The sequence below is a fragment of the Grus americana genome, chromosome 7 (genome assembly GCF_028858705.1).
Source record: "Grus americana isolate bGruAme1 chromosome 7, bGruAme1.mat, whole genome shotgun sequence".
NCBI classification, from domain to species: domain Eukaryota; kingdom Metazoa; phylum Chordata; class Aves; order Gruiformes; family Gruidae; genus Grus; species Grus americana.
Genome location: NC_072858.1, coordinates 6,268,821 through 6,412,999, shown reverse-complemented (window position 1 = coordinate 6,412,999; position 144,179 = coordinate 6,268,821). Strand labels below are relative to the sequence as shown.

Genomic DNA, 144,179 nt, shown 5'->3' with positions numbered 1-144,179 from the left:
ATTGATAACGAGGAAATTGTTTGTTTTCAAATTATTAACCTAATTTATTAAATACCTTTCCTATAACTAAGAATCTTTATTCTCCTGTCTGCATAGAGACTGAAACATACTCAAGTGAATGTCTGTTTTGGCTCTTTTAAAATTATTTTTAAATGCCTAGTGGCCACATTTAAAATCCGTAAGAGAAAAATAAGTTACAAAAGATGCCTTATATGATGTTGTAACCGTGGGGATAGGGGCCGTGAAACAGAAACTATAGAATCAGGTTGAGATAATTAGTTTGTAACCAAGGTAATAGGTAATGAAGCTAACTGACCATGGCAAGGTACAGTGCTGCTATGTTCCATGTACAGTCCCTACCAAACTGAACAATAGGTTTGGAGATATTAATCTTATGAAGTAAGTTGTTATGGACAGGTGCACCCACAGCAAGGACACTGCGCATGCCTGCATGAAGAAGGTCATCCAGCGGACACAGGTGCGTGACCACTGACGACCACCAGAGACCCTTGAGGACCACCGACTCAAATCACTGAGCACGCGTGACGGGGAGGAGAATATGGAAATGGATTCCAAGAAATGATTAGCATAGGACTGCCCTTTCTGAGAAAAACGATGAATATGTATGTTTTGACCCTACATAACCTGTGTGTTGGTGATCACCTGGCATGCACGTTGGGTGGAGCTATCCCCTGTGCATCCAGTGCTGCAATAAAGAATGCCTGCCTTTTAACACTACATTGGTGTTACGAGGTTTATTCCCAGATTTCGGTGACAATGTCACTGGTGGCACCACTAACATACAGCTTACAGAAAAGCTTTGAGCTGACAAGGTCATTTCTCAATGCAATGTTTTGTAAGGTTGTAAAGGTTGCAAGACTATTGCCAACTCTCTTTTTAAGAAAAAAAAATCCAGGACACTTGATAATTTTCAAAATGATTTGCAGACAGATTTTTTTTCAGATCATTTCTGACGGCATTCACAGGATTAGATACTCATTACTCCTGACTGGCTGGTTCTGTAGCAGCTCTTTCCTCAGAGAAAAAGTGGGGAGTGTTGTGTTTTCAGTGGATGTTCTCGAAGTGCCTCTCTATTAAAAAAAGAATCTGCTCCTGGTTAAGCAATGAACAGTTTGCATAAAAGGGATTAGGTCAAAATTCCTGAAGGAGAAAGTTTCAAAGGTTTAAACTGCTTAATGCTTGAATTCAGTCCCCAGAGCTGTGTAAATGTAACCTGCAAGCATAACTGAGCATCAATGATTGCTGCAAGATTTGACTCCACAGGAGTGTGATTTTTCAACACTTAGCACAAGCACGATGCACTTTTCTGTTCATGGCATTCTTCAGGTTGCATTTTCCACGCTGTGTCATTCCTCACTGTGTTTTACTTTCTCTCGGGAGAAAGGAGACTCAAGTATTTAATATTCAGCTGATGGGGCAGCTCAACTATGAAAGTCTCTATTGCCATAGTCCTGACTGGGGGAATAATCCTGCTCCTATGCAGTCACCAGTGTATTTTTCAGTCAGTTCACTGCAAATGAGAACAGACCTGTTTTTACTGATAGAGGATAATCCTACCAAATAAGATTGCATTTACCCCTGGATTTCATCACCATGATTTTGGGCTCAGAGGAATTACCAGTTACAAACAGGAATGTCAAATACGCAGAAAAACGTTTCTTCACTTTTGTGTCCACTGGGGTGTGACCTGATGCCCTTTCATATCAAAGATCATTGTTCGGTGGAAATGTACTTCTTGGATATTGGATAATGTCCCTGTCCGCTCCTGTCCAAAGAGGAAGTCCATGTGTTCAAGGAGTGCTGGGGGGGGGGGAGCAGAAGTTGTCCGGATGACATCTAAAGAGGAATGCAGGTGTCTAAAACCAGGTAGGAGGTGTCTTGGGCTGAGTCGTCTCACATGAAGAAACTTAGCTCTCTGACGGGGAGGTATTTGGCCTACCTTGATCTACCAGTAGCCAGTAGATAATGACAAGAACTTTGAGAAGACAGTTCTCCCTATCCTAGAAAAGACTGTGGACACTAGTGGGCTGTCATGCCCTCTGAGGGTGTCCATCTCTCTTAACTGGTAAGAGACAGACCCTAGACAGTGAGACTGGACTGAGACCTGCCCTTACCGGTGACTAAAATTAGTGGATATCCTACTTTAGGAGGCCCAAACCACAGTTTGGGATCTCTCTGCTAAGTGATGTTCCTGTTGTCCCTATGGATCGACAAGTTAAGAAAGCCATGGGTTCACGAGTGTCCCAACATAAGCAGGCAGGCACTGGTCGTGCTGCTCTGGGTCACGCTGGGGTCCCCGCGGTGCTGATGTCTGACCAGCTCTAGCCTGGCTCTAAGCACTCCTGCCATACTGGTGCAGCTGGACCTTTTATAATCAACATCTTTATTTTGAAAGCCCAGCTGATGGGTAAGGATGAGGACGGGAGGGATCACTAGTACTTTTCCTATGTGAAAGAGCATTATGGCTAAAGAACTTGTCAAAGCAATGCCTGACCTTCCTCGGCAGGGGACAAACCCACATGAATTTTCCAGGAGTGTGTGCTAACCACCAGGCTACTGCTTATATTGGCTTTCTTGTGCATTCCCTTTTACACTGAGCACCAAAAAACCCCCAAAGCAACTTATATTTGAGATTATTAAAGAACAGTAGCAAACGGTCAATACATAGGGTCTGAGGCAACATAAGGGACTGACATGAAGTTTTTCTGAAAGGTGAAGCTGTAATCATTATATTCCCTGCATTCAATTTATACTCTTGCCAGTAGCAATCTGAATTCTGTTAATTGGTAGTAATTTTATGTTCCTCTGTGAATTTTGCTGGTGGTAATTTTCTTACTGGGTTGTGATCACCTAAAGACTGTACTTGTGTGGGGGGAAAAATTCTTTTTAAAAGAATTCTTACTTAGTTTGGAGGCATCATTAATTGGTTTATTTTAAAGTAGTGTTTTTCAACATATTTCAGTTAACATACTAACATTTTTTGCTCCTTTTCCTCCTCTTTGTTTTTTCTCTCATCTCTTTATAATCACTCGATTTCAGTGACTCATTTCTCATGTTTCCATGGGTCCGCAATCATATCACGCAGCCCACCTTTTTTCTCACCTTGCTCTCTATTCTCTCAGAACTAATTTTATGTTTCTTAGTGATTCAAAGTATGAGGCTTCAAAAGATTTAGAAAAAAGAAGGGGCGGGGAGGGAGGTGAGCTAAAAGAAAATGATATATCCGCAGGCAATTGCAGAGGAGGGTTTGGGGAATCTTTCAAATTTGCTTTTGCAATTTTTTAAAGGTTAAAATTAAAGCAGCACAGGGCTAAACAACAGGCAAAAGCTCATAAGGCTACATGAATGTAGTTTTGAGCTTGCTGACTGTAACGCCGCCAGTTTGTTCACTTTCTCACGCAGTCGTGAATTCCAGCCCGTTGGGCTGAAGGAATCGTCACCACGACATGCGGCACCCCAGACAGAACTGCTGTTTGGCTGCAGTTGTTATAATAGGCGGCGACTCGGAAGCAAATTTTTCCAACTCCCTGAAGTTTGAACACCAGCATCCTTTCCTCTCTTCCCTGCAGTAGGGAATTAATAATGAATTATTACCTGAAATGGGAAATTTAATATTTGAGGCTCTTCCCTTCCAGTGGCTGTGCTGTGGTTCCTAAAGAAAAGCTACGTGTTCAGTGGCACTTCCCCCCAAATTCTGAAGAATAAATTGTGGCTGTCATCATCTGGGGACTGAGGCGTTTTTGATTCATGCCAGGATGCCAGAGAAGCTGTTACCTGTGTCTGATTCATTTCACAGCTCAGTGAGGCCGCAGGTAGCTCTCCTGAAGGTTGTTATTCATATCACACCATAGAGCACTAGATTAGATGCCAAGGATGCTTATGAAGGGAAGAGTGAGATCCCTTCGCAAACAGAAGCTCAGGCTGAGCTGTAACACGAGGTGTGAGAGAGCACAAGGAAAATTGTGTGGATAGCCAGTTACGACCTGTATGGGTCTCTGCGTTGTTAATTTGAAAGTACTAAATTAATTGAGAATTAGATTAAATGCATTTCCTTTGTGGTGACGTAAGTTCAACGAGCAGAAATGATGAAAGTTTCAGCAAACACCGTTTCTCTCTGAAGAAAAGAGTTTAATTTGTAATGAAATGTTGCAAGAATATCCAGTAGGATGGGCCAACAGTTCAGTAACTAGCGCTGAAGTCCCGAAGAAAAAGTACTTTATTTTCACTGTTTCTCTGGGGAGATGGCGGACATGATTTCTTCCTTTCATTTCTACAGATCACCAGTTGTACATGCAATTAGATGTACTTGCCTACTTGTATCTGATCTTGAGTAAAATTTGTGGAAGTTTCACTGTTGTTTACAATGATTTTAAAATAGACACTAAATCCCAGCGAAGTCTTTGCGTTTTAAAGCACTTTAGCTGTTTTCTCTGGTAAGCGACGGATTGAATTCTGTCATTTGGTATAATCTTTTTCAGCTCTTTAGGAGTTTTTTGATACATTATTGTTGTCTCTTTTTTGCACAGTGTAGTAAATCATGGGTAGCCCCGAAGTCATGCTTTTGTTACAAAGAAGTAAATACCTTTCTGTAGGAATAATTAAAACCAAAATATATAGTTTTGCTGACTGACTCAGTGAATGTTGAGTAGACACAGTGGGGTGGGTATATACATTAAAAAAATGTTGATAATGTGTGAACATGCAGAACTGAAGCTGATTTAGAGATAGGAGACACTGCTAATGAAGAACATTGAAATTAGAAACAGATTAATGTTGTAGTTTAAAGTCTTTTGATATTTACACTGTTCATCATCACGGTGACTATGTTTTCAAATAAATTGTATCATCTGAGGTAGGGGTGTAGGTTATATTAAAACAATCCAAAGTACAAGGAACAATACACTTCCAGTAGCAGCACATCCACATCATGAATGCATCTGGTCTTGGAGGAGCACCAATTTTTAGAAGTCTGATACAAAGACAGTTCATACCTTTGAGCTTCATCTCAGGTCTCTGCGTATTCAGCTCTAATTTCAGGTTTGTGGTTGTTTGTTTGTTTGTTTGTTTGTTTTTGGTGGTGGTGGTTTTGGTTTTGGTTTTTTTTTTTAATTTATATAAGCTAGAAACAGTTTTTACAGAAAATCTAAATTGTTCATCTCACTGAGTGGTTCCACCAGACAAAGCTCTAATAATGTTTGTGTTCTAACCAACCTGTAAGAACATCCGAACTAAGAAAATGCGGCGAACAGCCATGCAAGTTTCATTGGTTGCAACTACGTGTTTGCCTTCAAACTTGTTTGTGGACTCAAACAGATGTACTATAACTGCACGTGAAACAAAGTTCAAGGAATTAACTTCGAGACCAAGCTGTAGGACCAGGAGAGAGAAAATTAATTGATATGGGCCAGTTGAGTTCGAAGAACTTAAAGACCTAGAGAAGAAACTCTGATTCATGTTTCAGCCTGAGTAAAGCACGTTTTCTTGGGTCAAAATTGTTTTCTTATGAATTTCATAAAAGCGGACAAACCAGAACTCCCACAGCTGAATACTGAAATAGTATGGTTCGTGCTATAAAGTGGGAGTGGGGCAAGATGATGATGCTTATAGGCAGGCAATGGCCAATATAGAAAATATAAGGAAAGCACAAATAGAAGGTTGAAGAGCTTTTCAAATGGAAGTGTAATACTTTGGCTGGAAAAAACAGTATTAACATGTTGCCTTTGTTTAGGCTTTAAGGAAAGTTAAAATCATATGAAATCTAAGTTTAATAACAAGCCTAGCTACTAATTAGAGCAACTGCGAAAATCTCAGTTGGGAGAGCAGAAGGAAACAAAAGCATGGTTCGCTCATGAAACATAACAGCAAAGCTGAAATGCAGGAAGGTGTCCCGGATGGAGCATTGTTCCTTTCCCCGTGCGTTGCATCTGGTGCTGCAGACACACATCAAGAAAAAATACAGTAAATTAAAGTCAAGCATTTGTCTGGCAGTCTGTACGATCTGATTGCAAAGACTGATTAGGGATTAAATCCTTCTGACAACCGAACCACTTAATAACAGAGGTTTCATAAGACAGAAGGCTCAAGGCAACTGGACTGTGGAACAATTAGAGGGTTTTTTGGTAGAAAAAAAGAAAAAAAAGCATTGAAAAGCCCCAGCGTATTCATTGAAGGTAATTTATTTTTCTTTTGCTTATTTGAAAACTTACCTTCCTTGCAGAATTAAGCATTGACCTTAAAAATAAAGCATTTGGAGGGAAGGAAGGAAGCAGGTGGGCAGACAACAAGGAGCATGGTGAGTTTTAACTGGCTTCACAATGCGTTGAAATTATTTCTCTGAGAAAAGTTTCACCACTTCTTAGCAATTACTGGAAGCAGCTCAGAGGTGGATTTTATAACAGACGATGCTTAGAAATAGCTGACATCTACCCAAGTGTCATGTGCAGAGTAGAGACAGAAACTGGGACCAGTCTCTGGAGATGAAAATCTTCTTGACAGGACAGTTTGGGGTTCAGATTCATAGCTAGGCCCTCTTTTTAGGTTTGAACTAATTGTGATTACTCACGGTAATTTCTCCTTTTTAAAGACTCCTTGAATTTCTTACTCTTCCTCTCAGAAAGTTACGCACAGACAGTCAGAAGCAATGGAAGGAAGTTGCTTTACAAATGTGAAAGCATCAGCGGTAGTAGAAGCCAATCTATATTATTAGCAAATTTCTGAAAATAAACTACTGTTTAAATCATGCTTGTTTGTCAGCATGTTCTCAGTTTACTTTTCCCTTAGGCCCGATTAAGTCTGAGCAAATTAATCTAGAATTACGCCAACATTACCAAAATAAAGGGATTGTTTAGCATGACAAAGCTGGAGATTAGTATAATTCTAGAGATAATAGCATCATCATCAGCAAATACTTCTGTGGGATGTATAGCCAAATTGTGACTAGCTGGAGATACCTCCCTTCAACAATGTTATCTTGACTAGCTCTGTTATCTTGAAACTCTTCTGGTGGTAGCTTCTCCCTCTGTCTTGAACAGCCACAAGTTCTTCAGATCCATAACTGCAGCAGCTTTTCTCGAACAAGCTTGGCCAGCCACAGATAATTAGATGTTTGTGCTTCTCAGCAGTCAGACTGGAATCGATTAGGTAGCCAAAAGTTTCCGTCAGAACAGCCCGATTATCTCTGTCCCCAGTGGGTTTGCTATTCCTTCTCCGTTATTGCCCTGAGCGCCTCGGCGGCACCCGGCTCTGCTTTCAGCCTCCCTTCCGCGCGCTCCGAATTGCAGCGGCAGCACAATGGGGCTATGCTGGAAGTAACGCTTGAAGTCATGTGCTGAGGTCACAGTCTTACTAATCATTTAAGAGATTAAAAACATATTTTCTAACTTGTGGTATCAAATAAAATGCAAGTCTAGAGCAAGCTATGCTGGGTAACCGACCGATTTGTTTCCAATGGCCCGGGCAGACCTGCTCATTGGTGTTGGAGCAGATAGATCTGTGTGCATTCAGCAGCCAGTCTTTGGGGCTGCTTTTTTTTTTTGCTTTTTTTTGCCTTTTTTTTTTTTTTTAGGTAACAACGGTGCCCACAGAAATCTGGAAACGTTCACTTCCAGAGGTGAACTACCCCAAAGACACCTTAAGAATTATGGTGAAGGGGTGAAGCAATGGACAATGTCTTCAATCCTCTGCAGCCAAGTCCTTACTCTTCAGCAGCTCCAAAGTGTCTTGACAGCATTGGTACAATTAGGGCAGGGTCAGGAGACATGAAGTCGAGGGGGTAGATGTTTTCTGGGCAGTGGAGCTGGGATGGGCAGGTGGTATCTGTCTCTGTAAATTCCTTCAGATTCTACTCAAGTCTCAAAGAAGAGTTAAGAACCCAAACATTAATTATTGAACACAGAGTAACATTGCCTTTGAATAAGCAACTTAAACCAAATCATCCAGGAAGTATCAGCTGACAGAATCTCAGGGGGGTTGCTACAGAAGTCTTTGAGGGTCATGTACCTACTGCCTGCACGTAAGGAAGGCACAGGGAGCACACAGTTTGTGCTTGTCAGCACTTAGAATTTTTTCTTCTGGGTTCTCTCAATTGTCTGAGGTCTCACTTGGAGGTAATTTTACTTTCACTAACTAGTATTTGAATGTCTGGCTTTTTCAGTTTAGCATAATTTTTAGTTAGCAAATATATGACAAATTTCCTCCTGGACTGGCTGAAACTTGGCTGACCTTGGTTAACTGTTTGCTATTTCCCAAGACCTGAAATATAATTTAATCATGAATTTTATAATGAAAATTTCCAAGAGGATCTCATGCAATTAATTATTTACTACTATAATGTTTTCTGTGCAAATGAGGGAGGTGATTTAAAAAATTTAGTTCCTCCGACCCACACATCAGATTAGAGTATTTGAGGGACTGACATAAGCAAACTTGTTTTTTGCCATCTTCTTTCTTAGCAGACTAAGGATACCAACATCTTCATCTCTTGCTGTAAGATTTCTGGCGTCTCGCATCTCACAGGGGAAATGAAAACTCTGCGACAGTTTCCATGTCATAGCTGGATAGCGATAGATATTAGGAAAAAATTCTAAGAGTAAGGCAAGTGAAATTCTGCAATAGATTGCCCAGGGAAGTTGCTGAGTTTCTGTTAGCTTGAGGGGTCCAAGAACAATTTAGACAAGCAGGCAAATTCTTTGTTCAGTTCAAGTGATCTGACACTACACGTAATTCCCAAATCTGAAACACTGTGTGGCAGCCCCATCAGTTGGCAGAAACCTGAGGACTCCATTACACCCTCAAGATTTCAGACAGGCCTGTTCTTAAAAGTAACTTAACTGCCTACACGTTGCAGTTATTGTCACATCCCTCAGTCCATCCACAAACCTCGCGTTTCGCAGTGTGTAGGTATGGAGAAAGGCCCTACAAAGTATCTGTAATCCATGGGTGTGAAGTTAAGCTGGAAAACAAGCAAAGCGAAATGTAGAAATTGTGAGTTTGGGAAAAGCAGCGTACTGTTGTCAGAGAACAAGACTGAGAATCAAACCACCTGCATCTTATTTACAAAAGTTCCTTCAACTTGCTGCACGATGTTGGATAAATCGTTTTAATGCTTTTACTCTGTTCTTACTCCCGCTTTTTGTCTGCCTGTTTACAATGCTACCTGGGACTTTTTCTCTTGTCTCTGTAGTGCTTTGTACATGCACAGTCTTAGCCTGCAGCTGGAATTTCTGAGTTTCACTGGATAAATAGTACTGATTGCAGTGAGGACGATCTCTTGCTGTGCAAGTACATGGTACCAAGTAAAAGGCATCCTATTATCTTGAAGCACCGCTTAAATTTAATGAGAATATTAACTGTTAGATATCCCATTCCAAAACCCTGTATTCTCCAATGTATCCAACCAGAGAAACATTCCCACAAAACAGCCTCCCTGCCATAGTTTTTGCATATGCGCTTTAGCAAATGACTTGCCAAAGCTGAAGTTCATAGGGGGAAATTATTTTCTTGCAAATTGAATGTATGACTGTCAGCGCACTGAGTAAAAGAGTGGCGGGCAGCTCGAGGCACTGCAGTTTCCACTCCAAACTACAGCGCAGATCAAGGTCTCACCAGGTAAATTGGAGAAAGGGAGAATCTGGCTGACTCTCATTAGCAGTTTCTTGCTAGTAAAGCCGATTAATCTCTAAAGGAGAACCACAGCACTAGAGATACCTAGCTAGGAGCTGGGCAAATCAAGAGAAAATGTACTGTAAAGAGTAATTTTTTACTGGAAGAGAGATGGCCAGGACAGTTCCTGTTCTCAGCATGCGGTTTGTTCTATACATTCCTGTAAATAAAAGGGATGTTTTTATCTATAATTTATACTTAACTATAGCACACAAAAATTATTTGTGTCTACTTTATAAGTACTGCAAGAATAATGTGCTGTTTTTCACTGCAGCTATTACATTATTGATTTTTCTAGGGCAGACTGTGCCACCCAGCAAAATTTACTTATAACATACTCAAACTAACCCAATAACATCAAACAAAACCTCACAAATAAGCCAACAACATCAAACAGAACCTCACAAATAACTAAAAAAGCATCAGCTTTAAAGTTTCAGTCAATAGCAGAACTGGGTCGTTATCCAATTTTTCCTATATGTAGGCTTGTGGACGTGGCTTTAATATGAGTAAGTGTTGTAGATATGGGAAGAACTGTACTTTATATAGGACACGATGAGAGCACAGTATTGAATACCTATTCAAAATATATATACATTGCAAAATATTTACCATTCTGCCTTTCAGTTTGCAGAAATTTTACAGTGGAAAGCTCAGCGGGTTATTCTGGACCAATAGCTGAATTCTCTTCTCTCCTGTTGGTATCAGTTTGATTTTTCCTGAATTTGTGGTATTATTAATGGTTACAGGTTTACCAGTGTAATTAGCTGTAATAATAACCCAATATAATAATAAAATAATAATAACCTCAGATCCTAGCTGATAGACCCATTGAGCTGAGCTGTCCCCAAAATGAAGAACTGAAATTTCTATCACGGATTGTTCTACAAACTCTAGGCTGACGCTTAGCAATGTGTGATTATTCCAGCTTCTGCTGTAGGACAAGTTCGATAGGCACAGTTATGTAAAGATTTACTTCATCTAGCACTGCATTTGTTAGTGCAAGGGTTAAAGGTAAAGGTTATCACAAGGGTCTTTAAGAAACCACAAATCTGAAGGAATTTTTTGTTCTTGAAATTTGAAATATCAACACCTTAAAAATAAGTTATTTGGCCCATTTTTGCCATCTTTCTTGCTATTAGCACTGAAATAGTGGTGTAGATTGGTCTGATAATTGTTTTCAGATTCTCAATTTTAAAAGTGTAACATCAAATTGATAAGACTTGTTAGATTCCAAGATGTGAGGCTTTTTGGCTTTTATTGGCCAGAAAACCAATAGACAATAGCACAACACATGATAGCATCTAAAATAGTGCCTTCGCTAAACGGGTGCTAAATGATGTGAAATAAACTGCACGAGCAAATGGCGAGGCATTAGTGGGAAGAAACCCCATCCTCAGAGCTGCTTAAACGTTCTTTTTATCACGTAAAAAACCTACTTGCAATAAAGATCTGATTTCCCAAGAAAGATAATTTTAAATCACTGTTCATGAAAAGTCACTTTTTTTTTTTTTTTTTAACATGAAAGAGCCAACATTTTATGGACACTTTTGTGAATTCTAAGAAAATTGTGAATGCCCCGGGGGATGGAGCCCCAGAAGAGAAGCAGCAGCAAGCCAAATTCATGTTGTTGATATACTGAGAAAAAGAGAAGCACCACTTTGTTCTGTGCCAGGGTTCAAGCTGCAATATAGGAATCTGGAAGCTCTGACACATATTTTAGCAGGCAAAATGAAGCGGTTAGCGTGGTTTATCTGTTACAGATGCTCCGATTTGCAGCTCTGCACTGTATTTCTGGGCAGTGTGGTGAATCACTGCTTCCCAGCTGTCATATTCTTTAAGATGCTGATCCAGCCTGGTGTCGTCAAGGGCAATACTAAATAGATTGCATTTCCAGGAAAGTACACTCAAATATCGAGCGTGTTAGCTGCATGCAAAAAAGGCAACCACAAGCACCCCAGGTAATTAGAAACTGTGCACTGGAGAGGGGATGAAGTGATCAGCAGATGGCATTTTTCTTATTACTTCTTTCAGATTGTGGTCAAAGTTTTGACCTCGTGTGGGTCCCCTTTGACCGTAAAGCCAAGTCAGAATGACAATCATTGCCAAGAAACTTCCATAACAGGCAGTATGGAAAAGACCAGGGAATAAAGAAATATGCTTTTTGAGTAACACTGCTCTTGCTCTCAGAGCTGGTCACCTTGCTAAGAGCTAGTACAGGTGACAAAACCATTCTGTGTAGATTCCTCCAGTGCCCCATGAATGTAGGTAGCTCCTATATTTTTAATCATGTCTCTTGGCGTGCATAAAATGGAAAGCTCTATCCTTTAAAAGGACAATAATTTAAACTGAATGTTGGATGTTGCAAAAGGAATGATTCATATGTATGTTTTACATTCCTAAAATAAATTAACACAATTAAGGTATTTGTTTTGGAGGTGGGGGGGAACCCAACAAAAAACCAACCCACAATGCTTTCTTGAAGCAGTGACTTTATGTCGTGCGAACGTTATCAGGATATTCTTAATCCAGTGAAACTCTTAACCCTTGTCAGTGTCAGTGAGATTTTATGATGACTGCCTAGTGACTTTTTCTGGCTTGGCTGTCTTAAAGCCTTTCTGCCAATATAGTAGTTTGAAATAAATACATTTAACCTTGCACTAAATGTGTTTCCTTCAGAATAATGTTTTCTCTGGTTAATCCCCCCTGCTAGTGTCCATCAAACTGGTAATGTATATGACACATTCCTATTTATTCTTAATAAATCCATAGTCAAGACTGGAGGATATGAACAGAGAAAAGAATGTCATCGTTAACTAGCAGAATATATTCTGATATTGCACGGGCTCATTCCATGTGTGGAATCATTCTGCGATTCTCATTTTTAGTCTGTGCTTTTTTGTGTAGACTTAAAAACTACACAGATGTGTTATGGGCCAAACAGCTTAGGGCTAAAATGAGAAATACCCAATATCAAGTTGGGACAGGCCTTGGAAATATATTGGAATACTTGCTGAAATAAATAGGACACAAGGAAGAAGGAGCAGGGCTGCTGCATGGCAGGGAAGGGATGTGCATGGTTCTTAATTTGCCTCAGTGCTCAGCAAGGTTGGTGACTCTGTGAAGATAATGGCATTGAGCAGATGGGTGAAGAGAAGACAGGTGATGGGGTTGAGGAAATAATGATAAACTAATCTGGAAAAAAATGCCGAGAATTCATTGCAATCAGATTTGAGGTACTGCCCCCAAAATTACAATCTGTAAGGAAGATCCCAGCTCATTCTGGTTTTATAAATTTATAAATATATATAGATATACTACCCGATTAAATAAAATAGAGTAACAAAAAATAAAACTACAGATGGATGAATAGCTTTTTGTTCAACATCTCTCTGAGCAGCCCTCACTCACTCACGAGAGAGAGATCCCTGTAACTCACACTGTGGTTTTTCAATATTCGTCTTGCTGGAATGTATCTTTTCACTGGATTTCTGCTTCTGAATTCACTATTAACATACAGTTAACTCTTTAAATGTCTTGCTTGTAGAGGGAATAAGGTAAAAGTAGTTTCTTTTTATTATAAACTCATGATATTCTGTCTGTGATGCTTTGTCTCATTTGCTGGCATTATCAATCACATCTTCATTTTCTGTTTTTATGCAACTATTTACAGTATCCCATCAAAAATAATCAAGTGCCTGATCAAATGGGAGATCCAAAGGAAAGAAAGAATACAATATGGGATATTGATTTAAGGGTAATTGAGATTATATGAACAAAATTGTATTACTTTTACTACCCTCAGGCCCAAGAAATTTCTGTTTACTTGCAGAGAAGTGAGAGTTCTGGATGATTTCCATCCTGATATTCTGAACATGGAAGCCTGGAGCAGGAGTCTGCATTAAGAACAAGAAAGATTTTATTACACTTCTGTTTAGGCGTGCATATTGGAGCAGGGAGCCAAAAAATGCAATACATACATTATTAAAGAAGTTGAGGGAGAAGCGATAAGGCCCAAACCAGTCTTTTGGTTTGAATTATACGGAAGACAAAGATTTGGAAACTGATTTGTAGAAGAAACAGCTTAAATATAGAAGTAAAATAGGAAAAAGAAAAAATGTAATGTAAGTCTGCAAAAAGTATATTGTTAGAATCATCTTATATTTTTCTTTGATATTAACGTTAATAATAAAAAAAAAGGAAATTGAAGAAATTGTAGTAAATTGAACTGTTCTTTGCTGTAGTAGTTGATACAGTATCACTTGTGAAATTATTTGTTAATTTGGGTAGGATGAGACGTGGTACAAATTTTGTAACGTGGTAAGTAAACTGGTTGTGAGGAACCAGAAACAGGCAACGTTGAAAGGAAAAGTACTGAACTAAAGATAAGATGATTAGTTTATTTCCTCAACAAATATTTTTAGGCTCCTGGCAAAACAAAGGGGAATAGGCTAATAAATTCCTTGTTGGCCTGTGATAGACGATGAAAAGAAACAGGCAAAGAAAAATAAGTCCAGGCTACTAAAAGTAAATGCCACGAAGAATAAAACAAACATACAAGCAAGATACAACTACCAGGAAAGATTGAGAAATCACTTCAGATGTGCTTTAACAGTAAAAAGATGACCAAGGGTAATGTTGATCTAGTGAATGAAGAACAAAAGCTATCAGTCCATGACACCAAAAAGGGCAATGTTTCAACCCTCCTCCTACATCAGTTAACTGCAAGCAATTAAGATAATTACATTTGAAAGGGTCTGGAGGATAGGAATGTTTCAGGAGAGGAGAAATGCAAATACAGTTTCTGTCTTTAAAAATATAGCAAGAGGAGAAAAGAATGATAGATTCTAAGAAAATAAATTCCAAGATTAGAACTTAAAATCTTGATAGTTTGAAGAAATGGCCTGAATCGGCTAGGACAGGGTTCATCAGGGCCAGTCCTACGTACTACAGACGGACAGGAATGTCAGCTGTGTAATTACAGAATGGGAACTACTGAGGGGGCACGGAGTAAGAACAAGTCACGGGCTGGACGGGAGTTAGGAATAGTATATTTCTGCAAAAGGAGTCGCTCATAATGGGGTGTAAAAGCAAGAGAGCAGCCTGCAAGATCGTCGGCTCTCCTCCCAGTCTCTTAATCACAAACAAGATCCCTGTTTTGGCCAGCCTGAGGAAGAGAAGACTTGAAGCAAACGGAGATATCTCCCAGTACATAAACACCCCCCAAACCTATTAAAGAAACAATTCACATAGTCCTCATGTTGCAAGTGGCCAGGAACAATCTGTTCTCACTGTTCATGCTGAACAGGATGGCAATTCTAGCAAGAAGGACTGAAGTTTGATGTTTAGAAAAAGCCCTTTTCTAATGGTGAGGATATGGCAACTTTGGAGTTGTCTGTCTGGTCAGGGTATGGTGGTGTCAGTGCTGCTGAGCTGGAGGAACATTTATCACTAACGACAGCGATAACAGATCCTGTCTTGGTGCAGGGGCACAGACTCTGTGACCTCCTAAGGTTTCTGCCAACCACACGTTTCTGTCATTGTGTGACCGCGTTTAAAGATTTGTGCCAGGTGAACGTTTTCCATTTGCTATATTCTTTTGCTTTTCCGCTTGTCAAAATGAAAAATAGCCTGTTCTGGCACAGAACTGTTCCAGATGAAACTGTCAGCCAGAAAGCTCAGTGCCATAGGAAAGCTGCTTTGCACATACATCCTTTAGGACATCGGTCGAGTAGCCAGCACACCAATCCCCAAGCCTCAGAAAGTATGAAAAGGACTTGTAGAAGACAGTCACAGCTTCATCAAAATAAGATGTTCATCTCATCCTCAGCATTTCCCTGGTATTCTGAGATCAGTAAAACCTGAATAAATGGGCTGTTACTATTCCACACGTGTGTGGCATAGCTTCAAAATGCACAAAGGTTTCACTATGCACAAAGATGAGGAACTCAGGTATCGTAGAGAAACAACTGTGAGCTGGTGTATTCATTACAAACGTGGGCTTTGTTTTTCTGACATGGTCACTATATAGGCATAAAAGATTACAAGGACCAAATACAAATACTTTACACTACAGAAGGAAGAATAAACCAACTGTCAGAAAACATTTTGTTCTCCAAACCAACCAACCTAATGTAATGGATTGAAATCTTTTTGCAAATGGGACCAGCAATGTAGCTTGGTCTATACCACTTAGAAAACAGTTCATTAAAATAGAAAAAAGCCAGAAGAAAATGTGAAAGTTCGTTGCTATCACAGGTTTCACTAAGCCTCAAAATTTTAGACCACGTCATACTTCTGTGTCTATGTTTTTTACATTCCATGTCACAGTATCCAATGATCAGTCTACTCAAACCCAAGAAACTTGATGATTCCAAAGTGAACATAACACAGCTTTCTTTTGGTTTCTTATCATTCTTAAATCTAATTCGTAGTCAGTAAAAAAATTTTCCCATTTCTCTGCCACTTCCTGGACTCTCATATTAGCTGTATATTTGTTGGGTAGAAAATTTTGGTTTTGTCACTGGACTTGCAAAATCCATTTGGAGGCTGCACACGCACGTGAATTGACTCTGGGATGAATATAATGACTTCCTTCCCTGTGTCACCGCTGACTTGCACCATTGTCTTTAAACAAATAATTAATTACTCTGCTTCTGTTCCCTATTGGCGAAGCTGAGATAGTGCTTCACCAATAGAGGTGGCTCAGTGACATAATGAAATATGAGAATTAAATATGATAATGAAATATGAGAATTAAATTATAATCTTAATATATACTTTTACATCAGCTCTGAAATGAAGACATGGCAGGAAGGGAAATAGTAGTAGTAAAGAGAAAAAGGATCTAAGACAATAGCTTCTGTTCATTTAGTATTATTTTTGAGTTAATTGAGCATCTGTTTGTGGGACCTTGTTACACCACAGTATCTTCAGTTTATCTTTGCTATTATGCTAGAACCCCCAGACATTTATATGGGTATGAAAGGAACAGCCCATTTAGAAGAAAGAAATTTTCAAATAATCCAACTGCTCCAGGATTGTGCGAGAAAGATGAAAGATGCTGGCACTTTGCAAGACAATGTCTTCACTTCATCAGCAACAAATGTCCCTTTCCAGCATTTGAGAATGCATCTGCCTGGCAGCGATTATTAGCAGTAGGCAGTCTGACAAAATACAATTTCTTGTAATGGCTCTGAAATTTGAGGGCTGCATTTTCCTCAGCACCTGCCTTATGGAATTCTGTCAACTACGTAGTCTGTAAAATTATTTCTTTCAATTATATTTCAAACAGATCCCATAATCTTCATTACAGCTTGTGGTGATCTGTTTTTTTATAAACAGGAATAGCTCCAAAAATGATAAGAATTTTCTGATATGATTCCCAAGACGACTTAGATTTTCTAAAAAGGGAAAGTTGAAAAATTTGAACTTACTTGTGTATCTGGGAGTGAGTGTTATAGTGGTCAAAACTGGTGATGATAAGTCAAACTTCTATAGTTATACATCTATAAATATAATGGTTGATGAGAAATTCAGTGGGCCACAGGATTTCCAAGGTAGCTTTCTGTGTTGATATAATATTAAAGTAGAGTTTGTTTGATTTAACTTCTTTTACTGTAAAGCAAAATAATAAAGCAATACACAGTAGGAAAAGATGAGGCAGAATTTTGTACTAGGAGTGCAATTTTTCCCCAACTGCTCTATTAACAGGTCAGGATAACAACCGTCTTGTGATTAATAACCAGAAAAGAAGTTTCTGGGGATTAGGTACTTCACAAATAATTCTAAATAGCTCTGTGCAGCAGGTTTCACGCTAATACTATTTTGATCCACACCTCCAGGAGCCATAAACTAGCTTCAGTCCATTGCCTTTTGTGAAATAACCTTGTTTTACACTAGCTGGGAATACCTCCTTTGCATTGTCGGAATTGTTACTGCGTAGTTTCATTGCAGTAGCTATGAAAGAACACGAAGCAGCAGCCAAGGCTTATTTATAGTTGCGTTAAAGATGTAGCAGTGCAGTAATGCAATGCGTTTTGGAATGAACTGAGATGCAGGTGCTTACACTCAGTTTGCAGATGGGGCAGCATTTTGGGGCGAAGGTTGTTTAGCAAATGCAGAGCCTGCTACTGGATATTAGTACCGTTGTTCCTAGCGAATTTCCACTTCTCTTTCTGGCTGGTCATCAGGGCTTGATTTTCCTGAGGGGAAAAAGGAAAACATATGTAGAATATGTAGAACAAATATGTTCTCAGTACAAAACATAGTTATCTTTTAAGGTATTTGAATTAACACATGCCGAGAAATGAACTTTAGTAGCCAAACGAAATGAAAGGAATTGCAGATAAAATGAATCCATGTCATCTTAGGACAATTATCAAGATCAATGAAGTCTTATAAATGTAGTTAAATCAAAGCTCATAGGTTTTAAGAACTGTTGAGAGACCTGAGGTATGTGAGATGCCACTTCTCAGTTTTTCTTTTAACTCACGATTCATTGTGCATAATTTAGTTGTATTTGACTCATTATTTTAATAGACATAAATACAAATGTGAGATCTTTTCTGGGCTGGATGTTCATTGCCTTGTGTATTACATTATGTGGCGCTCCTATAATTATAAGAATTTATCTACTCTCAGAATTCTTCGAAAACAGCTCTTCAGGCATAGTTCCAACATAGGTTATACCAAATAGGAAAACGACACTTTAAAGCTGAATTAGGGAGTCTAGCATGGCAATTATTCTTGACTAGCTATTTTGGTAAGCTTCCAAAAGCAGACAAATCCTAAGAGTTCAATTAAATACAACCACTGAATACATTTATTGGAGTTGCTCTGTTGTAGTAACCACTGAATACTTTTTTTTTTTTTGGAATTGCTCCATTAAAGTAATAATGGTTGTTGCTTTTCAGGACTGTATCTGTCTTGTTTTATTTCTTATCTATCAGCCAAACTTCACTCTGAATTAGACTGGCCCTTCAGTATAGAAAGCAATGCTGCTGTAATGGCATCCAGAAGTAGGATGAGCTTTACCTAGTTTTAAACCAGGCAGCTTTGTGTCCCAGTGATTACAAACTTTATGGAGAAGCAGAACTGGGGTATCTGTAAAGTCTGGGGCACTGGCACAGGGCTCAGCTCCAACGCCTACAGGTCAGTCACTGCTTTTGTCTTTTGCACCTGGATTTCTCCTTATTGAGGATTTTTGTTCACATGCCTCCCCAAGGATTAGTTGCCCTGAAATCCTTGTGCAAGCAGTGTGTGAGAGACAAATACACAAATCTGTACAGGATCAGGCAAATCATACTAGGAACCTACTATGAATTTGAGAAAGGTTGCTACAATTTAGAGAAACAATTTTTCCATTACATTGTTGACTTGTATTCAGTCATATTCAGACGTACAAAAATCACACTCACAGAAAGAGTCATGAAACGAGAGATGGTAAAGGATACTACCATGGTTATAAAAGACTTTTGTGAGTCTTAGACAGCTCCTGGAACCTTGAAGTGTACGTTGATAGGTTTTGGGTCATCCGTACCAATAGTGGATTCATCAGTTTGGGGATAACAGTGTTCCTTTAAAAAACAAGAAATAGATTTTAAACTAAACAGACACTTCTACATTTTGAGTCTCTTCTTTTTATCAGTTTCTAAATTAAAATATAGCTTTAAACTGAAAATAAAATTATTTCATCTAGAAGACACTGAAACAGAGATCTTAGATTTTTTTTAGGTTTAATTACATTTTAAATTAGTTATATGAAGAAACTGAAAGAATTCCCTGAAACTTTTACCCACTTTTAATTTTGCAATATCTACCTTTCCTGCTAAAATATCTTAGCAAAATGTTCTAAAACTGTCACTCAGTGCTGTCACTTCTTGGGCTTAACATTTATTATGCCTACAGGCTGGGTACTGAGAGGGAATCTTGACTCAGCTGTGATCATCCTGGCAGATGTGACTTGGATTCTGACTGCAAGACAATTCCCTCTATAACAGCGAAAAGGGTAAATATGTAAGGCAGAACCATGTACTGCAGCATATTTAGAAAGTCGTAGAAAAAATGTACTGTCGCGTCTATACACTTGTGGATGATATGAAAGGAGGAATAATGGACATGCCAAATGGTGGAGCTTCAGTTCAGAGGGGTCTTGAGGACTGATACAATGAGAACCTTGTGCAATTCAGCCAAAATGTTTTGTGTGGGGGGCAGAGTAAGCCTGTGCATCAACACAGGATGGGAACAGCCCTGCTGGAAAAGACATGGGGTTTATGGTGGTCACCAAGCTGGGCGTGATCCACCAGTGTGCTCTCACTGTAAATATCACAAACTGCAGGTGTGGCTATGCTAGGGGAGCGTGGCAAGAAGACTGACAGAAGTTGTTCTCCCTCGCCACCTGACACTGGGGAAGCTACGTGTGAAATACTGTGCCCAGTTAAGGATTTCAAGAAGCCAGGTACGAGGGCTAAAGGATGGCCAGGGGCCTAGATTAAGTGTTTAACCTGAAGAGGAGACTTTGTAACCCAAGAGCAGCCTTCAAGTGTTTGACAAGGAGCGCCAAAGGCAATGGAGCCAAACTTGTGTGGCAGACAGTACAGCACAGGGCAATGGCAGCAAGCTGCAGATTGGGAGGTTCAGAACGAACATGTTGGGGAAAACCTTTTCACTAGTAAAGTAGTGCGGTACCACAACAAAATTTCCTAGAAAGGTTGTGGAACCTCCTGTCCATGAAGGTTTTTAAGACGTGGGTCGACAAAGCCATGGTTGACATAATCTGTTCTTTGCAACGGTCCTATTTCTAGTGGAAGTTTGGAGTAGATGATCTCCAGCGATCCTTTATAATCGATATTTCTATGATCTTAAACACAATAATAACCACTGCAGAACTTTCAGTGCATTTCATTCCATTGAAACCTTTTCCACAGAGCTGGTCTCTGCCAGACTTCATTATACTGGCTGCTCATGAGTTTTCTCTACCTCCTCCACCTAGTCAGACACTGTTTAGTTTACTAAAATTATTTTAAAGGCTCTATATTACTTAATTAGTAACATACTAATTAACATTAGTATGTTAATATATAGCCATCCTTCAGAATTCATAATATCACTGCCAGCTCGATTTCTGTCATAGATGTTATTCAATTACAGCCATCTCCCTGATCACAGATTTAAATTTTTAGATTTCCATGGGGTTTTTTTAAGACTTAAAAGGTTCTAAGAGGATATAGTTTATTTCAATAAGAATTTCTCTGGAAAAAGTGCCGCTAAGGACATTGAAGCACCTTACCCTAGAAAGAAGCACAGGTTCTGCTCTCCAATAACAACTCAAATTGACTTTTCAAATTTGGCTATCCTAGCAGGGGTGTGCTACCACCTGCTGCAGAACACTGCAAAACTGTGGGGCACAGCTGGAATATCGTGTGATAAACATGTCTGTTGATTTCTTTTAAGGGCAAGGGAATCCCTTTGGGAGGTTTTCTTCACTGAAACTGTTGACCGGAATAAGAGTTTGCTATTCTTTTTTCCTCTTTGCACTGCAAAACAACAACAAAAAAAGGGAGGACGAACTACATTTTGGTTTACTACTGTGGAAACAACACTTGGAAGTAACAACCCCTCTAAAACTCTTTAAACCGGGTGCAATAAAAGCTTTCCAAAGTAGCCAGAGAATGTATTTCTTTAACTGCTGGTAGAAATGAAACAGAACAAACCTGTCAAAAGTTCTTCCAGCTGAAGAAAGAAACCACATTCCTATTCTCCCGTGAAGGACTGAAGAGAATCCACTGACTTTCAGGAGCAATACCTGCAGGTAAACTGGACAGTAGAGTTCTGTAAATATAAAATGAAAAAAAGATGGCAAAATGGTTTTTGGTTTGGAATCTGGCAGAATAAGATCCCTAATGTGTACAATAAAACACATTCGTGTTTAGTAGTGTTTAATGAAACCGTTAGTATGACGTAATATTAATGTCATTTGTGATTTTCAATGTAGTCTCCCAATATGACTTCATGTTGTTCTTGTTGAATCGGTTTTGTCAACCTGAGAAGTTAATTTGAGGAAAAGAAGATGAGAGTCTAAAGGTTTTGCCGTATGTAAAACAAACTGTGACTCTGATAACTCAGCTCATTTTATATGCAAGGGACAGAATTAATGATATTTTAGATGAGTCTGGAAAATCACATTTGCTAACCCTCTGACCCCATGATGGAAAACCCATCATTGCCATTAAGTTTTAAAAATGCAAGGTCTGGAGCTAAGAATTCAGAAATTATATTACCTCTATTAAAAAGAAGTTTAATGTCCTTAAACAATTAAAGCTCAAATATTATATGTCTGTTAATGAACTTCATAAATATTTATAAGGTACCATTAAAATGTACAGTCTAAAATGAGTAAGGAAAGACTTCAGCTGCCTTTTGCTTAATTTGAAAGGAGCGTGTCATAACTTGGAGACTACCTATCTATCTGTTGCATGCAATTCTGTATCCTTTTACCATAGTAAATCAGAGGTAATTACATTAATGTCAGTGAAATTATACCAATGCAAAAGCAGCAAATATGAAATATCTTACTGTTACACAATGTTTTTATTGGCTCCACTCGGTCTGCACTTTGGCACCAGAAAGACTAGTATAGCTACAACAGGAGCAGAGACGGAGCAGATTGTACTGGCAAGTTTAAATCACTACTTGTTCATGGGTGGGCAGGAGGGTACGAGAATTTTCAATTTTTTATTGTTGTGGCGGAGTATTTACGAGCTGCCCAGAGAAATCTTTTCACTGAGGTCCATCTTATATTCAAATGCCAAGAAAGCCTTGTTTCACTTAAATCAGGTCCAGTGAAGTTAATGAAACTTTACTCATGTAAATCTGATACACCTGAGGGAGGGCATATGGCACAGTGGTTTTAGCTCCGGTTGTAGCTACAGGACCTGTTAAATGCTTCTCTTTGTTAAAAAGCCTTATTGTAATAACCTCCTCTCTGGCTGCAGTTGTGTAGCCATAAATACTCAGACTGGATAGCTGGGATACGTTTCCTCTCTCCTCTGTCAAACCAATGAACCCAATTACATTAGGCATTTATGAATATTTATGAGTATTTAGGCATTCCTGGTTTTAGGAAGCTGTGGAAGTTGCTGATTAAAGTAACTGGAAAAAATTTATTTGTAAACAAGTTAGTTTAGCCACAGGCTCAGTGCATGCAGAAAAGTTTTTTAAAACTGCCCTTGTTCTGCTTCTTTCCCCTTGTCTACATCTTAGTCTATTCCTACAAGTTTTAATAAATTCCTTTCAAATCGATTCATTCCAACTCTTGAACTAAGCCCGGAAGACAGAAAACAATTGCAGTGTATCTGCTTCTGTAAGAGACTCATCTCCAGCCGTGTCCAACACGATGGCCCATGTCAGTCCACTGCCTTAAAGTATTTGTTCTTTTGAGATCTGTCTTGGGAAGCTCTTGGTTGGTATCGCAGAGTTGCATTCCCACATTAATGAATTTTCATTGTAACTTTAAATACTATTGATATTCACTTAAAACCCATTTTCTTTTTTTTTTTTTTTTTTTAATTTCCCATTGGAAATAATAGATCTTAGTTGCTTTGTCTTGTATATTTGAGTTTCCTTAGCAAATGACTTAGCAGATGAGTCTCGGTTTTTCTCTGTCAATAGCTCGCTGCATCACTGCTGTTAAGCAGCAGACCAAAATGCATTAGTAATTGCTTCCCAGATGAAAGTGAAATGCTTGTAGTAAGTGTTTGGAAACATTAGCAGATGAACATAAGCAGCACTCTTTCAGACAGCACTCTGGTGTTTTTCACCAATTTCAAGTCCCCTTTTAGACTGATAACAGATGGAGTTTTCTGAGAAATATTTTTCCTCTTTGATGCTTTAGGTCTTGCTATAGCTGCCTGAGTTTCATTGTTGGGACTGATACAATTTTAGAGATGCACAAAATATTCCTACTGGAGAAAGCAGAACAGATTCGATGGTATGAGAGAGGTTCCATTTTGGTTTGATTATGTGACAGATCAATGATGAGACAATTTTATTTGTTTAATCAAAGCTACTGTTTTAGCTTCCTGGCATATTTACACAAGGAGAGAAGTACTTTACATGGGTTTTGACACAGCCAGTGAGCACTCCATCTTTAATAAAACTCATTTACGAGTTTCGCATACTGTACTATAATTAAAACTCTATGAATTCTGGCGTTTAAAGCAGAGCTGACTGATCATGTTTAATTTAAACATCTTAACGGTTGTATTTTGAGTAGAACATAGGTACATTAGCTAATCCAGGTTTCTTCATACAGAGAAAGAAGTACGTAAAAATCTCTAAGACTTTGCTCCAAAGAAGCATATAAACTCATAGATTAATTCCAGCAACAAACAATTCCACTGAAGTCAGCGATACTATTTATTACTTGCTTAAAGTTCTGTTTGCATCGAAAGGGCTGATATATCAAGAGCTCAATCTTGCAGTAACTTTTTTCTTGCATCAGAAGAAAAACATTTTGATGAAACATGAATATTTCCCTAGCTTCTGATTCGTAGGGGACACACCAACAATCTGCCTTTTGCTTTTGCATCTGGTATAGTGTATTCAAAGATCCCAAACCACTTCCCAGACTGGGTGGGAATTAATTCCGTCCAGAGCAAAGTAGGATATTACTTACACCACTGAGGATAATGAAATGACTGGATGTATTTAAATCATAGTAAAGGAGGGCAATTTTTGGCATTAATTTTGGATTTCGTCTAACAGAATTTGCTTCTTTCTTTACTCCCCGGAATAAAAAAGTATCCAAACTTTAACAAGGGCTTTTTGAAGGCATAGAACACCAAGCAGTTTTAGGGACAATTATAAAACAGGAATATTTACGAAGTATTTTGAATTGTGGAATTTTTCATCTCCCCTCTGTTTTGCCAAATCAGCCTTTTTGAAGCAGAAAAAAATGTTGAAAAATTGTGAAACCACTTTAGTTTGAAGTCTCTTGCCTAAGGTGGTCCTTTTCCTATAATGACTCAGTGAATGGAAAACTGCAATGAGGTTTGTGAAATTGTTGGTGTGTAAAAATACATTTAAAGTTTGATACCGTATCTAGTTTTCAAACCTTCTTTAGATTCAATGGTTCCTCTTCAAAGATAATAGTACAGAGCTGCTATTGAAAAAGGTAATCACTGGGTAGGGGTCTTTACATGGTACATACGTATTTATGGCACCTCATTAAGCTGAGATGTGATATACTGTTTCAATACCTACTGCATTTTACGGCTAATTTTAAAATTCCTGACCAAACAAGATTTTTAATGGAGTTCTGGCGTATTTTTTGATAATCACTACCAAACAGCAGCAGGAACGAGTCTACATAATGATTAGGGTTGTTAAACCCTAACTCATGTCTCTCTTCTGACTGGACTATACTGAAAGATCATGGGCTTCAATCATTTGGAAACATAGCACAGCTGAAGTATAGAGAGAAAAATAGGTAAAGAATCACTGTTAAATATACAGAAGGAGGAAAGTATGAAAACCAATTTGCTTTTATAAGCTCTAAGCCATATCTTTGGCTCCAGACCTCCCAAATAACAGGGTAATAAATCCATATGAAACCCGAACTTGCTACCTCTGTGCTGCTGTTCAGCTAGGCTCCTTTCCTGTACTTCCAGGCAACTGCTGCTCTTTGCTTCTTCTTCATGAACACGTCTTAGAAATATCCATTTACAAACACAGGGGAAAGTCGATCTTTTAAAATTTCTCTGTTTCCTATGACTTCACAGCTGTCCCTAAACATAGAAAGGGAAATAACTGCGGTTAATTTCTGTTATCTATCAGCAAATGTTGACTATATTAATGAGATTAATTAGTCATTTAGAGGCTAAACAGATTAATTAGATGCTATCTTATTTTAATTTTCTGTATGCTAGTGAATATTTTATATTATACATTAATATACATATATTATAATTTTATGCATGCTGTCTTCTTGATGCCTCTGTTTAAAATAATATTAACAGCTCACACACTTCAGGCAATAATTCACTAATTCAGTTCCCTATCACGTTATGAATGTCTTTTAATCAACTGTTTTTGCATGGAATCCTTTTCTCTTCCTCCATCTGCTAAATCATATTCAGGCAAAGTTTTTCCCAGACACCAAGAAGTATTCAGCAGCTCTATGCACAGCTTTGCTTCAGTAAATTCAGTTTTATTTAGAGAGGCATCTACATTAATTTTGTTCTGATTCCCTGACCGCAGGTGCCACGGACTCCTGCCCTGTTTCTTCAAGCGAGCTTTGTTAGATCTTTGTTTTGAAGATGTCCCTCCTCTTCAAAACATTTAGTACCTCTGACTTGAAGTTGCATTCAAGTACAGCAAATATTCAAGCATGTATTACCAGCTGAAAACATAGTCAAAGGTGTTAAGCTCCCAATAAAGCAATAGGAACTGCACAGAGATTATAGAATGTGACTAACCTCTGAAATATTTAGAGATGATTTTCTGAGAAACATGGGGAAAGGGTGGCTGTGAAGGAAGAGTGTAAAGGCTACTGTTCCATTTTCTCACTGTTAGGACACAAATTACAGAGCTGTCAGTGCTTGTACATTGAGAGAATTCTAGAGCCTTAACCTACGATTTACTGCACCTTACCAAGTCAACCCACTGCAAGCAATGCATGACACTCATTACCTGAGTCCTCCCACTGTATTTTTGTTGTTATTACAGCACATTTACAAACTCATTTAATTACTTGTTTGGCAAATATATAAAATATTAAAGAGAATGCTAGCTGTTCTCAAAATGTCAACGTATTCTTCCCTCGTGTTCCCCAGAACGAGGAGTGCTGACGAACATGTGTCATTACTCAGCGTAGCAGTATGAGAGAAGCACCTCCACCACCTTGACCTGGCATTAGCCGTGACCGGATCTGACACTCCTTTACTCCGCATATAACAAATCTATATTGACCTTCCTCTTGTCCACTCAAACTGGTGAGAAGCCCTCCATTCTTAGTGGTTATGGAGGGAGTGACAACTCCCTAATCTAGTGCAGTGCCGCCTGATACCAAAGGAAAACTATTTCAGGTAGTTAGAAGAATGTATTTCCCATCAGCCTTTCATATGCAGATGGAAGAATTTTTAATTCTTTCAATTTCAAAAGTATTTTAAACTCCAAATGACTGCAACAGGTGAAAAACTCGTGAGTATGGTGTACTGTTTCATCCTGAAGCTGTTCTATCACACATATTTTTCATTGCTCTCTCCAAATGGTACATGAAAAAATTGCAGCTACTGGTAGACTCTGGACTATACCTTTCCAAAATTACTTGAGTAATGTTGCCTATGTAATGCTGAATCTCTTTTCTATTTGTAATAATGGCAACTGAGTTTTACTAATGATGTTTTAAAACCCAGAGTTTTAAAAATTAAAACAGCTATACATGTGACAAAAGCCACCAAAAATCAAATCCAGTGGCGCATTTTTACTTTTGTTTCCATCTGATGCCTTTTTAGGAGGTTCTGTATCACAAGTAATAACCATGAGGATAACGATCATAATGGTTTTCCAGAGAGGAGTACTCGGAATGAGACGTGTGAAGTCAGATGGAAGTCCTGGTGAGGATCTCCAGCTGCAGGGTTCTCCTCTGCTCAGACCCTCCAGCTTGGTATTTATTTGCAGACTCCACTGAGGCTTTGTGCAGATTCAAGAGATCTCAGCACAGAGACTTCTCATTGATCTGAATGTACTATTTATTGGCAAATAAACCCTCATTTCAGGACCCCACCCTATCACGGTAATATATTTTTGGACAGGTAAGGAAGAAATCATCAGAGTTTATATTCTTGCTAGACCTGCACCTGGTTATTGGAAGAAGAAAGTCAGAAATAATTCCATTTACTTCTAGTATCTAGAACAACTTGAGTTCTTTTGTGATGCCCAGCTGATGTAAAATCTTGGCCCTTCTTTTGTTCAGAACTAACCATGGGAAGTTCTATCACAACTTCATGTAGGGTTTGTGGATCTCTTCTTTCCAGCTGAGAGCACTGTATGAGGGGATCTCAGTACCTTATATTCCAGTGTGACACCTCAGGTCGTGCATCGGCAGCTCTGATGCCTGCAGCACTACCTACAGTGAAAAAATTTGCCTGAAAACTCATTTCATTTAAACTTTTTTTTTTTTTTTTTGCTGCACTATGCAGACAGTGATGTTACTGGGGACCAGTCCCGGCTCTGTGGCTTTGGCAGCTGGGAGATGGTACAGTCTCTCTCCTTCCACCGGTACTGGCTAGACCGCAAAAGAGCCCAAGTGAGGACAATACTTCTGGAATTTGTTTGGGTTTATTATTAGGTATTTTCTAGTCATATAAGTGTAATACTTCATGAACGAGCTATCTGAGCAAATACTACAGCAAGGCCTGATCCAGTTGCAATGCAGATGTAAGTCAGGTCTGCTGGCAGGAATTTGGTATAATTCGGTTCTATCTTGTGACCCAGTGCGTGTGCAGCCCCAGGCAGCGGTACCAGGGAACGGCCTTTGATGCCCTGATTTTAGGGAAATCCTTCCCGGAACAAGGCTGTTCACACCACATTCACGCTTGGATTTCACTTAGCTCTCGACCTGCTTTTGTGGGAAAAAGTGTGCATTGAATTATTTCGCTTTGTTTATAGGCTGCTGGAGCTAGAGAAACAAACAAACAAAGATGAAAATAAATTGAAAAAAATTCTAAAGTTGTCTCTGTTTGGGAGAATTCAAAATTACCTCATTTTGTTTTCCATTAAATCTTTTGCAATATTTAGTCAATGTTTAATTGACATTATTACTGTTTTCAAAATTGTCACTGGACTGGTTTTTGATTTTTTTTTTTTTTAACTAAAAAAACCCACGTGGTTTTCAGTGCTCGAAATATTTCTACTGAAAACTGGTTTATTTCACATTTCAGTATTAACGAAAAATTTAGTTTTGACGTAATAAGGCTCTGGTTTTGCTAGTAAGAAAGTGTAAATCTTCCTGCTTCATCTGCAAGCACATTTCAACCTTTTGCATTTTTTAATGATGATGATAAAAAATGTCTGATTTATTAGAAAACATGGATGAAGTTGACAATATAATTCTTTTAAAAGCTACGTATATATATATGCCACCTATTTCCAGTAATGGCACTTCTTTTTTGATCTATTAACGGATATTTCTACCTAAATAAAATCTTTTTGGAAATTTATTCAAAACATTTTGGGTTTAATGAACTCTTTCTGAATTCAAAATAGGGTCCAAAAAAATTCATCATAAAATGCCTCAGGGCAGAGTTTTAAGCCACTCTGCAGTGGGAGTGTTTTGTAGAAATCCCTGAAAATCCATTGCACATACCCAATTAAATTAATGCTCTAAAATGTTGGGTTCACTGAGAAGCTGTAGACTTTTGGACATTTCCAATTCAAATTGTCGGTTTGGATTCTGGAAAAAAAAGTAAGCTTTATTCCGGTAGCAGAATTTTCCCTAAAGATGGAAACCTCTACTTTTTGATCAGCTTAGCTCCTAATGTAGAACTGATGCTCCAGTAGAATTCCTTTTGCTTAATCTAGACTAAATTAATAAGCAAGCAAAAAATCAAGAGAGTAATGAGTCTTGTGATTTTCCTGGCTGTGAAAATAGCAATACACTAACACCAGAAACAGACATAGAAAAACTGTACTGTGCAAAGTGAAAAATGAAGTCAGATGACTAACGCACAGAAAAGGAGAAATAAAATCATGTTATTTTATGTTTTTAAACATTTATAATTGATTGGTATTTTGTTCTATGTAATTGCAATTAATTCATTTGGGATTAAAAGCAATATCATAGCCTATCATCACATTGTAGTGCTCTTGGCGTTCAATTCTAATATATTAACATCAGGATAAAATTGTGAGTATAGATTTTGCCAAGAACAGGAGAGTAAGCACAGTCCCTTGGAAAAAAAAGAGATGAGGTATAGCTGCAGGCAAGAGGACTCGAGGGACTGAACAGGGTATTTGCATTATTTCTGTTTCTATTGCTTCCATCCTAGTAATTTGCTCTTTGTCCTTAGTCATGCTTTGCTTTTACTTAATTGCTTCCCATGATGAATATAAATTCAATCACCTCTCAACAGAGTCTGGCTGATCCAAAGCCAGAGATGTCTGTAAATGGGTGTAAACTGTGCATTGCTAAATAAAAGCCGAAAAGGCTGAGGTGGCTCGAGAGAGACGCAAATCACCTCCAGATTAAACTGTACTTGTCAGATTTTCAGAGCAGGGGAGACATCCAAATTTGTCTCTAGTTAGAAAACTGGGATTTTTTGCAGGTTTTGGGTACCGGTATTCCCCAATGGATTCTGAAATGTCAGAGCATACATAGGAGAGCTTGCTGTGAAAATTCCCTTTCCACAATAATTTTCAAATTTCAAAAGATATTTATGACCTGGCGTTTCACTTTGTGCTGGATGAATAAATCAGCAGGAAATTATGGAGGCTTCTACTGGTAATCAGACAGACAGGAAAATTCTTTCTGAAGATTTCCAACCAGTCTGGAGGCAGCACCTAGAACAACATTTCAACAGGATGCCTGGGGCCTCTATGGATGTGGAAAAGCAGATGGTGAAACAAAGAGGCTCAGGTGATGATCAGCACAGGAGCTGGAGACTTGGCTAAAAGAAGAGGAAAAGATTGAGGGGTGGGATGAGGAATTAATCATAGATATCTCCCTCGAGATTAAAGGAGTACTACTCTTTTGTTATGAGCAACACGGTAGCATCTTTTTTGGCTATAATTGGTTGGGGTTGTATCATTCACTTGCCTGGTAAAGTAAAAAAAGCATTTTGAATACATGCTTGATTTGCTGAGGCTCACCTTCACTCCTGGAGACAGACGAGTAGACAGCATGTGCAGCTAAATTACCAGTTAGAGCACATGGGCTGATCATGTCTCTCACTGTGTGTGATTGTGATGGCTAGAAGGTTGTCACTGATACTTGGTTGAAAAGGTGGGAAGGGGTATAATTGGAGAGGAGGTACATGGTGGGGAGGATGGAGAATGATAGGGTAGGAGAGAGGAATATGTAGCACTGGGTCCTGTTGCACTTCTTAGGAAAGGCAGTGAGATCCTGCTTGAGGATGGAGAATTCTGGGGTAAAGGGAGAGATGACACGCTCAGATGCGCCAAAGAACAGCTGAGGATCGATGCCTGAGTTAGGGCGATTTGTAGGGTTGATGTAAGCATCTGTAGGATGCAAATTCCAGTAATGTTCTAGCGTTCCTGTTACAGATGGGTGCAGCATCTGGGAAAACTGAATGATAAGACTTGGAGAGATAACTAGTGGCATGAGAGTAAAGGATCAGAACATGGGGAGGAAGGGCATGGCAGAGATTTGAGTTTGAGATGCATCTCAGAGTTGCAGGGAATATTGAATCGGATATGCTATGGAATAGTTCCAGCAGAAGAGACTAGGATATACCTAAGTCACTGTACTCTTTAACTCACAGTTTCCTGATGTCAGAGTTGTGTCAGATGAGGTAGAGGTGAAAACATGAGCTGAGCGATACTACTCATTTATTGCTGAAGCAGTTGCAAAGACAGAGTCTTTGAAAATCCTAGCAGATACTACCTGTATGCTCACTGCTGTACTCTGCATTTATTATCTGCCACTAGCCACCAACACTCAAGTTTGCACGTGGAGCTGGATTTTGTACAAAGCCTGGAGTTAATAGGCTAAGGAGCTACTGTCTTCGTTATAGATGCTATTAATCTGATGAATTAGCCTCAAGGCACAACGTAATAATGTTCTCGTTCTAGTTTCCGATGGTAGGAGATTTGCCTTTACAGAAAGTATCACAAAGGGTGACAAATAAATGGTAATTTTGATGGCTGCTTCAGGAGAAACGTGAGGGTGACCACCCCCGCCTCCTCCCTCATTTTTAAGTGAGTAAGTCACACCAGATTGCATAAATCTAGAGAGCAAAGGTCATTCATTTGAGAACAGAAAAATTTGCAGTGATCCAATCTGTATCGTGGCCAAATAGAGACTCGAGGGATGCGAGTCTTATGTATTCCTTGGGACCCTCATGGCATTGACTAAGAGGGCTCTACATCAGTCCAGGGGAAAGAAGTTCAAGAGGTCAGATTTGCTTTCTGTTGAGGGTTATTTGCTTATCCCTTTCCTATAGTTTGAACTCCTCTAGGCAGCAATGAACTCTTTCTTAAAGCAAAGGGGGTTTACTGGTAATGCTCGTTGTCTCCCTATGCAGCCACGTAGTTTTCAGGAATTTCCACTCCGATGCCCTCTCCTAAGTTGAATTTGCTCATCAAGGGGGAACAGACCCCTTTTCCAGGGGGTTATGTTCAAAGGGAAGACATAGAAAAGAAAAGTAAAGAAAGAACTGATGGATTCATAGACTGGAAATTTGTGCCAACTTAAGAAAAGTACCGCAGTCCCCTCATATACCACAAAAATAGGCAGTCAGTCAGCTAAAGGGCCATATCAGCTCTTCCAGATACTAGAAAATTTATACATTGACTCTGCCTATGTAATCAAGCGTATACTGTCCTTATGACGGATGCAATGGAGTTCAGCATTGTTATTATAAGTGGTTGAATCTATATGGATTATTATCCGCTAGCAGTAATATCACAAAGTTCAAAGAAACCAAGTCCATCCTGGCATTGATGCACCACTGAATGCTTTTCCTCACACCTTCTCCTACTTAAAATTACGGGACACACACTGAGCAGTCTCCGTGTTAGGCTAGTTTATCTATTTCAGCAGTTTTAAAAAAATGTCAGATGATGAGTCACTGATCAGATTCAAAACAGTCCCAGAACTGAAGGCATTCAAAGGCTGTTTTAGAAAGCAGAGTCAGAAACATAATTACAAGAGAGACTAATGAAGGGCACCTCCTCAATTTCCCTGTGGCCCTTGCTAAGAAATTAAATCAAGTTTGTACTGGATGAGCATGGCTGAACTGTTAGAAATGAGGGAAAGGGAAGATTAAAGTATTATTTTCTAAATAATAAATACATAATGAACTGAAAATAAAAAAGAAAGCTGTTATAATGACAAGCAGAGAGAAATTTAATGGATTGTATAAGACCCAGCAGTTAGAATTGGTACTATGAAGAGTCAGTCCAGAGTTTATTTTGGAGGAATAACTCCCGAATTTTGGAACTTGTGTGGGAAAAGATTTGCCTGATATTTCAAGAGTGGTAATGTTGAAGCTATTTCTTGAGCTGCCATCTGCCAGAAGAGGAAGATGAGATGTCTCTGTGGATAGGTAGGAGATGCAACACAAAACCTGTCAAAGTTAAGTGTTTCCATTGGTGCCATTAGGCTCTGCAAGAGGCTTTAGCAAAATAGGGGCCCTCTGATTTTGGGATGAATTTAATGTGAAATCTCACCTCGGATTTCTGGAAGCCACAGGAGAAGAGAACTGTAAAGCCAAATGTAGCTGGTGGAATAGCAATAATATATTTTGCTGGGAGAGCAGCAACGATTCAAAATGCTAAACACCACCAACCTTCGTGTTCCAGAATTGTCCTGCTTGCGCAGGAAGAGGAAGCCTAGAGCTAAAAAGATAATACAGAAATTCTGCCCATAAAGAAAAAAAAAAAATAGTTTCAATGAAGAATATAACAGAATCTGGCTTTTGGAGAGTGAACAACTGAGATGACCTCAATTAATTATTTCAGCTTCCCACAGCTGCTTGGAATGAGATCAAAACTATTAACATGAGGTGCAAACAGCTTCTGCCTTAGGTTATCTCTACTACCTTGTTGACTTAACAGAGCAGGACATGAGCCAAACTGAAGGTTTTACATCTACCAGCTAGGCAATCTTTCCTGCATATGATTTGGTGGGGCTTTACGTATTATCTGCAAGTTCTGCTAAAGATTAAATTTTATTGCAAAATAAAATGTTCATATTGGCTTGATCTTGCAAGATTCTTGCTGAAATTAATTTTTTTTTATTTACTTAATGAAAAAAAGAAAACAGTTCAAAATTTTCAAAATGCATTAATGTTCCCAAAGACAAAAGCTGAATGGCATAGACAAGAAGTTTATATCCTGAGGGATATTTGCTCCTTGGTTTTGATGAGTAGTTTATCACCTATATCCCATGTTATTCTTTCTGATGTCTAACTGGGTAACTGAAATCTTTTAAGTTACAAACATGAGAATGGAATACAATAAGTAGTTAATTCTTCTGCCTGCTTCTGAAATTTAAATTTGCATAAAGATATGGGTGTTTGTATCAATGTTTATTCCCTGTTTTCTGTAAAAAACCCAAAGCAGCATACAGATGTTTGAGCAAAGGAATGGAATCTAAGTCTTGTGGACAGGTTTTTTGCATCATTTTGGGTCCCAAGACCTTGTTTTCCTGCAATCTCAATCTCTCTCACTCTCTGTTCTGTTTTGTTTAGCTAAATCAATTGGCTTTCCAACTCCAATGACTGTCAGCACTCAGGTTACCTCTACTTCTGGAATAAAAAGAGAAATCGGCAATCAGTCTGTGGAACTTTTCCAAACATGCCTAGAGGGCCCTCTTTAAAAGAGTCTGAGTCTTTGGCAAACAACATACTGTCGCATTAATTAATGCTACAGATGCTTGCTACACAAAATCAGAGGGAAGAAATGTCATAGTTGTAGCAGATATCTTTTTTTAACAGGCTGGGTCCCTATTTATATTATGGGCTGCTGGAACTCCCCAGACTTCAACTACTGAATCCATTTTCCTGTTACATCCTCTGCTTAATTTAGTAGTCTTAGAATAAATTATCCTTTTCCTACACAGCTTTTACAACCCTCTTGTAATGGCATTGCTACAACTAACTGTTTTTTCTCTTTTGTGGGCAATTTTTAATTTTTTTTTTTTTTTTTTCTGAAAGCTTAAAGTTTTCTCTCTCTAGCTACTGCCCAATTCCTGTTTTGGAATATGTTCTCTGTCTTCAGTAGCAAGCTTATGAATATTAATACTCCAGCATTTATCACAAGTTCTGGAAGAAAAGCCCTTAATCAAAGACACTTTGGCAGGTATGTGAAGGTTACCTAGTACACTATGATAGATGACCCTCCATAGATTCCGTAACTCACCTATTTTACCGATTTCAGCCCGTGATAAGCCTGCCCATCTTATAAAGATATTAATAATTTAACCTGCTCCATTACAGTTAATATCTCTCTGAGAGATGTGTCCGTTGTGGAAAAATGATACACTTATGAACTTTCTGAAGCAATAAAATTGATCAATTTTTGAGTCAGCTTTTCCTGTGAAGCTAATTCCTGAGTAATTTATTTTCACTGATTAAATCTGCTGACTGAAAGTAGGAGTTAGCACATCTACACGAGGAAAGCGCAATCCGCTGCATTTGCAGACGGAGCCCAAACTCTCTGTAGAATCTAATGGAATTTGCATTGAATGAGATAAATGGTATATGTGTTTGTGTTTACTTACAGAAAAACAGGGAATCAGTCTAATGCTTAGGGAGTCCTTTGCATTGATTATCACGTTCTTCTGATGTTTCACACAATGCAGCCTTTCATAATCACAAGAACATGATCAGTGAAATTACGATTGTATTAATTTTACTGGTTCAGCTGGAGAAGGAAGGATGCTGCTCTTTTGGGCATGAAAAGAGAAAATGTAGCATTTCTAGCATGAAAAGCAACTACACCAGGCTTCAGCTTAGAGTCACTCTGTAGCTAACATTTATCCACTGCTCCATAACTAACTCATTCAGAATTTACAAGTGAAGACTGAACATCTCAGAGTCTACTGAGGAGGAAAGGCAGATCAAAGAAATAGCTGCAGCACTATGCACATATGAAAATAGCGTGCCTGTAATTGGAAACACCACCTCTGGAATGATTTCTGAATCTGATCACAAAGGATGGACAGATCCTTTTGGATAAGAAAGAAAGGCACAGACACAAAAATGGAAATCACTGAATAAATGCTGGGCAGTGGAGAAGGATTATCCAGACACTTTGAAATGAAGGGAATCTTCCCAGGACAGGAGCTCCTATGACATTGTTCTGCCAGTCCCTGGCTGTCAGCACAACCTTTCAGGAAGGACAGTTGTCTGCTAGATTTAGGGCAATTTTTTTATCTTATTTTAACTTGTAATTACAGCAAAAAATCCACATTCCTGACCAGATCTGGGGATGGAAAATAGAAATGATTTAAAGTTATTTTTTACATCTTGTTAGCTTGTCTGAATATAACTTGTAAATCGTGAAAGCATGGGACAGCAACTTGATTTCTACTAATGAAGTTCTGTTTTACTGACATAACCGTGAATAAGCCATTGAGGAAGCAAAAGTCCTTACGCTGACAGCGTTTACGCATGCGGTGATCCCTTGGGTGCACAGCCTGTGCTTTAGCTCGTTCACAATGCCCTGGGTAGTCTCTGTGTTGAGAAGCAGTAATGTGTATTTCAGGAGATGCTCTACAAGCAACAATCTCATTATTGCAGGGTAGAAACATCAACGGTTACAGACCCTCGACATTTATATGTTGTTTTAAGGAGGCCCATTTGCTTCTAGATTCCTTTTCTCAGGAAAGTGTATTTCTGTAGAGAAGCATAATCAGCCTTCTTTCATCAAAGATGGATACAGGAACCCCAGAAATGGTACTGGGAGATGGGACCTGAGGTTACTCATATACTGCCATGACATTTCAATTCCAGGCTCTCCACAGCACAGAAACAGACAATGAGCCTTCACTAAACTGGTATTCAGATTTTTTTTGCAAAATTAAGCAAGTAACGTGAGGTATTTCTGTTTTCAGATTTTTGGCCTTGATTTGAATTGAAGCAAGGACTTAGGCTGACGCCCCCTGAATTTACAAGCTATTCCTCTGTTTCTTCTCGTTAGCCTAAGGAAATGCAATAGAATGGAAACTGAAAGCTAAAATATCATTCAGCCCATATGCCTAATTTTTACACTGAAGATTTATGGGTGAGGTTAACTACATAATTATCCTGTTTAAGGGTATTGCCGGCTTTCTAAATTAAGACTGATGGCATAGATGAACAAGTAAAGGTCATTCTTTGATGCATTAGTTCTTTGTTGATGGACAATTTAACACACAAATACTTCGTATTTAGCATGAAACCTCTTTCATGAAAATCACATCCCACTGCCTGTCTTTATAAATATTAATTCACAAAATGCATGTACTTTGTGTAGCTCCTGGCAGCCTCTGTGGTGGAACTGACAAGTTAGTCGAAAAGAGAGAAATAATAGAAAAAAAAAAGGCTGTAAAGTGTATTCCAAGGTGTCAAAGGGCATTAAGATACATATTTAAATATAAATTTCTACTGAGTTGCAGAGCATAAGGATCAAGTTGAAGACGCTGGGGTAGATGAGGATGGAACTGTCAGCAGTATATTCAGATCTTAAAATTCACACTGTAAGTGGGAATCCTCCCAAAAGAGCTGTGACAAAACAAGACTGCATACAAGAAATTAGGTTAAAATCATCAAAAAAACCCAAAAAACCCCCCTCCACCCAAAACCAAACCCAAAAGCAAGTGATGGTTAGACAGTTTCTGAAGAAAATCAGGGACTATATGCCAAAAAATGCACAGTCTTTGAAATGAGAAAGTACAAAAACTGGAAAAGGGATATGTCAAGAGATATTGCTGGATTAATGGAAACTGAGACAGGAAGAAGGCATATGGATGCAAGCAGGAAATCAAGAGATTTTTGAATCGTTGATCTGTTCTGCGAGGAGCTAAGTAAAATTTTTCCTAGCAAATCAATCAGTACAGAGCCAGATGGATTTCCAAGGGGGAAAGGTACTAGGAAAGATGAACTGCAGAGCTGAAGGAATTGCCAGGGAAATCTGAGGAAATAACCGAACCGCCGAGTGGAACCAGCTCTTCTTTGGGGTATAGTACACAATTCCTAGCAAAGCTGCGGTTCCTGCAGACATGAGGTCAGAGATGACCGGTGTACAGGAATTCACAAATCATGTACAAGGAAATTCTGAGCCTCGACTAAACATTGTCTTAGAGGGAAGCTATTCCCCTAATTCCCATGAAAAAGGAGAAGAATTTGCATTTATCCTGCTAGCACCATGTTAAAAGGCTGATGTGCTGACCAGGATACTGGCCCCTTCTTTTCTACCTGCTTTGGTTATTCTGTTACCCTTTTTTATATGTAGACCTAAAACTGCACATGTTGTGAAGAAGCAGATGTTTGCTTTCCTCTACACTTGAATATAAAAGAGTATATAAGAATATATAAGAGAATATAAAGGTCCACTGGACTCCAACATGCTTGACCTTGAATTTCGGCCATTCAGTTAGTCCAAGCAGCAAACAATTCAAATGAGCAATCTTTACTCCTTGTGTAACTCCTTGTATAACAAGGTAACTTACTGTATGTCACAGAGATAGTAGCATCTCTTGAATTGCTGTCTTTTCTTAGGTGCTTTGCCTGTATACTGCAAAAAACAAACATGCAGATCTGATTTCAGTGATTAAGTGATCTGCCCACTCTGCTTCACTACTATAAAGTCCCAGATTCCTGCCACTTCTCAAAAGAATCTGCAGCTTAGAAACAGATGCTATAAAACATTTATCTTGACCCAGGGAGATCTATATCCACTGTACTAGCGCATGTTACAAGCAAATCTTTACAGAGCTGGATCATTAATTTCAACAAAAGAGAAAATATATCAGGAGGTACAGACTGATTTTTCAAAATGAGAACAGGCAAATATCAGTACAATTATCAGAGGCTATATAAATGTATCTACTTTCATCTGAGCAACAAAAAAGTGGACCAGCCTAGAACACCACGGTGGAGAATTTATGAATTTTTTTAGATTCACCATTACACTACAGAAAGCAAGTTAATAAATTTATTACTTTATAATTTAGATACTTGAGAAAAGACAGCAGATAAAACAAAAGCTAGCTTGTTATTAAAAACAGGGGGGAAAGCATTTTATGCTTACAGTAACTAAATTACAATGAAAAGTTACTTTAAACATTTTCTTTGATAGTAGAAAAGTGATATTTCAAAGCTGTTTGCAGAGTACAGAAAACTTGAGCATGCTAGAGCAACTATTGTATTTTTCTTTATCCACAGCATAGTTAAGGCTGGAAGGCAAAGATTTTACTTGAAATATTATTTGTAGTTTTTCACTGCACTTCAGGAAATTATATTGGTCTTTGCACTCATTTATTTTGATCATCCTACAGGGAGTCTACACAGTCGTTGCACAAAAAAAATCAGCCAGTATGTCTATCAAACATAACCCATTTTCATAACATTTTTAAACAGTAATCAAGCTACATAAAAATTGAAATGCTTTCTGAATTGGAATATGCAGCCGTATGTTTTATGGCTGGCTCTGATGTGCGGTGATACAGGGCAGACTATCTTACCACTTCTTTAATGACAGATGTAATGATTGAATCTCTGTGTTAAAATCTCCTGTTCTTTAGAAATTATTTAGTTGAAATTTTCTGTGGATATGAAATTGCTATGTATTATGCACAATATTTCAAAGCTTTACTGTTCAGAATAAAGGAATTTTTGAGAATATCAGGGTGCAGTTTCATAAATGGCTTCATCGTCTCAGGGGGTTATCTAACTTGACCTCCTCCAGCTGCGAGTTCCCTCTCGCTCCTTCTAGCAAGCATTAGTATTCATGCAGTTCTGCGTGAATCATCAGACCGAAAACGTAACCTCCAAAAATTAAGTGGTTCGTTTTCATTTGAATAGTGAAATGACTGAATTTACCCTATGGGCCGCATAACACTAGCAATAACTTAAGGGTAATTATGTGTAAGCAGGATCAAGGGGAAGAATGGGATCGTCCCTTTTGGTATCAGAGCAGGCTTAGATTGGCTTGTTGCTGTCTTCTGAGAAAGTTTTGGGACAGCCTTTGCATGCTGATTACTTTAGAAATGCGGACTTGTGTTTTACAGATCTGTGGTGGTCACATCATGTGGTCTTCTTTGGACCTGAGTATGGGAAAGCAATTTAGAGGAATTTCTCGACTTCAAAAGGCAGACTAACCTTAGGGCACCTAGTCGAATCATAGAATCATAGAACCATAGAATGGTTCGGGTTGGAATGGACCTTTAAAGATCATCTAGTCCAACCCCCAGCCATGGGCAGGGACATCTTTCATGAGGTCACGTTGCTCAAAGCCCCATCTAACCTGACTTTGACAACCAAGTACTGTTCAATCTGCATTCGTGAGAAGTCTCGACTACCAACTATGGAACAGGAAAACCTCAGCTGGAGTTATCATGAGAATCCTCACTTTTAAAATAGAGTAAATTAAACTCCTCTGTTAACTCTGATTTTTAAAAATTCCTTCAAATAAAAATGTTTACACTTCTCTCATTGATGGAAACATAACTTCTGTGTCCTCTTTTCAGATTACTACACTCCAGAAACACCTGTTGTAACTGGACGCAGCCTCTGTTATGTGCCAGCCTGAAGTACCTGAGAAGTTCCACACCCAAGATGAAAAACACCTTGCACCATCTCAGCCCTTTCTGAAACCAGACTGCTCTTCTGAGGAGAAGCAATCACAGACTCTAGACGTTGTGCATGGAATAATTTGATCATGGTCTGTTTTTCACCTTCTAGGCAACTGCAGTTACACTACAAAATTATTGAAAAAAATGTTCTTGAAAATAGAGGTTATGATGTCATTTGAAGGGAAAAATAATACAAATGTGTATTTATATGTGATAACTTCTTCCCTTCTCTGCTCTACCAGCACATATGGTTCTAAAAATGTGTTTCTTTATCTGCTGATTCAATACCTGCTACATAATTTAGTCCCTTACCAAAATTTCTTTCCTGGGATCCTTGCCAAAAGTTTAAATCCAGAGTGATGGTAGTTTTTCTGAGAGGATTATATCTCTACAAAGAGCCAAAAAGACTGCATTGGGAAGCTGTCACATAGTCATGCTTCTAGTGCTGTATATGACAAAGCAAAAAGCTTTAATGTCACTGTTAACAAATGTACCATCACTCAGCCTTATCACCTCCTGACATCCTGTGACTCCCTCTTTCTAACTTCTCTTCATCTTCTCACTACCCTCAGGTACCTGTCACTACAAGAGCACTTGCTGCACACCAAAAAAAAAAAATTAGACCAACTGTCATGGCTCCCTGGCTAATCTTCCATTTCTTTTTACCTTTCAAATGTAAATTATCCAAATGTAACATTTTTCAAATCTCCTCTGTCTAAAACCTCAGGAATCTTCAAAACCCATCTCTGGTCCACCAGGAAAAGAAATGACTCCCGCTACAGTGGATTCCATGGAGCTAATGCGAAGTATCAAAAGAAAGTAAGTTAACATTTGGATTTGTGAAAATAATGTTTAGTTGATTGTAATGTAGATTATATGAGTATAATTTCACACGCAAAGAGCAATGAGTCAAGTTACAAAAGAGTTTTGAAAAATAATGAGACTTTGCCTCAACATATATTATTCATTCTGTAGATATTAATACTTATCTTCAATAATTCATGATCTGCGTTCATTTTTGTGGGATCCCAACGTTTTCTGACACAGTCTCGCTCCCTGGCAGGGGAGGGATGAGGAGTACAGAAGCTCCTATGTTGAAGATTACTGATTTTTGTAACACGCACACCTGAGCTGCTATTGGGGAAGCCAATATGTGAGCAAGTGCTTCAGGAAGAAACTACCTGGAGCCTTTAGATGGTTCAGTATGAAATTCTGATAATACCATAGAGTTTTTTTAACACCAGTTTCCGTAATGATTTACCAGAGCTACGAGATTATAGTTAGTTATAGGTGTACTATAACTATTTTTCTTCAGAGCTACATCCTTAATTGCATTTTTACACAACATACTCGTCTTTTTGTAAGCGAAGCTGTTTTTTACTGCGTGAACACAGTTTGGCAGGGTGCAGCGAGGGCGGCTGTGGCGTGGCAGGAGCTGTAGATTGAGCCAGACCTGAGCACCAAGCAGCTCCCAGGGACAGGGGCTGGCTGCAGCTGGGGCTGGGAGCGTTCCTGGTGGGAAGGGGCAGCCCCCCGCTAATCCGGAGCTGGCCCTGGGCCTCCCTCCTGGAGGGGAGAGGATGTGTTCGGGGCCCTCTCACGTTTCACCAGAAGATTTTCTCTTTTAATTAGAGCCAAGTGTTGAGCATTCGGGTTCAGGAATTAATATTCTAGTATCAAGACAATTTTCTTTTCTCTTGCCCTTGTTCGTGTCCCTCCCTACCCCCTGACTGCACCGTGCCGGACCGTTCCGCTCTCGGGCTGAGTCTGGAACCCCTACTCGTAAGTAGGGATGCCTGTGGTGTGAATACAAAAGTATCCAAGCTGCTATTGTAAAAATTTCATTATTTTTAAACCAGTGGCATAATTTTTGAGTAGCTGTGGGACAGGGTGGTGAATTTTAGCATGACTTTCTTGAAAAATGGATATGGTTCTTTCTACCCATTCATCTTTTTGACCGTTGCTACATTGGCTCATTTTACCCATTTACTTTGATGCTGTCAGGACTAAGGGAAAATTTCTATTCTAGAAAAGCAGAATTGAAGGGAATTAGGTAACTTGTAGGCATTGCCAGGTTGGAATGAAGGGCTTTTCAAGGACCATCAACATATGAATAGGATTACCTTGGATGCACTGGTGACCAGACATATTTTTAGCCTTTGGCAGACAACAACGGAACCTCTGAAAACAGCATGACTGCCACTCAGAATGAAAGAATTAATATGTCAGGAAACTAGGGAAATGTTTTGAACATTACAGAGGGGGGCATTGAAATTTTTGGAGAAAGGGACAAGGAGATAGGCAGTGTCAAAAGCAGAGACATATTTTTGTTTTTTTCCCTCTGATTTAAAGATCCTAAAACAATATTCCAAAAGAGTAATAAATGTCAGATTGTTTGCAAAAGTCTGCCTGGTGCCACTGCATGTTTATGTCGTATTGATTTTGAAAGAAAGAGTTCCTAAATAGAGGCTTACGTTCATTTGAAGCAAGCTGGGGGTCCTGGTGAGAAACGGGGGCTGTGAACTTAGCAACAAGTTATGAGAGGCAGTGATTGCCTAAGATTTAAAACTGAAATGGTGCCCCTGCCAGAGGAGGGATTGGCCGATGTCAAAAAGCACAATCTTCAAAAAGAATTTTAGCGCGCTCTTAAAATTCTACCTCCTTTTACAATGGCATTTAATCATTACCTTTAACTTGTGAACTAACCTTTGCACGCTTATAGCTAATAACGCCTGGGATCTGCTAAAACCTGTGCGACACCAGAAGCCTCTAGGCTTGACTGCATTCTCTCTCACGAGGTTGTAAATCAGCTTGAAATACCTCTTCCAAATGCAATGTCACTCTTAGTGCCAAGCTCATGAGACTAGGTAGCATATAATATCTTGCGCATGTAAATAGGTGATTAGAGTTTAATGATCTCATGGTTTAGATGACTTCATTGAATAACATCCATGCATATTTTTAAATATATTTCATAGTGGGATTATTTTTAAGACTTACTAACAAATGTTGTCAGACTGGCTCAAAGCAAAGCAAAAGTGAAATCACAAAAAAATGACAAAATTAGAAAGCATTGTAACCGTCATGAGAACTAAAGTCTTAAAATATTTTAATTAGCTTCTGTTCATCTGCCTTTATTTTTATATTCCTGAATAGCATTCTACTCAACCATATCACCATATATAGGTACCTCATAAAGCAATTTATCCCATTATAAAATCTGTACCAAAAATGGACAGGATGACTTTGTCTCTGAAGATGCTGCTCTCTCTGCATATAAAGGGACAGTAAATGACCGTCTTAAATCACACAACATAGGAGCTGACAAATTGAGGTGATATGAATACCATGATGAATTCAGATTCTTGGATAAACATTCAGAGCTAGGGTTTCTTTAGGATTCCAATTTCTAGGAAAGTCAACAGGACTTAAATGAAAAATGCTTTTCAGATTGGCCCTTTTTATACCTGACATCAGTATATCAATCCTTCCTTATTTCTTCTCTGCCAATACAGATGTAAACTTCCTGGACCAGGACTGTTCCTTACTCTATGAACGACATATAAGACAGCAACACTGATTTAGTTTTAGTCTCGAAGAGCTGTTTGTAATAGGATTGATAAATAGTGCTAATAATACAATGTATTATGTGGTTTAATGTTGTATTTAGTAGCCGCTGTACAATCTCCAATCTGCCACGGTATGGAAGTGCAAAAGACTGAATGAAGACAAGACTGGTTTTAGTCTGGACTAGCGTAGCATAGAAATGGAATAGGTATGTACAGAGATTATTTATAAAGTAGCAAAATATGCTAGGGGAAGGGTTCTACTCCATGGAATTTCCTGTGAAATTCATCTTGTAAAATAGCATAAAAGGAACGTGCTTTTCTGTTATTTGTCAGCTGACTTTTCCAGCAAGATCATTAAAATGTGTGTGAGTTAGTGCAGGAGGGGACAAAAAGATAGAAGCATTTTAACAACTGTTAAAGCATTTGAATAGGTTGTTTTATTTACTGGTACATTTTCAAACATGTTAAAGGTTAGAAACACTAGGGAGAAAACACCTACACAACTTTCCCCCTCCCATCTCACTGAGTCCCATGAACATGAAATGAAAGCATTCTTCAATGTATTTTTTTAAATATATTCTTATTTGAAAAGTCAAAGACCTTTTTTTAAATAGTAACAACATCTTAAGACACCATTCATTGACACAGATCTGAGGGGTCTCAGTAAGGAAATGAGTTATGAATGCATGCAAGAGGCTTTACTCTAAAAACACGAACAGCCCTGAGCCAAGATGCACGGAGCAAATATTGAAAATGTGCTTACTATAATCTGTAGCTTCTAACATGGCAAAGAAAAGGCATTTCCTAGGCTTACTGTTGCAGCCACATTAGATATAAATCAGCAGAGTAATATGGCTTGTTTGTGCTCCTTTTTGTAGCAGTGACTGATGTTTTATATCACACTGATCATTAAGCATAAGGTACCAGAGGTGGATCTCATAAAAAGAAGTAATAAGGATGTATTTTTCCTGTGTGGAAGAAATCCAGATAATTTAAAAACCCCACGTGTTGCTTGCACCTGCCATATGTAGTTTCATGACTGAGCAGCAGATGATATTTATAATTGGCATTACAACTCAGAACAGCATTTATTCCCATTTTCTATCAGGGATTTGGGCCCCGAATCACAGGGCTTTAGTTAAACCTCTCTGGGAGATTCCCTCTGGTTTCCTGAGCCACTTCTGACCTGTCACTTTAACCTCTCTGTAGTCGAGAGCGATATTCCCTTTTGAAAAAAAGAAGTAATCTTAGTAGTTGCTGCATATTTCATTCTCATACAGGTCTCTGACCATCATAGAACAAAGATTCCTGGGAGAGAGAGAGATATATATTTATTATTATTATTACTAGATGATAAAAAAATTAGCTATGTTCTGTTGCAGCCCACTGCTGACTGATGTTTGTTGTCTCTTTGAGATCTCACATGGTTCAGAAGGCTGAAGCAGTTTGGGATGCTGTCAATAACAGATCACAAAAGTTGACAAGAGATGCTGGAATCCAGTCCTTAGTTAGGTTTCCATGCTAGAGATTTGTGTTGTGTTGTGTTCCTAACTCACCTTTAGTTTTGGCCCACGTAATCAGCTGCACGCAGCATATTTGCTTCCCTTCTGGATTTCAGAACTGATGATTTGCAGCTGGCTCGACAGTAATGGGCTGTAGGATCTTCCAGGTCGGTTCCCCTTGACTCACTGGATTCTTGCCAGCGTGTACTACAAATTCCCATACCATATGGAAGTTCATCTCAGCCAGAGGTATTTTGTTCAATATGCCTGGGTGTCTTTTGCGTTTCTTAGATTGTATAGGTCCTGCTCACCTGCAGTTACTAAATTCTAAGTAGAACAGATATGCACTGACCAACAGGAGCTCTAAATAAATCCCTATGAACTTTTTCTTCTTTTGCTAGTCAGCTCAGTTTTCGGTGCAGTTACAGTGCCATGTAGTAACCAAGATGTTTGTGTAAGGTTAGACAGAAAATAGGAATTAACCTGTATATAGCACTGGAACTTATCTCCTGTTTCCTGGTCTACTTCTTGGCTCTGCTTCACTAGTAAAGGCATCCTCCTTTCTGAAGCGAAGCACTATAAAAAATGCATAGGAAGCACAAATGTAAACGAGGAGAAATGTTTCTTTTTTACAGTCCTCAAATAGTCACTTCAGTGGTATCAGACATCTATTTTAGCATTCACACTCTCATTTGCTTGATAGATAAATAGAGGAAAAAGGGATTCAGGGACGCAGAACGTGAATGACCGATAGCTGTCAGCCCAGTGACAGGACAAACAGCTCTGTTGGACTGTCTGTGATATCCCTCTCCAGTACCTTGCGTGGGTTTTGTGGAAGAGTGGATGGAGTCAGCAAAGGATTGTGTCACAGTAAAAGACTCTGAAATGTGTCCAAGCCAGCTCGGCACTCCAGTGGAGTGATGAATCTTTTCTGAGGTTTGGGAACCTGAAAGCCTGGATCGACACATAAGCACGTACTGGTCTCAGTATTGCAGTTGGTGTCTGAAGCTGCGTCCTCATTAGTGTATACCGCGCTCTTTGAGAGAATCTCTGATCATTTCCATTTACCACGTTTTGGTTGATGTCATTGTGTCTCAGAGTACAGAAACCCAGTTTTATTTGGATGAAACTAAGCGGAAACTAGAAACTCATCAGTTTTTTAATAAAACCCCATCTGATGAAAGCCCTCACAGGCATTCAGTTCAGGGCACCAGCCTAGATACAGTCTGGCACAACCCCCCAAATGTACGTAACTGACACCGAATGCTCAGCACCGCTCACGCTACAGCCCCGCTTCTCATAGGCTGTGCTACCTGTCGACATACATACGTACGCGATACCTACTAGTAAGGATTAGAATATTGCTTTGTTTTCAAAACTTTCCCCAAGGCGTTCCTCATGAGAAGAACTCCAGAACAGCTAAAAGATAAACACAGATGTTACGGTAAGATTTTGCTCTGCTGGGATCCCCTTTGTTTACCACATAACTTGTTTTTCTTTTTCAGAGGCTGCACTGACACAGTCACAGATAAAAACACAGCACCTTAGCCCAGAGACTTTCCTTTCTGCCCAATCCTGAGACGAATAGTTTGAGAGTTTCTGAGCTTCCCTTTTCGCTCCAGAAATGTTATAGGAAATGTAAAATCATTTCAGCATCCCATCAAGTCCCCACCCACCTTTCATTTTTTTAATGATCCCTACATTTAGCTAGAGAATCTTGCAGAGGTAAAATGTGGTTTCTGCCAACTCCATCACTCTTCGGGACATTATTCGACTCATTTGACGACAGCCTTCAGAGTTTTTATCGCTACGCCATGACTTACTATCTGCTCGTTGCAGGGGCAGCCTCCCGTCTGCTTTGCTATTGGCACACAAAGTCAACTTACTACAGAAGCAAGGGGGGGAGGATGTTGAAAAAGGAAAGGAAAGCTGAATGTTTCACTGTAATGCCCCTTTCATTAGATGTGAGGTCATTCCATGTGCAAGCAGCGAAACCGTCCCTATTCTCCGCGTGTCTGCCAAGGTCTGCCAACTTGGGAAGAAGCTGGTAGTTCATAGAGAAATCAGTGTTTCCGCAAAGCTGATCAGACACTCTATGTTTCTGTGGAAAAGAATTTCTTTTTTTTCCTTTCTTTTCTTTCTTCTGAGAGACAAAATGTTTCTACTGTTTGGCCATGCAGGAAAAATAAAAATAGATTTCCCAGAAATTACATGTTTTCAATGAAGAAATTAATTGAATATAAACCCCTACATTTTCCAGTTTTGATACAGACTTTTCAACCTGCTCGTTTCAACTATTTTTTGAAACATTGAATTTAAAAACAAAACATTAATGTTTACTGCAATGATATTTTGAATACCTATAAGTGACAACTTCTGCTTTACATTTTTACATATCTATTAAAGGTACCCTGCAGTCCTATCTTTTATTAAAAATAATGTCAGCTTGCAACACAAGCTCTATGGTTGCTTAGCACGTGTAAATACCTTGGAAATATGGGGATATTTTTGTTCACATTTCACAGTTCAGGCTTCTGCCTGGAGAAGGTCACCCAGAACTCATCAACACCTTGGAGTTTCTCAGGTCCCACTAAAGGTCATTGACCTGCCTGAAGACACGCAGGTTACTGGGGAGAGAGCCCAGATCTTTGGGACTGAACAAAGTAGCCAGGATTTTAATCGTAAGTTGAAATAACACTGAATGTCATTGCTGCGTTTGTCCTGACAACGGCAATACAAAATGCCAGCTTTTGAGAGTAGGTATTACAGTGTTTACTACGGCAGTTATTTTATACAGATACGTTGCAGGAAACAGATTTTAAATTACGCAGAAAATAACAGTAAATGAAATAATAGCTAGCTTTCCCATATGGCATGGCAAGGTTTGTTTCATTCAACAATTTGAGCTATTACTTTCATAATAAGTATATATGCAAAGTAGCGTATATGTTACATTCTGTACTGTCAAGCATGTTATTTAATATTTATGCAATTCTTTTAAGGATTATAAGCAATTCTTACACGGCTAAGAACTCCAGAGGTTACCATGCTTTGGTTAGGAACTGGTAGCTTCATCTCAATGTAGAACGTGACGGCTTTGTGTGCCTTTGAAACTGATATTCTCTTCAAAGAAAAAAGTGCTTTAAACGTTTTCTTCATCTCTTTCAGCTTGGAGCTGTGTTTTGAAACAAAGTCAATTTTGAGTAAAGAGAGTGTTCTAAATTTTAAACTGTTAATATAAATACTGCATGGTGTCAGTGTAAAACAGGTGCCCACTCTGCACAGGACCGTGGTTTTGCTTATGCCTGATCTCTTGAACATCAGAAGTCTCTGACTGTTGTGGAACGGGCTTTATAAAAGGGAGCTGGATGACTCAATTAAAATTGCAAAGCATAATAGCAATACGCAATTACATCTCAGGAGCTGAACTTAAATCTTTTTCCCCTCTCACTCTCTCATTTTGATCTGCATGTATCATTATCATCTATGCAGAGCTGCATTTTTTTGAAGAAATGCCTGATTTTTGATGCCTCTATTTTTTTGATTTCTTTATTCGAGGCACTTTACATTTCAGAGAGCCAGACTGGCTGCTCATATGTTTTCTGAGCCTTATTTTCCATCTCTAGATATGAAATAAGTTGCTGTGATAGGTTGATTGGCAAGAAGGAAAATTCACAAAGCTTTAGCCTCCCTTTTCTATTCTCTTGATCACATTTCTCTGATTCTGCAGATAGCTTAAAAAACATGTTAAAAGAAATTGTGGCTGTGTCACAATTAAGGAACATGGATTTCTCCCTTGCAGAAACTTGTGCTGTGGACTCTTTTCCAACACGTGTCTGATGCAGAGATGTATGCCTCTCTTGTGACCTGCTGTTGGAGGACAAAAGGAGGACTCAGATCCCCCACTGACACCTTCAGAGCTGGAAACCAGTGAACTCCTACTTTCTTTCAAAAACCCTGCTCTGCGTGACTTTTTGAAAGTGTTTTCGATATAAATTGAAACTGGGCTAATTTGGATTACCATTGCTACAGTGTCTACCTAGACAGTAGGTAGCACAGTCTGTTTTTCAGTCTAAGTGCTCCAGCATAGCACTTCCCCTCAAATTATCCCTGGTAAACCAAAGTTTCAAATTTCTTCCTGCTAGGTCTATGAAGCTCATACAATTGCAGAAAACTGTTGTGCCTTCATTCGCTGAAAGCAAAATTGTGAGCTAATATCCAGCGTTCACGATCTACAAATACTGGCAGATGAAAAAATGCACCTTTTATATCTATAAAATGATTGTGTTTGTTCTACAATATTTGCTAAACCTTTCCATTAGTATCTTTTCCCAGTTTACAGTAAATTGAGATCATTCTTTTTTTATCACTCTAGTCACGTAAATTTAAATTTAAACCTGGTAAACATAAACCTTAATGCCCTTCTCAAAAAGCCACTAATCAGATTATCACAAATTACACAACTGTGTCATAAAAACACAACAATAAATAAGTGGGAACATTGCCGGTACTTCAGAGACCACTGAAGATTCACTGGTACGCCAACGAATAGCTTGTCAAACGGCACCTAATATCTTCTCATTAAAAATAAATATCTATACCTGTACACCACAACAAATATACCATGAAATATTAACTTCATGGTATATCCAGATGCTTCCTTTAAAAGCAAGGAAATAATAATCTGATACAAAGTTTTCTGGGCTAGGATCCAAAGAACCTAATCCTGAAAGAAGTGATGGGAATTTTCAGCCCAAATCCATGGACTGAAAAAAGCATGGAAACAAATCCCAACCTGATTCCTTTGTTCACAAGTGGCTCCTCCACTACACTGCTAAACCCTTTGTTTGCTACTGAAAATCTAAAGAACTTTTTTCACTGCCTCTAGCAGGAATTAGAGCCATAACCTTTCAACTGCTCTTTACTGTTGCAGAAAATTACAAAGGAGGACAAGTCATAGTCAGATCAGAAATAATGAGAAATCGCGGTGATTCTTGGATTATATTCATGTGAGATTGCTTTGATATTTTTGTACACTATAAATGTAAACTACTCTCAATTCCACTTCTTAAGCATGAAAAGGATCACTCCTATTACCTGTGTTAATACCAGCATTAAAACATCAGCTGGTAATTTATCCCCTTTCTCCATCAAGACCTATACTGCAGTCCAGTAAATGTTTTGATTATCCGGAGCAAGAAAATGGGGCTAGAAGAAGGCGTAAATCTTTGAAGGAGGAAAAGATACCAAAAAGATTGAGGAAGAAGAAAAAGAAAAGGGAAGAATGAAAAGAAACATGGAGAAAGAGAATCAGAAAATCACAGAGGGCTGAAAAATAAGGGTAACTCAACTTGTCATTTGACTCCAAGAATTCATTCATTCCATTTATTCCACCTGAGTGTAGGAAACTGGGACGGAAGGCCAGTATCCAAAAAACCTATGTCCAAATTTCAGGAATGTTGAGCAAAATGGGGATCCACAGTTTTGGAACCACCTAAAAAAAGAATGTCCATTTTTCGCTATTATTAATGAAGTTAGCTTTCTGTTTTGGTATATACAAATAATGAATATTTCATGTCCACTGTTTAGAAAATACTCTAATTTTTACTAGCAGAAAACAAGACAAAATGATATGAGTTTAATAGTCAACTAGTAAGAAAAGGACAAGATTGGAGACAAAATGAGAAGATTGAGGATCCTGAGAAAGGGAAATTCTTTTAGGGATTTTAATAATTAGAAAGCAGTCGGATGTGTTCATGTATTCTTTTTTGCCATATTCAACACAAATCTAGCATGACTGATTACTTGCTGCATTCATACATTATCATTAACAACACTGGGGACCAAAGAGGGATGAATTATTCAAGTAAAAATTGTATAAATAGACACTTGAAGACATCATTTTTTCATATCTTTCTCTAAAAGTAGCAATTCTCTTTCATTTGCAGTACTCTTTTAAAGAAAAAAATCAGTAGGAAAAGGGGAAAAAAAGCCCACTCTCAGAATAATCAGTGAAGTCAACCTAATGGAAGAAAAAAAAGAACTTTATTGCTTACACAGGAATTTTCCAATGTGCTTAATTGAATGCATTCCTAAAGAATATTTTAAAGCATTTTAGTACCGTGTAGCTTTGCGACTTTACAGTGCCAATCCAGGGAGAGAGCCTCTAACTTAACTCCGGTAAGTACCTACTGCTTTCTTGTACCCCACCGCCAATGAAGTTGAGTTAAATATTCCCTCTAGAACAAATTAAGAGCACAGAACATGTCAAACCTTCCACTAAAAGCCTTGGGAAGTTTAACAGAAAGCCTGTTATATTTGTGGGCTGAATTGCTAACAAAGATGCTCTGTTCCTTTTCGTTCACAGAGACTAAACATTCAGAGTAATACTCGGTTTTTCCTAAACCCCAGCAATAAGTAGCTAAACTTTAGTACTCCTGTGGTACCACGCTGATTATGATAAATACACAGACCTAATGTCAATGAATATGGAATTCCGTAGGAATCCCGCAATTTCAATTAGTTTGAATCGATATCCTTTTCAAATCCATGTAATTTGTGATTGAATCCACAGCAGGATCCTTTTGTGGGTACTTGCACAGCAGAAGGAGATCCCTTTGCCAAAAATAATTCTACAGTTCAATATTTACATATAGCAGTATTGGTACAGCGTAGTGTTAAGCAGCTTGCTTTCTACCATCAAAGAGTATAAAAGCTTATTCTTTAAAACTAATTGATTAAAATCTGTCTGCAGTTGTGGAAAGTAAAATATGTATGAACTGATTTTGCTCTAGTTTGCTCAATTATCATTATTTACAAATCAATACATAAAATTTAATAATATGTTTTTAAAGCCAAATAAATATTTAATATTCGCCTTTGGCTTTCCCAGGGAAAATTGCCCAGCAACAGAATTGCTTATTTCTGCTTCTAAGAGGAGACACAGTTGCCTCATAAAATGAAACCTAAATATTGAGTATGTACCTAGAGCGGCTGGCATCCACATTGCTATAGCCTGGGATGGCCCTAAGCTCAGTGCAGCTAATTTAAATCAGCTGCCTATCATTTTACTTCATCGTTACCAACAACCGTTACCATTTCCACTTCCACATGGCAGTCCGTCTCTGGCTTACCTAGAGAAGTGCGTTTAGATTTGCCAACTTGTGGAGCTGCTGATGTCCAGATCTATAGGATCATTCCATACATGGTGTATACTTTCCCTGCTAGGCAACACGAACGGCTGCTGATCAAACCGTCTCGGAACACAGACTGCTTTATGTTGTAAGCTGGGATTCAGCAACGGTGTTTAATTCATTAGTAGGTTTCACTTTGAGGAACTACGGCAAAATGTGCAAAATTAGCAGTACGCATACACAAGCAATCAGGTCCTTAGCCTACTGAAGTTGCAGAGCTGCTGATTTTTTAAATACAGATAATGTAGAAGGCAAAGAAAATGAAAGAAAGTACTGAGGCTGTCACAGGGCGGCTCAGGTAAAAAAATAAGCACCAAGCTCTGTCAGGCTTTCCCAGCTTACCTCGCAGGAAAGAATGAAACGATGAATACATTTTCCAGTCATCTAAAAGGTAATGCTCCTTGACAGCTGCCTTGTCCTTCCTCTTTTTGATTACTGGTAAAATAGATCCTTTACTATATATTGGAAATAATACAAATTAAACTACGTCTCTTCATTTGACAGAAATCTGTATCATGCTAGATGGGCCAAACAGCAATGACAAGCACATAAATTGTGACTAATTAAGTGCTATGAAGCATCAATTCCAGGGTTCAAGCTGGGGAACAAAGTTTTGCCACCTCTGTCACAAGTAGCATAAAGTGTCCAAATCTAATTTCAGTTGGCCTCCAGTGGCATTCGTGGAAACTGGTACTGAACCAGGATGTTTCTGCCCTCCTCTGACCTGTGTTATGTGTCTGACAAAACATCATTGATATATCCCGATTAGCCATGGAATTAAGAGAGCCTCTTCTCCTTCTGCAGTTATTTGACAGTTCAGCGTTCAATAAGGTAAGGCATTGAAGTGAGGATAAAGTGAATTGCTCCTTTTGACCCAACGGGGATGAATGCACCCAATCTCACAACATCACAGAATTTAAAGAGGAATGAAGTCCCTGCTGTTGTTTGCTAGTGCCAGGTTTAGAAATCATTTTTGCAGTAGCTCACAGCTACAATTTACAAACTGGTCTCATTCTTAATCTAGCAGAAAATCCTGTTTCTCTTCCTGCATATCACTGGCATGATCGGTGGCTGAGGAAGCCCACAGAACAGCAATAAAACATGATTCCTGCTGGGAACCGCCCGACACGTTGTTTTTGAAGCTTTTGGATACCACAGCAGCGAGCACAGTCACCAGGACGCAGGGTTCTTCCATTGCTGGGAATGCCGAGCCCCGTGCGTGCAAGTGTGCCGCGACAGAGCCCAACTCCTAAGGCTGTGCAACAAACGGCATGCTTCAAGGGGAATGCAGAGTCTGAAGGTGTACTAATACCCTGTCTCATCCCATTTTGCTGTTCCTGGGGCTATTTCCAATAGAATTAGGTTAGAACAAAATCCTGCTCTGAGTAGCTTCAATATTCTGGCTTCCTTATTGCACAAAATCCAGTTTCAAAAAACCCCAAGTGAATCTTGAACAAATGGTTCTTTATTGTTACTGAGTACAAAACTATCAGGCCGTATTCAAACTTTGGAGTGTTTTGCAACTTCTGTCCAATCCAAGAAGTGGCCATTTTATTTTGTTTTGCACTACTTGTGTTGTTTGTGCTTGTTGTTCCATTTATCTCTTATATTTAATTGTCTTGTTTCACTATGTTCCCTTTTGGGTCAAAAGCCGTTTGAAATGACTGTGGCAACTGTCGGCAGGTTTCTACTACATTTACAAGCAAAAAAAAAATCACAATAGGAAAAAGTAATTACACAACCATTTCACTGAAGTCAATAAGGCCATTCTTGGCACGAAGCGTTACTTAGGATTAAAGATAGTAGATGTCTCCTTTAAGTCACAGTCTCCTATTAAATACTGCACAAGAATATTAAATATTGTAAATGTTAAAGACTTGAATTTATCACGGGTTTATTATGGGAGCATTAATACGTTTACAACTGTAACATCACAACAATATACACAGTATAGTGAGGACTAAAGCTACAATGCTGCAAATGGCAATTGGCTCATAAATAATGTATATCAATTTCATATATACATGAATTTAATTATTTAGGCTTCTCAAATTTCACCGAGATGCTGATAATTAGGTGCAATAGCTGAAAATATGTCCCTGCGCATCGCAGTCAAGCACAGCTACAAATGATATATTTTGAAACACCTAAGCCAGGGTTCAGTAGACAAATGCCACCGAGAGCAGCTGAAGTGGAGTCCGCAGGGCTCGCTGCCTTGGTGGGGTGGGATGCCCGGGGTGCGGGGGGTACGGGCCAGGTTGGCCCGTGGCCCGGTACGGGCAGTAGCACATTTCTTGCAGTGTAGTTCTGGGCCACAAGATGGCTCCAAGCACATACATGCCAGCCTAATCAATTTTTATTCTATATACTTGACACAATTTCATTAAATGGCAGCTATGGAAATACGCCGATACATTAATGTTTAGAAGAACTGTTTAATTAGGCACAATGATGAGCCAATTGTAGGCACTTGTATAGTAACTAAACGGAAATGTTAACAATTTTTTTTAATAATTTTTTAAATATGACATCTAGGGCAATTAAGATGTGCGTGGTTACATCATGCTGATGGAGGCTTGTAATTCCTTTGAGCTTTGTTCTCTGAAGTTTCTTTTGTCAATCAAGAAATCATCAGCAGTATACGTGACACAGCAAACAAGTCCACTGATGACGGGAACTTCCCAGCTGCCATATGCATCTGTGTAGACATGTACAGGAAAAGTAAAATGGTCTCAGTTTTGATGCTGGTTTCCTTAACAAAACCCTCCATGACTTTTGAATTACTCTAGTGCTAGATCTCCAGCCAAGGGCTGTGCACTGTGTCTGGGTGTGCAGTACAGATCAGGCTCTCGAAAGACCAGCAGTGCTACTTAGGTTTCTCTACTGGCTGGTTTGCTTCTTCCTGTAGTCAGTCTTTGCAAAGTTGTAGAAGGTTAGAACTAGAATAAAGTCTATTTTTTCATTGACGTATACTGATTTCTGAACCCTTGGCTCCCTAAGACATTTGTCCTATATGAGGCAAAGATTGCTAAGCCCTAGAAAGAGGGTTTGTTGCTCCAAACTAAATTTCTACATCTCATACAAAATTAACTTATCAAAATTAGCAAGCTAACATTTAATAGACTCATAACATGTAATAGGCAAAAATCTCCTGAATTAAACTATTTGAATTATTTTGTCCTGGCAGTGTTCCACTACTCCAAGAAGTCTAACCAATTCAGAAAGCTAAAATTCCTGACATAAACTGGCAAAGGACAGTTTAAAGTTCAAGTTCTTGGCTGCCACTCCCCTAGAAGACAGTTCTGCTTGTACATCAGTCTTGATTGCTCCAAATGTCAATCAGCACAGAGCAGTTAGATCAGGGTAACTTTGTGAGTATGCGTAGGGAATCCGGATATGTGGTATGTAGAAGAGGAAGAAAAAAATGAGGGCTTTTCCCCATGGTGACCTAGAGGTCATTAGTCAAGCAGACATGAAGAAGAAGAAGAGAAGCAGGAAAAGGTAAAAGAAAAAAATGCTGATAAAGACAGTATAAGAAAAGACCTAAAATAGCCTTTTATTTAAGTCTTTGAAAGAATTAATAGATTGTAATTGCTGTAGGACAAAAAGCTATTTGACTTTGTCAATTGACTTTGACCCTTGTCATGCCAGGGTTGATTTTAGTGATTGTTTGGCTAGCTGTTTTTGCTTAATCATCTGTTTATCCACAGACTTAGGCAATGAGAATCTGCAAATTTTGTTCATCCAGACATGTCTTAATGTATGATCTTAATGGGTTTGAACCCACATCAGTTTTATGTCCTGTAACATATCTGAGTGTAAATAACTCCAAAATGAAAGCTGGCTGCCAAGCTGTACCTGATTTTGCATCAGAACTACAAACAGTTGACAAAATTGTCTTGCTTTAGTCAACAACACTTGAATTATTCTTAAAACATACACAATTATTTCACACATATGTGTTGGGGCGAAACCCTTGCCTGGTTTCAGGGCTCATTCCAAACTCTTTATATGGGTTTACAAAGAATCAATGCTCTGCCTCCTTTGTCCTATGAAAAACCTGTATCACTTAGAGGTAGCACTAAATTTGAGCTATGTAGTAAATCCTATGTAATATTTGCATAAGATATTATTATATGTTGGAGGCATAATACTTTCTGGAAGTCTCTCCTGAAAGCACACTTCCTGCTGCCAGTCGTGGGGTCAGCGTGGAGAAGTATAAACCAAATTTTTCTGCTCTCATATACTCCCCTTTATATATATAAGGTAATGATAACCAGTGATTTCATAGCTTCGGCGGTGAGGCATTTAATCAGTAAAAAGCCTCAGGAAGGTTATAAAGGGTTTGGTCCATAGACAGCATGCTTGTTTCAGGTATTCTAGACAAATTTCTCTGTACAATATCTTAACACTCTAGGTTTGGCTTTCGTCTCGGGGGAATCTTTTAGATCTCAAGGAATCCTAATTTCATTAGTAATAACAGTAATTACTGGTAATAACTGTAATTTGGTAATAATACAAAATAATGGCCATTTTTCACTGTTAAGTAACATGGTTTTGAAGTATCTGTGTAGATCTGACCCACCCAATGCAGTACAAACCTGTCACATAATCTTTCTTTAAGCAGCCAGCAAAAGCATTCTGTAGATGTGCTTTTTACCATAGAAATTAATAACAAGAAATATAGGCTAGCTGTGTCTGGAATGAGCTCTAATAATTAAGAAATGACCTATGCAGATTTAAGTTTCCCATGAGGTACTCATACATATACACAGAGATCTTCTCAGAAATAATGTGCTTATACACGTTCCAAATTTCTTCTTCACTTCATTCCTCATTAGGTTAAGTAACCTAAAATAGTGAATGACAGACTGATGAGGGCTATGGAACTACAATATTTTGGAAAATGTTCAGGGACGGCTCTTGTTCACTGACTTAGGTGAACTGGTTGTACCAGTTCAATTTAATGGAAGAGTTTCACATGGTTAATAATGTCACCTCAGAATCAACGAGACGGACTTGGGCAGACACCTAGATCTATACAAAGCCTTCTGGTTTTCATTAGGTATTCAGGCACAGAAAATGGCCTGCCTGCACAGGATGAAGTCCTCAAGTTGTGCTTGTGTCCTCAGGTCGCCCGCTGCCTTCGGTCTCACTGCCTCAGCAGGACGATGACATCCCTCCTACCCACGGGGACAACACGTTCAGTACATTGGTTGAGTAGCACAGGGACACTGATACTGTCATTGCCCATTTGCCACCTCATTTGGGTAAAAGAGCTGACTGAACACATATGCCACCTGCACCCATGAGAAAGGTATGCTCAGAGCACAGCTCTATCAGCTTCCACTGCATTCTGCTAACCCAGACTGAGAGAGGAAGGCTGAGAAAACCTTTACTTAAGAAATCATAGAATCATTCAGGTTGGAAAAGACCTTTAAGATCATCGAGTCCAACTGTAAGGTGGGCTTAAATGGGCCAGTTTTACTGTGCAGATGGGCCCCGAGCTTGCAAGTGCTGACCCTTACATATGTGCCCCTTAGAATGGAAACTTGGACTTCTGAAAGTGCCTAGATACACAAAATTCTTCTTTTGGGAAAGGGAAAAAAAAAAAAAGTGATTTAAAATATAGGAGATATTCCATTTTGATATGTTTTCAATCAACAGGTATACTTTGGAGATCTAAATGGCTTTTCCATTTGAAATTTATTTTAATTTCTGACATTATAATATAATGTATGTGATTTTGTAAAAAATACACCAAAGTATTTGTATTTCTATTCATAGATTAGACACTAAGCATTGAAAGAACAAAAAAAAGTCTTTGCCCAAAAAACTTTAAAACCAGAGTGAACATAATCACTACTTTAAAAGATTCAAGAATGAACAAAACATAAAGTCCTAATAGTAAACATCCTTTGTTTTCTATTGATGATAATAATGAGCTATTTTGTGAAATTTACTTTTAAGTCGAACTTCTTCAGTGATCATAATGATAGGAACTTTTCAGAATAATTTTGCTATGTTTCATTTTGGAGATTGTGGTGGGTTGACCCTGGCTGGAGGCCAGGTACCCACCAGAGCCGCTCTCTCACTCCCCTCATTCACTAAACAGGGGAGAAAAGGCATAACGAAATGCTTGCAGGTCGAGATAAGGACAGGGAGAGATCACTCTCTAATTATCGTCACGAGCAAAACAGACCGAACTTAGAGAGGGAATTCATCTGATTTATTACTAGGCAAAACAGAGTAGAGGAATGAGAAAATAAAATCAACTCTTAAAACACCTCCCCCCACCCTTCCCATCTTCCCGGGCTCAACTTCACTCCCGGCTTCAACCTTCCCCCCTCAGCGGCACAGGGGGACGGGGAGTGGGGGTTACGGTCAGTTCATCTCATGGTGTTTCTGCCGCTTCTTCATCCTCAGGGGGAGGACTCCTCTCATCGTTCCCCTGCTCCAGCATGGAGTCCCTCTCACGGGGTGCAGACCTTCAGGAGCAAACTGCTCCAGCGTGGGGTCCCCCACGGGGTCACAAGTCCTGCCAGCAAACCTGCCCTGGCATGGGCTCCCCTCTTCACGGGTCCACCGGTCCGGCCAGGAACTTGCTCCAGCGTGGGCTTCCCATGGGCCACAGCCTCCTTCAGGTGCCTCCACCTGCTCCGGCGTGGGGTCCTCCACGGGCTGCAGGTGGAATCTCTACACCCCCTCATCCTTCCTCCATGGGCTGCAGGGGGACAGCCTGCTTCACCGTGGCCTTCACCACGGGCTGCAGGGGGATCTCTGCTCCGGCGCCTGGAGCTCCTCCTCCCCCTCCTTCTGCACTGACCTTGGTGTCTGCAGAGTTTCTTACATCTTCTCACTCCTCTCTCCGGCTGCAAAAGCGCGCTCTCTCTAACTGTTTTTCTTCTTCTTAAATATGTTATCACAGAGGTGCTGATTGACTTGGCCTTGGCCAGCGGCGGGCCTATCTTAGAGCCGGCTGGCATTGGCTCTGTCAGACACAGGGGGAGCTTCTAGCAGCTTCTCACAGAAGCCACCCCTGTAGCCCCCCCGCTACCAAAACCTTGCCACACAAACCCAACACAAGATATAGGACAGATTTTAACATCCTGAACCAGTAGAAAGATTCCTATCAACTTCAATGGGGCTTAAATATGACTTTCAATCTTCTACATTTTTGCAGTGACATGAAAAACAGAGGTTGGTTAAAAGTATTAATCTGAATTCTGAAATAATTGAACAATACTCTTTTTTAAAATTAATCCTGCTATCACTTCCCCTCCTGAAACCTAAGATTTCTCCAACTGATGATGCATTCCTTGGGATCAAAATGGTTTTTTTCAACTTTTGAAACACTACTGTTTCAATAAATAATCTTCAGAGATTATTTTTTCTTCACCTGTGCAGCCTGGGGATGCTTTATTTATCAATTTTATAGGTAATACTTGTCTCTGATACAAAACCATAAAAAATATATAGATGGTGGAGTTGTCTAACAAACGTTTTGGACTGGACATGTGATTTTTCTTTGGTTAACCAGTGCATGTAGCCACATAAGACTAAAACCATTAGACTTTCATGTAACCTTTTCAAGAATCCTTTATATGGAAGAAAAGCCATCATCAGCCCATGAGCTTCCACAACTACAAGAGCTAAGAATGGGCCAGACAACATTATTTCTAGCGAGGGTTTTTTTGATCCCTAAGATCCCAGAAGAGTTACAAGCTCTTATGAAACAGTCAGAAAAAAAACAGCTTCTCCACTTAGATTTTTGTCATGTCCCTTTTGCTGCAAGTTTGTTATTTTCCACAGCTTTTGGGTAGGACAAAGTTTATCTGCTTTGATGGAAAAAATCAGTCTTCATTGAATTTAGTTTACTATGAGCTGCAAGATTTTGCCCCAAAGCAGGTAAGAAGCACACACACATCCTGCTGCATAGGCAAAGAGCTGTGACCTCCAGGAAAGCCATATCAGCTGCTTTCTGTAGCTGTGAACATCTCTTTGTGGACTGAAAGTAGGCTGCAGGTGGTTCAGCCTTCCAAGTATGCAATTGAGGAAAAGATTCAAGCAGCTTTCTCCTTTCTGCTCCCCAGTTGGAGTCGGTACAAATAGAGACTAATCCCCGTGAGAGAAAAATACCGAGAAGCCTAGCTAGCCACCTGAAGGTTTGATAGCTGCCCCCATCGGAGTGGGATCACTACTCTGTTCTTTGCAGTCACACCTAAGAAAACAAATAGCGTTGAGAGCATCTGCTCTGCCTGTTGTAGGGATGGGATGAGTAGGAAATCAGGTTGTTCCCAGGGTCAGTGTGGGTTTTGCTCTGAGAATCTGCTGCAGCGCAGTGACTGTGCACTGCTCCTACTGCAGGGTTGTAGCTTAATGCCACGCTGTAGCCTGAAATCTGTTCCTTGCCAATTATCCCTATAACTCATATTTGGTTAAAAGTCAAAGCAAGTTTTGCTCAGCAGCCAGCTGCAAGCTGGGTTGAGTTTCAAAAAAATCAATTTGAAGCATTTGTGCTTCATAAATCACCATCAGCTGATACATATTGGAGAATCAGAACACTGCAAGCAGATAGCTGCAGCAGGACAAATTTTGTTGAATTTCTAACTAGTACTGTTTATTAGCTTTGCTGATAACAGTTGCATGATTTCAAACACTAATACAAATCTGTGAGGAAAATCTCCTCTTCTGTAGCAGGATAGTAGCGAAGGTACTGTAGCAAAATCAAAGGGGCTGAAGGATCCACAGGCTAAGGCAACGCAGTTGAAGCGATATATACAATTCCAGGACAAAAAAGAAAATGCGTGACTGGTAACTGTTTCCCCTTTAAACACTATATACATGGTGATGCTCAAGCAGAGCAAACACAGTTTACTCACTTCTGTCACCTGCCTCCTCCACAGTTTGTGCAGAACCGGTAACTGCAGTACAGACTGCCGGCATTATCTGATAGTCCCTGCAGCTCCTCGTTTCGTGACCGGCTTCATCACACAAATTGTGATGCTATTCCTGCAAGAAAGAACTATTCATGAAAACAAAGATTTTTCTTGTGCACGCTTAGCAGCAATGTACATACACGTTCAGTCATTGGGGGCACAAACTAGAGGAAGTACAAATATTTGACAATAGAAGACAAACCAACTGAGCATCCTCAAAAGAAGGGGACGTGTCCTTTACCACCACCAGCAGCTTAGTATGGAGATGTCATGATTTAGCTTTGTTTCCTGAAACAGAATCACGTTTTTTAAAATCCTGAATATAAATAGCTGACCAAGCTCTGTCTTGAAAATTAGTGAAATAAGGCATATAAGGGAGAAAGATCTCATTTAAGTAACACTAACATTTTAAGTGCTTTCTCCAATGTCGGTCACACACACCTATGTTTTCTGGGCTTTGGTGACCCTCCTTGCAACAAATCTAGCACTGGTTAGTGTGAGGGCAGTATGGAAGCTTATGCCTCTGCTCTTCCACAAACATGGTCAATAAAAGTTACACTAAATGGTAGTTAATTCAGAGTTCAAAGCTTCCATTTGATGCATAGTGGATATATTCAGCAGATAGGTTTAATGAAGTCTCTCTGGCATTAATTCTCTAGCAATAATCATATAGCAAAGTGAATTGGATCCCTACTGCAATAGTGATGGTTGTTCTGTAACTATGTGCAGTGTTAATAGCTATGAACACTTTCTTGAAGGACATGCCTTCAAAGGCCACAAGAAAGAAGATAATTAAATACATTTAAATGTGAATTAGTTTGCTGCATTTCATGGCTTAAGGGTGAACTTCTCTTACAATAAAGATGTTCAGGATTCAATCCCTCCATGCAGAGATGAAGTTAAATGAAATCTGTACAAAACTAGGGTAAGGCAATGCAAGGATTAGGGTGGCTCAGAGCTTGCTATTGGGAGGAATAGAGGATGGATTGAAGGAATCACAGAAGTAAGCCAAGGCCATGGTTGTTTTCCTGCATTTCTCCCATCCCAGCAGTCTGCAGTCCCACATAGCTACCTCATCTGCCTGCTTCTTGAGCTGGACCCAGCTCCGGGAACGAACGGACACTGCACTGAACACACATTTAGGCTATAACATTACATACTGGGCAGAATCTGACCAACTGAAGCAGGAGCGACATGCTGGGTTATTTGCATTAACAGTAAGCAGGGTTTAAAATGGCATGAATGTCTAAATGAGAGGAAAGCCTGTTATATACATTCTGCAGAAAGTATTCAACCACTGTTAATCCTTTATGCAAAGATTAAGTAAACGTGCCAAGCTCAGTGTCAGCACGGGTGGCATGGCATGTAATTGCCCGTGGTACAAACGCCTAGGAGTTTAAGTTCTTTATGAACAGCCGCTATTATCAGTGCCTAGTGGTGTTTCCCCTACGCCGATTTTTTTTTCTTTTTCTCTCCATCTTTTCGGGACCGCAGCGTTTCATTACGAATCAGAGACGAACACAGCTCCTCACCCGCGCTGTACCGTGCCCAGGAGGTCTGAAACCCAGCGTGTTGCAGGCTGTGCCATGAGGGAGCTCCCGGGGACGCACCGCCAGCGCTTTGCACTGACGGGCAACGGGTTCATTTCGTTCCAGCTGAGGATGGGGGAGTGTTGCATTAAATGAGACGGAAGAACAGCTCTCTACCTCCCTTCGCGCCCGTACGGCCCCAAAGGGCGCCAGGGCCCCCTCCCCAGCGTTAGGCGGGGGTGACAGCTCGGGGCCGCCCAGAAGGGGCCGGCGGGACCCAGGGCGGGTGGCGCAGAGACGACCGGGAGGGACGGCTCGCCAGCGCCGCGGGGGCGGGGAGGGGAGGGGAAACCCTCAGGATCCCCCGGCCCCCGCGCGGGGAGACACCGCGTTAGTCACCGGGACCCTCCCCCTGTGCCGACGCTCGGCTCAGCCGCGGCAGCGGCCGTGTCAGCCGGGAGGCAGCGCCGCTCCTCGCTCCCCGCCGACGGGACGCGGCGTCTCCGTGAGGCGCGGCAGCCGCCGAGGCTGAGGGGGAATGGAGGGGCCCGGGCTGCACCTCACGGGGCTCTGCGCCGCGGCCGCCCTCCCTCGGGGCGGCAAGGCGGGCTGCCGGCGGGCGGCGTGAGGCGGCTGAGCCGCCCCGGGTGCCCCCGCCCCGCGCGGGGAATGAGAGGCGGCGCCGCGGGGCTGCCGGAGCCTGCCGGGACCCACCATGCGGGAGCTGGCGATCGAGATCGGCATACGGGTCCTGCTCTTCGGCGTCTTCGTGTGAGTACCCGCCGGACAGCGGGGCGCGGGGGGGGGGGGGGGGGGGAACGGCACCAGCGGGTACCTCCGGGACTGCCTCAACTTTCCTCCGTCGCTCGCGGCCGTTCTGGGGCCCGAGTCCTTCCTCACACCCGAGCGCGGGGTCGGATCGGCGGTGCGGGGTGGGGGTGCGGGGCTGGCCGCCCCTCAGCGCGGGCGGACGGCAGTCAGCCGCCCTGCAGCCCCTGACGGAGAGGCACCCGCCGGTGGGCTCTGGCGGCGAGGCGGACCCCGCGGTGGGGGAGCCCCCCAGGCTGTCGCCGGCCCCCTCGGGAGCCCGGAGCGACGGGGAGCTGCCGCCGTTCCTCCATCCGGCATGCGGGGGAGGAATTTTTCCCCAGGGTGAGCCGTTGCAGGAGCAGCGGGGAGCCCCCTCTGCCCTGGGATTTTTGCCGAAGACCTGCGGGAAATTTTTGCCGGAGAAACTCCTGTTTGTGAGAGAAGTGTGCAAAACCCAACTAAACCCCCCCCCCCCCCCCCCGCTTCTGTTTTCCTTTGGACGATTGTAGTTGTTACTGTGAGGTCTCATCTCTGCCAAGGCTGTCAGAGCACCCAACAGCTGGCTTGCAGCAGTGGGAACCCGCAGTGGGTGAGCCCCGGGGCAGGCACCCTCAGCGGGGCCGCTCCAGCGCCGGTGCTCGGGGCTGAGGAAGGACCTCGGGCTGATCGTGAGATGTCGTGTGTTGTAGCTGGGCTTGCGATGCGTATCGGCACGCTGCTATGTAGGAAGGAAAGTCATGAAAAATCTAGTTGCTGAAAGATGTGCAGCTATCGCTGCAGGAGCACTCTTTGTTTCTGCCTTCTTTAGGAGAAAGCAGTTAGGTATTGTTTTGTGCTCTATACTTCAGGCAGGTTTCCCTCTTTCTTCTCAGGGCTGTGCCTGTTTCTTCTTTCTGGCAGTTTGTGTTCTTCATGCATTTGAACAATGAAAAGTTATGATCTTCGCATAAGCTTGCAATTCAGTTGCTTAATGTTTAAAGATGAGTAGTCTCAATCTTTGTGATCTCTGAGGCATCACAGAAATTACATCAGATTCTGCTACTGTTTACTTGTTTGTCTAGTTAACCAGGGATCCTGTTGGTCACAGGTGCAGGCAGTAATAGTATAGAGCATCTATTAAGCCGTGATAGTGACTTACAGCTGGTGGTACTGGAATGCTTTGATGCACTTCCTTTCTGAACCTCTCATGGTTAATGACTAACTTTGCCCAATTTACTGGTATTTGAGTTTTTCCTCAGTGCTCATTTCTCTTGAATATCGATGCAAATCTTTTGATTTGCAACACGTTTGGTAAGTGCCATCCTCTTCCTTTTAGGATAAACTTTGATACCTTCAAAAACCTGTAAGGTACCTTTTGATACCTTTGTTCAGTTGCATCTTACTTTGAAAGTAGACCTGTTCCTTTCAACAGAACTCTTTTCTGGAATATATGGAATTACAAGGTGAGCAAAGACCTCTGAAACTGATGCTACATCAGAACCTTTCCCTTCATTACAATTGCATGTGTAATTCATCGCTTACACCATCCAGTAAGAGATATCATGGTAATAAGCTATATGAAGATATGTAAATCATGCCCCATTATAAGTAGTATTCTCTAGGTTATGCTTGTCTTCTGTCCTCATTTCCTCTCTAAAACATTCTGTAATTTTCACTATTCTTTATGCTATGGTTCTAAAAACAGCTGAGGGGTGGCTAAAGGAAATGCTTTGGGTAGAGCCACCATAATGCCATATGGCAAAGGACTACAGAAGCGCTTTTCGCATTTTTCACGGAGCTCAGCTTCTTCCTTCTTGGAATTCCGGGGAATAATTCTGACATTGTAAGAGGTCATTGGGAGCATTCATTGACATCTAAAAGTACCGAACATGTAGTATTCTAAATTCACATCCAGGTTGGTGTTTAGTTTTATAAAGAACTGCTCTTTCTTTGTAATGGCTGCAAATATATGATCTCTAGCTAGACCAGAAGAATGGCTTTTATATTCAGATAATCTTAACACCAAAGTAATCTTTTGCTATTGAAATAGTATTCAGTATTTCTCTGTCTTTCCAAAGAGGCAGTTACTCTTATTTTGTAAATTTTTTTGTTATTTAAGTTTAAATACTGTGTTTTCTGTGGTTTTGTAGACAGGCAGGGCAAGGATTTTTATGGAGGGGTGAGTTCATTGAAATATCTCTTCAAGTGTGACCAATTACTGGTGAATTTGGAAGCCCTGGGACTGGAGTCAGGGCAGCAGGAATGTAAGCTCTACTGCAGAAGCTATTTCTAGGAATGAAAAGGCTTGTAAGGTTCCCACCTCCCCTGGAAAGAAATGCTATTAACATCAGTGAGTTGAGGCTTGGTCTGAGATCATCTCTGTTGTGAATGCCAGCTGCAACATAGATATTTGTCCACCAGGAACCAAACTGAAGAGTATCAGTTCATTCTGAAAAGGTGTTGATGACTTTGGGTCACTACCAACCCTTGCAGTGTTAGAAACCTGACCTTGAAGATAATGGTTCTGTAGTTATTTGCCAATTGTGAACCATCTGTGCCTCCCAGATGTCTTTTTAGCTTCAACCTACTGATTAATATAACTCAGAGTAATATACTGGCACATTTTGTATCATAAAATGCAAAAGAAAAAGGTGTGTATTCCATGTTGTAGTTGTGCTTGGTGATAAATGTCATTTCATAAAAATGGAGGTGTGAAAACTTATGTTGATGATTGCTGAAATTGAATGTATTGCCAATTTGAATGTATTTTACGGCAACAGCAGCCGTATTTTCTATACTTAAGACTGGCAACCTTTTTTCCCCCCACATAATCATCAACTTTAGTCATTCCACCAAAGGTGAAAATCTATTCTTGTTATTTAAGTTGTCTTCTGTCATGCAAATGTACACCATGCCAAGTAATACACACTTTTGGTGGTTAGGTATTGGTTTGGATGAATTCAACAGGCAATCAGGGAGGATGATGATAACAACTGACTCAGTTCTAGGTGATGTGTTTTTAGCCATTGCTAAGTGAACACAATTAAAGACGGGTTTAGGTATTGAAATTAAACAACTCAGGCTTCTGTGCCTTTACAAAGATCTATGCTGAAGGGCATTTTAGCCCTCAGGATTTACTAGTATTGAAGGAGGGATTAGTTAGCAAAGATTTATTAGAAGAATGACAGCTGCCTGAAATTCAGAAGCAGGAGTTAAAAAAAAAAAAAGGCAAAACAAAAAGCCAACAAACCAAACACAACACATTGCAGTCAAAAACATACTTGATGCACACTTTACTGGGAAGGTAAATAGATGTTCTTTGAGTACCTTCAGGAAAATAGATCTCAAGCCACAAGTTACAAATTGTAAGGACAATAGTGAGATTTCTGTTCTGTCCTTCAGTTTTTCCTGGCTCCTAAACATTAACAAATTAATTTTTAGTTTTCAAAATATTTAGCCTTATACTTTTTGACTGAACTGAAAAGATCCTAATAAGCATAGATGATTTGCTACTTACTAGGCAAAGAAAATTCTCTCTGTATAATTTGTCCATTACATTGTTATTACATTATGCAGTTTCAAACATTTTTTAATTAAACCTGGATGTTAATCAGTTCTCACTACATATTTTTGTTTGTTTAGTCTTTTATTTATTAAGAAATATCTGTGAGTACAGAACTAGATTTTTTTTTAAAGTGAAATTTTTCATGCAAGGTCTCAGAAGCAGAAACGGTCTGAAGTTGTCTGCAGTAGAAAATGTTTATAAAACAAGTGTGAGCATGTACTTTGTTTATAGAAAAAATCAAACACTAATTTGAAGAATGATTTAATTAGGGTCTTGCATCTCTGTTTTCTTCATTTTGTACTTATTCCTATGACCTGGAGCATCTTAAGCTGCCTGATTAATGCTAAAACATGTTAAACGTGGACAGTCTTTCTTCTGCTCCATGTGGACAATGGCATTTGTCACTTACTGAATGCTTGATGAAAGCAAATTGTTTTGACTGACCTGGTTTTATTCCGTTAAGGCAATTGTAAAAGATTTGTGAGCAAGTCTGATATTTTTCACACAGGAGTGACGCCCTTAAAACAACCTTCTTCATCTCTCCTGAAAAGAGAGATTCATTGAATGGTAGCTCAGAGTGAGCCTGTACTTACCGGTAGGGAAGTCTTAGTTTCTTAGCAAAATACATGTTACTCTGTTCTAGGTATCTCCTAGAAGGAGAACTTTCAGCTGTTTCAGAAGTTTTAGAAGACTGCAGTGTTGTCTTGGTAGAGAGATGGAAGAATTTGTTTCTGTCGTAGAATATTCAGCACAATGACTTGTCAACAGCATATCGCTGATGTTTCTAGATCTAACTGATTAAAAGGACAGTCTTTCAAGGATTGCTTCATCAAACCTCGAGCTCTTCAGAGAGTGTGATGTGATTAAAATATAAATGTCATTCAGAATAATTGGATATCTTCCCTACAGCACAGTCTCATTAGCAGCCTCCCTTGGGGATAAATGTTTATCTGCAGGCTAACATATGTATACATTACACGCATGTAGTGTACAGTGTTGACTAATGCTGACATCTTTTGTGTGTGTGTGTCATGTTCAGACTCTGGTTTAAGTAAATATAGCCAATTCTGTGCATGTTTTGTTTCTCGTAAGTTTACAAATTAAGATTTTAATCAAGTTATGAATATGCATGAAATGATTTAGGCTGGAAAGCTCTTTCAACATAGCTTGCTTTGTCATGGGTGGTGATCTGGATATTCTGCATACATCGTCTTCATAAATGATACTATGTATTGTCTTGTTAACACAGAGAGAAAATCAATTAGCTGAGGAAATTCCACAATGCTGCAGTTCCGCTTTACTCTCTTCTCCTAGTTTGCGCTTGCTTTTTCTCTGTTGTATCTACTGGAGTTTTGGAGAATCCCCTGAGCTTGAGAATCATGAGTAGTTGGAGATCTTTAGGTAATATAAGCAAAACAGTATTGAGAAGAAATCACCAGGCTGAGACATTAAGATTTATTTCCTCATCCTGACAGAAACGCTGCCTGATTACACAAATCAGTTGGACCAGGATTTCAAAGCACCTTTTAAGCCTAGGCTGTATCGCTGGATGTTTCAAAGTAAAGTAGGTATTTGGCCTCATGAGCTTCTCAGTCTTTTTGTGCCCTACATTCTTCGTTTGAGTTTCCCATAATTCGGCTTTATTTGGAACCTGATTTTTTGGCTTGTGATCTTAATCTTGGACTTCATTTTTCTGTAACCTAATTTCTCGTCAAGAAAGGGAGAGTAATACTTCTTTTTCTCACTCTTTTTTTCATTTAGTTGATGAATTCTTTGTTGTGAGGTATGTGGATAGCAGCCAAAGCCATTGAACATCCTTGGAGCTTTTTCGGTGGCAGTTTCACAAATAGTAATGATAATGCGAAGTGAGAACATCAACGTGTTTGATTACTAACCTGTTTGAAAATAGGTACTGTATTATAAACCATAATTTAGATGATACTAAAAATGAGGGCCCAGGTTGAAGTCTAGTTCACTGAGTAGGGTTAATGAATGGTTAAGGGAAAGACCTGCTATAAAAAAAGACCTTAGCCTCTCTGGTGCTTGGGATCTGAGAACATATATCAAAGGTTGCGTATCGAGCTCCAGCGGCAAGCAACAGACTTGTTCCAGTGCTCAGCAGAGTCTGTTACACCTTTGAAGTGATGGAAGAATTAGAATGCCGTGGAGCTTCTGTAACTCGCTGAATGCAACTGATATATCACAAAGTAACCTGAATTTTAACTTTGCTCAGCTCTACGTCCTTGAGAGGCTACTGTAAAAACAAAAGGCCATAAATACCTATTGTACCTGGTGTAATATGAAGTACACAACAAAACGACTGTGTGCCTGTCCTAATATCTATGAAATATCGCAACGCTGACGGAGACACTTGGTACTTGGCATTCCACTGAGCTGAAGCTTCTGTTTCCATTGTTTTCTTATTTTATTTGTTGAAACCAGGGTAGGATTTTACTGACTTTGATAACAGTTATTCAGGAAAAAGTGTACCTGTCTTTTGTGCCGACTTTGGTCTGTGCAAAAGATACTGTTTTACAGACCGTTGTATCAAAACGTTTAGCTTGTAGAACTAAGTTTGTTTAATTTGTCTTCCCTGAGCCCCAGGGAGGTAAGGGGGATTTAATGGCAGGAAATCCAATTGTCCTGTTAATAGGATGGGATTTACAGTTGATGTCCACGGCTAAACTCGCAGCTGAATACATGCTAAAAAAGGATGTTATTGCAAATGTGAAAGCATCTGCTCCAGATTTTTGAGGAGTAAATGGCAACTTTGTGTCTCTTCTTGTTGAATCCCATTTACTCACTGACTTTGGCACTTTGTATTTATTTGCTCCCAGCCCCGATGGAGGGCGTTTTATAGTGAGAATGTTACTAAGACTGACAGGATTTCTGTGAGGGAAATTTTTCTTTAAAAAAAATATTGATTTTTATACTTTGATCTAAGCACAGTCAAGCTGTTGCACAACTGTGTTTCTTATGGCAAAGTCTTTAATAAAAAGTGCAGTCTTACTGCTGAGAGTGCACTCGGACCTGGCACAGTAAACCGAGATCTTTATAGGCTCGCGATCTGTTGGTGACTTTGAAAAGTGAGTACCTGGAAATAGTTGGCGGAATTATTGACACTGTAAGTGGATTAAGGATTATATTTAGTGTGTCTTGTAACTTTTTTTCTGTAGTGAGCACCGTGCTGATACTGAACAGGGGACGTGCTGCATCCATGTTGGCGAGGATTGGTGGACAGAGAGAGGGAAAGCTGAAGCCAGTACTTGTGTCCCTTGCTGAAAATTTGGTCATGATCTGCTGATCAACAGGGGATGTACGCTTGGATGATTAAGGAAAGCTTCACTGGTTTCTGAATCAGAATAGCTGCTTCACAGATGATCCAATTAGATTGTCCTCATAGAAGAGACAAAGTTGTCATCAGATGTTGCGCTTGAAAAAAAGCTTTTTATAACTGCATGGATTTTAAGGTGTTTTTCCTTTGCCTTGTAAATGGTAAATTTGTGGTCATTGGACCACAAGACGTTGCTACGCAAGAAACTGTGACTGATCTATGTGATTCTGCTGAAAACTAGGTTAGGAATGTTTGTCTGTTGTAAATCAGATTGCTACAGTTACTGTGTATCCTATTTGTTTATTTCTCTGCATTACAAAACATTTTTAGCTTTTACTATCCAAATGGCTAAATATGTTAAAATAGCACTGAATTTTAATTAAAATTGCTTATAGATAAAATGCAGTAAGTGTGAAATACTTTACTGTAGGCTAGAGTAACAGGGTTTACAACTGGTATTTTCAAAGTAAGTGGTTGATTAAGAATACTTATGCAGGTGAATTTCGGAGAATTGAGAAAGATGGCAAGAGGGGGATAGAAAACCCCTTTTCTGAGAAAAGATAGAAATAATTGAGCTGTTTAATCTAGAAATCTGAGGAGCCATGGACGTAATCGTCACATGTAAGCAGTTGCCGTAAAGATGTATGAAGGCAAACTGCTCTTCGTGTCCTTCAGGAATTGTACAGAAAGGAAAGGTTTTTAAACTTGTAGCAAGGGAAACTTAGGCTGAGTGTGGGGAAATACTACCTAATTGGAAGGACTCTTGAGCTCGGTGGTAGACTGCCCAAGGCATATGTAGAATCTCCACCAATGGAAACTTTAAAAAGCAAGTTATGCTAAAGTATCTTGGGAGTATTTTACATAAAGTGTTGCTTTGCTATGTGGCTGCGAGGAGACAGACTAGGTGGCCTTGTAAGCTAGCACAAATCGGCTTAATGATCCAAGATTTATATTGCCTGCGAGTGCCTCAGTGTGCGGGGAAAAGGGGAAAAGCATTAAAGCAAAATTTTTGGCTCATGCTGATGGGCAGAACAGGCAACGGTGTTACCAGTTACTTGGAGAATACTTCAGCACAGACTGGGCAGAAGCTGATGATACCTTCTGGCTGGAGGGCAGTGCCATGCCAGGTATCATATTCTAAATATTTTTGCATTGATGAGATTGTGGGGAAAATGAAATCCTAGATTAGGTGAAATGTTTCACTCTGCAGTCTTGCAGTTCAACATTTTACTCGTATTTTGAGTGAAAAGTTTTATTACTACTTTGGAATTTATAATGGAGGTGTAAATCTCAGCTCAGACATATTTCAGCTTTGAAGGATTTGTGGCACCCTGCCAAGCGTTGTGAAGCCTTGCAAATTGAAAACAACAGAGGAGTGTATCGTTTGATATAAAGTGTTATATTTTCATTAACTGCCAATTTTCCCTAATGGGAGAACAGATCTAATAGCCTGACTGTACTCTCATAGCCCGCAGAGAGGCCATGAATAATTTCATTCATCTAGTGTCCAAGGTGCTTTACAGGAGTGTAACTACTGCTATTGACTTTAGCGAGAACTACAAAATGCTAAAAGTGATGTTCCTATTCCCCATTACCATATCTTTATATCTTTTTTTTTTTTTAAATCATTATTAATGCTCTGGAACATGTAGTAATTCACACAAGTGTTTTTGGTTTGAGTGATGTTAATATGGTTAGATTTGATTGTGAATATTGTTAGCCAGGTCTTTTTTTTTTTTTTTTTTCCTCCCGAGAATAATGAAGTCATTGCATACAGCAACTGTAAAGGAAAAACTGGAACAAAATAGCTTGTAAATTTACATTAGATTTAGCGAATAACTTCAAAAAAGTGTCTGTCTATTAATTCTGAAGTGTTTATTTTAAAATTTGCATTTTTAAATGCACTTTTTATTAAAATTAATTTAATGGATGCCCAAAGAAAATATTTGATTACAGTTTGGTTTAAAATGTTATGTTGCCATTTGGCCAAAAATTAGTGGTGTAATTTCACATAAAGAAACTCTTGATCGAGCCTTCTAGCTTGGTCCATAGTATTTCTCCCCTCTCTCACTTCCTTACCAGCTCCTGAGTTTTTTGTCTGAAAAAAACAGTCTGAGAATGTGTTTTGGCACTTAGCTCTAATTGTAGACAATTTGTTTGTTACTACTTAACCCTCACTTTTATTCAACCTATACCTCTCAGGTACAGGATAGGCTTCACTGCCATACAGGTAGTCTTTCAAGGTCATCCATCGTATGTTTAAGGGGAATGGGATACAAATCATAAACATTCATATAATATATTCTAGACAAAAAATAACTTGGCAGCAAATCATCAAGTCGTGTTCATATTATTAAAATTCAATTCTGGTGAAAAGCTTGGTGAACGAGAGAAAATTTCTTGCGTAGAAGTGGTGGTAGGTTTTTGATACAGGGCTTTTAGAGAGATTGAGTGGGTGCAGTGGCTGAACGGAGACGAGATCCTACAGCGTGGAGGAATGTATTAGTGTTTCAGAGATTGCTCCTGAATAAGCTGCCAGGGTCAAGCTGTCACTTCCAACTGATTAAGCCTTGTTCCAAGCAAGATCTTAAAGAGCTATTGTGGGAGGGACAGGAGTGAGAAGCATTGAAGTAAGTGTGCTACAAAGGGAGTTTTGGAGAAGGAGTGATGGAGGGACAAAAATAGCTGAGAGGGCAGGCTTTGGTCACTAAGAGAAACTCTAACCCCTGGCTTTCACTTTGGGTCCAAACCTATAGTCAGTAGGAATGTGGCACACAGGTATGAAAACGGAAGAAACTTTATCAGACTACTCAGCTCTATCAAATTGCTGTGAAGCCAGGGTAGTTGTCCAAGGAACTGTTGAGAGTTGTTTGGCTGAAAACAGTTTGAGATGTAAAAACAAGCATTAAAAAACATCAAAAGCAAAATTTTGACTGTCTGTAGTATGCATTGCTTCATTATTCAGACATGTGCTTAGGTAACTTAAACCTGTAATATGAAATCTGTTTTTCACTTTAGCATAACGTACAATCGCCAGCTTTGAAACTTCTAATGACTACATCAGTGTTTGTATACTGATGATTTCCTTTCACTCTTCTCCCTACACAAACACATCGAAATGACTTTTGTGAAATAGCTTACATCATAGGGTATATTTAATAAAAATAGAGCATAGAGGCAACAGTTAATACCATAAATTATGCTTTTTATTAACTAAAATGAGAGAGAATGCAATGAAAACAGTAACCAATAGTTGTCACTTTCTTGGCATCTCTTATTTCTGTAAGACTACCACTGTTGATTCTCACTGTTACAGTAGTGCAGCTGTACTGGATTGCCTTAAGTATTTATTTAATTGACATAATAAGTAGCAGCTCTGACCTGCTTGCCTTGCATTTGAAGTGCTATGCCACTATGCCCCGTGAGCAAGGATCACAAGAACTGAACTGCTTTTTTACCTCGGGAGCAGCTAAATGCCAAAACAAATACATTTTTGTTTCAAAATGATTTATTTTATATTCTGCTGACCAGAAAGCAAAAGATGCAAACATTGCTTTCAGTATTAGGTCAAAGTTTAAAAAAAAAAAAAAAAAAACCAGGCCAAAATACATCAGTTTGACTCATTTTGCAGTGGGTTTTTTCCTGTTTCAGTATAGCCACTCTTGTCTCCTGCTCTTCTGTTCAAAGCTGCAATGCAGCATGGCCAATGTTCCCTCTTTATTTCTGTCACTTTGCTCATTTCCAAATATTCCGCTTCTGTAAGGAAGAAATGATGGTGAAAAGGTTGTATCTAGGCTAGTTAAGTAGTTTAATGCCTGAATACCCATTTTTATTCCCATTGAATGGGAGTTTTCTAGATTCAGTCACTTCATACTGGCAATAATGATATTCAGGAATATTTAGTGCTACTTGCATTAAAGTGCTCAGCCTGTGAGCAAGGAGAATGTATGTGAAGTTTTTGGATTCTGTCCGGCGCACAAGAACAACTGGCTGGCTGTGTTAATTGCTTGTTCTTGTGCTGTTCATGCATGGTCAGATAATCCTTTCCCTTTCCTCTTAGGTTTAGTATGACTGAAATAATATCACAGGAAGGAAATCATTTATCCAGAGAGAGTTCAAATGCCAAGGATTGAGAAAGCAGTAGAGGTGTAATTTAGGTACTAAGGAAATTAATATTAGATTCTAAAACTCCAGGCTATTCTCTTTTTTTCAGCATTGTGAAAAGATTGCTAGTTCACTATTTCCTATTAAGTATTCTGAGAACATTTATGTATCATTTATGTATTATTTCATAAGCTGCAGGACTCCCGTTGTGAATGTGTATTGTTGTTAGTTCAAGATCTGAACTTTTAACTGAGCCCAGACTCCCCAGCTGTTGCCTCCTTGCTGATTCATTTAATTCATTTTGTTTCTTAAATTTGGACCAAGCAAGGAAGAGAAAATTTGAGCAGAGGGGTTGGGTCTGGGTTTTTTTTAACCTGTTTCTATCCGTATATTCAGTATGGGTACACATGGCTCAAGTCGTGCTGTAGCAGACTTGAGCCTAATCTCAGGCGCAGCTGATGAAGCCTTTATAAATACAGCCCCAGATGCTGTATCAGGGAAGGGTCCAGTGGCTCAACAATCATTCGGAGACACTGACTGGCACAGACTTCATCATCTAATTAGACACATTCTGGTTGAAGAACCTGTCATGGTTGGCTTTGTTGGCCCAGTACGGCTCATCCAAACTGGGGTGCAATGCTAGCTGTGAGAAGGAGAGTCAAAAGGGTGGCCATTCATCTGTGGAAGAAGTCACACCTAGATGTATATCTGTTAAATCAGTGGATATATGAGGCAAATCTAGGAAACCTGCTAGCAAGACTGAAGAAAAATACTGGAAACTCTCTTCTTTCAGCACATCTGGGAAATATGACAAGCATGGTAATAAGTATGTTTTTAAAACTGCATTAGAATTAATTTTCAATCCCTTCTTAATCAAAATTATTTCTCCTATATCTGAAGGGCTACTGTGGGCAGAGTGCTAGTTAAATGTAACACTGCAATTGCTAGCTGATTTAAAATATTCACTTTTACATTAAGTGATACTGACTCATCTGAAGCCAAACCTACCCTTGAGAACCAGTTCTCAACTTGCTAGTGGCATTAAAAAAAAAAACCAAAAAAAACCCCAACCAAAAAGGTTGCCTCTGCCCTTTGTCATTATTGGTCCCAGGATTTAATTCCATTAACTTTTGGCTCCTCCCCACATAAAAGTGCACCCACAGAATTGAAAGTGGGGAAAGCTGTATACATTTCAATTAGAATATCAAATGTTATCAGGAAGTGGTATGAAGGCCTTGTTTCTAGCTTCTCAGAAATACAGAAGTTTAAAACAGGCTATCAACTTGCGCTATTTTCAGAGCTGTACTAGGCACTGAATAGGGACTGAAAGAAAGAAGCCTCTTGCAACATTTTTCTTACCGTTTACTTTCTGCCAGTACTCCTCTCAGTCTTTGTAAATACTTGCCTACAAACAGAAGGCTACTGCCAATGAAGAGAGGCATCAGATCTTCAAATTTCTGTAGCCATAAAAACAGCTTATGAATTATCTTTGTAGGGTGTTCCTGTGAATATTGACTACCCTGTATCCTGCAGGACACTCAAACCAATAAAGCTCCATATTAGGATTATAGATTGTTAATCAGAAGTGGTAGGTGTATACACTGCATGGCAATGTATTGGGAAATAAAAGGGTTTAGCTGTTGAAAAGGTGGAGATAATTTATTGATTCAGCTGCTTCTGTATCTCTTGGTGTGAATGTAAATTAATGAATTGGGTTTAGTGCAGTTACAAGATGATAGTTTAACATGTTTCCATCCAAGCCTATGAAGAACCAATAAAACATTAATTTCTGTTTTCATGTACGTGCTTCTTACGCAATCAATATCTACTGTGATATAAATTCTAATAGATTTTAGACTTTAACTCTTTACTTTTGATTTCTATGGAGAAATTGAAGCTGTTGTTTTCCTACTTGAATGCTTGTCAGCAGTGCACACTTGGCATGTGTGAATACCAGTCCAGTTAATGAGCAGACTACAGCGTTTGGAGTCTTGCTTTGATATGGAATTGACTTGCTGGAATGAATTGCCCTACCTTGTGTTGTAAAACAGTGGCAGAAAACGTCAAATCTCTTGATAACCGGTGTTGTGCCTTACCGATAGGGGAAGTTTCTCATTCTATCAAAACCAGAGTTTATATTATTGAAGTTATATTTTTTTATTTCATGTCAGCTTTTTCCTTTGAAATTGCAGTTCATCATTAATAATTGGGCCTTGGTTGTATTTTTTGTACCCCAATACATAATTCCCTTCTTGATGGCTGAGGAACTGTGGATTTCCCAGATGACTATAGAAATTAAATGGCTCGGATCTCTTTCCCTATGCTAACCTTTGAGCTAACACAAAGCTATCTCATCACGGTAATACGCATAGACAGCTGCATTTCAGAAACTGAACTCCTCCAACATTCATGTGGTGAGCAGAATGACGGTGATAAACCACAGGCATTGTTTCTTATCTCACCTCATCACTCTCTTGTCTGCTTCAGTTCTGTTAATTTTGTATTCCAGCCACAGACCATCTTGAGCTTTTCATATTGTGTCTGTCTTTGCACAAGTTCCAAATATAACCGCTAAAGAGTTGTATTTTTTCCTTAATATTACCTGTAGGGAATAAACAAGACTAGGTTTCCTCATGGCACGAGAATGAGTTATTCTTTCCAGGCATATCAAATAACATGACATGAATACTTTTCCTACTATTAGTATGTTTCAGAATGGGTAAGTTGAAGTCTTGGATTGAAATGTGAGCAAAGGTGATGTGAATAAGCAGCGTTCAGTGCAATCACCCCGGCCAATGTAAGCGCTGGGCTCTTTAGCCTGGGTCACTGGTTGGAAACCCTTGAAGCAAGTTCTGTCTTTCAGAATATAATTTTCTTATCTCCATAGCTGTTGTGCCCTGTGATGCATTCTGCTTTATGGCTCTTAATTCACAATGTTGGGGCTGTGAATCTGTTGGGTGAGAATCTCTCACTGAGCTGTTATCATGTATATACGCTGTAATTGGGCCAACCTATACAGAGCCTTACCAACCTTAGCCTCACTGATGCTGCTCACGACTCTGTTTTAGTGTCAGGACAACTGATTGCACAATTTAACATGGCAGGTACACTATAAAAGCTTTTACTACTGGATTTGAGATCTGATTTGGGGAATACTCGAGGAAATATCCATGTAAGCAAGTGCACAATGGAGTTCCAGCCGTACAGTCACAGCTAATCTGTTTCTGTGGGAGAGGCAGCGCTGAGTTTGCTCACGCAGAGTTCTGCAGTCAGGGAATGGTAGTCAGAGCCAAACTTTTTGTTGGCTGTTGGTTTTTTTTTTTCCTCCCACAAGCCCTCAGAAGTGATGTAGAAAAGAGCTTCATGAACGCCTGTGGCTTTGCTGCTCTCCCTTACTTCCTCAGATGAGGAATTGCATACAAAGCCATTTTAGGATCAGATCTGCTTATCAACAGATGATGCTTAGAAAAGAGGAGGGTTGATCATTTGGTATCTGATAGGAAAGACTTGAGTGTCACAATCACAAGTTCATGTTCATTCTCTTCTGGTGCTTTGCCATGCCATATGTACCTCTCTGTCCTCTCCTTTCTTATTGCCACTTGTTACTTGGGACAACCCTTACCTGCATCTATGAAGAAGAGAAATTCTTCAGAGGCAAAGCAGAAGGCAAAAAACCCAACACTCACAAAAAAACCCCAAACAAACCCCCTTGTATGTCCTTTAGTTGATGCTCAAACCCAGGAAGTAATCTCTAACCCTCCAGTGGGTGATGACACTTCTCATGGAGTGGATATCTAGGTCCCCAAGACTGCCAGGATGAAAGCCCCTATGTATTCTCCTGTGTGACTTCATATTGCTACTCTCTGAAAATGGAGCTGGTGGCTGGCAGCAGTCCTTGTAACACTTAGTTACACCTTAGTAGGTGCTTCCAAGCTGAATGCTACTCATGATTTCATTGCTGGTAGTTTGCATCTTACACTAACAGGACGCAACGATACAACCCTAATGTTGGGCCCATCTATCTACTCCTGTCCTCTTCTTGTAGCCAGATGTGTAACATACTTGTCTACTCTAACATTTAAAGGTTTCTGCCTTGCCAACTTTGCCAATGCAGTACTGCTTATTACTCTTTCTCTGATCTTAGCGACTTCCAAATGCCATTGCTTCTTGATTTCATGCTGCTGAATGCCAGGGAATGGTAGCTACTGTAAGCAGTGCTTGAAACAATAAGGTGAGGTGCTAAACAATACCCTTTTGTTGATTATGGGAGATGAAGACCATGGTGGATGCACAGGTCAAGGATTCTATGAGGATAATTATGCAATTTTTGATTCATTCACTACTAGTGAATGATTTAATAAAAAAGCATTATTAGTCCATATTATCACAAAAGTACTGTGTGCTTTTACCTTGATCAGTCTGTGACGTGGTGCTTGCATAAAATTGTCTTAAAGGGCTACATGCTGTTAAATGGTAGTGAAGTTAATGTAACCTGGAAGTGGTGGTATCTTTGGAAAAGATCAACGTTTTTATTTAGTGTAGTGTTCTAGGCAGTAATGTTGGGATGTCCAAAGCAACCTCAGGTACTTGGACACCTGTTCCTCACTGATGTTTTTAATGGAATTTAGGGCTTCTGTTTCCCTTAGGTTGCTTTCAAAGTCACAGTTAAAGGCTCTTGAAGTTAATGGAAGTCCTTTTATGCCTTAAATACGTGTTATCAGGCTGAAGTGTTCAAAATATTGCTTGTTAAACTATTAAAAATGTTGGATGAATATGTAAACATGCAGAAAGTGTGAGATCAAAAATCTAATACTAAAATTTCACGTACTAATACGACGTAAGCTTCCTAAGTTGTTCACCTGCTGCCAGGGGATGTTTTATGATTGAACTTGTATTTTCAGCCATAACAGGAAAATGTCTAGACACCAGTTTTCTTTATCCAAGGACTACATTCATTTCTAATAACATCTAGTCATTTAAACAAGCTTGTGCTGGCTTATGAATAGTAATAGACTGTACTTTTCGTTAGGATGAAGGAACATAAATCACAAAGTGTCAGGCAGCATAGAAACCAGTATGTCCTCATGATTGTTTAATAGAGTACAAAGGGAATTGCCTTCAAGCTAGTGAAATCTGGTATCCAGTTGCCCATCGGTGATGCTTCAAAAAAGGAAGAGAATTGTTCTCTTATGAGCCTTGGCATAAAAATTTAATTAGCAGCTGAGCTTTTTCTGAAGATTAAAAAAAAAAAGGTATTTCTTTTTATATAGTTGCTTTCCTGTAACTGTTTACTTTATATTTCTCTGTTGTTCACACACACAAGATCTGCAGCCTTCTACATCTACTTTTTTTCCCCCTCCTTCAGTAGTGATTTTGAAATTATTTTACCTGGTTTCAGCTATTTTTTTTTTGGTTATGTTTTTCAGCATATTTGAACATTTTTCTTGAAGACATTCAGAACACAAGTCAGAGGAAGAAATGGATAATTGACCAGATTTAATATGTAGTGGATACAAAACTGCTGTTGTTCAATAAAATAATAATTATAATAACTATTGCTGTCATTAATAGATTTGTTAAAATGAATCTTTAGAAGAGTTTAAAGATAGTGAATATATACTAATCAGAAAATCAGTCCTCAACTGGAATCAGATACCATTTATGTTATTTATTATAGTTTCATCTCTTTAGCTTGTGTATTATTTGGCTCTTAAAGGCATTAAATCTTATAACTTAGCACATATTTGCAGTGTCATAGTATGATTTCTGTGAGAACTATGAATTTGGTTTTGTTTGATTTCTCAGATTTAAACAACTGTACTTTAATCTTAGTTTTCTTATATAATGATGAGACGGGAAACAAAAGAACAAGAGCCCCAAACCTTTAACTCTATTGGCATTTGCTCATAATGTCAAATGTCTTAATGTCAAACTAATTAAATCTCTGGTCTAATGTGACACATTTTCCAAAAGTGTACTGGTACACGGATATACTGTGATGACCTTGAAACTAAAATATTTGTGTATTGTTTGTTTTTTGCAGTTAGTAGAAATGCTTCAAGGCCTAGATATGTCGAAGACTGTGTCTCTGCTTCAAAGCGTTCCTTGGTGTATCCATCAGTCCCAGTGCTCTGAGAACTGCCTCAAAGCAGTCAGACCAGCAAATACCTGAGGGATTATGTTAGAAAAGATGTGGCTGGCTGAAGGATGTAGTAATTGAAACTCAGCTGGCTTCTTCAGCTTCTTGCGTGCCCAGACTTGCATGTACTTACCCTTTGTGCTAGGATGAGAGCGGTGAAGTACCACCTGGCCACGGATCCTATACTACATCTTCATAACAAATGTTAAGTTCTGGACAGTATAGCTGTGAACTTTGCAATTCAGCTCTCCCAGGTGACGTGTTGGATGTCATACTCAGACCTGTGACTTCACTTGGTAGCAGAACCCTTTCAACCAGTAGTTACTTTCTTCTAGCTGCCATCAATATCTTTAAAGACTGAAAGTAAAAATAATGCACTTTAGGACTCTCAGTTGAAATTTGGAAACAAAGTTCCTTGCATTGTCTAGAAATCAACCTTTATTTTTCTAGTTGAAGATAAAAATTGTGAAATGAATTTTTCATATATGAGTTGTTTTATTTCCTGGAAACAGTCGTCTTTAGAAATGTTTGCCTCTTTCATGTCTTGCACAAGTTTTTTTTTTTTTTAATTTAAAAAATATTTAAGTTTTCGATTTGAAAACACTGAAACAAAGTGTTTTGACACTTCTGAAACTCACCTTGCACCCTCTTTGGAGAGCAGGGTCACACTCTGAACTTGAAGAAGCTCAGTATAGTAATAAATATTCTCCTTGCAATACTAGATTCCTTAAGTTTCCAGAAGAATCTGGTTGTCCAGGTAGGTCAGTAAGGGAAGCATAACTATTGGTACAAGTGACAAGACTGCGTTTGACTTTTTTGGTCCTCAGACTTTGTTTTCCTTTAGGAAGAAGTAGTTGGTTGGGCTCTCTGGAGCAGACAGAGTTTAGTACCTTCTGTCTGCTGGGAGTCTGAGTGTGCTGGGGTAAAGGGGGTCAGCAGTAGCATGTGCTGGGGACGTGGGAGGCTCTGGCGAATGCAGAGATCGTAGACTACAGTGAGAAAACGATGAATGGCTCGTCAGTCCTCAGAAGGGATAAAAAGAAGGATTTCCTAAGACCCAGAAGACTGGATAAGGTGGCTGTTTAGGAAATTGCTGACCTGGCTGGATTTGAGGACTCATCTTCACGGGGGGAGTTGCATATATGTGGTTTAATTTTACTCTGCTTTACAAATTGCTTTCAGCTTTTTCTATTTACAAAGTCAATTGTTGTAGCTGGTACTTGTATAAAACCTGGTTTTGGAGGGGTTTAAAGCTCTTGGCTTTGGAAAATTTACAGTAAAAAAAAAAAAAGCTTTGGGCCACTACACCTCCGTGTTCTGGCTTCACAGGCTTATTGGGTAAGATCAATCTGCATAAATCTGGTCCCTGTGCCTTCTCTCAGCAGCCATTCTTTCAGTCCTGGTAAACTAGCCCTGAAATGGGTAATGTAAAGCAAAGGCAAAACTTTTCAGGAAATCTGATATGACTTCAAAGCTAAGAAGAGTTAAAGGACAGTGAAGGACTCTGTGGAAAAAGGAGTGTGGTTTAAATTAAGAGAGACAATTTACGTAGTCCTGAAAAGCTTTTGAAACATCTGACAACAGTCAAAGATCACAGTTCCTGCTACCTCTTTCAGTGCTGCACAAAAGATACCACACAAATAATTTACTTTCTATATGACAATTTATTTTGATGCTCTTTATTTCAAAATAACATAATAACCAAACTGGGGAGGGCGGAGTGGGGGGTGTTTGGTTGGGGTTTTTTGTTTGTTTTCACAGCTAAATAACATGAGAATGAAATTAAAATAGTCAGTTTTGGTAGAGTGAGACATTTCTGGTAGAGCTAGATTTTTCTTAAGCTTGACAGCCAAATCAAAATACTGGGAATCTGAAAAAAGAAAAAAAAAATGTTTCTATGAGCCCATCCTGTTTTAGGATTAAGTCTCTTTTGGAGATATTCTCTAAAGTTACCTGTTTGTGTTTTTTTCTTTTCTATCAATAGAAGGAATTGTCTGGGCTGCTGCTTTCTCCCTGGTTTGTGATCCTGCAAATGCAACTGTCATGCTTCAAAGTCTGGATCTTGACATTTGAAAGACACATTTTCTATTTGAAATCTAGTATATAATTTTTTCAGTGTAAAATACCTGCGACATGATTTTTCTAATCCCACAATATTATTTGCACGCTTTTCCCACAAAAAATAAAATGACAATTTATCCTCCACAGTAAAGTTTACAGAACTTTTATAAACTTCTAGAATATAGACTTTTAAAAATCATTTTCCTAAGTGTATATTTATGAAGAATGTATTACTAAAAAGCAGTGAGGTAGGGTATCAATGTTTTATAAGGATAATTCATGCATGCTATACCATAATTAACTTTGGGGGAAGTTTTAAATCAGGAGGACTCTTCTGGGGTTTTTGGTCATCATTTCAAATTGTGAAAAAATTATATCTTTAATTGTTATTTTCAGTTTTACAGAATTTTTGGATCCATTCCAGCGGGTTATCCAGCCAGAAGAGATTTGGCTGTATAAAAATCCTTTGGTGCAATCAGACAACATACCTACGCGTCTTATGTTTGTAAGTACTAAAGGTTTGTTGGTCATTTGATGGCTGTAAACTAAGTACACTTTAATTCAATAAGCAGTAGGAAACCTTCCAGAAGCGTAGGATGTTTCTTGTCTTCTGATGACAATTGTTTTCCAATCCAGGAATGTCCAAATGGCAAAATGTATGAAATCATGCGGAGTTTTTAAAAAACCAGCATTACTAGGTGACTGAATGTTGATTTTACAGTTTAAGATTTAAGCTAGTGTTAAGTTAGAGGTGTGCTAGAGAAATGATTAGAGAAGCTTTTTGAATTAGCTGGTTGGGTGACCTGACAAAACCTTACCATGCTCTTATTAGATTAAGTGCTTATATTTTGAAATCCAATTTGTTTTAGGCACATTAGGCACTGAGATATTTGCCTCCACGTACTTTTTGGTGTCTTGGTGGTGTTTTTCATGTGGACAAAACCTTTGTTTCAGCTTCCGCCAACAATCCTGAGGTCATTGGGGGCGTACTTAATATATCATAGAGCTGCTCTGCTGTCACCGTTCTTCTGGCTCTCCCCAGCACAGCTCGTGTTGTCACGCAGACTGGCTGTCTGATTTTGATGGTTTGTCTGATTATCAAAATTCATCGTTTTGATAACCATCACTAGCAATGATTAACAATCATAATAATCTACACATATAACTACAAGAGTACAGCAGGATAGACCACTGCAGAAATGCTAAGAAATTACGGGCCTAGTTCAGGCTGTTAAAACAAGTAGGTCAGTCTTTGCAGAAGCTTCGTCAGTCAAAGCGGAGATTTTGCAGTAAAGGACATGGCAGATGAGGTCAAATCCTAGTACCCTTACATCAAAGCCTGGGTCTTCAATGAAGCCAGGGTTTTACTTTTCAGATTAGGAGCTTGAATTCAGAGTAAGTGCAAATCAGCTATGTAATTTGTCTTCATTATTTTTATTTTTTTTAAGAATCACAGGCCTTCAGTCAGGGAAACTTTTTAATTGAGTAAGGAAAAACTTGAGGGTACTTCCTGTTTCCGAGGTGACAATATATCCCAGCCTTCTAAGACAGAGGCTGAAGGCCTGGTTTTAAATTCACCAGCATATTGTTTATATTGCATTAAGAAGCAGCTCTATTAAGTACTTTTTCAGCCTGGATGGATGTCTTTTTCCTGGAAGACAACTGTATAAAAACAAAAAGAAACATTACATTTTTGTGCTAGGAAAGATTTTGGGTTTAATTCCGCCATTTTTCCTTATGCTGAACGTTCCCTTGCTACGTGCTTTGTCTGATCTGTGTTTATAGTTCAAGGACCAGTAGTGAATCATTGTACAAGGGTTTGCTGCAGTAGTGAAACTATTTTGGAAACTGGTTGGGATAATCATTAGTCCTTCCTTTGTTCTCTAGGCAGTAGCCACTGGGAAACACAATTCTGGGATGTAAGCGTAGTACGTTTCCCTGTTAACCACTGCCCACAGAGCCAGCGTTTGGTATAGTTTCTGCAGTAACATTTGTATAGTCTGCGTTCTGTTTCTGGCTCAGACCGTGACATCTCGGTAACTCAGCGAACAGCTTCTTAAATTGAGAAACGTAGATCACTTCTAAATGTTTTTTCTTATTTCTTTAATGAAAAAAAAGAAAAAATCTAATTCTAGCATTGATCACAAACTTTTATTATGTAAAGAATATCTTGCCACTTGTGTTGTACTCCAATATTGAAACATATGTCTGTGGCTTACAAGCAATCTCTAAGACTTTATGAACTGCTGGATTATTTTATAAATTGCAAGATATGAATTAAGAGAAATGTTGTCAATACCCCAAACCCAGATCCAAATTAGATAAAGCTGACTTCTGCATGGGTAGAAAGCAAGCCACAAGGACTGGAAAGACCTGAGCCTTGTTCTGTGTGTCTATCAGTGGCTATTCCTTATCTTGGAAAGCGTAAGGCATTTCTCACAGCTTCTCTTGAATACATGGAAGTGTGTGGGAGTCCCTATAACTTTAGCATATTTCTGGCTTGCCAGGATGAATAATGAACAAGAGAGATTTTGTCCATGTTTCACAAAAGCAAGGCAATGTTGGAGTATTTCGCTGCTGGAAAAGAAAACATTACTGAGATGCGTCTGAGGAGAATATTGTTCGTTAGACTGTTGCCAAATCCGTTATGGATATGAGCCATACAGAATCTTTTTGCAAAATAAAGAAAAAGGAGTCTTTAGCAAGCCAAACTTTCTTTGTATGTGCATTTTGCTGCAGAATAAAAACCACTTTCAAGCTAATCCTTTTGTGTAAGGAACAGCAATGTACTGCAAACATGAATAGTTCTTCATCTCTCTCAAAAATCCATATGCTTGTGAAATATGAGGAAATCTGCAGTTTTACCAGATTTCCAAAGATAGATTGTGAAGTGGTTTGGAACAAGCTGCCACTTGAATTCTATTTTTTGTTGATAATTTCTGCTTCTCCTGTTTGTTCAAAAGATTTCTAACTCCATTAAACCACCAGTATAAGCCCGTCAGCCTGGCTATATTTCTATATGTTATTCAACAATGGAATACAGATATCTATCTTCTTTTCTGTCCTGGTGGCAATCCTTACTTTTTAGAATGAAACTAATAATTCTATGGTTGGCTTTAACCTTTTTTTATTTTGCTCTTTGTCTCTGAAAGCAGAAATTAAACTATTTTTGGAGCAGTAACATGGCACTGGCATCCTGACTTGAATCTCACACATGCTGTAGACAGAAGGGAGTTTTAAGTGGAAATGGTGCATCTTTTTGCACAAAACCTGATGCCTGCCTTCCTAAGTGTAAAAAAGGGGAACAGACTCCAGGCTGTTTTAATCTGCATGGCTTACTGAGTTAGATAATATTTTGCAGATGCAGGTGAGGGGAATTTGGTCCAAGATGCACTACCACAATAACAAATATAGTGCATTTTCATGTTGTTCGCTACTCAGATATTCTAAAAGCATAAAATGAGGACTGGGATTAATCTGTACTATAAAAAGGAATCAAATGTCTCTTCTCATAACACGTCTGTCCTGTCTGTTTTTTATTTTGGTGGGGCTGTTTAAGAAGTAAAGCACTGTTCAGCCTCAATAGAGGTAACATAATCTTACTTAAGCCCTGGTGCCCCTTGTGCCATATACAGCTTAATTTTTGCCTTGTTTAAAAAAACCCAGTCATTTTCACTTTTCTTCTAGAGAATAAATGCTTTTGAAAGACCCTAATTTGTTTTTGAACAGATGTGCTTGTGAAGAGGTTTGTAGATTCCCGAGAGGAATTGTTTAACTTAGACCCGAACCAGCAAGAAGCATAAATGGCCTGCCTTGCCTACAAGTTGCCTTTTACCTCTGCAGTTGAAGGTCTGAGACGGAAAGGATGATGGAAGGACCAGTTGGGAAGAAAATCATAGTTTTCAATGCAAGTTACTAATTAAAAACTCCCTGGTATTGTGCTTGGGAGAAACCGATATGTCTCTCTGGAGAAAGACAATACATACATGCTCCGGGAGGACAGACCGCAGTGTAGAGACACTGCACGAAGTAAGATGCTTTTGGGATAACTGTCACACTTACAGTGAATCATCAACCATTGTCCAAATTGCTCTATGATAATGGAGATGCTCTTTGTGGAAATCAAGTGCACGCATTGATGTGCAGATGCCATTTCAGGTCCTTTGTAGGAGGAATCCTGTCCTACGAGCACTGACAATAAAAGAATATGTTTCTGTTTAAGCAGTGAGTGTACTTGTAGATGTTCAGGTTTTCCCCCTTTTTTTTTTTTTTCAGGTTTTCTCCTTTTTTTTTTTTTTTTTGAACAAAATCAAGCAGTTTGCTCCATGTCCAAACACTTGTAAATGAAAGAATCATAGAGACATGATCCTCTCAATGCATTCAAGAATATAGTTAAAGAGAAGCCAAAAAGTAAAGTAAACAGCATTTTAAAATGTCAGGAAGTTGGTGATGGAGTCTGTTATGTTGAATAGGGTCTTACTGAGAGCACAGCCTGGATGGGCTGCCCTCCAGAGCAATGCTTAGAGTGGGAAAAAATGTACAGGGTCTGTATGGCTCAGCGTATGAATTTTATGGACTTTATAGTCTGTTGCTTTTTCATTTATGAAGCCGACATTTTAAATGCTGCTCCAGGCAATTACAAATCAATTATAACCCACAGTTATATTACAGTTTTAATACATTCGTTGCCCTGTAGTTGCAAAGACAAATCATCCCGCTTTGCTTAAGGTCAGGAGTTTGATAAAGATCATTCAGCCTTCCAGTTTAAATGGAGCTAACTGGAACTAATTATCAATCAGTTGGACTGAAAAGGAATTGATGCGCTCACACATGATATTTGTTATCTCTTACAGGCAATTTCGTTCCTCACGCCACTAGCAGTCATTTTTGTGGTGAAAATAATTCGGCGAACAGACAAGACTGAAATTAAAGAGGCTTTCTTAGGTAAATGTATGTCATACTTCAAGACAGAGAATGTGTGATAGCTCTCAGAGATTGATTCCAATTGTGGTCTAAGCCTTGAAGAATACTTGTCTCCGTTACAGTCCATTGCAGTAGTTTTCAGTGCAGTTACGCTGAAGTTGCAAGCCATCTCACAAAATCCTTTGGTTTTATGTATGTTTCTAAATGTACAAATTCTGTGCCTTAATTCTACAGTCTAGCTAGCAAGGGTCAGAATTCAATCAGCATGGACAAGACCATCTGAAACACCGTTCAGGTGTTTATTTTTCTGTCACAGCCAATCTATTCCTTACCTCTTATTTATACTTGCAGCTATTCTAAATTAAGGATTTGAATGGAAGGTCCTGTGAGATTCAGCTGCGTAGTGCAGGAAATTACTCCCCTCATTGTTTTCTCTGACCTTCTCCCGGAGTTTACCGTTCCTCACTGCAAAATCCGTGCTCAGCTTTTTTAATCACAAGCTGATGTTTCTTTTTAAACTGCCAGTGGAGTGTTAGATGTGCACTTAATCCTGGACTGTGAACTGCTATGGCTGTGTTACGGGTGAAGTCTAATTACAGTTGTAGGCAGCATCTTCGAGCAGAGGAGCAGGTAAACAATGGGGATAGTAAGTCTTAAACTGCTCTAGAAACTAATTCTGGCTGCGCCTATCTTTTGAAATCTTTTAGTGATATATGCCCAGGTCCTTTTTACATAGGTATTGCCAGAGACCAGGATCGACTAAAGCGCTTTCACTGGCAGAGGATGCTTTGAAGCACTAAGAAGTGCAAATGTTCTTGTTGGCAGTATGTTCGAAATATGCCTAATTCTGAAATTCTGTTTTACTGGCTAATTTACACTTGAATTTATTGGCCCTTAAATCGTAAGGTCAAACTGATACTCAGCCTCGCCTTAGCTAGATAAGATGTAATGGCACTATGTATCTGTCTGAAATTTTTTTTTTCAGACAAGACTGTGTTCCCATAGCTCTTTCTTTCTCCAGTTGCTCTAACACAAGTGTGAGAAGATCCTACTTTTGTTTTGGCTGCTGCCAGTCATTTGTACTAAGTTCTGAAATGTCTTATAGTGATATTGTGCTGACAAGTCCATTCAGTAGAAATAACTGATTCATAAAATGCATACAGTCACCATTCTGAGTTTCACTATCTGTTGTTTAAGGACGGGAGCTTTGGATTAGTTTCTGCATCAATAATTCTCACCTTTTTGTTTTAAAGAGATACTATTTTTTTTCTGCTGTTCTTGCCTTCTGTTATGATTCCCTCTATAATGTCCAGGAGAAAACTTGCCAGCTTCCCCAGCATTCTCCCTGCTACCCAGACTTTAAGGAAAACCCACCCTTGATGTTCTGTTCTGCAGGGTATCCCTGTTCAGTATGTGCCATAAGTGTGGAACTTCTTGTGGCTTAATTATATTCAAGTGTACTGTACATTGATATGTTTCAGTATGTTAATGTGTCTGGTGTTGCGAAGCTGATGTGAAGATTCATTAACTGTGGTGGAGCTTTGCTGATTCGCTGAGATCTGGCACATAATGTTCATAATGAATGATCAGGAAGTCCCCCAAAAGGTGACCTTCTTTAGGCATTGTATGTAGAAGAGATCAAAGGTTAAAAGAATGTGAAGATGCTTTGTCCCTCATATAGCCGTTAACATAAAGAAGGTGATTCAGTGGATCTAAGGTGAGGGGTAGTTAGCTTCCTAATGTCAGTGCCCTTGATCCTTCCCCTGAAAGTGCGTATGTGTCTCTACTGACTGCATTATGTGACTTTTGGTGGGCAGTATGAATCTTCCCTAAAGGGAACAAAATGAGAGCAAATGCAATTTGTTTCTCAGCTTACATTCACGCTGTCATTTGATACTTGGATTGCCACTGTAAGGAATATGCAACAGTGAAAGCATCGATCAGGTATGCAATGAACAATTAAGACAAAGTTCTGAAAAGCATAAACTTTACCGCATGTCTCAGCAGATATCTCTACATCTCCCATTTTTTAAAAGGGAGAACATGGTGCTGTGATATTGCTGGTCATATGCATTCGACTTTGTGGAAAACTTCAGTTCACCATGCAATCACCATAAATAACAGAGTAAAAACAATTGAAAGGAAAAAGAGAGCATGGGATTGAGTGGTCACTGTGAACATAGGCGTTGAAAGTGGAAAGCTTATGAACAATATCAGTGTCTCTAGGATTGACTTGTTCTTTTATTTTTGCTGGCAGCTATTGCTATAGTCTGAAAACACCCTGGTTTTGTTCTGATGAAGAGCATCCTTTTTTTTTTAACTTAAAGAAAAATAGATCCTATAACACACACATTTTTATGATCTATAATATCCTCAGGCAAAGATATTTATGGAGACAGGATGAGTGCTGCTGAAGTGCAGCATCTGGGGCAGCAGTCCAATGAGAAAATAGCTCGTGTAGCTGTCATAATCAAAAGTTATATTGCTGTAACTGTTCTGCTGGAAATCTGAGATTTGCCTGATGGTTTTGTCCTGCTGGGAAATAAAACCCAGTGACTCTTGTGTTGTAACGGGGTGCTATGGTGTGGACTGCAACATTAAATCAGTTTTAGTCTAAAAGGAGTATATGCACCAGATCCAAGTGCCACTGAAATCAAGGCAGAGTTCTCCACAGGCTTTAGATGAGGTTCTTTGGAAAGTCTAGGGACTTGGCATACAAGTACAAATAAAAAAGATGATTCAATCATACCTAGTATGATGGTTCCTGTTTATTAATCCAATTTTATTAGGAAAAATGGTTAATCCTGGGAGCAAATGTAAGGGGAAAATGTCAAGATTTTTAGTCAAATTATCCACATTCTATTGAAAGAAAAATTAAAAAAACCCCATCTAATTCTAGTTTTATCCATAAGGCAATTCTTTAGCCTGAAAGTGGACTATTTAATTGTCATACATATATAAACACATACATAAACACACACGTGTGTGTGTGTATATATATATTCAGGAATGTACCCAAATATTGACCCAAAGAGTGTAAGATTTTCATCTAGTAAATTGCAAAACTGATAAACACAGACCTTGATTCTCTAATAATTGTTTCCATCTGATGATTTATGCCTGTGCAAATGGCATGATGGGCAAACTGGCTTTGCATAAGGAAATAAGATTTCTGAAGAGTAGAAGCAGAACAAAGCCAGTCATGTGATTATTATGATGTCCTGGGGTCTGTCCTTAGTCTGGCTAATAAGAAAAACAGTAGGCTGCAAAGATAATTCAGTTTTCAGTCCGGTAAAGGTTTCAGTCTGTAAATCAAATACTGTAATGTTGTAATTTATAGCTTGGTATTTAGATTATTATTGTTCTGTTTGTTCATTCTGTTTTGTAGCTGTTTCCTTGGCTCTAGCTCTGAATGGCGTCTGCACAAATACTATTAAATTAATAGTCGGAAGGTAAGTCTTGTCATGTTATAAATGATAGTTTCAACTGTGAAGAGAAATGAAGGCAGATTGACAAATACAATAAATCTTAATGAAAAGATAGCTGCTGCTTCAAAGCACGTTGAAGTAGAGCTGGCCCCTGTGAAGCTGTCCTTTCCCTGGTGTGGGTGTTGTACAACTTCATTATGTGACATCCAACTGCGGTAGGAATCTATGCCCTTGTGTTTTGCTATTTGTTTGACCAGTTGGCGGATCTAGACAAATGAGGAGTTTGAAAGGAAAGGTGTGAGCTGAAATCAGTTCATTAAATTGGCAACACAGAAAGGAAGAGTTGCAGCATGTGGGAGTTCAGATGCCAGTGCCGCTAGTGTGATTAAATAGGAATCAGTTGTCTCTATATAACCCAGTGCCTGTGTGAAGCATGTTACTGAATGTGGTATTTCCAGGTAACGTCAAGATCCATGGCAGAACGAACCTTGGAGCTAAGCAATAAGTAAACTCTTAGGTAGGCCATATTTTTAGGGAAGCATAAATTTAAATGAAGGGATCAGAAAAATACTAGCAAGCAAAACTCTCTGGAAAATAACTTTTTTTAGGAATTTTTTGGCTCTTTATCAAAATTTTGAATAATTACATCTGAGAATATATATTTAGATTGAATTTATACACTTTTTAATAGAGTCCAATGCTGCATTTGTTGCTCACCTGTTCTGCAGCATTGAGGAAACGGTATTTGTGCTTGGTTTCTGACAAACCCTCTGTGCTACAGTAGTGATGTCCTGACAATAATGGTACTTGGCACTTTAAGAGTGCTTTTGAAATATAATTAAGAAAGTCTGCACCATCATCTTCAGGCAGACATGAGCTCATTTTGCCTGCACTCCAAGCCAACTAGTTGCTCTGTCAGCTTGTCTCCGAATCTCTGCTCATCCGCCTTGCTTCTCTACGTGGTTTATTAGCTCAGGATCAGTACGACACCAGTCAAACCTATGTGCTGTCATTCAGCTCAGAGCAGGGTCAAAAGAAACTCAGGGGTTTGCTCAGTGCAGTTAGAGAGTCAGCGTCAAGGCTGGCATTAGAATTCGGTGGTTGTTTTGGTGCCAGTCTCGTAGCCTAAGCTGCAGTCCTGTTCTCAGCTAGGTGTGTCGGCAAGACGCGCACAGCTTTGTGGGGTCCCTACGCTGCTTTGCTCTGTCGCTGGGAGTGCTGTGCAAGATTGATTGCTCTAGGCAAGAGCAACCCTGCATCTTTGTTTTCAGAGACAACTCCCACTTGCACGCTGCACTGGGAGCTTCCCTGAGAGAGCCTGCCTGCAAAAAAATGACCTTCAACTGAGGGACATGCTTTAGTGGTGGACTTGGCAGTGTTAGGTTTACCGTTGGATTCTGTGGTTTTAAGGGTCTTTTCCAAGCTAAATGTTTCTGTAACTTCTGTTGCTGTGTTAAGGTAGGAGGGAATGAATGTAAATGTAATAAAAAGCTTTTTGAGGTTTATTTGTTACTACAGCTTTTATATTTTTAATATCCATGGTGTTTTTTGTAGACCGCGTCCCGATTTCTTTTACCGCTGCTTTCCAGATGGAGTAATGAACTCTGAAATGCACTGCACAGGTGATCCAGATCTCGTGTCTGAAGGCAGGAAAAGCTTTCCGAGTATCCACTCTTCCTGTAAGTTCATTTAAATGCAGCGCCTCTTTTGTAAAAAGCTGTCCTATCTATGTTTTGGAATTGCTCTTTTTTTGTTAGATCATGTGCATGAGTTTTTCTGGAGAGGCCTGGACTTCTGTCTTAGGTCACCACTCCCAGAAATTTCCTTCTGGAAATAAAGTTGTGACCTGTGACACTTCCTTACCTTGAGAACCACCTGACTTCGCTGAGAGCCATAGCAGGACTATCAGTAGAGTGAAGCACTATTCAAGGTTAAAGAAAACAGTGTGGTTCTGAGGGGGTGCCTGTTCCCTAAAGCAGACCTCTGTATGCAACCTTGGTCTATACAGTAAATATTTATTTTGTTGTATTCCATTGAAGTATGAAAAGTGACAAGGCATGTTAGACCTGCATAGTTTTGACAAGATCTAGTTAATATCTTTCAAGTATTACATCTATTAAACCAAAGTTCAAGTCACAAAGACAGTTCAACTGCTCTTATCGTTAAGGTTTCTTCATGAGAGGTTGGACACTTGAAGGTGGAAGGGGTGGAAAGGAGTACACGGAGATCACGTTGCATCGTTTTGATGCTGTTCATGCTAATGAAGTGGGTACAAAGCGAGGTTCAGGGAGTCCCTGTAGCACTAGAAACTATTGCAACATGCCAGTGGAAGGATGATTCTTTCATTCCCTGTCATCTTACTCTTTTAACAGTATCCACTGCTGGCTGTGGCTGAAGAAGGGATCCTGGTCTGCGTGGGCCTTGATTCTGAGGGGCTCTTATACTTGCATGTTCAGATGTCTGCTGCCCCTGGAGTGCTTTGCCTGGGCACAGGCAGGAGTGAATAGTAGCTCTGTTCCCAGCTCAAGCAACCAGAGGAGGATAGGTAGAATGTCCTGACTTTTTGGTCAGCATGACAGCCCAGGGGTAGCGTGTGATGGAGGGACAGGCGTAGCAATAGTATCTTATTTAGAGGAGCAGGTGGGCAGGAAACAGAGGTAAATTTGGCACAATTTGGAGTTTCTGGGGTTTCTTGTCTCCTCCTAGGACAGCACAGTCACTTGTCACTCCATTTGGCTTTGGGGTGGTCCTCAGTCTAGGTCTGATGGTTTGATCAGTTACTCCTAGCTGTATCCTGAGACATGTAGGTGGCTTTATGAAAACTCATATGTCTGACTTAATTAGTTGTATTAACTCAGATGTTTACAAAGGTTCCTTTCTCTCTCTTGAGGAGCTGACTTCTGGAGTGCTTTATATCAAGTGTCTAATAAAACTTATTTTCGTCTGTAAAATAACTTGATTACTGTGAGGGGTTTTTTGCCCTTTTTTTTTTTTCCTTCCCCCCCCACCCCGGTATTGTTTGTTGCCTTGTGCTGTTCTGTTTCCAAGAACTGCCAATTGAGTACCAGTAAGTCTCTGGAATTTGTTTTTCTGATCTTTTTTAAAGTAATAACTTCAAATTGTCTAATTGTGCAGAATTATATATTGCAATCAAGTTGTGTAATGAGATGAATGAAATTCTGAGCTGATCTTTCTCTCTTTTTCTTGTTTGAGTCCCAGAAACAGATAAGAAAGTAGAAGATGCTTGCAGATATATTATAAGCTTTATAGTCCTAAACAATAAACTAATTTAGCTGTCTCAAATTTTGATTCCAAGCTTCGATTACACTAAAGAGACAATAGCAGGATATATTGTATGCTGTTTAGAAGAAATGGTATTTACTGTTATTTGTAGTCTGTCTTCAGATCTGGTTGTCACACTTAATTGCAATCCTTTTGGTTAAGTATTTTGTCAATGTATAACAACGAAGGCTTAAAAGAAGTGCACGTACTGATGTACTGGAATTTACAGATTAGCCCTCAGCAAGTGTTATAGTTGGTTACTTTCCTTTACTAAAATGCAACAGTTTAGTCCCAGGCTACAAAGTGTGAGTTGCAGAAGACACCAGTTTGCTTTTGGTTTTGCACAGACTAGAAACCCTGTATGTGTAGCATGCTCTGCCTAGCTCTGGCACACGTACTAATTCTCTTATCACACAGTGAAGTGCTTTGTCCCTGTGCCAGTGGGGCAGTCGTAGAATGCATATGGGGCTTCTGCTTTTCACTGGTATTGGTTTTATAAGCACCGAGTTCTGTTACTGCTGCTCACACAAAATTCATTTGGAGCAGAATGATGGCCCAGTGTATTTAGATCAAAATTATGAGAACAGATTTATCCATCACCAACTAATATAATATTAGCATGTGGTTGAGTTGACTATATTTCCCACTGCAAAGCCTTTTATTACATAAGAATGAAAAGATATTCTATAGGCAGTAATTTTTATCTGTTGGTAAGTCTCTGCTAGAGTGAGGCAATTTTGCAGCTATTTGAAGCCTGATGTTGTATCTGTCTCTGCTGAGACTGTGTGTTTTGAAGCCGTAAAATCCATACATACTTTAGTCTCATAATGGAGGAGGAAACCATTTTAATTTGATAATTGTACAATGCTAACCTCTGCTACTTCCGTGTAGCAAAATTATTTAGATAACCAGGATTGTCAGTGTTATTTTTATCAAGAATATTTTATAGATGTGATAATAAATTTATCTTCTTGCTGTCACTTCATTCTCTACTAGATTGTGGAGTGAAAAGCAAAAAACATTATGGGAAGCACAACAATATACTACCTTTCTGGACCTATGAAGCAATGAGGATATTGAAAATATAATAATTCACAGTTGGAAATTTTGCTATAATTCTACATTTTTAGGGGTTTTTTTTGTGTATGTAATGTATGAACTATACCTCCCCTACCTCTGACTCTCTCTGAAAAATTATTCTCTTATCTCAGTTTAGAGCTGTCCTTCCTGCTTTCTTAACATGTAGGTAACCGCAAACTTTCCTTCCATAAACTCAGTCCAAGATTTTGTCTTGGCTCCTTTCTCCGTTCCTTCAGGATAAGATTGCTACTAGGTAAAATGGAGGACTTCCATTTTTCAGGTTTCAATCATCCTTTCTCTGTTTGTTGTGGAACTCATGAAGCAGCACCAAAAAAACCTTTTGTTTTTGTTTCTGTTACTGTTCATAGGGCTCTTTCTATTTTCATGGCTGTGGAAATGTAAGTGAGGAGGATGGGAGTTGACATGTAGTGCCTATCTTGGAATGATAGTTACAACTAGTCCACTACAGTTTGGTATTTTCTACTTCACTTGAACACATGAAGAAAATAAATAGCAAGTAAAAGCTGCCAGGTAGCTTATAAAGAGAGGTTAGAAGCTTCAGTCAAGAGCCATTTTCATCTTCAAAACTGTTTTTCTTACAGCGTTCCTTGGACAGGATTTGTTATACCAGGATCTAAAACCTCATCCGTGCAAAGTGAGGGCTTTAACAAGGAAGTCTGCATTGCTGTGCTATAAGAACGTAGTGCAGGGATGTATAACAAGTGACGGTACTGACACCCCTGGATGGCCCGACCTGACCTTGTGTACTCAATAAAAATGTTGTGAAATACCTGTCTTCCCCTTTGAGAGTCCACTTGTGCCCTGAAGGAGAGTTCATTCTCCTCATTAGAGCACAGATTATTTTCTTGGCTTAAATTACCATGTCTTTCATCTCCCTGTGCCGAGGAGTGCATGTAATACAAATAAGAAAAATACATGGAGCACAAACTGTTTTGTAAAGCTAAAGAGTGATTTGCAGATAAGTGCAAACTATAGTTGCCTGAAACAACTGTGGCATTTTGTACCAAATACAAACTGGAGGGTGACCCACATGAAGAAAGTGGTGTTGTTACTACCTTCTCTGAACGAGGAGCAGAACTCTACCTGCAGTGGCATGAAAATGTACTTTGAGCTGGCAAACCTCGTTCAAGGCTGCTGTCTCCTAGCTCTGTCTTCTGCTGTCCTTTTCTGGAAAGACTATTGAAGTTAGGTGACTCCTCTTGATAGCTTTTTGTAACAGCAACTTGAGTTTAGAATCTATACAAGCACAACCCAACATTCAATGATGCCATTGAAATTCACTTCATAGTGCGTGTTCTACTGGATCAAAGAAGTCCCTGGACTTTCTGGATCGTTTGGAGCATATTTTGCCTCTTTTCCAGTTGAACTGCCAAGTATATCTTTGAAGGAACCAACGTTTGGGGGTAGGGAGCCAAGGCTCCTGCCTGGGTCCAGTAGCCCAGAGGCGTACCTGAGTCCCAGGTTTATATATAGCTATTCTGACCAAAATGCTTCCAAAATGTAGGTCTATCTTTCCATATTTAGTATTTCTATGGTTTTATAATCCATTGGCAATTTTATGCTATTTAAAGCTACTACCTATGAAAAGACCGTGCAACTTCCCTATGTCCATACTTCATTGAAAGAATGTTTGTGAAGATCACAAATGCAGCATTTCTTCCTCCTGCCTGTGTCCTTCCCATGTGCTCCATAGAGCTATCTTGGTAAGAGAGCCTTCGGGCAGCCTGCTGTGGAGATACCTCATGGCCTCCTAACCTTTCAAGATATGTGGAGTAAGCACATGTACTCTTCAGGATTTGTTCTGAATGTGCTTTGCAAACTTGTTATCCAAATAGTAAGCAAGTCTCTCTCAAGCGTGGCCCCGAGAATAGTGGGAGTTTCTGAACATCCAAAAGCCGGTTACACCATCTGAAAGTGCTGACCATAGTAAGGAGTGGAGGAATTCAGCCACCTCTGTGGTGAGCTTCTGAAGAAACTTTTTCTTGTGTTTGGTATGATGGGAACTGCCCTTTGCTGTTTTGTTTGGAGTTGGGTTTTTTGGCACTTCAAACATCCTGATGTGCAGCAGAAGTGAGAATATATTGTTTCCTCAGATTGCTCCTCGCAGTGCTGGAAAGTACGTAATGCAACTGCCAATGGACTGATACAAGACCCTTCATCATTTTTCTCCTTGCAGCAAGATTCAAACAGCAGCAGCAAGCAACAGATAAAAACCAAACATGAACAACCAAATGGATAGACGTAGAGACAGAATGATTTAGTGTATTTAATGCAACAAATGGAACAAATTATGCAGAAATCCGTATAAACCTTTTATTGTCTGGAACCAAGACGTGTAATGACTACCCAGCATACCAATTGGTGAAAATGGCAATATTTGCATTCAGTTAAATACTGTTTATTCAACACATGCAAACTCATTGATAAGAGGAAAAATATGGTGAATGAACACAGGACAGTTGATTGGATAAGCCACATGCATAGCTGGTAGCTGAAAAGATCCCTGAATTTGCAGGCATACATTGTGCTAATGGGATGGATAGAAAGCTTTTTGTAATTGATTTCTTCCTTTTTTATCTCATGACTGATGTCATTTTGACACTTACGTCAGGCTGACAAGATCTTTCCACAAATAAAATATGAACTTAGTCCCATAGCGTTGTTTAACTGAAAATCAATAATATCTAACTCTTCGTATTTGTTGTTGAAAAGTTACCATGATGCAGAAGCCTCTTGTTAAGTTTAATTATATGCCAAATGTGTTATTGTGCAGAGAAAGTGCATGGGAAACGAACGCTTATAATACCAGGTTTAGATCTAGTGGAGTAATTCCAGGTAGACCAGATATTCAGTGATTAAAAACTGAAAATAAACGAGAAGGATTCTTTTCAATATAAGTTTTTTGTTACTTTAAGTAGCTTTATGCATTTGCCAGTTCAAGGAAGATTTCACAATGTGCCATTTTTTTATACAAGCTACAAGCAGCGAGTATTTGATTGTCTGGTATTTATGTGGACAGAGAAGTCTGAGTTATCTTGGTGACAAAATTTGGAATTTTTATGATTACTGTGGGATCCTGAGGGAGAAAGTCAGCTTTCTAGTCCCTGTTGTAGTCTTAAATTGCCGTTGCTATAGTGGGGTAAATATCTTTGTTTAGAAAATACATCTAAATTTCTTCAGTGAACATGTTCTGCCTACAAACCATCAGGGTTTTTTCATGCGCTAGGAAGACTGATTCTACTTGTGACTAGCAGACTGTATGTCAAGTACGTGTTTAGTTAAGGTGACAGAAATACTGAGCATGTTTTCCATAGGAGAGCTCACATTTCTGTAAAGCATGTAGGTTTCATGAGTTGCAGCTTACATCTGTTGCAAAGGAAGAAGAATGCCCTGGGACCTCTTAAGAGGTGTTGGAGAGGGGCGCACAGTGATAATACCAGATGTAGCCATTCTCCCTAAATCAGTCATACATTATAGCTTTAAGAGATAAGTCCAGAGTTCACTTGCACACCAGTCAAAATTCAGTTCTTTTCCTAAGCACAGGGAAATGTTTTAAAATACTTGAAATGATTAACATGTCCATTCCTTCATTATACAGGAGATTAAACCTTTGCTTTCCAGGAGTGGGAGATGTAAAAAGTTAAGCTTATTTGTTGTCTGTCTCTGGTTAGATAGTAAACTGTCTTCCAGGTCCTTGGCGGATGTCTATCGCAAGGATGCTGGGGTGGACAGAAGATGCACGGCAAGTCACCCATCACAGTTGGTTGGAACTTCCATTCACAAAGAACGAGGACTTGTTTGAGCCACACTAGTGCTTTACCAGTTGCTGCTGACTTTGGTTTTAAAACCCCTGTGTTCTAACTCCATTAATTGAAGCAACAAAAGATGCATATTCAAATCCAGCAGTTTTACAAGTGGAACAAATGAACTGCAGGGGATCTGTAGCTGATACACTATGGTTATGCTGCTAGAGGAAGTGGTGGTCAGGACAGAGAGCAAGAGGAGAAGAAAAGACTATGACCAGTAAGGTAACTGTGGTGTTACCATATCACCAGTCAGGTGGCTGTAAGTAGGGGGAGAACTAAAGGGGCAAACTCTTTTCACTTTATGGTCCTGGTAATGTCACAAATGTGAACGAGTTCTATCAAATATTATATTGTTTTTTTCTCCCTGTTTTGAACAGTAGAGCTCAGTTAAACTCTTGAACCCTTAATAGGCAAAAAATATTTAGAGTTTATATATGGAGTTTGGGAATTTTTGCTATCCTCTATCTGGTTTTGGAAGGTTTTGCCTGGAAACCATGTATGCTAAAATCTTACAGAATTCAGTCTGGAAACAGATTTCATCTTTCAGGTCCACGTATAGATTCATAGTCACTGAAGATGAAAAAGCCTTCTCGTACTATTTACAGTACATCAGTTCATTCCTATATACAGATGATTCCTGACAAATTAAAAAAAGTTCTTTTCTTATATTACATTTAAGCATCTTAGATAGTAGAATTTTCCTGCAGCTTAAAATTAGGCTGATTATTATATGGTTTGTGAGTTCACTCTAGGATAAATACCACTCTCTGATCTAATCTTAAGCCACCTAATTGGACATTTCTTTTCTGAGCTTGGTGCCTCATTTCAAATTGCTCCGAGTTCATCATGTCAGTATGATTCTCCTCTATTAAGTTACAGTTTAATATTACAGTTTACTATATGTTCCAATAATTTGCTGCATAATTTGGTTTTTTGCTGTCATGTTAACTTCATTTTCTGTACATCATTGGTAGCACACTTGCTTGTTTTTCTCACCAAGTGTGCTAATATGGAGTTCAAGAGACAATTGTTTGGGCTACTGCACTGTGGAACTGTCCAGGTGTCAAAAACATTGGAAAACATCTGATTATGTCTGAAAGAATTACATGGTAGAACTAGATAGGAGGAGGAGGGAGGGATGCATGGTGTGCTGCAGGGAGCAGCAGTAGGTGAGAAGTTACAGTCTCCCTTGGTTATTACACTATTTGTGGGGACCGGCGCCAGGAGAGCTGACTCTCAGCTAATATAAGGACCAAGGTGATGCTTTAGGAGCTGTCAGAATATCACCGATACTATCTTTTAAAGCCTGTTTATACGTTTCTTGGCAAGTGATACAGGGTGATCATCGGCACATGTTGTAGTTGCACATATTGTAGGTTGCCTAGGTAAGGGTAAGCTTAGATATGGGGTCCCTGCCAGATAGCATCACTTGTGGAATATGCTATGTAGAATAAGTGTAGAATAATAGATGCCCTGTAAAATAGATGCTATCACAATATATGCTGTAGTCTTCTGAAAATCCCGTAAGACACTCGATAATGCAAAGCAAAGAAATTAATTTCAGGGTGCATTTAAAATCTAGCGATTTTAGAAGTGGAGCAAATGAACTGAAGCAGATTGTTCTTCCTTAGGTCTGAAATCTTTGAAAGGCCGGCCTTAGTATCTGGTAGACTGTTACTTTTTCTTTTAAAAAAAAGTATCACTTGCAAATATTTTAATTACTTCTGCCACAAAATTTTAAGATCCTTTGAAGCATCTTTATGAAAAAGCTGCAGTTTTGCAGTGAATGGATGGAGCTCTTTGACCAAATTGGGGTTCAGTGTAAGAATAAACGCTTATCTAGTTTACTGGATATTTTTAGATTATTTGTATGCTGACTGGTAATTGATTTAAAGCACCATTTACCAGGAGTGCAGGAAGATTTCTGCAGGTGGAGGAGTTGGGCGTACTTTGTGTGTATGATGAAGGAAGACTAGTAGGCGGTTTGGGGAATGAAGAGGTGGAAACTGAGGGATACTCCAAATATAAGAAAAACAACTGTCAAGGAAAGAATGTTTTAGAAGCACAAATTTATAGAAATCCAAGTCTTTTTCCAATTGCTGTCTGAAATTAACTTTCTTAAGCTTTTAACTGTAAAGATTTTTGGCTTAAAACACGAATCCGGATAGTCTTCCCAAGTCGGTGATACCAAGTTTTGGGTACAGAGCTCCGAACCAGAGGGAGAAGGACCAGAGCCATGGCATTTTAACTGAGTCTTTGACCCAGAATTCATCTGTATAAATGAGGATAGGCTGTCAACAGCAAGCAAAAATGTTCTGCAAAAGTATTATGTGTTTATGTTAATAGAGTTTCATGAGTGAGTCTTAGGATCTGTTGCCAAAACCGAGTCAACTTCCTGATTAGATCTGACCTTAAATGTTTGGTTATGTTCATATGTTACTTACCAGAGCAATAAGTAGATAAACAAAGTAAAGGAGCTGGAGACCCCTGAGCTGGCAGTCGGAAATATCCCTGTACTGCACCCAGCCACAGATCAGTCTTGTGTCCCAGTGTCTCGTTACGAACGTTGTGAACTGTGATGGCAGAACAGGTTGAGAGGAGCATAGCGTAGTGATCTCAGACTGCAGGGCTCTCACTGCCATCACCTGCCTTCTCTTTCACATTTGTTGACTGTTTATTGGGTAGTCATAAGAAAATCTATTTTTTTTAATTATTAAACTGCTAAAGGAATGTCTAAATCCATATTGTGTACAGAGAAAGGTTGTGCCCAGAGACCTATTTCATATCGTAGCTCAACAAGCAATAGACCATTCTGATGTAAGTGTAACTGTACAATGGCAGCAAAACCAATAGTATTGTATGCTGATCTGATTGCCACATAAATGATTTCCGAATGGATTATCTCCTGAAGCTTTCTTAGAAAAAAGTAGCAACTCAGCTATACAGACTTGCTTCAAATATTGTTCAGTAAAATAGGTTGTTTAGGTTAAAAAAAAAAAAAATCCTAGACAATCAGATATCTTATATGCTGACGTGACTGTAGTAATAAAGTCCTTGTACAAGCAAGTATGGTTAAATAATAGATAATAGTAACACAACATATTTTATTTAGAAACACCAAAAATCCTGTGTGAATGAAATGCCAAATTCTTGACCCTGTTTGCTTTCTTAGAGGAAGTGATTAATTCATCATGATATAACTCCCTTTAGGCTCTTATTCTACTCAAAACATTTGCAAGCAGATTGCAATTCCCAGAGTTTTGGCCTCAGCTTTATTTAGTGCCTATTTTTAAATGTGTTATTTCTGATTTGGTCGGAGCTATTTGAGCTGTGTTTTTCAGCTAAGTGATTGTTGTCATGGATGTGAGGAATTTGTGTGAAACTGGTTTTGGTACCTTTGTGCTGAAGGAAAAAATGGCTTGGTGAGAGTTTAATTTAACCAGTTCGGAGCCTGTAATGCTTAGTATCGGTGGTCAGTGGCAGATCGAGCCCATGATTGCCATGAATACCCATATATGCAGCTTAAAATTGTGTCTGCTCTGAATAAATGAATAATCACTTGCTAGTCTGGTTCGTATCAGCTCATAGTTTGAGTCGCAGAATTGTTAGGTTGAAGGTACCTCTGGGAATCGAGTCCCAACCTGCTACTCAAAGCAGGGTCAGTGAGAGTAGGTTCCTCAGGACAGCGTCCAGTGGAGTTTTGCATGTAACTGAATATGGAGATTCCACAACCTTTCTCGTAGGGAAACCTGTTCCAAGTGTTTGACCGCTCTCATGTTGTTTCTTGTGTTTAAATGCAATTTCGTGTACTTCAGTTTGTACCCATTGCCTCTTCTCCTTTTGCTGGGTACCACAAAGAAGAGTCTGGCTTTGCTTCCCCCAGTACAGGACTTTGCACTTCCCTATGTTGAACTTTAGGAGATTCATGTCGGCTGTTGGTCTCAGATAGAAAGATCCCAATTGATGCTAGTGGATTGCACATCAACTGAGTGGAAAAAAACCCACAAACTTGATGAAAATTAAAGTCAATTGAATAAGACAGTGGCTGCAGAGATAATTAAACTTACAATTTCATATTGAATTGCGTAGATTCATGGGAATAAAATCAATAAAACACCCCACATTTTCTGTATAAAAATGCTGTGCTAGCAGCAAAATAAATGCTTACGTGATTTTATTTTTGTTGCTGAAATTTAGTTACTTAAATATGTTTGAAAAGTTGACTTTTGGCTAAATTGTGCTGTTGATTTTTTCATTTTTTTTATAGAAATCTTTATTGATGCCAGAGGTTCCTTTTTACAAGGAAAAATCAAGGTTTGAAGAAATTAATTTGTGGTAACAACTTAGTTTGATTTGTATAGCTTCCAAAGTGAATGTTAACATAGTGCTGTACAAGAGCTCTTATTTCTTGTGTGCGTGTGTTTTGGGTTGGTTTTATTTTTGTTTATTTGTATTATATTGGCTGAAATAAAGTTGTAGTGATTGCTGTTTAATACAGCTGAAGAAATCAGGGAATTTCATCAGCAATCTGAAATGGATTATGTAATTGGAGTATTTGATTGTGGGGACAACAACAGCCACTGTTACGTCGTATGGTTTTTTAACTAGCTTCTTTATGAATGAAGGTGTCTCAATATGTTTGAGAGAATAATGGCCTTTTAGAAGTGAAGAAGAAAATAATTTTCTCTGCTTTCAAGCTATAGCATACACTTACCTCACAGTCTTCATAGACAAGATGGCAAATAATATGTAAACACTCATCTTTTTATGTATGGTTGAGCCCATTTTTATGAGGAGTTCATGGTTTTAAAAGAAACAGTTTGTTTCACTGTATATTTTTAATAACTTGCACTTTTTATACAAATAAGACCTAGTTAGTAATATGTCACTATTAATGTAACTAATGTTAGCAGTGGCCAGGTTTGCAAGGTTGTAACCAGTCGTAACATCATGAAGAACTGATTTTTTTTTTCAGTTTCATTATTCAGGATGAGCCTTTGCAGGTATAAACTCACTGCAAATCAAGATAAACATCCGTTTCCAAAACAGGGCATAATGTTGCTCTGATCAAAATCAACACCAGAACTGAATTGCCTGGAAAATACTGATCTATTAATAGTCATCGTTACTACATCAAAGAAGTAATTAGCAAACAGGGTTAAAGGGAACAGGGACCAAGGAATTAAGATCGTGATACCTACTGTGCACTTTAATATAGCTTTAAGAGAGCATTGCCAGTGGAGCATGTTACACACTGTAGATGAGAAGTAGAATATGCACATTATGAGAGTGCTGGATATGAGGTCATCTGTGCTTATTCGTTGGGAGAAAGAACAGTGTCTCTAAGAAAGGAAGTACAAACAGCAATAGGAAAAAAGTAATTGTTTACCCTTTTCTGCTTGCATAATAAATGAGATTACATCTTCAGACCGGTCCTGAGTAGTAATTTCCTACTTTAAGTAGCCATATTCCATTACAAATGACAGCAGTAATTGCTCAATCTGTTGTAACAAGCTTAAGAATATACAAGAAAAATTCTACAGATATTCCCCAACCCTGTTGTTGAGTAAGGAGATAGAGGTATCCCAGCTGACATTTTTCACCGCGTTACCATTTCTTCCTTTGCGAGCAAGTTCAGCCCCCACATCCTGCAGATATTAGGAATATGCATACTTTTCCCTCCAGCTTTGACGTACTTCTTGAGAAACAGTGAGTGAGAAAACTCGTGGGTTGAGATAAGGTCAGTTCAATAGGTAAAGCAAGAGCCACGCATGCAAGCAAAGCAAAACAAGGAATTCATTCATCACTTCCCATCGGCAGGCAGGTGTTCAGCCATCTCCAGGAAATCGGAGTTCCATCACATGTAACAGTTACTTGGGAGGAGAAATACTATAACTCCAAATGTCTCCTGCTTCCTCCTCCTTTCCCCAGCTTTACAGGCTGAGCATGACATCATACGGTGTGAAATACCCCTTGGGTCAGCAGGGGTCAGCTGTCCTGGCTGTGTCCCCTCCCAACTCCTTGTGCACGCCCAGCCTACTTGCTGGTGGCATGAGTGAGGAGCAGAAAAGGCCTTGGCTCTGGGTGAGCACTGCTCAGCAATAATGAAAACATCTGTACATTACCAACACTGTTTTCAGCACACAAATCCAAAACACAGCCCCATACTAGTTACTATGATGAAAATTAACTCTATCCCAGCCAAAACCAGCAGAAGATGGCAGGAGGGGAAACGACCATGTGCATCGCCAACCTCACCCCTCACAGAGCATCCCCTCCTGTCCAGGAATGGCAGTATTCCTCAACTTTAGAGGCAGTGCTCAGGAGGTAGTTCCCATGTCCAGAATAGAGAAGGTGAATGCTGAAGGTCTGTGTTTCCCCCTTTTTCTAGGAAGAATCAGCAGTTAATTTCCTCAAGCTATCAAGAGTTTGAATATAAACTGGCTCAGGTGCCAGTTACTTATTTATATTATTGGGATAAACAAGGTGGCTATTTACCTGCCTGTTTTCTTTACGAAAAGATACAGCCACGCAGGTATGCTATTCATCTGTGTCCATGCTTATGGCTTTTCTGTCTGAGAATATACCAAATCTTAAGGTGAAAGGATACGTCCTAATCTTTCCATCAGTTTCTCAGCAAACAGTAGGCTTGTTTCCAAGTCACGTAAGAGGTCTTTGCTTCTCACCAGCACCCAGCCTTTTCGTTAAAATGACTCAAAGAACTGAAGCATGAGGTGTTATCTCTCTCTGCTATCTAGCAAAATTCAGCAGACCTTCTTGAAGAAAAGCTGAAAGTAATGTGATTCTTCATTCTAAATAAAATGTTACCAATACCAAGGACTGCATGAAAACTTAGAAATTGTACCAGATAAGCCTGTTGCTTTCTTGATTTCAACACTGTGATTTGCTGACTTGCAGTCCACTGTAATTTGTGATTCACATGGGATACCAAAGAGGTGTGTGTCTTTTTATTTGTTTTTTCTTTTCCTAATCTAAAGACTAGATCAGGCAGGGAAATCAAGAGTAGAGTGAGACTTGAGAGGAGCGTAAGCAAAACCCATGGAATCACATTGAATCCTGGGTCATTAATGAGGAATCAAATGAATGACTCTGTGAGTCAGCATGGTTCTTCCTCAAATGCTGGAGAGCTGAAGTTAAAAAGTGAGCTGGAAGTATGAGTAAATCTCTGAGCTTAGCTTCGATAAACCAGTTTTCCCAGCACCTGTTGCTTTTTCTTGTTATAGCTGTTCAGTTTGCTTTCATCTGTGTAGGGAAGAAACTTAATTACCTTTCAGTCTAGTTGTCCCTTTTTTCTTGCCTAACTTTAACTTTTCAGCTAAAATTACTAAGCTAATGTTAAGGTGTATGCTTGATTTAACAGACTGCAGAAGACTTCATTGTGATGTTGTAGACTTTAGCTGTATGTAAAGCTAAGACCATTGTTCTTCTGAGTGACCTTTTCAGTTAAAAGGACTTTCAGTTGCACTAGAGATCTAAAGGTCAATTTTCATCTGTGAACTGCGGTGACAGCTCTTCTCTGGAGCAAAACGTGTCAGAAAGCTCAAGACTAATTTGAAAATGGACGGCTATCAACACAACTCAGACAGAGGAGGCTGGCACATCAATTTCTGACTGTCTTTACAAAGAAGTCTTACTACACCACTGACAAATATTGAGATTCCTTGAAATTGCCATTGTAGCATAGCACTGACATCACGCTCTGAAGTGCATTTGGTATGGTTTTGTGTAGCATTGCTGTGTAAGAACAAACCAAATGTAGAGATGTTTCTAAAACAGGTGCGTTGCTAGCTCTTCCTTAGTAATATATCCTTCACTGTGGAGTTTTCTTTCAGGTAGGTAAGCTCAGGAGTGGGCTGTTTTAGGCAGCACTTGGCAGGTAAGAGAAGCTTGGCTACTGCACTGTATATGAGAAGCAGGTAAATAGCCCAAGCAAAACCATGGCTTGGTTGCATGTTTGTTGCATTCACTGCATGAATATGTTTCTTTGCTTTCTTCTAACTTTAATTTTGGGTCAAACCCTGGCCGCATGAAGGATATCTCTTCATCATTCTCTGCAAAGAGGAAGACAGAGAATCATAGGTTTAGTCAGAATTCCTGGTTTGAGAACTGGAAGCTGATATTTGTCTGTGAATTTGCCCCCAGTCCCATCAGCTGTGAAATATTTTGACCAGCTTCGATCAGGAATGACTGCTGGAAGCAGTCCTTGCTTTTAGTCTTGGTAGGGTAATTTTCTGTGTCTGTAGAGACTAAGGGTAAGACTTTCAGTGGCTGCATTTTCATTCTGGTCAGGCGCATGCTGTTGAAGAATGTGTTATGACAGTCCCCTCTTGTAGCACTGTGTTTCACATCATGGTGTGGTCTTGGAGCCCCCGGTAAGAATAAATGAGAATATGTATGAGTGTTCTGCTTAGACTAGAGCTACTTGGAAGTAAACCCAACCGTTCTGTTTCCATGGGGACTTTAAATCTGTCTACAGGGTGGTCACCTTCATGAGTTGGGGTATGTGTTTTCCATTCTACAAGAGCTAGTTGTGATCAGTCTCCAAGTGCTACTGGTTGACTCAAAACCCTTTTGAGTAGCAAGAGTGATAGAGCTGACTCACATAAGTACGTGTTCTTGTAATACAAATAACCCTGAGTCAATCCAGAATTATTTCAATAAAAACAAGAGTATCAACTACAATTCTGCTGTAAGCAAAAGAAAAATAAATCAATAAAACCCTTGAAATTGAGTTATAAAGTTAAAATGCTAGGCACCTTTCTTTAGAGGTGGCTGACTGATTTATCAAATTGCAGAAATCTCAGTCATGTAGATTTATGAAAACATTAATTTAGGTCTCTTGGAAACAAGGGGATATTAAAAGTCTCTTGAGATAAAAGGTATGAGATAAATGCAGGAAATCAAGCATATTATTTATGCTAGAAAGAGAAAAGTACAGAACATCTGCAGAAGGCCTCGTTTGCATTTTGCTATTACTGTCAGTTCTACATAGAAAGCACCAGCTATTACAGATAAGTAAGTAGGTAATTTCCTGCTCCCCCCCACCCCACAGAGGACTGAGCAAATAATGAAGTCAGTGTTTTACCTAACGAAACCTACATAAAAAATGTTTCTGCAAAATATTTTTAAAACCAATACTACTTTGTTGCAATCAACTGATTTCTCTGGTGATTTTTCTCTTGAGACTTAGTTTTTGCTTGTTTCAATCTGAGCTAAGACAGTGGGTTTAGAAGTGTCTCTGTCTGGGGTTCCTACATTCTGTTTAAACAACAGAAACTTTTGGAGAATGATTCTGTTGGATATTTCTCATCGTGTTGGAAGGCAATGTAAATTGGCCTTATGGGTGAAACTGCCAGTGGATAATAGCATAGGAGGTCTTTTTTTAAAAAATTGTCTTGCAGAGGAGGAAGAGGGGGGAAGGAAAAAGTCTCTGGATGATTTTACTGAGGGAATTAATCAGAAAATAGAAATCAGAATGTTTTTGATATCCTAGCATTTCCACAAACACTTGGGACTAAATATGATTTGAACTGGTGAGGGGTGCTCAGTGATGCAAGTAGTTCTCTAGCATATAATTAGTCATTTTATTCTTCATTGTATTAGCCACTCTTCTTTGCTGAACTCTTCTCCCTGGTATCCAGTGATAGGAGACGTAGGAGTGGTTCAAAGCTGTGCCAAGGGAGGTTCAGACTGGAGACTACGAAACATTTATTTACCGAGAGGGTGGTCAAGCACTGGAATAGGTTTCCTAGAGAGGTGGTCAATGCCCCAAGCTTGTCAGTGTTTAAGAGGCATTTGAAAATGCCCTTCATAATTTGGTTTAACTTCTGGTCAGCCCTGAAGTGGTCAGGCAGTTGGACTAGATGATCATTGCAGGTCCCTTCCAACTGAAAATATTCTATTCTAGTCTCTATCTTTCCTGCTCTGGCTGTCTTCATTACTTCCTTGAAATCAGTAAGTTTGTGTGGATGAATGCAGCAAGATCCTGTCTAGAGGAATGGAACTACCAGTTGCTGTAAATAACAAAAAATGTCTAAAGGCAAGGGTTAAAAGATCATAGATATTTGTGTTATCCAGCAACAGAATAGTACATCACTTTCTGGTATTGCTTAGTATGGCAATGGGGCTAGAGTCTGAATGAAAAAGAGAGTATCACTGTATCCAGAGAATGCCTCTTGCAGTAGGGTAGGTAATGGGTAGGAGTTAAATGTGAGGAGCAGAAATATAATTTGGATGTGCCTATTCATGGGTATGGGCTAGATTCAGTTACCAAAAAATGTTATATGGCATACCTTTGAAATACCTATTTATCTCCAAAAATTATAATCTTGATAACTGGTTTGCATACCAGTGTCTGCATTTATTTGGATGTGTCCCATTCTGCCTAGCTAAACTCTGGTTATTTGAGCAGAAAGCATTCTCGATATTCCTCCGGAATTAGTTTTCTGTCCAGTCCACTCCGTGGTTTTGGGGGAAGGAGAAATCTCTTGCTTTTTTCCCTTCTCTAAACCAGTTATAAAGTCTCTGACAGTCAGGCTAGGAGTCTTCTTGGGGTGAGTTGTCATCTTAGACAGGTTAGGACAACAACAACAACAGTAGTTCTTAGAAGAAATAGCACCTTTGCTGTTGACTGGCTGATTGGTTAATATTTTATTTTCTCTTTATCTCCACAATGAACTGTTCCACTCAGTGTTGTTTGTCACTGTGTAGTGCATTATCGTTGTATTACACCCAAAGAGTTGCCTTCTCTGATGATATCAAAGCTGATTATGCAGTTCATGCTTGCACCAGATTTGCTTGATGAAGCACTAATTAAATGAATGTAGTATTTGTGGTGTGTCTTGCTGTGTCACTAAAAAGAAAAAAGGAGACATTAAAATATTATGTCTTTAAAGTGAAAGGACAGCTAGCTCCTCCTCCCCTTTTTCACTAAATAATTGAAATTAGTTGTAAAAATGAAGAGATTTGTACATTTTTAAAAGCCATTCACTTGTATGAAAAAATTAAAATGATTTATGTGCTTCAGAGTGAAGAAATTATTGAATTTCAGTAGAATTGTTTGCTATCCTGTGATAATTCATATAAAATATTACTGCAGTACATGTAATTATAGTTGGGTATCTAAATTTGAACTGTTAATTATCTTTAGCTAGCAATTTTATGGAGGATAATCATATTTCCTTCAGTTGAAAGTGAACATTTTAAGTAACAGATGAGCTACAAGCCACAGGTTTTTGGCAGTAATTGCCGCTACTCCCCTATTTTCAAGATAAATCTCTTAATTAACAGCTGTATGGCAGTGCGCCTCTGAAATATTTCATCCTCTTAAAGAAGAATCCAGGGAAATAAGGAATGGATTTCTTAGATATGCAAGGAAAAAAAAAATCTCCTGTGGATTTTATTGGCTTCTTAATTCAAACTGTAAGTGTACTCAGGAATGGTTGTGTTTAACGCTTTTACCTCTTCTCTGACATATTTACTTAGTACTCAATAACGAAGGCTGTTTGAATTCATGAGGGGCTTGTGAGATGAACTCTTTAAAGTTTAGTTTTCCATCTCCTGCTAGTCTGTTTGAGGTTCAGATTATGTATATGTCTCACGCATACCTCCAAAAGACTTTCTATTTTTCCTGAATTTAAAAAAAAAAGGGGGGTTTTAATACATGATATCATATCAATGTAAAAGAGTGTTTTCTCATTGGTATTTATCCTACCTAGCAAGCATGTTCCATGTGTTGTCTTGTACACTGTAGCATTTAACACAGTAACTTTTTTTTATGGTAGTATATGGTAATATATTTTTCTCCTTTTCTATGCGTGATTAAAGAGATTAATCCCAGTTCTAGTGTGTACTCCAGAATGGACAGCAATTTTTTTTTTTTTTGCTATCTTCAGAGAATCTAGACTGAATTGGAAATGAAGATGCCCACTTTCCGGTCCCTGATTCTCGAGAGTTATTTAAAAGTTGTTCTCAGGAGTTATTTAGAAGTTTGGAGCAATGAATTGAGTTACAGCGTAATGTAGCTGTGCTGCCACTTTCCCCTTGGTGTCCTGGTTCACTTTGCTACTTAAAGCATGGTTGAAGAAGGCTTCAAATCACTTGCCTTTTTCCCCCCAAACTCTTCTTCTTTATATAAAACCCGCGATTTATAAGCTCCTCTTGCAAATGGTGGATAAATCAGGCTTCACCGCCTTGCACTTTGCAGTGTAGCAAGAATAAATAACATTTTTCTATTCCTGCTGGGTCTCACAGCATGAAAAGAGAAACTGAAATCTTCTGTATAACCCTCACTGTTGTAGCTGTGCACAGTCTGGGGGTTCCCTAGTTTCTTTCTGAAGTATTTAGGGGGATTATTTGCAGGCACCGCTAACACTGGTATAATCCAGCCAACTCCTTGACACTGCCTACCATGCTGCATCATGTATTTGACAGAAGCATTCTGATCCTCCCCTATAAAAATTTCTGTCCATCAAGGTACTCTTCAAAATATCTTTTAACTGTATTTTACATGCTACTCTGTATGCTTGTGCCAATTCACTTCAAACAAATTTTAAATTAAATGCACATCCCTGAAAGTTTGATACAAATACTTGGCATGGGCAATGGGAGGACAAATAGTTGAGCAGGATGCGATCCACTATTAAGGATACTACTGATGCATATGTATGGCAAAGCAGGAAACAAGAAGTTACCCTGATCCAGCATGTGTGACTTGGTATATTCTAATGTTGAACTGGAAAGGAAAAAAAAATGCTCTTGACAGGGATTATTTGTAGTTAGATACCTCATACATCCCCCAGTAACAATAATTAGTATTAGAGTTGGAGAGCTGATGATCTAAAGCTTTTAGCTAGATACTGTATTTATGCTGAGGTCTAGCAGAAAGAGAAATTTATTCTCTGGTTATTGATAATTGACAGGGTAATAGCTGTTTAATTGGTACTGACCTGTTTGAATTAGCCTGGCAACTCTTATCTCATTTTTAAAATGTTTCTCTTAACAAAGTAGAGGTATAGTTTCAGGACTTTATTTCACAGAGGTGCACATCTGATCTAACAAAAAAAAAAAAAATCAGTCAAGACTTGGTATTCCTGCTGCCTGTAAGGAGAAGAGCATTAGCCAGGGACCGCACTACAGCAGCACCATCATGGGTGTGTTCAAGGACCAGTTGCATCTTGATGTCATTCTGTCCTAAGTTTAAATCTGATCCAAGCTCATTTGTTGGACCTAATTTCACCAAGTGAAATTGAGAAGCATGGAGATCTTGGCAATGAGTAAAGAGTAAAAAGCATACCTGGCAGAGAAAGATGTTCTAGTCTGATACAGTTGTATGATTAGGGCAGAATTTACAAGACAGTCTCCTGTCCCTTGTGTTAACGCTAAGGCCACTTTGATTAGTGCGTGAGTGCCGACCCCTTCTTTTCAAAGTAATTCCAGGATCTGAGCCCTTTTAGGCTTGTCTTTACTGTGTTCTCAGAAAAAGGAGATTTCTTCAAGTTTTCAGTCAACAGAAATGGCAAAGCAGGTAATGGAACAGGTTCACCTTTAGGACTTTTTGTAAATGGCGTCATTCACTGAACAAATCAGAACTTAATGCTCATTTTTTGGTAGCAATGAGATGCACCCCGAGACCACTTTAGATATTTCAGGTATAATGAGATATCTTGAATGGTGCATGAAAATAAAATGTCAGAAAACCAAAACAGGTTCATGAGAATTCACTGTGACAGTCCTGCAAAAACAATCTAATGACTAATACTCTAGTTACTTATTTTCAGATAATGTAAGTCTATTTTTGTTCTAACATGTCTCTGTCTCTGATATCTCCTTTTTGTTTCTCACATTCCTGCATACATTGGTATTTTGTGATGAGCATTTCATGTTGCTTCTGCTGAACTGTCTATTTTTGTGAAAAAAAATTAATAAAGCTAAGCCAAGGGAAGGTGATTGACTGTCCCACTTGGAAAAAAAAAAAATATTTTGCCTGTCATAATAAGCGCAAAACGTTCTTTGGGAATTGTACTTCAATAAAATCCTCTTTGAATTGAATTTCAGCATTAAAATTTATGCAGCCATTTGGTATCATACTTTTTCCTTCAGGAAAGATAAATATTTCAGTCTTTGACAGTGTGAAACTGAAAACATTCACCAGTAGCCCCAGCTAAAATTGCAGTAGGCTGCTGTACAGTTCCAGTGATGAATAATATGTGTTTGCATTTGGAAAATATACAGTAATCACTGCAACTATAAAGCATTACAGACAAAGAGACGGATCATTTTCTCTGATTGTTACGTAGGCCATTTGAATGGTTGTTTTGCAGTTTCATAATTTGTTGTCACTTTAAGTTGAGGATTTTTTCTTCAGTTCAAACTGCTTAGTGTAAGGAAAACATGTATTGCGTGCTTAGCAAAGCATCCATTAAAACTGGAGAAGCTGAAGATCCTCACGAGGTAGTTTAATTTCCAGAAAACACCCACAAAAGCAATTACATTTTTAATGAATAATTTATTTGGGGTGCTTTAGATCAGATTGTTGTTCACAGTTTCTCACTTTATGCGTTTCAACTTGATAATTGGTTTGGTTCCTACAGATAGGTTTTTAAACCCACCTAGATCTCCTGCCTGGAGAGAATCAGATGTCAGGATGGGGTCTGCTGTGTCTCTAGATGCTATCATTGTCTTTATTTCTTCTGTGAACTTTTTTTTTCCTTTTAAAAAGAAAGTGATAGAAACAAACCGAAAGATTGAGTCTAACATAATTTTATACATTCCAATAATGATATCACCCAAGAGGAAGATGTTTTTGACATACTTCAAGTACAATTATGGTATAGTTTTAAAATGTGCCTCCCCATAGCAGTTCCAGATATCCCACCTACACAAAACATGGTAAAAGGCACTCTCCTAAGGTGGTAATTCCTAAACTGTTAGGATGTAAAGATGAAAACAATACTTTCTTGTCTTCACACAGAATTCTACAGCTATCCAGTAGTTCTGAAAGCTTATTCAATTGTGTTTGTTTTGACTCTTCCATTTCGTACCCTCTACTGGTTGCTCATTCATCAGATCTGCAAGGCTTGGTCCTGGTACCTTTACAGAATGCCGTCATCCCCTTTGAGGTGTTCCATGGTGGCAAGGTTCTGCGCCCTTTGATCCAATTGCAGGATGAGGGTTTAGTATATGTACTTCTTGGGCAGAAGGCATGCCAGGTGTTTTGTTTTTTTTCTTCTATGGAATATTTTGCTTGTGTCATTGCTGTAACAGTAAAATAAACACACTCAGATACTTCCTTTCACTTATACCTCAATAGATGCTTGTAACAGAGTGTTTGCATCAATTCTGCATGTACTTGATTATTGTGAAGCAGGAGCAGCACTTCTTGTAGGAAGGCTGTTGGAGAGCCTTACTGATTTTTCACCTACATAGAGCAGTGTTTATATTTCTCTTCCTATTGTAAGTGTTTTACTGAATCAGGTCCTCAGGTGAAGATGGCTGTGATGATGGTGGTTTACAATTTGATTGTGGTTTTGTCAGTAAGAAGTTCACCAAGTGATTGGTGTTACAAATCTTTTATCTGATGTAATTCTCCTCCTCTATTTTCAGATTATTCCTCTGAAAATTATACTTTATCCAGACTCACATTCTGGTGCTAACTGAATCATATTTATTGGTGTGATATATAGGAGGTCAGATGAAGAGGTCAGCTGGTCCCTTCTGGCTGCCAACTCTGTGAACTTTTGAACAGTCCTTATTCTGCAAGCAAAACAAGCAGTATTATCTGCGGAGAAAAACCCCAGTACACTTTGTGAACTGGACCGACTTAAAGTGGCGACTTCGAGTTGATCAGTCCAATGTGTAACTGGTGTTCAAAAGTCTCATTCGGAGATTGGGAATAGGGAATTCATTTTGTTGAGCAGAAAGCAACAACATGCTTGCTCTTTACTGCCATGTTGGCTTGCATCTTACGACAGAACTTGCAGTATAGTCTCTCAGTGGTTTACAGCTACATTGCAAATAAAATCACTTAGACACCTTTGACGGGCAGGTCTACGTTATGAAAGAGTGAAACAGCTGGAACAGGTATAAAAAGGAATGGAAATACTGATTTTTTTTTTTTTTCACAAACATGCTTAGTCATGACTGAAGGACTATCTAGGTACCATTAATATTATCTGGAGAGGGAATATGCATTATTAAAGATTCTTTGTAGATAATATTTTGAAATAAAACAATATAAAACCATAATACATGTGAATTCCAGTGATTCCTTCAAAGAAACTCAAAACACAAGTAATGTGAACTATAAGTCTCGACTCCCTTCAGAATCTGTGCAGAAAGGTACCAAAATTTGCAAATCCAGGATTTTTACTAGTGTTTAGATAGCCCGGTTGGCCCTAAACCAATTATCTGATGCTATCAGCAGATCAGAAAATAGAAGCAAACAATAAGAGGACAAATCAAATATTGCTTAATGTGTTTTCCTCTCATTTCAAGTCTTTTATCCCCTTTAAGTCAGCTCATAGAACCTATTCCTGTAAGACTTACATTTTCCTTCTTCATTCAAAAATTCTCTTCATCTCTGTTAATTTCTTAGAAAACCGTAGCTGCCCTATTTAAAGAGAACAGTTCAATAACAACTTTCGGGAGGCAGAGGGAGAACAGTGAGGCAGCGCAAGCCTCGAGCTAGAACACAGACCCTGGCTCTGCGGGAGCCAGGTTTCATCCTCGACTGAACAAATCCCTTCTGCTCTCTGCACTTCACCTCGCCTCCTTTGCCTTCTGTCTTTAGCTGCGAAGCTTTGTGGGACAGCATCTGCTCCCTGTGTTTGCACAGCACTTGGGATAATGGTAACCTTGTCTCAGCTGAGACCTCTCAGAGCTGCTACAATGCAAATATTCCATTTTCTGTCTTGCAGTATGTTGACAAAATCTACGGTGTTTTATCAGGCCCTGACAGAACATGTGGCTTGTCTCGGGTGAGGTTTTCCTGTGTTCAGCAACTTGTAGCATCCGGACTTTGATTGAGTTAGCTACAGGGATTGTTTAAAATATTTCATTTCTTTATACTGTGTGTTTGATTTGTTCTTTTCTCCTCTTCCAGCACTTAAAATCAATTAAATATTTGTGTCTGGAACTTGCATTGACATCTATCTTGATTTAACATTGTTTTAAACTAAATCAGGGTGATTTTCTTATTTTCATTTGTGTCAGTGTTTCTGAAGAGGGCTGGTTGGTATCTTATGTTGTTCTTGCCTTCTTTATATAAACAGTATTAATTTCAATTGATGTGGGAAGAAACCAACTTAGCAGAAGTATTTGTGTTCATGAGGAGCATTGCTGATTCGTTGGAATCTGTTGTCTTATGCAGAATGATAATTTGTATTATAACATTAGGCAGTACGTAATATGTTAGGGCAAGTGATGTGTGTGTGTGTGTGCATTTTCTTTGTGATACAGTGAGGTATTGACTCTAGCTGGTGCAGAAAAAATGATCAAATATATTCTACTGCTTGACCAGTTCTTCAGTGTAAATATCGTCTATAGGCCCAGGACTCTTCAAGAGTGAATTGTTTTTCTTAATGTTATTGACTGACATCATCTTCCAAATACAGCCGTCAAAGTTGCCTACACGGAGTGCACAGCAATGGCGTTGTCTGGGAGTATATAGTTACCTTTATAATGGATACTCCCATATCCCAGAGCATTTCGCTGTTAATTCCATGTTCTTTGCTGCTGACTCTGCACATACTGGGACACTGTTGGGTCAAGCAGTTCTTTCTGGATGTGCACACTCCAGGGTAAGGGAAGTAAATCTTACAATATTGCAATGTAAAGCTGCTCTGCAGAATATTAGTTTCATAGCTGCAAGCTAGAGCATCGTTATATTACTTTTCCATCTTATGTTAGGCATAAGGTCCCCTGGAGGAGTGTTTGTGAGTCTCCTTCCTTCCTGACCTTTAGTTTAGAGGAACACATCAACCATCTAAGGCAAAACCCGCCTTTGTGTCTAGTGCAAATATAGATCCTGCTGAACTTCCATATTCATTCATGAGCACTTCCTTCTGGCAATGTGGCAGATCCTGAAACAAACAAATTCTGGAGAATATTTCCCCAGTTTTTTGGTTTTTTTAAATATTACAAAGTTTGCTCTAAAGTCCATTTAGCCAAATCTGCTGCTGCTGTCCACCACACTGACAACTGCTGGTGAATAATAGTAATCCTGAATATGAGTCTGTGTGAACGGAACACCTACTCTATAGGTTGGGCAATATTTCTTGAAGCCCTCTAAATTGCTAGGCATTGTAGATTGCCTGAAAATGAAGCCACGAAGCACTTGCTACTTCTGCCTGGGAATACTGTCTTCAGATTCCAGTTCATCTTCTTCTGAAGATCTAAAAAATAATAACCTTAGATGGAAAATGGAAATATGAAAATAAAACTAAATTTTGAGGGGAAGTATTTGAAAGTACTTATTCCAGCATTGCACTTGATATTGAATGTCCCAGACAGATTTAGTTTTGCTCACTCCATTTACTCAACCGGAAGACGGAATGATGCCGACGAGTGCTCTCCTTACAGTCTCAGGTAAGTTTATACATGTTTCTAGTTCCAAAGGTCTGCAGAATGGAGAACCCTATGTCTGCTCACACAGATGCCAATGTGTTGTTAGACATTAAAAAAAACCAAACCCCAACAACCACCCAACTATAAAGAACTGCAGATCTTGATATAAAAGACAATGCCACAAAAATTATCTAGTGCAAGAGGAAGAGCATAAGAGAGAGCAGTGTTGCATTTTGTCATATTCCAGTGGCCATTCTAGCAAACGTGAGAGGCAGAAGAGAAAGTCTACACTGGAAAGAAGAAGAAATGTTTATTTGTTGCTTTATTGTGTCAGTTTACACTGGGTACTAAGAGCTGGAGAGGATGTTTGAAAAGGGAAGGGGTTTTTTTCCAATTTTCTGAGAGATGTGGTCAGGATTGTAGATTTATTTTTTCCGTGCTGGCTATAGCCTGTTTCCGCGTAAGACACGCTACTAATAGGAAAATACATTCATTTCAAGCATACCATGACATAAAAATGTCAGAAGAAATTATTTCTTCTTGTCTGATAGATAGCCTGAAAGGCAAAGCAAGTTTATATGACTCTTGAAGGTCTGTAGACAAGAAGGTAACACCATCTGCAAGAAATATTTTATGTATTCAGGATTGTTTGTTGTATTTTGAAGTTTGCCTTCCACTGTCTTCTGACAAGTATGGAAGCAGCACTGGGTTGAAAAAACTTGTAGGAAACCATATATTTGGTATAGTGGTTTGGTGACTGATCAGCGTTCTGTCTTGCTCTGCCACAGCCAATCTAAAGAAGTGATTTATTTGTGTGCTTGACGATGAAATGCAAATCTTCAGTAATTGCATTCAAACAGTTGTGTAGTATGAACTTATGAAACCACTCCATTGTACTGTTGGCTATAATTGACCATCCCATAGATTTATCAGCAGAACGCAAAGTAATTACTTTATCACATCTAGCATTTGGGAACACGAGGAGAAGGGATTTGAAAAGCCTCAGCAGGAGGTTAGAAAAAAGATGCGTGTCTGACCCAGCCCTGATGGTGATTTTACCATTAAATTCACTGATAGCAGAATCAGCATTATGAATGTGACCTCTTACCTCTTATAGAGGTGTTTAGATATCATAAAGATAAAACGTATAAAGGTAGTCAAAAAAAGGATTTCAAATGCTCGGATAAATATTTATAATTTTGCTGTCTGTGGTTTATGCGCTTACGTTCTGTTTTGATCTCTGCAGTCAGGAGAAAAATTGAGTATGACATTTGTGGAGAAAATAGAAGATGTATTTCACAGAGCTACCTGTTCAGCTACAGCACTAATTTTCCTACAGCAAAAAAATGTTCAAATGTTTTTTTAAAAAAAAATTTAAAATGCATATTTAAAAAAAAAAGAAAAATCCATCCAGTATTTCTCTGGGAGGTGAACAGCTGCAAGAGGAAAGAAGTTCAGTACAGAAACATGGTGCCTGAGTTCTGTCGTCACTGCCAGTTGTGTATTTTCTATAGAAACAGGTTAATGGAACCTAAAAATCTCATTTCAATGTAATTCAATTGCAGTACAAACTGACTGAATCCTTTTCTGCTTTGAACCTTAACTTTTTAGAATAGGTCTAAAATGAGGAAAGATGTGCCGAAGGTTAAGAATAAAAGAGCTTTTGTGACTCAAGTTAAAAATTGGCCTAAATGTTTAATTTAATGCGCAAATAAAATCAGGGATTCTTTCCACAGCTGATGTCTACCCCAGAGGAAAAAGGTAAATTACTAAAGGAAAAAAAAATTCAATTGCTATTGGATAGATAGAGGCACCACGGTATTTGCAGACACGTCAGATTATGTGACAGCTGAGTATCTGTGAGAAAGAAGTCAACTTGCTTTGCACTGTTCACTTGCCTGCTTGCTTGCATTGCCGCACAGGTGACACCACTGCTGTGGAGAAAATACGTGCGTCATGGATCTTGTGGGAGACTTCCTTTTCCCAAAGAACTGTGTTTTTATTAAAGTTTGTCAGATCATGATTGCTTTATTAAAACAAAACAAGAAAACCCTCTACCTAGGCAACTTGCTACCTCCCTTGAAAATACTAACTTATATCAGCATCATTTATATGGTTACATAGGACTCACCATTCAAATTATGAAACCCCTCAATTTTTTGCAGAGAGGTCTTCTCAACTTGCCTTAGCTCCTAGTGTCACCCTGGTAAGTCCAAGACTTCTCTGCAGTAGAAGGATCCCGCTGCCAGATCTTAAGGGATAGTATTGTACAGTGTTAATGACAAAAAACTGTAATTATGTCTTTTTCTTTATCAGTTGCATTTTCAGGCCTTGGCTTTACCACCTTCTACTTAGCTGGAAAGTTACACTGCTTCACGGAAAACGGCCGGGGGAAGAGCTGGCGGCTTTGTGCAGCAATTCTCCCACTCTACTGTGCCATGATGATTGCCCTGTCACGTATGTGCGATTACAAACATCACTGGCAAGGTGAGCCATGGAGATACCTTTTTTTTTCCTACTTTTTTTTTTTATTAGCCTTGTATTTCTTTGATTTTTTTTTTTTTTTCATTAAATGACATGAGTTAAAACATGACAGTATGCTACAGATTTTCCTTGTTTCTGGACTGATGCTGAGGGTTTTAATGTCTGAAAATATTGCAGGGGCCCTTTTCCATTCTATATTTTTATATACGCAATTTACATCGTCATATTTACATATAAATCTCCACCAGTGGGTTTTTTTACATCGTCATTTTTTACAAATATATACCAGTGCCATAGCTGTCTTGGATGTATCCAGCTGTAGTCTGGATGTGGCCCATCAGAGTGGCTCTGTCGTGTGGCCTAGTCCTTGCCTACTGCTTTTCCAGGTACCTCCAGGTACCTGTTGGGTGCGTGCGTGATTGCTAATACGTGGGTGCGTGTGCGTTAGACTACACTGAAGCATCTGTATGTAGCTAGTCATGGCAAAGATGTGCTCAGTCATTTGCCTACGTTCTGGTCATTTGATGCACATGATGTAATATGCTGGTTTTCATTCAAATCAAAGTATATTGGGCGTGAGGTGGGTTCGTGGCCCCCTTGAGAAGTATAGAGACATTGCACCAAGCTACATAGCACAGGTTGTAACAGATTCTGCCCACACCGAAAACCTTGCTGCAAAGTTTGGTGTTTTCTGTTCTCTTAATTTTTTTGGCCAAGGTTGTAATTGCTCCCATGGTCTCAATTCCACACTTTTCAAAGCCAGGTCCTACTTAAGGAAGAGAAATGTTTTATCTTCTTGTTACACCCTATTAAAAATGATTTTCCATAGCTTTGGGCTGCAGTTATTTCGAGGCTGATATTTTTTTATATTGACCGGATGTTAGCGTGATGGATTCAGTATGATACCATGCATGTGGTACCAATACATATTCATTAATTTGTAACTGCAAATAAATGCTGAATGTGTTCAATATGGATGAGTAGGTCATTGAAGCAGCATGCAGTGTCTTCGTTCATTGTAAAGTACATCCACAAAGCTAAACATGCCACAGAGTCTTAAACCTTACCTTTGTGAGGGAATGACAGTTATTGACAGAACGGGAGATGGCTTGTAAGACTCTCACGGCAGAATTTGATATCTTGGTGAGTTGTGTAAAATGTCTGATGAACCTGCGTCCTTAAAAGTCTACATATAATGGATGACGGGGGAATATTCTTGAGTGAAGCATCGACAGTCCGAAGGATGCTTAATCCGAATCCCTTTTTCATTTACTTTTTACTGTTGCTAGTGGAAACTTTTGGATCTTCATATTACGTGAGCATTCTCATGTAAATGAGGCATAGTTATAATACAGTGTAACTAAAGCAGATACCTTTCAGGAGGTTTCTTAATGAGGTTGAGTTAACTAGCACTGACCTTCATAGCTTCAGGGCAACGGCGCAGCATCCTCTCTTCCCTCAGGGTAGGCACTTCTGGAGTGTGACACCAGTCAGACCAGCTGCATCTGTCACAGGAAGACTATTGTCCCAGAGTCCTTTAAAATTCAGGTGTGAGATGTAACTGATATAGAAGGCTATGCTATTTATTAATTACACACTTAGTAATATAAGTTACCATTAGGTCAGAATTACACCACACCTTTCCCTCCCACACTGAGTCTTTCAGACATGGTCCTGGTAGAGTGTATGGCAGGTTGTCCATGTGGCTTCCCTCCAGCATCCACAGGTCAGTTTACTACTGTCTGTCAGCATCTGCACTTTCACTGTCAGAAAACCCTACCATCTATTAATTCTCTTACCATTTCTTGACCCTCTTTTTCACCACCTTTGTACCTGCTTTTCTCCACTCACGTCTCCTCCGAAGTAACCCACCCTGTAATTACTTTTCCCCTATTTATCCCCATATTCCTATCAGAAATACCAGACTTGATATTTCTATTATTGTTATGTAGGTCATCTTGGCTTTATGTGGTATTGCTGTTATGGTACTTGCAAATTGTACTGCCCTTGAGGTCCTGAGTGCTCCTTTCAATTACCTGCTTCATACATATTGTTTACCTGTTTTCGAAGACGTATCATTCTGTGGGTTCCTCTACATAGTTTTGATTAAGTAGAGCATATCTCTGTCCCACTGAGTATTTCTTATACTGCAGTCAGCATACCAGAGCAAGACTCATCCATGCTTTTCCTTGCTCGGTTTTTTGGTTTGTGCAGCATCCTGTTCTCCCATAGCTGCTTAATCACCAACCATTACCCTTGACATGTTCTTTAAGGAGCCTCCTGGTTTCCTGCAGAGACCTTGTCTTGTTACAGGGCTCATTACTCTTCTTTGCTCACCGACACTCAGAGTCGGAGAGATCCTCCCACACAAAGCTGCTGAACGTGAGGTGCGTGCCTCGCCAGGCTGGCGGGCGGGAGAGACGGCAGCTGCGGGTCTCGTGCTCAATGTGTGATGCTTGGCTGGTTTGAACTCTGTTAGAGAGTGTGAATGAGTGTGAAAGGGAGCGTACAGGTTTACTCTCAAGCTTTGAACCCACCTTTGCAGATTGCGTTATCTCTTGCCAAAAGTAAGAATTATTTCTGTACTGAAGCATGTGCTACGAGGCAGATTATTATGGTGTATTTTATATATGATAGAAGAAAACTACACCCAAGGGGTTGTGACTGTGTCCATTACAGCCTCTCATATTTTTGTCTTTGAAGTTTAAGGAGATGGAGCTGAAAACTCAGCTCTCCCCAAGCTAAAAACGCTGCTGTCAGGCATTATGCTGCAGGTGATGACCTGTGCTTTTACCTGAAAGAACTGCGTTCTCAAGGGAGGGACTAGTTCACTCTGTAATACACAGCACAGAAGCTCAGGCCTCATCTTTTATGCTCGGCAGAGTCAACAGATTGTGTTAAATTACTTATGGTGGCTTTGTGATAGAGTCTTAACTATGCTGTGGGGAATGAGCAACGACCGTCAATGTAATGTCCAAAACTTAGCATACTGTAGGTGAAAGATGGAGTGGAGTACCCTTACATTAAAAAGCCATTAAGTAGGCTCAGAACGTTAATATTATGAGCACTTTATGAGCTCCCTTCACTTTGGCTGAAAAATGTGGTATTCAAGATCTTAGTGTTGGTATTGGTGAATATTAGGATATTTTACTATGAACTGTGAATGTATTGACTGCTTTTAAGTCCCTAGATCTCTGTAGAGGCTTATAACTCTGAAAATGTTAATTTACTCATGAAATAAGTGGAAATTTTGTATGAAAAAAGTAAAGATAAATACTGAGACTGAAAGAATATTCTTTTTCCTATATTGGCAAAGTAAAAAAAAAAAAGAAAAAAAAAAAGGAAGCTGTGGCTACTGTGAGCTCAAACAAAACACAGAGTTGTTGTCTTGAAAAACAGGAGTCAAAACAGCTGCCTGTGTGTTTGCTCAGTACCCCCAGTCAAAGTCAGTAAGATAGAAATCTTTGGCATAACGATGATCTACTAGATGATCTTTGAGGTCCCTTCCAACCCACACCATTCTGTGATTCTATGATAAGTCATGTACTGAATTTATATTACTGTGGTGCCCAAACCAAGGCCCAGAGTTGCATAAATTTTTAAGTAAGTGTTTTGAAAGAAATTATCTAGGCAAGTTTTCAGCAAGTCTTGAAATACAGGGGAACGTATGGAGAACTGGCAGAAGTCTGGTGTTTCTCCATAAAAATAGTAATCATAGCTTTGACCTCATTGTTAAGCAAAATAAAAAACCAGCTGGAACAGGATTCAACCAACCACAGTTAAAGGAAGCTAATCTGAGAATTGCAACCAGCACAGGTTTATAGAAAATGAATCTCGTCACAATAACTAAATATTTTACAAGTTGATTGATGCAGTAATAGTATACTATAGTGAAAATTGTTGTCCTTGGTACCTTTGGTACCATGACAGTTTGACAGGGACAGTCCAAATGGTACAAAATCAGTCACCTACCGTTATGGGTAGGATAAGCTTCTGTCTGCTTGCAAATACTGTGTACACACAATCACCTTTTAATATCTTATTTGAGTCTCTGGTACGTTTGTTTGTGATAGATTTATGATGTCATTTTGCATGTAGGAAGAGACCATAGGATTAGAAGGGACCTCCCAGTTCATTCAGTCTAGTCCTCTTCCTCAACAGATAACTGTGACTTATTATCACATTTCTTAAATTTATCCATCTCAATTTTAATTTTTTCAGGTTTTCTTACCCTAGCTATTCTTGTTAAAAGGCTCTTCAGAATCTCACTCCTCCGAAGATTACAAGCCATTTATTACCCACTGAAAATTGAACATGCCCTTTGTCCTAATATATACTAGACTGACAAACTAGGGCATTTAATCCGTATTTATCTATTTTAGACAAAAATCATTTGTATTGATTAACCTTTCTTTGTCATTAAACTCAACAATTTGCTATTTTTATTACACTGCAGTTTCTTTGTAACTGAAAGTAAAACACAGAAACACAGGTATACACAGATGATACGGTGCTTAGTAAGCCTTGTTAAAATAAAACGTGGTGTCAAGCCATATTCTAGCCAGTGCCTTTTGCCTCGCTTTTATTATTGTTTGTGTTCAAATCTGAGGCTTTCAAAGTCAGTGTGTATTTTCAGTGAAGTTTTGCTCTGGTTGCTTGAAAATGAAACACAAGATCAGGTGAGTGTATTAGCAAGAAGCAAGGAGAGCCTGACAACAGAACAAAACCTCTTACCCTTCGGGTGCTATGCGGTTCCCATGGAAAACTCGAAATTGCCCATGTGTGAGAGCTGCAAATATCTCATTCAATGGCTTTATTTTATTTTATCTAATTTTATTTTCCAGTAGGAGTATAGGATTGTAAATAGCATAAAAGAAAGATATTCAAAAGGTATTAAATCAGATAACAGGCACGCTTAGTCTTTGACCTTTCAGGTGCTTTTAGGAAGAATTCAAATTGTTCTTGACAGCTGCCTTTCTCAGGGGCCTTTGAGGAGCTGGAAGTGAAATGAATTGTTGTAGCTACAGTGGCCCACTTCCTGAAGGAAGATAACTTTTCATCCTACATCCTACCTGCTCCCTGTCTGCATTGGAGAATGCCTTCTGGAATATAAAACAGTCAAAAGTAGAGCTAGCATTTTAACTGCCATCTTTCCTGGGGGTACTTAGGCAGAGACAAGGAGCAGACTGTAGCCAGTGCAATAGTTTGAGGTGTACCTGTCAGTGGGAGAGCTCTGGATGCTGTAAACAGCATGGTTCACTGTAGTGTTCATAAACAGAAAACCTGGTGGTGGTCATCGTAAATCATGGCAAACTGAAAGACGATGTGGGTTGCCTACCCTTAAAGGCTAGTCAACGGTGAGCTGGAACATCACAAATGTTTAATGCCCCATGGAAACCATTCTTATTTCCCTTGTTCATCTCCTGAAACATAGCCAGCCATCTACATTTGGATATTCAAAATGTTAGAGATGTCCCCCCAAAAATACTGATTTTATGTCTTCTACGTGATTGTGGTATTCGGCCCCAAATTCTTTCTGAATTCACATTTTCTGGATTAAACACTTCCAGGTTGACCAAAGGTCTTTTATTTACAGTTGTCACTACTTGCTGTCTTTTCCATGGTAACATACTTCTGGTTCTGTTGTTTTTTCTTACCTAGATGCTTTCGTTGGAGGGATCATTGGCCTCATATTTGCTTATATTTGCTACAGACAGCACTACCCTCCTTTGGGTAATACAGCTTGTCATAAATCTTACGTCAGCCTGCTAGATCAGAATTCTGTGAAGAAAGAAGAGAGACCTACAGCAGATAATGCTACTGGCCTGCCTCTAGAGGGAATAACCGAAGGTCCTGTATGACTTTAAGAAATGTGCAGAATGAACTTTTAGCCTTCTCACATTTCCTCCAAACTGGTCTCTTAACACGGTGTTTCTTACTGTATGTGGTTTTTTTTCTTTTGTTTATTTCCTTTTTATAAAGAAAAATGAAATATTTTATTTTTAATGCCATAATATCATCATACTTTTGAAGTTAAATTTTGAGTTCATATTGACTTACTGAATTATCTGTTTTCGGTCTACTGCAAACACACTACTTGAGGGAAGGGGAAAGAATATTAATAAAAACAATCTCATGTGGAGAATGGTTAAGAGAGTAATTTTAAGATGTGATTGAGGATATAGTAGATCTGGAAACAGATTTTCTGAAGTACTCGTGTCTCCTAGAAAGTTCGCGTCGTCTTCAGCACTCATTGATTTTGATGGGTGATGAGTACACACAGCACTTTTCATCAGATGTTCAGCATCTGTTGTGGCCAGCCATTTTGTCATATAATTTGATAAGTTGGGCATCATCCTTATGTTTATCTTGTTGCCTTCGAACATAAAAATCTCCACATGCTGGTAGAACTTCATATTAATTGTCAAGTTTCGACAAGGTCATTCTGAGCTACTAATGATCAAGCAACCAAAAGGTATGAATGGTTAAGTGTTTGTAAGAGCCAAGCCTCGTGCATTAGTAGTTCCACAGGATGATGCTGATATTCAAGAAATTCCACACTGTTGAAATTATCAGCTTGCAATAACATATATGTTCATAGGATGGATTAGAAACTTGGTATTACATCATTAGCAATTTTTGAGAGCTCTTGCAGTAATTACCATCAAAACAAAATGAAAGAAAAGAACACCCATGACATTCAACAAGCTGAAGTCTTTAAAAGAAATTTTAAAAAATTCTGAAACTGTGAAGATAAAGAAACACAATGTTTTCTGTGAATCTCGGTGTGCCACGTTCATTCTTGTGTAGTGACTCACTGCAGCATTGGTGATCTAAAGAAATGCAAACATTTTCATTTGTGACTTTGGGCACACAACCATGAATGCTTGTGGTGGTCTCCAGCACTGTAACATATCCAGAAGAGTGCTGGAGACAGGTTTCCACTAGACCCATTCCACATTTTCAGCTCATCATGTTCTTGAGCATGGTGCTTGCGAAGGTTGGCTTGGTACCTGAATTGAAACTCACCTGAATCAAAACACTGTTGGTATGGAGAAGATTACTAAGTGTATGACTTTAGTTAATTTATTATTGGTAGGATCCTGTTTTGTTATGTATGCACTATGCAGTATACATCACATTCCTGTGAAATGACGTACCTTTGGATGGCAGAATGTCAGATTCCAGAATTTTTTTTTTTCTTAGATATCCTGTGAAAATGCAGGCAAATGTTCCAGACCGCATCTTGGCAGTTGAACATTGCTTAGCTGGAGCTGCTGGTTAAAGCGATCAAGATAGCGTTGATCAACGACCGTTATTACGGTGCTTTAGACTGGAGGAGACTGCTGCCATAATTATAATTTATGTGTTCCTGTTGGAATATGTATTGGCCTTGTAGGCATTCTGTGATTCAAACAGCTCAATGTCTTTATGTAAGGCTTGTCATTTACTTTTCTCAAAGGTAAGCTTTGTAGACTTTTTGAGAAGAGCTACTTCCTGATTGGCAACACTTGAATTTTTATAGAAAACAAGTAAATTAGAATCCCTTGAAAAATAAATGTAATCATTGTGTACAAGAGGATGCAACCTTACTATGTATGCACTTACATGATATTTGAAAATAACTATACATAGGAAGTGACATTAAGGAACAGAATATAATCGGCATGAACCCAGGAGGGTTCTGTAGAAATTAGGCCTGATCTACTTGTAAAATTGGTACTAGTTTGACTGTGTCAGTTAGAGGCAGGATTTTTTACTGACAGTTACAGTATTCTGAGCTCTAGAGTAGAGACAGTTACCCAAACATAACTGGGGTTTTGCTGATATATATATGCTAGTTCATAAAACTAGCATCAGCAAAGCAAAATTATTCTGGCATTGCGTTTACACTGGATGTGACAGAACACTCTAGTGTAACTGAGGTCTTATTCTAGAAATCCACACAGTTTAGTGGAAGTTTAATCTTTCTATAAAGTTTTTAAACCATCCTACAGAATTCTGTAACAGGGATATCATTTTCTATTACTTCATATGGGAGGATTAATGAAAGCCCTAGAGCAAGGGTATCATGTCTTTACATTGTATAGGGCTCAGCCATTAGCTTTTTCTTTCAGCAGGAACCCTAGTCTTCCAGGTTATATGCAAATGTTTAAAAAAAAAAAAAATCTTAAATCAAAATTAGAAGTTTAATACTGATGCATAGAGCATTTTGCATGTTTTTATATAGATCTGGCTTATTCTCAAAAATGAGTGGGGCCTCCTAACTGTGCTGTACACATTCCCAGTATTTTAATGGCTTTTGATACAAACAAGCTATCTTCTTTGGGATGGGAAAAGCTTATACAGCCCTCAAATGAGTAGTGGCTGTTAAAAGATTGGAATATGAAGTGTAATGCAGCATAAATACTTACATTGCAAGAGTAATTGGTGAACTTTGCAAAGCAGTAAAGAATAACATTTTAATGGGAATAATTAAATTGAAAGTCATAAAATAGACAATGTAAAAGCTTTGATTAAAATGTAATTAAAATTATGAAAGACTTAATGAAGTGAAACTTGCGGAGGGATCTGTAGGCACTGTAATTACCAGTGCAAAGTCAGTGTAGGGAAGGCATTTTTGTGGATCAATGTATTTTAATCTCATGCTTTCTCAATGTGAAGGAAATGTAATGTTGTAACGCACCAATAAAGCTACACATGAATGTGGGTTTGCAGATCTGTGTGTTATCATTTTTTTGAGAAGGCTAAAAGTTACCAAGTTAGTTTCCTTAATAAACCACATGGAATATTACAAAAAAACCAAGCCCTAATGTGCCTGTGTTATTGATAACAACAGTTCCAAAAGTCATTACCGATACCACTAAAATGGAACAGCCTTCCTCCTTTAACCAAAATATGCTATCCAACTTTCATCCAGGAAAATGTACAGCGTAAATCTGCAAGGTTGAAATTTTGAAATACTGAACCAGCTAAACTGCAACAGGTCCCTTTCATCTGCAAGTTCCATATCTCAAATAATACTCGGAGTGCCATATTTAATAACAAATGTGGTTTGACTAAAAAAAGATAGCAAAATCTGATCAAACACAGCAGAAATGTCCTGAAACCAAGCATGAGACCGCGAACTAGTCAGCAAAATGTCCCCATAGTGAACGCGTGTCTCGGGGAACGTGTTAGGAATAGAGCTGGAGCGTTTATGATGATTCATTCTCAGATTTTGTGGTGTGCAATTTAGTTTGATTTGGCCCTCTATTCTTTCCCCTGCATACAGCAAGTTCTTCCTATTTAATGTGAAAAGACAATCTCATTTTCCTTCTTTCTTTCTTTCCATGACAAAAATACTGTGCTAGGGATAGGGGGGGGGTGGTTTATGGTACCACAATTCCATTGACTTCAGTGGAACTGCTCTGGATCGCTAAGCACATCACATCCAGTAGGTGGAATAAAGCCTTCACACAGTTTTTGCTTGCACTCTTGCGGTTTTAGGAGTATAATTAGCAAAATATTGCAACTCATTTGTCTGCAATTTTGTTTTCTTGTGATAACATATATCTGTCCCAAGTCAGAAAACTGTTGGGTTGCTCTGACCTAATGGAAGGGGAGAAGTCTTGCATGGAGTTCTTTCACAAGAATAGTCGTCTTATCAAAGGAAAATTTGAGATTTTGGTCTTCTGGCTCTGTAGGCTGGATCTTGCTTCTGGTAAACTCTCCTCAACTTAAATGTGAAAAGGAGAGCCTGGGGTTCCTTTCCAGACACACGTGTTATATTGCAGTAGTCATCCTGCCATGGGTGTGCTCTAAAGTTTCAGGGCTTGTGTGCCTAAACATTTGTCTTGGGAAGGACGGTCTAAAAATTCACAGTTGCCATCCCAACCGGGCAGGCAAAAAATCAAGCACACTGAAATATCATTGCCTCACCTTCAGGGTCCGTCTGTATAATGGAGAATAGAGAGCTTTAAAAGCTGCATGAACATCTGTTCTTGCTCCTAGACAGCCTCATAACAGATAATTTCTTTCTTGCAAGAGAAAATGCTGAACATTTGTTATTTTTCTCCAGAATTCTCATCGATCAAGGAGTCTAAACATCCTCTCCAGGTGTTCCACTGTTTTCTCTAATTTTTTTCTCAATTCTCTTAGGAAGGCAATCATACATATAGGCAGCTCCTTTTATTAATAAAATACTTTGAAAAATTCAGAACAGTATAAATGAAATAAAAACCCCTAAGCATATAAATCAAAATTAACAGACTTTGCAAAATTCAGTTTTATGCAGAGAAAGCAAAAGAATATCATATTGATCAATTGTTATTTGTAACTATGCATTCAATAGGATTGGTAATCTAATAGGATTGGTAATAAAATTCAAGGCTATGCTAATATGCTTTAAGTCCCAAAAGAACAAAATTAGATGAACAACAGGATAGCTAGTAGACTAGACACAATGTAAAGATCAGTTAAAATACTTCCACATTAGTTAATTTAATTGACTCTAATTTAAATACAAAATTAAAGCACCTACAAGGTTTTTATTCCCACAGTTTAAAGTGTATCTTAAAATTGCTAAGCAGGACCATATTGTTGAACAGTTAGGATTCACACCCACAGGCATAACCTGTAGACATATTTTCCATATTACTCTCCCATCTTTTCAAGGTGTATAATCTCATCATGCTATCTTAGAGTACACTCCATACTCATCTGGTAAGCAGAATTTCTACATTGCTCTCCTAAGAGGATAAAACCAAATTAGAAGTTTCCAGTAGGATACACCCAGTTTCATACATTTTATTATATAGAGAGCTCCCGTTCTACAGGTGCGCAAATCATTCCCTGCTCAGGAACGTGCTCTAAACAGAGAGAAAACATTATCATTTTGCCATTAAGGTAAAACTCGTTCAACATGTATAAAATTAAAATGACAAGACTGGGCAGATAATTCCTGATACACTGAATTGAGCTGGGATTCCTTTCACAGATGCTTGGTACGTTGGCCGAGTGCTACAGGATTTTTGCTTAAACTTGCAGAGATAGCCAAGAAATCAGCGTTCAGGCCAGATTTGGAGCTTGTTTGAATCCAGCTAACTGTACCAAAACCATCTGAGCTGCACTAGATGTATGCTGAGGTTACAGAAGGAAAGTTCTGCCCATTATTATTTTGCTGCCAGCTTCTGAGATAACTTCCCAAAGGGAAGACCAAGAGGCATTTAGGGATAGCCCACATTATGCAATCCGTGTAGCATAGTATGAACGGGGCATGGAATAGAAAACCCTCGCCCAGTCTTCGACTTGATAAAAACAACACAGTGATGCATTTGACCAGTTCATGAGTATTGCAGAATGTCAAGCATGAAACACAATTCAACCAGCTCTGTCAACCTTAAACCTTTGAACTGAGTTTCTCTGTTAGTTCAACCAAAAAAGCTCTTAATTTCACTGCCAGTTTTACAGCTGTCATCTGTTATTCTGTTGACCTACTGGAATTTAACACCGGATATGAAGACTTGATTCACGTGATCTGAAACAAGTTTATTTCCAGGAGTAGATGGGGCTGGGCACAAGGAGGTTCACAGTTTTTATTCCAATTTTTATGTATGGTTTGCTTTTTTTATAAACTGTGCTTTTTAATTACCCCCCATGTCCTCTGAGCTCCTTCAGGTCCCTTCTTGTTCTTTTCATCTCCAGAGCAGCCACTCTACTGATGAAGGGAATGGGAAGAGAAGTGCTTGCTGACATCTACAGATACCTTCCCCTGGATGGTGTCTGTCTCCCTCCTCTCTCTCTTCCATCCTCCCTACATTAATCAAAGGATTTTCTGTTGTTTTGCTGTATATTCTCCTGTTTCTGTTTGAAAACTGCTTTTTTCTGATGTCACAGCTTTAGTCATCTTGAGATGCACAACAGACACCCCTCCTTTGGGGCACTGATTTAATTCACAGGCTGGGCTGATTTGGCCTGACATTTGCAACTCTGTTATTTCCACACAACGCAGCCAGCAGCTACTTTGGGATCGGCTGTTTGGGTTAACTTTCACTCTTTGATGTAAATGAAGTGAATAGGCTGACACACGTAGATCGATGCTGATGAGAGAGCTCGCAGGATCACAAACTGCATATCGAGTCTGCCCTGCAGTTCCGTGCCTCTCCTGGGTCGAGCAACGCTGTGCTGTTCTCCAGGCACCCAGCATGCAGAACGGAAACATCTGCCCCAGCCGCGTGAATCCTGTTCCAGACCTGCCCTGTGAGTGGGAGAACAAAGACTCTCTCCCCCACCGGCCCCTGCTGCCGCTGCCCTAAGCAAACCCGTATGAGGAAACGCTATGCTTAGATCTGCCCGTTGGAAAATCTCACGAATGGGAAAATCTGGAATACCTGCACTTCCTATGAATCACAAATGGAGAAATTGAGACCTCTGAGTAGCAGTAGTCATGCTGGGGCTAAACATAAATGAATAATGGCAAACCGCTGAAATAAAATAGCTTGGAATATTAAGAATTAAATACATACATATAATAACCTATCCTAGCTTAATCCCTATGTGTACACAGATGCTTATCCCAGAGTGGGAGCTTCTGTATTTGGGCTTAACAGAAGCATCAATATCTATAAGCTTCCAAATATAATTAATGCAGTTACATAATGTAAACAACATTTACCCACAGCAGAGAATGCAGCTCTTAAGGGACTAGCTATCATCACAGAACTGCCCAACGGAATCAAGACAAGCTCCAACAGGAGGACTCAGGATGCCATTGTCCGATACACAAAAGTTCTCACTCTTAAGCCACGGGGCACTTTTAAGAAGTGGCTTTTACGCTTCTTAGTATTGCAGTGAGAATCGGTAATAAGTAAAGAGAAGTGTCCAGATGCACTTTTGCTCTCAAGTTCACAGGAATTCTTATCCTTATTCGCAGCTGGAGCAGAAGCAGATTTCTGTTCTTCACATTTTTGATGTTATAGGTTGAGCAAACGCACGTCTGATCTGCGAGACGCTGAGTGACTGACTGGTGAGTGCACTTGTACAACTGTGGTTTGGACACAATTCAGGAAATTTCTCACTTCCTCCACGATGCCCTCAGAAGGCAGCCTACCAACAGAGTTATGCTCACAGCAGGCTAATGTTTCACTTCTGAGAACCTTCTGAGATACAAAAAGCTTCTTAGTCTCTCCTGTCATCAGACATCGTCAGCCCGGCACAGGTATCGGTTTATCATCCATTTAAGAGAGCATGAATCATGATGTGCCTACATCAAGAAGAGACAGAGCATACCAAATAAAGCTGCTCCTCTTCAGACCACTGTCTAATGAAACTACGTTGTTAGCATTATTCAGTTAGAAGCCTACTTCTATCTCCAGCTTTTTTTGCGTGGACACTGCAGCAGAATGGAAACAATCTGTGAAATAAAGATGACACTGATCTGGCGTCATGGGAACCGTTTATGTGAGAACTATAGCTAAGGCCAATTTTGCCACTGTTCTAGTTAGCATCGCTCTCACAAAGTGACTTTCTGATACCAGTCAGAAGATTTAATAGTGAAGAGATGCTGAGATACATGCCCATTATAGAATTGCTGGAAGAGATTTAACCAAGGGAATGTTTGATTTATTAGTCCCAACAGCCTTGCCCATTGCCCCTTGCTGGACACACAGAGCAGGTGACTCTCACTGAAGGCTCCCTGGAGTCATATTATTGTCAAAAATCTCCTTGAGCTTTGTGTTCAATTCCTTCTATCAGGGTCATTAGGAGAAAAAGAGTCTCCACTTTATTGAGAGCGATGTTTCCAAATCATTTGTTGTTAATCAACAGACTGTTGAATAACTATCATCTCCTTTACCAGACAGGCAGGATACACAATACTATTGTATTAGTCTGTATTCTGTGCACATCATTTCTTATCAGCATTACAGAGCATTTGTGTATACAAAACTGCATTTCATCTTCATTTCCAGTCCAGCGGATTGAAGCCACAATAAAAGATTCAGATGTGAGTTCTTACTGAAACCAATATAACACTGTAAAAAAGGAAGGGGAAAAGAACATTACGGCAATGTCACCGTGTCACCCTTATCTAAGAGGTGTGAGATGGTTATGGAGTGAATGTGCTGGAATTCATATCTGCAGCATTGTCCAACAAAGATAAAGGCAACTTAAAACATCCACTGTATCAGTGAGTGTGAAAAAGACTGGAGCTGGCCTCTTCAAACAAATCATTTCATGAAACAAAGGGCTAGAAATCATGTTTCTGAGGCTTGCTTGGAAAACAGGAATTCCATTTCACAAGCATGTGATGGGTTAGAAAATAGTTTTAATTCCATATGTTAATAAAACTCAGAATTTTAGGAATACTTTAATGGAAAAAAGCTTACGATCTCTCCATACAGCTCAGTGTATAAAGCCTTCTGCCAGCGTGTGGAGAGAACAATTCCCACCCTTGCTCTTTTGAGGCTTCCAACCCACTCATGTTAAGCAAATGCCCATAGTAACAGGATTATTCTTGAGTGGGGATTTGTTCCTTCCTAATTTTCTCTTTTCCTAATTCTATCCTGGGCTGAGAAACCTCCCCCAAAATGTCAGTGCAACTCTTCTGTTTCTGTGAATTGTTCTGATGGGAAATAGTTTCATTTTAATTTTTGACCAGTTTATTTTTAGCATCAGCTAGAGTCCCCTCTTTTTCAACACTAAAAGAAAACTCCTGTGCTACTAACCCCAAAAGGAGATAAGCACAGCTGATGTGAGGATCCAGGTCAGGCTAACGGAGAACAAGCACTATCACAAACCAACCCGCCCTCCTGCTTCGACATTTCAAGTAAGGGCTGGCAAGCTTAGGGAAAGGACAGCTGGCTGGCCTATGGCGCAGGAAGAGGTGCTACAGGAATTCGTGGCTGGTAAGTGGATTTCTATTTTCCATGAAGTAGATGAAAATAGCCTCTATGCTATTTGGGAATTCCCAAGGTAAATGGAAATAAATTAGTTGCGAGTGCATTTCAGCTGGGAATTTGCAAAGTTTAAGCACTGCATGGTTTAATGTGGAATTGATCACCTAGTGAACTTTTTCAGCTTCATATTTCTTTCCTAACTCTTAATAAATGGAGAAGCACTAGGGTTTGTGTTCTTAAGTGTCTTTAGATCTGCCATTAAATAAAGGCTAGCTTCTCTCTTGAAGTGTCCTGGCTGATAACCAATCAAGGTTTTTAATCTCTTCCATCTTTGCTTCTATGGAATGATTATTCTGAAGAATTCAAGTACGTTTTTGAACATGTATTTATTTAATGCTTATAGTAGTTTCTAAGGAGTTATACAGAACTGTTAGGCAAGTAAGTACATATTTTACCATTACGTTGCCATAGCTAAAAATAAGAGGAAAACTTATGCTACTTCTGCTACCTTGCTGTAAAGCTGTAGTCATGACAGGATGGTTTGTTGAGTTTAATGGCACTGGTAATGGCTATACAATAAGAAGCATTTGTAATGTAGTTAACACAGCTATGAAGTAAGGTGCTTATAAGCTAAATCATAGAAAGACTGCCTTGTTATGTTGTGATAATCCACTAAATAACTGGAGTCACTGCTGTAATTAGTACTAATGTTCAGAATTGTATGTAAGGTGTAATATCCTCAGAACCTAGTGAAGTAAATCATACGCTAAGGACTGTAAGCTTGCTTTTCCTCTGCTAAATCTCTGCTGGTAGCATTGCTGACAGTTACCTAGGTACATCCAGATTGTGAAGAATCTGTTTAAACACCAGAACTAACAGGTGCAATACGATTTAAAACAATCCTGTGACCTGAATTTCAATGGTTTTGCTAGGAGAGACAGGGACAGAAATACATCTTGTTGTCAGCTGAACTCGACTAAAAGCTTTTCTGTCACTTCCCCATCACGCTGAATTTTCACTTAGTTTCAAAGGAGGCCAAGTGGTATAATTTACTCTTCTCAGTGTGTTAAAGGAATAAAGGTTAGGTTCAAAGGGGGAAGCTAATCGTACGATATTCAGGTAAGTAGAGGAAAAACTCACAGATACTTCTCTCACCCTGCCCTCAGTGTAGCATCACTACTGATACTTTATGGTCCAGTGATGCGCTTTCATAAAACACACCATATCTATCTTCAGGCTAAATTGCATGTTTATGTGTTGGGTCACTTCTAAATGCTTACATTAGTGCTCCCACTAACTTCTGTAAGCTAATGCTGCTACACAGGAAAAATATCTAGAAGCTGAGGATTTAGGTGTGAGGTTTTGTAATGGGCTCTCAGTATCTTTTGTGTGCAGTGATTGCTTGCTATTATTAAACTGTGATTCCTAAAGGTGATTGTTTAAGAAACTGAGATTCTCCTGCAAAGCACTGACTCTTAGTATTTCAGTTAAATGACAGTTTCTTTTTTGCTTTCAGCAGTGCTGGCCACACAGCTGAGCAGTTCAGGTTTTAGTCAGAGAAGCTGGAACTGGCTCATATAAGTGGGGTCTGAGCCAAGCTCACCTAATATTGGGTCCTTAAATGAGGCTTAGCGGCTCTGGGCTTTGTCTATAGTCAACAGACTAGTCAGTACTTAGGCTGCTCTAGAGGAGGTTTTAAACCTCCCACTGCAAGTGAAACCCTGACTCTGTTTAGGAGGAGTACAGACATCTCTCTGCACTTGATAAGGAAAAGTTCATACCAAAATTAATGTCATTACTGGTCATTAAGAAATAGAACTTCCTTTGATCGCTGCTGAAATCAATGGAGGCCAACTATAGTTGGGGAATACTAGCGTTATACAGTGCTTTATTTTCTATAAATGTGACTGTGATAAGGTGAGCTGGCAGGCATGCTTGTGCTCTTAAGCAAGTCATCATAAACTCAAATTAGCTCTTCACATGAGAGAGACTTCCCTGCAATCTGAAAGTGGGTCAGACAAACTGTTCCATTTCAACAAATCTTACTATCAATTATTCACACTGATACTCGAGCTCTGATACAATCTTTCACTCCTTCCTGCTACACAGTAAATGCAGATATTGGGATGGATAGTTGTCTGGGGTACGCATGGGTCGAATTGCTTCTGATCACCTATAAAGGTGTTTTTTATTCCTGATAACATCCAATGAAGGACATGAAAGGGCTTGAGAGATAAAAGTAGCTCTCATCTTTCCTTTTGCTCTTCTGCCTGTAAACTCCACTAGGCAGGAGCTCTTTTCTCCTTCACCCTTTGTTCAGTGCTTGTTACCACAAAAGTCTTTGATGCTACAGTAGCAAGTTGCCATCTTGGTACTCTGAGGTTCCCCGTGGCTCTGTAACGTCTGAGCCTCAACTCTTCGTCTGCAGCAGTGTAATTGCCAAAGCAAACGAATCTCACCAGTTAATCCTTTCCAGGGTCGCAGTAACCAGATGTCAGAACGCTCACTTGAAATTTAATATTGGAATTTCATTGAACAAAACCTGCAAGTCAACGTAAACCAAATTCGACATGAGAGGGTTTGTGGGTTTGGACAACAATTCTTTTTAGAGGCCACAATTACCATTAAAAAAAGTTTGTTCCCTGCTTAAGCCTGACAAATAATTTCTAATGCTTAGGGCTGCTCATCCCCACAGAAGTGGTGTCCTAGAAGGAAGTGAATTGATGACTTTTTTTTACCATTAAATGAGTCCAGTGAAAATGCCATCCTCCTTCACATGGTGTGTTCCAAAGGAAAATATGTACGTCTTTGTATGTCATACTGGGTGCCTGGCAATATTTCAGAGAACAGTATTCAGAGTTGCAGCAATACCATCGACTTGAAGAGCCACTGAATGTATTTGCACTGAGCACAAGAGCACCCTGTTATTCTATAGGAAAAGCCTGAAGGAGCACCGCTCTGACTTGCCTCCCGTCCAGAGGTACCACTTTGGTATCTGGTGTCTCTTGCTAGAGCCCAATTCAGTGTGCTGTCTCACACACATCCCTTCCCACATGTTGAATGTAATACTTTCTATATGATCATATTTTCTAAGAATATGCAGATTTGCCTTTTCCTGAAGCTTTCAGCATGGATTTGATCCTGCTGGTGCTGACAGCTATTAACTCAAAAAACACCAAAAAAACCCCCAAACAACCAAACTTAGCCACTCTTCAAGTCTGTAGCTACTGTACATGATCAAGCTTTGCCTCCCGTGTGGGAGAATGTGGTTGAAGGTTCCAGAACTTCCCCAGGACATGTTTCAGTGTGTCTTGGTTGGTAGCCAAGCTAGTAACTGCTTGAACGGGGCACATGAATGTGAAGAGTAAACTTAAACACGTTCTAACGCTACCACCGCAACAATCAAAATTACACTGCAGCCTTGGAAAGCTGTGAAGCTTGCATGAGCCCTGTATTTATACAGGCTATAAATCTGGATTATTTCAAGTCATTAAGTATTAATGCCTACTTCTAGTTTGAATAATCCAAATTTTTATTACGTGCTAGGTATTAAATAAACTTCTCTTTCAGGTACTTAAAATCAAGTAGGTTAATTATTGATCATACATATTATTATGCTTTTCTCTTCCTTTAGGCTTTGTGCTAAGTGAAAATTCTGATTAGAATTTGGACACGGGGTTACTCCCTGCTTGGTTTGGTGGATTGTCTTATTCATGGGCTGTGGTTGTTTCCCTTTTTCTTATTATTTTATTGGACAACTGAGCACTTTTCATTGTTAGACGACTGTGTGTTACCCTACTGTTACCTAAGTGTACCTGGCTTCAAGGTTGCTTCTGACTTTATTGAAATGGGATCACAACAGGGGACCGAGCCAGAGGAACAAAGTCGGCAGCTGACTGAGATGCTTTGAGCTGAGCGTTTTGCTTCTGTGCAGGCAGAAAGCAGTGGCTACCTTCATTTTGACTCCCTTATCTTCATTGCTAAGGAAAACAGGGAGATTCAGGCAATCTTGCAAGGCAAAGGTTTTATCTCTTTGAAAGTTTGAGCTGGGGAATGGCTGAGGTGAGCCCCAGAGGCTTCCTCAGTGAAGGGCTGCCTCAGCCCTTGTGCAAGGGTGCACTCCATCAGCCTCCACCTGAAACAGGTGGATGGAGAGGAACACCGTTACCTGACAGGGCATAGACCATTTATTCTGGATACAGCTAGGAATACAGTAGAAATGGCTTGTCTCAACTTTTTTTGTTCATTCCAATTCTTGTGACTCATGAGACTGTAACGTGGAAGGAGGTCTGGTTTTCCTTCTGAATCTCAGTGACCGTAGTTCGCTTGCCAAGTAGCTATTTGTCATAGACACTTTATATGCAGTCCCTCATTTCTGCAATAATCCCTCACTTTTATTTAAATAAGAGGGAGGCCATGGAGTATGGAACAGAACTATATGCTGTGCACTATAAACCTTGACCTTGGAACTACAAAACAGATGTTCCTTTTCAGGAGAAAAAGGAACAAAAGCAACTTGCACTTGAGCGTACATACTATACAAGAAATAACAAGAAACATTTCCATTTCCTCCACAGCAGTCACTAATGACCTACTGCATTTCTGTACAGTCCAAACTTATGTCAGCTAATCATCTTACAACTTATCAAGTCACAAAATCTGTTACCTGTGAATGAAGGAGAAGATTGATTTGCCATGAGACTACAATGAACTCCAGAGGCTACTTGCTTAGATTTGTCAGTTCCATAGGCTGTGTTTTAAATGTAAGACTAAATTAAATTGTTCCATCTAGCATTGCAAATTACCTGTGAAATCCACGGAAATGTGGCTGTGTGCACAAAGATGAAATATTGCGAGCATTGGAGACCCATGCAAGAGGTTACCAGTGTCCATCCGGGGTGGCATCCCCTGAGTGGGTATCCATGGAGTACACATTCATTAAATGGGTGAAGGACAGCAGGATTAGCCATCGGCATCATTAAACAAAGTCCTGATGTGAATGGAAACCTGTGATACAATGTGTAATCAACATGGTGGGTGACACTGGGAAACAAGTGTCTTCCTTGGGATACTGGCTGGGCATTCAGGATGGTATCCTTCTTCCAATGGGAAAGCTTCTATAATTTTCTTTACACGTATTAGTAATTAGAGACCCACTCTACCTTGATATAAGCAGGAAGGACTGCAGTGATATTTTTCCCTGCCTCTGGCCTTGATCCAAAGTCATTCATTAATTTAAGTCACTTTTGGAAAACACCTTTATTTTTTCAGGCTTTGTGCCTCCTAGTAGAAAAATGTCTCAAAACAATTTTATTGATATGTTTGGGAATCTCTCCTTTGTGTGTGTTCCAGGACAAGAGTATCTGGAAAGCTGCAGACAATGACATTAATAAATCATCCTGCAAACTTTTTTAAACCCTCAAACCACACAGTCTGCATTTGGGTCACTCATTTGCAAACAAATCTGTCTCTCCTTGGTTAGATGGATGTACTGTAATGACTCCTTGGCACCTAGCTGCAGGCCATTTAGGATATGGTTGAGCTGTCTTTTTGTGGCTCTAGCTGTTGGCCAAAATTAAAATCAGAGCAGTGCGTAAAGTGCAGTAGTGTTATACTAATATACTAATATGACTGCAGCAAGAGATCAGACCTTGGACCTCGAAAATATTTGGCGAAATTTGAAATGGAGACAAAATATGAAACCAGGAAACAAGGCAGGGCAGTGTGGACTATACCTGTCAGAGTACATCTGCATTAGGGAAGTAGTGGTTTCCTTTGAAACCCCAGCCTAATTTTCTAGAAATAGCCTAAAATATACACATTCTACTCATGTAAAAATAAAAACACGTACAGGGAAAAAAAGCAGTGAGGGCTATTTCCATCATGCATGACACAAAAGAGAATATTTCAGGACCTTCCAATAAACACAGTTTGCAATTTTCAGCAGAACAAAGATGAATGTGTGGGATTAGTTATAGTTATTCTAAGCAGAACTTTAAGATCATAAAGATCATGAAGAATCACTGAAGAATACTTTATTTCTAAAACAGTAGGCCAAATTCATCACTACGGTATGACCTTTTGATTCCTAAAGAAGCCAGGTTATTTACCCCCAAATAGTTGTCTATAGTATTGCTTTTGGTTTTCTACCTGGGGACTCTGTCTTGGGTATCAAGAAACTACACACCTTTTCTAATGCTTTTTCTTGGAGTGCAATGGTGATGTTCAGCTTAACCTTTCACTACAACATCAAAACGCAGCTCCAGTTTACCCACGCTGCAAAAGGGTTTTGGAGTAGGACTTCAAGCAACATACCACTTATTGTAGTAGAGATGGGTGCTTCTGGATAATCTGTATTCTGAAGACATGAAACACTTTAAGGCTGGGGTTTTGGGCAGCAACAGTCCTCAAATCCAGAGCTTTGCTTTGGGTTAGTACCAGCTCTGAAACAGCCAGGGACCACGAGTTCTGCAAGGAGCCGAGCTTGCCTGTTGTTCCAGCCAAGTAAATAAGCTCTTTTTAGTCCTGTATCCAAAGACTCAAAGCAATGTTCAGGGCACTCAGAAGATGGCCTTGCACATCTTGAGGCCAAAAAGAGAGTCCACTGCAATTCAACAGTGAGTTTGCCGTCCATAGTTGATCATCCAATCTGCTACTAATTTATTCTGGGAAGTTATCCGTCAGTCTGACCTTTCTATGACGGTTATCCATAATAACCTTACAAATGTATTTTTATCCTACATCTATATCCTGTTATGTCCTAGTAAAAATTACATTAATCCATATTTTTGCATGAAAGAAAACTGCATTGACTTGTAAATGATATAATTTCTCCAGGTTAAACCACTGTTTACCTTGCGTTTAAGAGAGAAGCTATTACCAATACATAAGCAAATAACTATTTGCATAAGCAAATAACTGTTAAAGGTGAGAATATTTATCAGCTAATATTAATCACAAAACAAGGATGGGATTTCCTGGAAAGAAGCATTTGCTTCCCTGGTTTAGTCAGTTTTATGTCTTTGATATTCCACTCAGGAAACTTCTCTATTTATTTTTTATTAGCACAGCAACTTCTATAAAGATCCACTGTTTGTAATTTATGCATCTCTAATTTATTTTTAGCTTGTATATTAAATTGCATAGAACATAGCAAGTTCCATTTCTCCAGTTAACCCTCCCATTAACATCAATAGTACTTTGCACATGTTCATCAGAACAGCGCATTTTAAAGATGATGTTACTTCAGAAAAACAAAATTCATTGTTCAAAGACAGACACTCATGTGGCAGCAAATGTTGTAGCTTGCTTATGTAAGTTCTAATGTTCAGCGAAAGCCTTAATGATGCTATTAAAATAGATCACTCCTATGTCTCTGGAGAAGGAAGGTTTCACAAAACTGAAGACCCCTGAACAACATATGGTTGAAGAGCAGCATTGCCCGCACCCCCTGCGCTCCGCGGTGCGACATCCTCTGCTTGCAAGGATTCCACCTCTCGATCAGCAAATAGCATCAGATGAGTTTTGGCAGGAGCTCTAAATTTCGGCTTCCTGAACAGTACTTCCATACCTGTTGAGGTTTTTACTAACAGTTTATGTATGAGTAACTTTTATTTCCTCTACATTTTGTCATGAATTATCCATTATAAATGATATACTTAATTTTAAATCCACTAAGGGATAAGCCTGGAAATACCCAAGAAAGACTATGGTTCAATTACACGGAAAGTTGGCTAAATAACCTACATTTATCTTTACTAATTAATTTTAATGACCGGTGGCATGCCAATCACTATAATAGTGCAGCTTTTACATTCCAGAGCAAGTTAAGCAGCAGCTTAGCTGCAGTTATGTCCCCATAGCAGAAAGCTGGCAGGAAAACATTTCCTACCAAGGACAGCATGCATCTGGCACAGCGCACATCGACACCTACCTCGCTGTTGGTAGACTTACAGACTTATATGGCCACAGGCTTAATAAAAAAAGGGAAGAAAAAAAAAAGGACAAAAGAGATCAGGATCAATATTTAACCTCTGGCTGAAGGTCCTACAACGTGCTATTCTGCTGAAGGTGGGATCTCTAGAGTAAAAATCCAAGCTTGGAACAAGAACTGGTGGTAGAAAGTCTGAGACAGAAATGATCAAACTGGAAATAAGATGCCACTTTCCTAAGCGAAGAGATGTATTCATAATCCTTTCTGATTGTTAATTATAAGTAGTAGTAATGTCATCGCTATTTGAAGACTATACAGCAGGATTGTGTGTCTTTAAAGGATATGCTCTAATTAAATATCAGGTTAATGGGAAGTCAGGCTAAAGAAAAATCATCATTTTTTTTCTTGTTTAAAATCCATTAATCTATATAAATGAATGATTAAACTTGCAACCAGGAAACAATCTCTGGCTTTAGAATTTGAACTCTGTGGCAGGTAATAAGGTTCAAAGGAAAAAATTCAGAAGTTCCTTAGGTTGGAATTATTTCCTTTTCATCAGTTTGCAAGAGAAGTTTGCTAGGCCCTCAGGATTTACTGAAAGAACAAGGATGCTAAATACCCATAGATTTATTTTAGCAGGTTTAAACTTTTTTCACCCTTTTCTTCCCCTCGCCCCACAGTCTTTTTTGACTGACAAATACACGTTTAATTTTCCAAAACATCTACTGCCAAAGCTATTGAGAAGAATACTTATTGCATTTTTTCCTACATGTTTTTATCTACTAGGAGATATTTTTTGAGTGGTCTTTTTCACTTTATAATTCAGCAGTATTAAC

General features: G+C 39.2%; 1 protein-coding gene across 1 annotated transcript; it reads left to right on the top strand.

Moving 5' to 3' along the window:
- Positions 1-63,240: 63,240 nt before the first annotated feature.
- Positions 63,241-129,246, top strand: PLPP4 (phospholipid phosphatase 4). The gene is made up of 7 exons (XM_054831925.1): positions 63,241-63,704; positions 83,322-83,430; positions 87,779-87,869; positions 91,237-91,300; positions 92,831-92,955; positions 120,367-120,537; positions 126,196-129,246. The coding sequence occupies exons 1-7, from the start codon at positions 63,649-63,651 to the stop codon at positions 126,393-126,395; spliced, it is 816 nt and encodes a 271-aa protein (XP_054687900.1). The 5' UTR covers positions 63,241-63,648; the 3' UTR covers positions 126,396-129,246.
- Positions 129,247-144,179: the final 14,933 nt, after the last annotated feature.

Coding starts and splice junctions, on each gene's coding strand:
- PLPP4 (XM_054831925.1), top strand. CDS start 63,649: ATGCGGGAGCTGGCGATCGAGATCGGCATACGGGTCCTGCTCTTCGGC. Junction 87,870..91,236: donor AATTAAAGAGGCTTTCTTAG/GTAAATGTATGT, acceptor TCTGTTTTGTAG/CTGTTTCCTTGGCTCTAGCT. Junction 92,956..120,366: donor TCCGAGTATCCACTCTTCCT/GTAAGTTCATTT, acceptor TTTCTTTATCAG/TTGCATTTTCAGGCCTTGGC.